This window comes from Oncorhynchus mykiss, chromosome 12, assembly GCF_013265735.2.
Source record: "Oncorhynchus mykiss isolate Arlee chromosome 12, USDA_OmykA_1.1, whole genome shotgun sequence".
Taxonomy (NCBI): Eukaryota; Metazoa; Chordata; class Actinopteri; order Salmoniformes; family Salmonidae; genus Oncorhynchus; species Oncorhynchus mykiss.
Genome location: NC_048576.1, coordinates 72,527,527 through 72,671,705, shown reverse-complemented (window position 1 = coordinate 72,671,705; position 144,179 = coordinate 72,527,527). Strand labels below are relative to the sequence as shown.

General features: G+C 42.3%; 1 protein-coding gene across 1 annotated transcript; it reads left to right on the top strand.

The window, feature by feature from the left end:
• Nucleotides 1–23,839: 23,839 nt before the first annotated feature.
• On the top strand, nt 23,840–115,662 carry LOC110538264 (heparan sulfate glucosamine 3-O-sulfotransferase 4). Its single transcript, XM_021624979.2, has 2 exons — nt 23,840–25,120; nt 113,458–115,662. Exons 1-2 carry the CDS (start codon nt 24,507–24,509, stop codon nt 114,110–114,112), a joined length of 1,269 nt encoding a protein of 422 aa, XP_021480654.1. The 5' UTR covers nt 23,840–24,506; the 3' UTR covers nt 114,113–115,662.
• Nucleotides 115,663–144,179: the final 28,517 nt, after the last annotated feature.

Here is a 144,179-nt window from a genome sequence, read left to right as displayed (position 1 = left end):
ACATAGGTCTACAATTTGTCTCGCTGCTCCCCTGGATACACCTCATGAAAACAAATGAACTCTCACCTTTGTTGCTACGGCAGGGAAGTACACAACATTGTTAGTGACAACGATTCATTACAGGATGCTCAGGGTTATTATGGGATTGTTGAACGCCACCCCCTCAGGGTCCAGAGGCCCTACTGTACGGCTGCATCTGAGATTTGATTGTGGTAAAAATTGGATGGGGGAGAAAAAGAAGTGAAGGATATTTAGTGACCTCAGTTGTCCAGTGATGTTTTGTCCTAAAGGGGTTTCAGGACTACATCAAAGACAAGAGCAGGGAGCAAGTGTAGAAAAATTCAGTCCAGGGTCAGAGGTCATGGGCTGTATAAGCACTCCTGGTGAGGGAAGATCATAAACCATGGGGTGTTAAATCGATTTTCAGTGTTCCTGTGTGGCCCGTGGCTGAAACAGTGGGGGAGAGACATGTCCGTCATCTTTATGCGTACCTTTATAGTGCCTATGAGAAAGTGTGACCATCCAAACCTCGTATATCAATATATTTTAGACCAAGTAAAAGTAGTACAGTAGTTGACTTTCACAGTAGACTGAAGCTAATAAGAACATCAGTCTTTGTCATACGGCGATGAGAAAAATAAAGACAGCGATCGTAATGCACTGTAATCACGAAATGGATTTATGAAATGAATGAATATCTCAAATGAATCTTGTGTCTTACCGTCATAACAGAAAAATGATCAAGTAGATTATTAATCGTTATGACATTGTCATCATGTTGGCTTAGTTTAATCACAGTGAAATCCCATGCCATAGCCGTACCCCAAATGACCTTTTCACATATGCTGAAACGTTCATTGGGATGTGCTTAACATGAAGGTACAGAAAGGTCAGCGTGGGATTGAGGGTTAAACACGGTAATCCCTGATTTGAAGGGTTTTCAATGAAAATGAGCTTTGTCTTTCATCCCCTAATCAAAATTATAGTGGATTTTTTTAATCAGCGATTGAATGGCTTCTGTGGCGCATCCCACCAACCATGCATGCCTCATTGTTGAGTAACACAGAATGAGTTCAAGAATTCAAGCTCAGATTCGGGCTAATTGAGTTTGTGTCTTCAAATAAATGCAGGTAGTGGTCTTTGTAGCACAAGCCTATTGCCACTACTGCCCATGATTGACTTCAATTATAGGCTTTGGGGATTAGGTTGACCCAGGGTGGAAGTAAATCGTCTGGCTCTGCATACATAAATGCGTGATTATCAAATCTTGATCTAAGGGTAGCATCCCAACGCAATTCACTGAGTGCGTCAATAGAAATGCTGTCACTTTTATAGAGCTATTAAATGTTAGGACGTATTTTCCTGCCTTAGAGCCTAACCGTCAGACTGGGTTTCAGACACCACCATTACTATGTCGTCATCGTTTTCCATCCGTCACCCCACAAGCGTCCTCCTTTAATGCCCTTTCATAGCAAGACATCAGATGTTATATCATTAGAATAGTGTTCAGAAGTCATTAAGGTTGGTTGCCTGTGTATAGCGCTAAGTATAGGTATGAACCACATTGCCTCAGTGATCACACAGCTTGGACAGATTCCAGGACTCACTTGCTGCCTAGTGAGCAGTCATGGATGGGTGCAGTGAACAAGGATTGGGTTTTACCCAGGACATGTGCAACCTCTGACTACAGGACCCCTTTTACTGCTATTATGGACTTCTGAAACAGGACTCAGTTCATTTGATATTTCACGTTTGATGCATAGCTGGAAGAGGAAACGATTAGCAGGCTTCAACCGATATAGATCTCTATGTATAGCGTTGATCCTAGACATAGAAGTGAACATAATCTACGGTATGCAGATTTAACACAAAGATATGTTATCTGCCCTTTATGAGTCATTTGGAATGATTTGGAGGTTCTCACTGGTACCTTATGTTAGAAGTCACCATCTCAGGTATCTCCACTAGAAGTGCACTTGTATACCATCTTAACCGGCAGGGAGGATAGACATGGTTGCAGGATCTCTACACTAATTACACAAAGCATGCATGTTGCATGCAGATATCCAGATGTCTTTATCTCCTCTCCATCAGAGCCTGAATGGAGTTGTAGAATGCAGAGGAGCCAGTGCGGGGTCAGTGACGGTGAGTGCAGCTGCGCATGTGTCAGGAAGTTAATGGAGGCTCCACTGTAACAGATTACAGCAGCTCTGTCAGAGGAAGAGGGGAGGCAAGCCCTGCAGCACATCCATCACTGGGCCCTGTCTATGTGCAGCCTCAGTCTCCCTAAGCCGTGTGATAAAGGTGCATGTCAGCTCCCCTCCGCTGCTCAACTGCGTCCAATCCCTGCAGAATCCACACAGAGGCTCAACACTGGATAGGCTGGTACTGTACTGTACCTGCAGCCTGCTATCTGCACAGCAGGACATAAACATATAGGCTTGAGCTCTCACCAGTGTTATTTCCTTCTTCTTTCTTTGGTCCTTTGGATACCTCAGACTCAGACCCTCTGTCCAGATTCATTCCTGCATATTACATGGTTCTCTCTGTTACCAAAGGCAATTATAAAGGGTCGAGCTTATTGTGTGGCAAATCCCCAATCGGCTTGTCTGCACAGGGGACTCTAGAATTAATCCTGTCTGAGAGAGGGAGAGAGGGAGAGAGAGAGTAAAGAGAGAAGAGAGAGAATAGCAATAGTGGAGAGAGTAGAGAAAGAGTAGAGAGAGTAGAGAAAGAGTAGAGAGAGAGAGAGAGAGAGAGAGAGAGAGAGAGAGAGAGAGCGAAGGCACACTGGGTTTTCATGTCATTAGTGTCATGCTAGCAATGTGTTGAGAATACTTTGTTCAGGTTGTGTCTCTGCTCAAGATTACAACATCAGATATTCTTTAGTCCATTAGCGGCACAAGCTTATGTTGCTTTTAGACATGCTTGTGTAGACCGCTGAGAAGTTCATTTATTTCTCAATCATATCGTTTCATTTTTATCGAGGAGGATAGTATGGCGTTGAAAAACACCAACAATTAATTTTTGCTAATATTCCTTATGACATTACACTGTCTGGACCCTAATGACAGTCATTACCAGCACAGATGTATGTTTATAGCACAAATATCAATAATGCTCGGGAATTCCACTTGTAATATTTCATACCTACTGTAGAGTCTAACGATGATACTCTGTGTTATGTAGATTGGTACAGTGGGCAAGCTTATAGACTCATCTGCACTAAACTCAGATGCCTCTGCAACACGCTGATGTGACATATCACCATTCATATTAAATGCACCAATGCAATAAGCATTTTGTACAGCTCACAACTCCTAATATTGTAGCAGCGTTTACAGTTCAACACATGATTACAAATACATTCACAATGCATTACAGGTGGTTTCTCTATGCCGTTACTTACCGATGCATTGAAAACATTCTCAAAAACGGATGACTTATTTCTCTCAAAACTCTGCTTGTCAGATATCACTAGTCTTCCTTGACTCCGGGAATACTCCATTTATTTTAGTTTGCCTGGCATGGGTTTTTCTGAGAGAGAAGCATATGTTATTTTCTGGAATTCTCAAAGCAAATTGTTAATTTCAGTGTGCAGGGGCGTAAATTCCATGCACTCTGTTTAAAGTAGTTAAGATCAATCATATTAAAAATCTTGCTTTCAAAAGTTTGTGTTCCTTCCACAATTAACAAAAAAATGATATTTCCTTTTTACATGAAAAGGGAGGGACAGCTGGAGCTCTACCAAAGCTGTGTGATGGGAACGGACAGCATACTTAATCAGTTCAATAAGACCTCGTTGCCACCAATATCTATTGATAATGTGATGTGAACATGTATCACAAGGCATACCTTTGATCATCAGAAATGAAGGAGATAGCACATCTGCCAGTTACCATCAAACACAGCGTGTCTTTAAAGAATAAAGTTCCAACTGGGTTAGAGTGAAGCCTTTAGTATTCAGTAAGCCAACTATTCAGATGTTCAATGTGGACAGAACAAAGATGACAACTGGGTTAGAGTGAAGCCCTTAGTATTCAGTAAGCCAACTATTCAGATGTTCAATGTGGACAGAACAAAGATGACAACTGGGTTAGAGAGAAGCCCTTAGTATTCAGTAAGCCAACTATTCAGATGTTCGATGTGGACAGAACAAAGATGACAACTGGGTTAGAGAGAAGCCCTTAGTATTCAGTAAGCCAACTACTCAGATGTTCGATGTGGACAGAACAAAGATGACAACTGGGCTGAAGGTCAGCTACAAACCTAAGGGCAGTCATAGATTTGAGCTTTTGTTGAATTAACTGCACCGACTTTACTGGGAAGCCTGATGGGGAATCTCATAATTGGAATAAACTGTGTTGCACATTCAAAATGGTGGCATTTGTACAGGAGGTTATATTATTGATATCGATCCATGTTTTATGATGGTGAAATAGAAGAGGTTGTTTTGATTGACACTACTGTGGACGTGTGTCCAGCTGAGGTATATCTTTTCAGAGGGAATGTCGTCCTAGACATATATATTTCAAACTATCTCAGTATCAGTCGGTCTGAATTTACATTCCGTGGACGTGTTTAATAAACAGCTTTACTGTGTTAGGACATGTGTTGTTATAGGCAACAGATGTATGGTCATAAACAACATGGCGTCTGTATACTTTTTTGGTGACTATGGATTTTATGTGGCCTCAACATGGTTTTATCTCTCTCAATAGTCCCCAAATGATACATCTGAAGACTACAGCATTGCCACGGGGATATTAACATCCATCCATCCACTATCACGTACCTTCCCATGTATATTTACCTTCCTGACTGACTTAAAAGCGTCATAGTTCAAGAATATGAGATATACTGCAATTATCAATGTCCCCTGACAATTTGAATCCTATTCTGTTTTGATTAAATGCGTAGAACACCAACCGATAAAGTCATGCTTTGCTGTCTAAAAATGTAGCACTCTCATTCTGAAGCATAATTTCCTCTGAGGTTTATAACAACCGGGCCTCAAATTAAAACGAGATGACCAATGTGCTGCAAACCTTTTTCAGATAGCTTTTTAAATGCACCTATTTGTTTTAATCTCCAATCTCTGCCCTACCATTAGGGTTTCCCATTAAGCCCTGAAAGACAGGCAGGAACCTGGCACATCACAGGAGCAAGAGTCCTAAACAGACATCTGTCTGCCACTCAGCAATGCCTTAAATACAGCAAGGCCGTAAATACATGGAATTGAATTAGTTAACATAAAGAATGAAACCTTCCCTCTAATTGGATTAAGTGATGGATGCCCCACTAGCATAAGTACAGACGTATAAGAACATCACTGATTGTTTCCATGGATTTTAGCTGAGGAAAGAGGAAGGCTGTGCTGTGGATTGGCTTTGCCTCATAATGCAACCTGGTCTCAGAGCATTTCTTATTATTCTCTCTGTAAATCTGAGATACTCCATTTCGTAAGATATCTAATGTTCGTATGATATGTATCCATTTGTGGATGCCCATCACCCGTTTTGTATGATATGTTACAAATTACAATGCGTATTATATGTTACGAATTTACAAATGTACAAAATGTTACGAATTTGCTAAATGTACAATATGTTACAGTCCCCTCCTGTACTCCCTGTTCACCCACGACTGCATGGCCAGGCACGACTCCAACACCATCATTAAGTTTCCAGATGACACAACAGTGGTAGAACTGATCACCGACAACGACGAGACAGCCTATAGGGAGGAGGTCAGAGATCTGGCCGGGTGGTGCCAGAAAAACAACCTATCCCTCAACGTAACCAAGACTAAGGAGATGATTGTGGACTACAGGAAAAGGAGGACCGAGCACGCCCCCATTCTCATCGACGGGGCTGTAGTGGAACAGGTTGAGAGCTTCAAGTTCCTTGGTGTCCACATCAACAACAGACTAGATTGGTCCAAACACACCAAGACAGTCGTGAAGAGGGCACGACAAAGCCTGTACCCCCTCAGGAAACTAAAAAGATTTGGCATGGGTCCTGAGATCCTCAAAAGGTTCTACAGCTGTACGGTACGGCAATTGCTTGGCCTCGCAAGGCACTACAGAGGGTATTGCGTATGGCCCAGTACATCACTGGGGCTAAGCTGCCTGCCATCCAGGACCTCTACACCAGGCAGTGTCAGAGGAAGGCCCACAAAATTGTCAAAGACCCCGGCCACCCTAGTCATAGACTGTTCTCTCTACTACCGCATGGCAAGTGGTACCGGAGTGCCAAGTCTAGGACAAAAAGGCTCCTCAACAGTTTTTATCCCCAATTCATAAGACTCCTCAACAGGTAATCAAATGGCTACCTGGACTATTTGCATTGTGTACCCCCCCCCCCCCCACCCCCACCCCTCTTTTTACGCTGCTGCTACTCTCTGTTTATCATATATGCATAGTCACTTTAATTATACCTTCATGTACATACTACCTCAATTGGGCCGACCAACCAGTGCCCCTGCACATTGGTTAACCGGGCTATCTGCATTGTGTCCCGCCACCTGCCACCCACCACACCCTCTTTTACGCTACTGCTACTCTCTGTTTATCATATATGCATAGGCATATGCATACTATAACCATATCTGCATGTACATACTACCTCAATCAGCCTGACTAACCAGTGTCTGTATGTAGCCTCGCTACTTTTATAGCCTTGCTACTGTATATAGCCTGTCTTTTTACTGTTGTTTTATTTCTTTACCTACTTATTGTTCACCTAATACCTTTTTTTCACTATTGGTTAGAGCCTGTAAGTAAGCATTTCACTGTAAGGTATACCTGTTGTATTCGGCGCACGTGACAAATAAACTTTGTTTTGATTTGATTTGAAATTTGATAAACTTATGATATGTTTACGAATTCTAGCTAGGTGGCTAATGTTAACTAGGCTAGGGTTTAAGGTTAAGTTTAATTAAGTTCAGGAGTTAGGTTAAAGGGTTAAGGTTAGTGTTAGGGGAAGGGTTAGTTAAATGGGTTAAGGCTAGGGTTAGGGAAGGGTTAACTAACATGCTAAGTAGTTTCAAAGTAGCTAAAAAGTAGTAAGTAGTTGAAAGGTTGCTAAATAGCTAAAGATGTCCGTGATGAGATTCGAACTTTCAACCTTTGCTTTTTGTTCTACATTCCATTTCACTTCACCACTTTGTCCTGGATCATCTGTCCTTGAGGGTGTGTTAAGGGCACCTAGGTGTTATGAAGAGAACCATGATCAGGGCCTGGGTTCATTCTGCTAAGGCAGATCCCTCCTGATCTCAATGACTTCACACAAGGAGGGTGCTCTCGGTAATAACACTGCTAGATGATATCTAATCCAGGTACTTGAAGTCTATCTGCACTCGCAATTGGTGTGTTTTTTTTCTCCATTTCCCATCTCCCAACAACACATGGGTCTACGAACTGCAGTACATATCAATGACAGCAAGGGCAATAGAAACATTATTAATGTGTTCATTTACAGGACAGGCGAGGTGTGCAGGGCTCAGGAGACTGCAGTTTTTTTGGACCGAAGGGGATAAAGCTGGAGGAAACGATTTCTATGATGATGGGGATCAAATAGGAAATATGAATTATTAATCACAAGCGCTTTGTCCCTAATGCCCCCGAGGAAAGAGAGACTGCTGCTAACACAATCCCCATCCCATTTATTTTTATGGAAAAGTTATTAAAGTGTGTACTTGAGATCAAATGGCACAAGAGGAAACGATGAAAATAATGTCATCGCCCGGGTCCGAACATTTGGAGGCTTTTTAACAAGCGATCAGACATTTGCTGCCGTCCAGCAATAAATTATGACCTAGAGAAAACTTTAAAACCCTCCCTATTTATTTAGCTAAGAGTTCCTTTTCAGAAGACAACGGTTGGCTGCCAAGTGACCGGGACTTCTCTGAGGGATTAGGAGAGTACATACAAAATGATCCAGTCTATTTGGCCCTCATTAGACCAACCTGCCTCAGCTCAGCCATATTTTCCAGATAAACCTGGCCACACCCCATTCATCTAAATGTAACCAAATGTGCAGTATCCCAATATTCTGCTGCAAAGCATACACACCATAATGCATTATGTAAAACTCCCTAGCATAGAATTCCATTACAGAAAAATGATCGCTCTGCTGTGCCAAATGATAATTAACCTGCTTGAGTGCAACTTTGTCGACTCAGGGTTGTGCTTACAATGGTAATCACAGTAATCTTATGTGAAATATTAAGCGGCACTAGAGAAATCCAATCAGTGTTGCCTATATGGCAAAAAAAAAAGCATGTGTCACAGTGCATGGTACAGAATACAGCTCAAATCAAATCAAATTGTCTTTATCACAAGCGCCGAATACAAAAGGTGTAGACTTTACAGTGAAATTGCTTATGAACCTTTCCCAACGATGCAGAGTTTAAACATAATAATACAAGTACAATAGTAACTAACACAAGAGGAATAAAATAAAATACACAAGAATGGAGCTATACTCTATACAGAGAGTACCAGTACTAAAGCAATGTGCAGAGGTATGAGGTACTTAAAGTAGATTTGTACATTAATGCAGGGCAAAGTGACTAGGCATTTGGATAGATAATAATAAGAGTAAAATGAAGAATACAGTAGCACCAGCAAATGATGATTGTAAACGTGTGTGAGTGTGCATGTGTGTATGTATGTGTGTTTGTGTTGTGTTGTGTTGTGTCGGCATACGTGCGTGTGTGTTATGTTTGTGTGTGCATATGTAGGGTCTGTGAATTTGTGGGGGTTTTGTGTCAGTGTAACAGTGTAGAGTGTGTATATGGTGTGTATATAAAGTCTAGTGAGTGTGTATATGGTGTGTATATAAAGTCTAGTGAGTGTGCATAGGGTCAGTGCAAATAGTTTGGGTACCATTAATTGACTATTTAGCAGTCTGGCTATTTAGAAGTCTGGCTATTTAGCAGTCTTATGGCTTGGGGGTAGAAGCTGTCTCTGAGCCTGCTGGTTCGAGAGCCTGTGCGCCGGTACCGTTTGCCGGACGGTAGCAGAGTGAGCAAATATTTTGGGGGGGCAATTTTTCGATCCTTCCTCTGACACCGCCTGATATAGAGGTCCTGAATGAAATGAAGCTTGGCACCAGTGATATACTGGGCTGTCCGCATCACCCTTTGTACACGTTGCGGTCAAGGGCGGGGGGAGGGGGGGGGGGACCTGCTCTTTCCATGATATAGACTGACCAGGTGAATCCAGGTGAAAGAATCCAGGTGATGTCACCTGTTAAATCCACTTCAATCAGTGTAGGTTGAAGGGGAGGTGAAAGGTTAAAGAATCATTTTTAAGCCTTGAGACAATTGAGACATGGATTGTGTTTATCTGTCATACGGAGGGTGAATGGGCAAAATATTTAAGTGCCTTTGAACGGGGTTTGGAAGTAGGTGCAAGGCCCACCTGTTTGAGTGTGTCAAGAACTGCAATGCTGCAGGGTTTTTCACACTCAACTGTTTCCCGTGTGTATAAAGAATGGTCCACCACCCAAAGGACAAAGGAGTCTGACACGAATTGTGCAGAGCAACAGACGGGCTACAGTTAGTCAACTGACATTCCATAACAACATTAGTGCCCAAAGACCTATACAAGAATGAACAACTCATCGTACCTTGACATGAATGGGGTATGGCAGCCGACAATCTTACAGAGTTCCACTTCTTTCAGGAAAAAACAGAAACTGCGGTTGCAGTGGGCTAAGGAACAAAAACACTGGACACTGGAGAATTGGAAAAACATTGCCTGGTCTGATGAATCCCAGTTCCGGCTGTTTCAAGCTAACGGGAGGACTAGGGTATGGAGAAAACCACATGAGTACATGCATCCATCATGTCACGTGTCAACATTGCAGGCTGGTGGTGGTGGTGTGATGGTGTGGGGTTTGTTTTCATGACTCACATTGGGCCCCTTGATAAAAGTGGAGCAACGTTTGAATGCCACAGAATATCTGAACATCATTGCCAACCAGGTGCATCCCTTCATGGCAGCAGTGTATCTATCTGTGTATCTATCAGTGTATCTATCTCCATGCCACAAGGCTAGGATTGTCCAGGAATGGTTCCATGAACATGATTGTGAATTCAGCTTACTGCAGTGTCCTGCCCAGTCACCAGATCTCAATCCAATTGAGCATCAATGGGATGAGATGGAACGAGCTATTCGGAGTAGAGATTCACTACCGGGCCAACTTGACACAACTGTGAGAAGCATTGGAGCCAACATGGGCCAGCATTCCCGTGGAACACTTTCAACACCTTGTAGAGTCCATGCCCCGACGGATTGAGGCTGTTCTGAGTGGAAAAGGGGGTGCAACTCAATATTAGGAAGGCGTTCCTAATGTTTTGTACACTCAGTGTATATTTATCATACTGCACGAGAACACTACAGTATTTCTTGAGGCAAAGATCGCTGAAACAAGTCAATGTTTGTTTTGGTCAGTGGAATCCAATCAATCACGTATAGTATTTTGAGCTGTGTCTGTGTTGACCAGGGAGTGTGTGTGCTCAGCTGTAGTACTGATGTAATGTGAATGACTTCAGCTCTCAGCCTTCCTCTGTGGTTGTCCAGGGGAAGCTAGCTGATGAAGAAGTAGAGAGGCATGGCCACAGGTCAGCAGTGTTTATGACTAGTGTCAACACGGCTGACAGACTTCCTGGGGAGGGTTTATACACTTCCCACAGCGAGCGGCACCTGCCGAGGGGGATGTTTCCCATGTTTCCTTCATGCCTAAGGAAGCTTGGCATGTATTATGAATGTTTCCATACACCACCAATGTAAATCACCCAACAAATGTGACTTACCACATATCACAGTGGAGAGGTGAGGAATGATTGCACCAATTGAATCTGGAGATGATTAGATGACCATGAAAATTGGAGGAGCCAGGTTGGGCATTTAGCCAGCACACCAGAGTCAACACCTTGATTTTTACAATAAGTGCCTTGGTATTTTGTCACCACAGAGCCAGAACTGCGGACCAAATGTCCAATCTCATACAATCCCCTAGATCTCAACTCACATGGAATTGAATGGGTTGCCAACTAAACATTGACAGTGGGAATTCCATGGAAGTATGATGATTTAGATCTGGCTTAGATCAGGTTTACTTACTGACAGTGCATTCGGAAAGTATTATGGGGTATTGTGTGTAGATTGATGAGGAATTATTTTATTGAATCCATGTTAGAACGTGGGGTCTGAATACTTTCCGAATGCACTGTACCTACCTACTTACTATGATGATGTCCAAAATGAACACTGTGCTCTGAGATGGGCCTCCTCATCTATTCATTAATTGTGCAAACTCACGTATTGCCAAGTGTATTGGGGTAGATCTTTGTTTGAAAGTTTGAAGAACAGCACCCTTTGCAGGGCAGTGAACCAATCGGTGCCCATGGCCACTATGGCCTCCGATGTATGCTGCTTTCTAATGTATGTTACTTTCTAATGTACACCACTTTTATTTCCCCGATACTGCTGTTAATCATAAAAAGATGGAGGAGCACACCTACAGGTCCTTGACACTGAGGCTTTGTGACAGAGCAGGATCATTTTCATTCATGAAAGCCATCTCTAATTGAAATCTTCGTTTGTCATTTGGAGTATGTCCACAGTATAAAACAGTCCCTGACATAAGCAGTGCATTGGAATTATTATATCATTAGGAATTAAATAGGTAATACATTCTGGTCTTGACTCTGGGGACAGTTACATTCTCACATTTCTATCACATTTCTCTTTTGAATGACACATTTGTGTTCTTGCAAAGCACAGATAAGGCTAATTGGACAGTTGAGAGGCTCATGAATTGATGATATGGCCTGTGTTGCTTTCCATTTAAGATGTGGACGGAATTAATGAATGAAAGGTCTTTCTCAGGTTCCTTGAGTTCTGTGTGACCTTGGGGATGTTTGTGGAATATTTCTTCGTTTTTTTCCTCTCTTTTCCTTGTCTCCTTTTGACAATGACAAGAGGCTTTACATGCATACCAATATGGCACGTGGATGGAATATGGTGACACTCTGAATGTGAATTCTCTGAACGATTTAAGTCATCGCTAAAGTAGTCATTAATGATCAAATCAATGCCAATATAATGACTGCAGTAAGAGGAAGCAGTACATTGGTCTTTAATAAGTCCCATCCTGTCTCTGCCATAATGATGCTTTCTAAAAGTATCAATCTTTTCTCATCATTGAAAGCCTTGTCCAGAAATTAAATGCAATTCTTAATACATAGTGGATAAGCATTATGGAGGGTTTATTCTGTCATTAAAGCTGGCTGTTAATAAACTTTGTGTAGAACAGCTTGGCAATGCTTGTTCTATTAATGTTGTTATGAACCAATGTTTCCATGAATCAGTCAGCTGCTCACATTGCTAAAATGCCCAACTAGCTTTCACAGTCTCACGACTGAATTAGACGTTTATCAAATGTCACATTTCTAAGTTGTTGCAAACATCAAATGTTTAAGGTTACGTTTAGGCTTAAAACAAAAATCTCAAAAACAACTTTTCTATAACTGGATTCGAACTTGCAAACTTTGGAATCAAAGGCAGATGCCTATGCCCATCCACTATCCCAATACACAATTAGGTTGCAAATCCGAAACCTACTTGAAGGTACAAGCGCTCACTGTTGCCCCTCGTGCCAGTTTCCACGTCATCTCCCAACGTCTTCAGACATGGATGGTCATCTCCCAACGTCCTCAGACATGGATGGTCATCTCCCAACGTCTTCAGACATGGATGGTCATCTCCCAACGTCTTCAGACATGGATGGTCATCTCCCAACGTCCTCAGACATGGATGGTCATCTCCCAACGTCCTCAGACATGGATGGTCATCTCCCAACGTCTTCAGACATGGATGGTCATCTCCCAACGTCTTCAGACATGAATGGTCATCTCCCAACGTCTTCAGACATGGATGGTCATCTCCCAACGTCCTCAGACATGGATGGTCATCTCCCAACGTCCTCAGACATGGATGGTCATCTCCCAACGTCCTCAGACATGGATGGTCATCTCCCAACGTCTTCAGACATGGATGGTCATCTCCCAACGTCTTCAGACATGGATGGTCATCTCCCAACGTCCTCAGACATGGATGGTCATTTCCCAACGTTCCCAGACATGGATGGTCATCTCCCAACGTCCTCAGACATGGATGGTCATCTCCCAATGTCCTCAGACATGGATGGTCATCTCCCAACGTCTTCAGACATGGATGGTCATCTCCCAACGTCCTCAGACATGGATGGTCATCTCCCAACATCTTCAGACATGGATGGTCATCTCCCAACATCCTCAGACATGGATGGTCATCTCCCAACGTCCTCAGACATGGATGGTCATCTCCCAACGTCTTCAGACATGGATGGTCATCTCCCAACGTCTTCAGACATGGATGGTCATCTCCCAACGTCCTCAGACATGGATGGTCATCTCCCAACGTCTTCAGACATGAATGGTCATCTCCCAACGTCTTCAGACATGGATGGTCATCTCCCAACGTCCTCAGACATGGATGGTCATCTCCCAACGTCTTCAGACATGAATGGTCATCTCCCAACGTCTTCAGACATGGATGGTCATCTCCCAACGTCCTCAGACATGGATGGTCATCTCCCAACGTCCTCAGACATGGATGGTCATCTCCCAACGTCTTCAGACATGGATGGTCATCTCCCAACGTCCTCAGACATGGATGGTCATCTCCCAACATCCTCAGACATGGATGGTCATCTCCCAACGTCCTCAGACATGGATGGTCATCTCCCAACGTCTTCAGACATGGATGGTCATCTCCCAACGTCCTCAGACATGGATGGTCATCTCCCAACATCTTCAGACATGGATGGACGTTGAATACTGACTTGTATCACGGGTGACCCGGCTGAAAACGTCATGGTCCAGTATAGTATCACAGCCCCAACCGTCTCCATTCTTCCATGCCATATTGACTGACCATCAGCAATAGGCTGTAACTCCTAAAGCAGAGCAATCAAAGTGAATCGACAGGCAGTGGAAGCAATATGACACTTGTTGTTGTGTTTCTTCTCAGTGAAGGGATTATGCCTGATGTTGTGGGCTAGAGGGAAGAGTGGGTGTTTACCTGAACTGATCAATAGGAAACTCTCAAAATGGCTTATTTTTCAAAACAGAGATGTAGCTTTTTGAGTACTCACAATAAGATCATCAAACAACATTCTTTGAATAATCATAAATATAAAAGGAGTTGTTTGGTTCCTGGATGCTGATTGGTTGACAACAACTCCCACACAATATCATGACGTGTTAATCTCATAATTCCACTGTCCCACAGCCCAGGCAGGAAATTCATCTCCCTCTGGAAAAAAAAACATCTACACATGATTTTTCAATGCTACTATTTGGTTTGCAACAGTTGGGGGTTGTATAAACCTATCTGTCTGCCTCTACGACCTGTGTGATAATGTATAATTTGATTAATGGGATCTCTCCCATACCAGCAAAGAAGAGGCTGGCTGTCACCAACCAGCTCCCGGACCATGGACAGTTTTTACACTCGTGCCATCACCGGAAATGTCACTATTAACATCACTAACTATCTTGGTTAGCTCTGACTCACCAACCATTATAGTTGTTGCCTATTTAGGCCGATTAGATATTTATTAAATTATTATTTATTAAGGTTCTTGTCTCTCATTATCATTTAATCTCTGCTAGCCAGCTACAGAATTATTTTTTTTAGCATAGCAACCTCGAATTAATATAATTATTAGAATTAACGACTAGGTCAATGAGATAGCTATTTACTCATTAAATTAATATTTGTCATTAATATTTATATAAATATGTTGGCAACCGTTTTATAAAAGCCCTCAAGCATTATTGCTTAAATAGTCGTTTATCTTTGTTTTTAGAATAACTGTCTGGTCTTTGGTAAATTGGTTGCTAAAACCATTTTTTCTTCATCACAAAATGTCACACTTCAACGATAAAAACTCAATATATCCTGGGTAGAAATGGAAAAACTAAAGCTTAATCGTTATACCTTTTCTCACGACAATAAACTCCCCACCTCCGTCCATATGTTATCCGACTCCTGTGGGCAAGATCATATTTCTTAGTTCGCCGTCTGAAAATGTGTATCTTCCCACTCGCCTGGTATACAACGGCTCTATATGAAAAGGTACTCCATCTCTGTACGCTTAGTGTTTGATGAATAGCCCTTTGTATATCGCATGTCTTATCCATACTAAATACGTAAACAGGGACTACAACGTTCTGTTTCCCTGGAAGTAAAAGGGAATTACGCTCATGGAATTCTGTAGCATATGATACGTAATGCTTTAAATCTTCTCCCGATCGCATCTGCTCTGCTGAAGAAATGAAGCGTTCTGTGTCCCGTCGTCATCGGGACCCTACTGAGCCCTCTAAGGTCACAGAGATCATTCGCCTGTTAAAAATGGCTTAACACCGACTGCAAATGATCACTGCTCGAGAATGATAAAGCTGATGATCTCTGGTGTCGATTCTCTGGGTGGTTCAGAACGATACATCTTCCTCACCAGGAAAACCTTTTTCACCTTGTAGTTCTAACATAACATGAGAAATGATAAATAGGCCAGGTGGAACTCACCATTTTATAGGACTCCTAGCCTGGGGTCCTGAAAGGGCCACAGATGCCCAATGAATCATACACCTCCATACATTCTGCAGCCCACTACTCCCCCTCTAAAATAATTCTGTGGCCTACTGAGGCTGTGTAAATGACGTAGACTGGAGAACCATAGTGGACATGGCTCAGTGCTCTCTATCTGAGGAGAAAAACGAGACTGGCATGCTGTTTCTGATAAATAAGACACGTTCAGAGAGGATGATAGTTGTCAGAGGCCATGCTCTGGAAGTTCAAAGTGAAGCGCTTCATGGAGTTCTGCAAAGGGTCTGTTGGGAATATCGCCCGTAAAAAATATATATATCTCCTTGTCCTTATACCACACATACTGTGATGCATAGATATAAAGCATAGCCTCCAGACACTGGTGATTCTTTCAACTTCACACATACAAGCAGTACAAGTTCTGTAACATATGTAAATATGAAATTCTACACACAAGCTGCTCAGTTGCTATTTTCTCTCCTGCTACAAAGAGTCTTTGTAATATCACATGCATGAGATGTATACTACACGCATGTGATGGAAGATCATCTTTTTTGGTGTATGGCTAATTGTAACAGCCAATTATCCCATGTTTTCATTATACCGGCTCGACAATTTGAGGGTCATATTTCGATTTTCATGCTGCGTTTGGAGAGAGCAAGCAAGCTGTGATTTTTTTGTTGTTGCGGAGTAGCATGCCAAGTTTTTGATGTGCGTATTTGTTTATGTCTTGGAGAAATATTGTGAGTATGTATATTTTTAATTGGTAGTGGGGGTGGTGGGAGGCAGGCAGGGGAAGTTGGTTATATTCCGTTTTTCTGCTGTATGCTTGTTGTGCGTGGCTGCTGCTTTTCACTCCAGCTTGCTGTATGTTCACCCTGATATGCACCCTCGGGCAGTGTGCCTTTCATTATTTCTTTTGAAACTTTCATCTGAATTCTCAGAGGGATTAGCCCTCTTGATTCCTGACACAGTCAATGAAAAACAAGCCTCGTACACTGGGAGGCTTACAGCCGGCAAAGCCGTGCTCAACCCTCCCTCCTTGCCTTCCCTGTGCTGTGTGTGTTGGAGCTGGGATGATTTACACAAGAAATGGATGCTCTTTTTCTCTGTTGTTTTGTTTCATGTCAAAACTGGGGTCATCTTCAGTTTTCACTGAAATTCGTCAAAGCTTCAGAGCAAGAGGTCAATTCAGTGGAAAATATGAGCCATTTTCCATTTCATATAAAAATAAGACTAATTTGTATAAGTCATGATCTGTGGCATAGCAGGTCCAACCCTCACCCTCTGTTGTTGGTATATGAGTCAACTCTCAATATGAAAATAATGAGGGGTGTTTGAAAGGATGGAATTGATGATGTTGAAGAAATAGATTTGGTAGAACTCACTCCAAATGTGACTAATTAATGTAAGCCGATTGAATTGATCTCGAGTGAGAATTGAATGCAAGCACTTATCTGGAGGATTTGAATGTGAGTTATCGGAATCAACCCTTACTTATCCCTCATCTTTAGTATTCAATTCGCACGTAGCTCTCAGCAAAAATGCAATTGGTCTTTTGAGCACTGCCATGTCCCATTCTTCTTTAATAAGGGATGTGCACCCATACAGGCTGCAGAGCACCTTGGAGATCTGTATGTGAGATTCACTGTTCACTTCATGTCTAAGAATAATAATTAGCCTGTCTTACCTCCGGTCCTCCCAAACCAAGCATGTTCATTAAGAATGGACAGGGCACTATGATCACCTTCTGCGCCAGCAAGAATAATGTTAAGCCTGTTTATGTGGTAGTCTGGGGAAAATGTTGGAGTCCAGATTCCTACTGCTGTATGGAGAGTCGGTGGATTATTAAATAGTGTCTCTGAATTATTTGGGGTTTTAAATGTTGTGTGTTGTTGACACCCTCCCTCCTCCAAGTTCTCCTTTGTAGCTTATCTTTGTCAGCAGTTTTATTACTTTGCAATGCGCTACTAAGCAGGTGGAGTTAATCTATCTTGTTTGCCCTTCAGTTATGGTTTACTGTCCGGGGGACTGGACACAAGTGTCTCCAATAATCCCTTAATTAGGCGATGATGGACTGTTCATTTAGTATGCAAAGCTGCAAATCTTCCTCTCCACTGATCGGGGAGTGCCTCTGCAGTGGTACGGCAGGCCAGCACTAATGATCTCAGCAAGTGGCAGCAATCCATTGCAGCGCTGCAGCGAGGGCACATTAATCTTGCAGGTGATCTGGTTGATGAATGACCCTGGCCCAGAAGCCCTGGCAGATCCCGCCTTAATTATGCTGTGGGAGCCACACTTGGGAGGCACCGGGTCGCACCGCACCGTGGGGACGTCTTGCAGATTCAGGGATGGCTGACTGGCTGGGACTCAGGAGGAGTGGAGCCATCGCACCAGCTTACAGGTTGTTCTCGTCTCACCACAGCCTAATGCTGGACGAGGAAGTAGAAGCTCCAAAGCGCCCTGGGAGAGATGACCGTGTTTCCTGATTCCACCCCTCCAGAGAGGAGTTGATGTGTGGGACATGATCCCCAGGTGGAACTTAGCGGAAAGGGCAAATAGAAAGTCATCAATCCCAGACGTCACAATGATAGGTCATTAGGAGCAGTGATTTCACGGGGTCTTCTCTCTGAATGTGAGACTCTTTGAAGGATCTTTTTTTTTCTTGTGATGTGGCTTCGAACGGTGCAGTGCATTTTCACCACTGCTCCAATGGCACTCCATTCATTCACAGTGCTCAGCAGGCCAAGTGTTGCATCAGCGACACACCCGATGACCCTAAGATAGCTCAATAGTACAACAATGTACAAGTACAGCATAAGAGAAAGAGAAGGAAACGATTTCATCTGAACAATTCCGGATCAACCTTATTTCTCTGAAAAGGACTATAACCATTCCAAAAAAAGTCCATGTTAAGTGACACATGAAGTGGCTCAACAGACCAAATGAGTCTAAAGATTGTCATTGTCTCTTTCAACATTCTTCTTGATCCTCTCCTGCTATTTTACCAATGTGCCAGACCCTTAATACTGTAAAGGTCTGCTGGTGTTTAGGGATGGTATTATGCTTCTGTCTCTCAAAGACAGATTGACCATACAGAATGTATTGCAAATTGCCATGAAGCCTGTCAGGCAGAAACAATATGATTAAGTACAACCCGTAGCACAGTCCTTAATGAAGCAAGAGCCGGGACAAAAGTTCTGCCCCCCAAGGACCTGCTGATGGTGGCCCTATGGTGATCCAGTGGGAGAGGCCTAATACAGGTAACTGACAAAATAAAGGAAACACTTGAGGAGGGATACAACGTATATTCAAAGCAGATGCTTCACACAGGCGTGGTTCCTGAGTTAATTAAGCAATTAAAATCCCATCATGCTTAGGGTCATGTATAAAATTGCCCAGTGGCCCATTAGTTTGGCTACCATGGCTAGCAGAAGAGATCTCAATGACTTTGAAAGAGGGTTCTCAAAGGAGAATAGGGGGTTTTAAGTGTGTGTGTGTGTGTGTGTGTGTGTGTGTGTGTGTGTGTGTGTGTGTGTGTGTGTGTGTGTGTGTGTGTGTGTGTGTGTGTGTGTGTGTGTGTGTGTGTGTGTGTGTGTGCGTGCGTGCGTGCGTGTGGAGTACCATGTGGAGTGCCAAAATAAAGGAAACCCCAACATAAAGTGTCTTAATAGAGCCAGAACAGCTTCAATGCACCTTGGTATAGATTCTACAAGTGTCTGGAACTCTACTGGAGGGATGCGACACCATTCTTCCATGAGAAGTTCCATTATTTGGTGTTTTGTTGATGTAGATGGAAAACGCTGTCTTGTACCATTTCCAGAATGTTCAATTGGGTTGAGATCTGGAGACTGAGACACACACACGCACAGACGCATGCACACACGCACACACGCGTGTGTGCATGCGTCTGTGCGTGTGTGTGTCTCAGTCTCCAGATCTCAACCCAATTGAACATTCTGGAGCGGTACAAGACAGCGTTTTCCATCTACATCAACAAAACACCAAATAATGGAACTTCTCATGGAAGAATGGTGTCGCATCCCTCCAGTAGAGTTCCAGACACTTGTAGAATCTATACCAAGGTGCATTGAAGCTGTTCTGGCTCTATTAAGACACTTTATGTTGGGGTTTCCTTTATTTTGGCAGTTACCTGTACATCTCAACTCTGGTACTGCGTGAGTATCAGCCCCCACTGTCCTCCCTCTAGGTATGGTCTCTTGGTCTTCACTGGTTGCTATATCGAACATACAGTATGACCCATTCTGAGGTTATTGGATTATTTCGCCCAACAAACCCCACTGTGGATAATTTGTCCCTTTGCTTGCAGTCCTAGACAATTACTTTTTTATCAGGGCAAATTTTGTGAAACCTCATTATCTTGAGCGTTTGGAATGAGGATCAATAGAGATTTATCCTTTGTTTTATTTATTACAGTGGAATAGAGGAAAATACCCATTGTCCATTTTCCAACTGCTTTCCATGTAGGATGTTGTTATACCATATTTACACCTTTAATTGTTCTGCCGTCTTCCGTGGGGTTTTCAAGCACAGAGAGGCCACTGCTATCCGACCACAACCTTGGAGTCAACTGCTGCATTGCAAACATCCAACAAATTGATTTAATTGCATTCACATACAATAAAGTGGAGATGTAAAAGGTCAGTAAGAAATGATCCAAAGCCCAAAGGAGGTTGTTTTAAGGTGCCAGCTGAATTTAATTCACATCCATCACTTTTTATCATCTAATTAGTTCACAGAATGGCAGGCAACATTGGGGGAAAACAGCATTATCGATCACATAAAGGCCTGATATCTATCACTTCACCTCCGCATTGACAGACTCCAGCCATTTCTAACCATGGGAGTCTATGTGGCTTCAGCAAAGTGTTCTGAGCATCTCACTGAAGTGACGCTTAGCCAGACAGCATGTCTCTACAGCCCGGTGCTGACATCCTCCTGTGATAGTTTACAATAAATACTGTGTTTACTTATTAATTATTTATATCATCGATTGATTTCAATCGATTTAAAGGCAAAGAATGACTTTGTTCTTGGACATGGCTGCTGCCATTGCATTTCTTTTGCATACTGTATCTGTGTGACTATATAGTGCTTTTGTGATGCAATACATCAGCTCATTATGTCAGTGGGAGGCTAAAACATGCAGGGAGTTTATTAATGTAAACCACCTGTATCGATGGGAAATGATATAAATTCCAGTAAGCTCATAATGACTTCAAACAATGATTTGCCACATTGATGAGTTGAGATTCTAATGAATGCATAGATATAATTTGGTAAGACAGGAACTAAAAATGAACTGTTCATTTTGAAACATAGACTCCATTTTATGCCAATTTTGAAGAATGCAATCAAAATTGATTTACTGTAATAATCCCTCCCTAATCTTAAAACACAGACATTCTGAGACAGACTGTCTTCCTCCAGAAAAAGAAAAAGCACCCAGGAGACAATGAGTCCTGGATATAGTGATCCCCGTAGGCCGGCTCCAACTACCTCCACATTCCACAACCCACACTGTACCAAAGTACCATCCAACTTTTCTCCTGTTGACGCCAATACATGCATTATTCAAATGTGATTATCTCATGTTAGGCGCTATCAACCAGTTGTAATATATCATTTTAACTTACCAACCTTCAATTACCAATCAACAATTATTAAATCAACAGTTATTATAACTTCTAGACAACCAAATGTCTCGTATGTGTGGACTGCAGGATCCCTGATACAGTACTTGAATGGCAGTGGATATACAGGTATACAGGTAACTGACAAAATAAAGGAAACACCAACAGAAAGCGTCTCAATAGGGCGTTGGGACACCACAAGCCAGAACCATTCCTGTCTCGGCCTCCAGTATTTATGCTGCAAAAGTTTGTGTCGGGAGGCTAGGGTCAGTCTGTTATATCTGGAGTATTTCGCCTGTCTTATCCAGTGTCCTGTGTGAATTTAAGTATGCTCTCTCTAATTCTCTCACTCTCTCTTTTTCTCTCTCTCTTTCTCCCTCGCTCTCTCTTTCTCTCCGAGGACCTGAACCATAGGACCATGCCTCAGGACTACCTGACCTGATGACTCCTTGCTGTCCCCAGTCCACCTGTTCGTGCTGCTGCTCCAGTTTCAACTGTTCTGCTTGCGGCTATGGAACCCTGACCTGTTCACCAGACATGCTACCTTGTCCCAGACCTGCTGTTTTCAACTCTCTAGAGATAGTAGGTGCGGTAGAGATACTCTGATTGATTGGCTATGAAAAGCCAACTGACATTTTCTCCTGGGGTGCTGACCTGTTGCACCCTCTTACAACCCCTGTGATTATTATTATCTGACCCTGCTGGTCATCTATGAACATTTGAACATCTTGGCCATGTTCTCCACCCGGCATAGCCAAAAGAGGACTGGCCACCCCTCATAGCCATGATTGATTGAGAACAGTTTTAATGCACCTTGGCATAGATTTTACAAGTTTCTGGAACTTTATTGGAGGGACACCATTCTTTCACAATAAATTAAATAATTTGGTGTTTTGTTGAAGGCAGTGGAAAATTCTGTCTAAGGTGTACCCTGTGGATGGGGGCATTGTAATCCTATGGGGGCATAGGCATAGTAGCCAAAATAATGGCCAGCCCAGCATTTTTATGCATGACCCTAAGCTAACTCAGGAACCACACCTGTGTGGAAGCACATTCTTTCAATATACTTTGTATCCCTCATTTACTCAAGTGTTTCCATTATTTTGGCAGTTACATTTACATAACTTTACTATAACAAAGCATACTTACTGTATGCTGAAGTGGCTGTACAGTATGTACCACAGCTGCTAAGAAAAAAAGGAAGGGTGTGATTTATCTGCCTTTCTCTGTGTAAGATATGTCCTATTGGATTGTTCAGCATTTCCTGTCCTGTGGGAGGCCATAGGTCTAACGCAAAAGAGCTGCACTTAGATTTTTTTGTTCACTACTCTAGGATTATTGCGTTTTGGCAATAAAATATCTTTGGTCTCACCTTTCTTCCTCCTTGCTCAGTCATTTCAGCCACTGTTTGATTTGCCAAACTGCTGGTTACACAATCTTAGAGATGTGATGGGAAGAGAAATTTGGCCAAATAAGCATTCTCTCATACTTTCAGATGCTAATACTATAAGATGACCCTGTCATTCTGCTTTGAGAGCAATGAGCCCTCCATTTATTGTTGTCCAGGCATTGCTGTGGTGCAGATATTTCTGGTGTGTTTGAGGAGTATGATGAATGAGACTCTCTAATAAAAGGAGACATATCTCAGTGGCTCACAATCTAGAATCTCTTACTTTACCTCCCAAAAGGGCATAAGTCAAATTTGTCAACATTTTTCAATTCAGAGAACAATACTGACTGTCACCTTGTGTAATAAATGTGGTATAGATATGTTCTCCCTACATAAGCATCTTCAATGCAAAATACCTCAGTAAGGCTACACAGCCTAGTGTCCGTTCCAGCTCACTTACAATGCACTCCCTAGCACTGTCATGTGCCCCTCCTTTGTATCAGACCAGCATGCATGAGAAGCAACAACCTCTGTGATATGAATTGGTGGAGTGAAACGACGATTTTCATCACACATAATTTCCATCGAAAAAAAGATTGATCTATTCTCCAACCATCCATCCTACCTTCTTGTGTAAAATCTCCCAAGATCACGGTTACAACTATTGCAATGTTCCAGAGAACACCAGTAGGGAGCAGCCATGAGCTGCTTGTATAATAATTATTTTGTAGTAGTCATATAATAATAATAATAATAATAATAATAATAATAATAATAATTACTATTATTACAATTATGACACATTTTATTCAGTAAATAATTTGAGGAAATTCAGATGTAGCCTACATTAGTTGAGCAAATTATCTTCAAGATTTCTTCTTAAGTGCAATACACCGCTTTCTACTTTTCCCTACTCACCCTTACATTCATCCAGCAACATCTTTGCCGATCATAAGGCATAGAAAAAGGAGAGGAGGAATAGTCATCCCGCCTTCCCAATGCCATCTCAGTGCTATCTGCCTGTCGTATCTGACGTCTCATTGGGTTTCCTACACTCTGGCACCGATTGCGAAAAGTGGGTGTTCACTTACTGAGTTTGTGGTGCTCCTACTAATATAATAGTGCTTCCGTGCGGGTGAGCTCACAGAGTTGATGCGCACATCGTATCTACCAATCAACAGAAGGCATTAGGACAGCAAGCAACATTCCTGGCCACTGAGAGAGCGCAGTCAATTAATATTTATGCAAAGGTTGTTCACTTTCTACTGCACAAAGTTAGCAGTGAGAGGACCAATGTGTGGCAGTTTTTTCACCCTTTTTGGGAAGATCCATCGGATTTGTAATTGGTCGCCAGTGTATCGGGATGAAGACGTGCTTTGCACACTACTTCAAACACTTTGGCGTTCCCTTTTTTCTTTTTCCGTAAAATGCCAAGACTTCGTCCATCACATTCTGCACATTTCAAACCAGGCTGCTCATTTGGAAGGACGCCAGACCGCAGGCTTGCTAATCTGCAAATTCAGTCCAATAAATGGTGACATTGGCTGTCAGCGTTGGAATAAGAAATCGATAGGCTACTCAAAAAAGGGACGCGATATTCTTTCGGAATTTTAACGATCTATTTCCTGTATCCTTATAACCATGCGAATTAGGGGTATGCTGGAGTGGTTCAGCTACTCACATTTTCAAATGGAGCTGTGCTCATAGTGACAGATTATTGTTGTTGAGTGTCCATGCAAGTATTGGGGTGGAAACATGTCTGGCCACTTCTTTGAGAGGATCACTGCTATCAGAGATGGCATTTTGGTCCAGCACTTCGGTTTTTACCTCTAAAGTGCCCCGGAAAATTTTATTCATGTTCACCCTCTCCCTTTCTGTCACCTACTTGTGCTATAGCCTGATGAGCTGTTACAACTCGTTACAGTTCCCCTTGCAAGATAACTACGTGTACCAAGGGAGGCTGGTGGCGGAGGAGACAACTTTCGTAACATTAAGGGAGAAACTTTATTCCACTTCACCCCAGGGCTATTTGGACGAGGAGCTGATAGAGGTGACTGCTGCCGAGAAAACGGTTGCAATTTCCACCGTCAAAGATAATGTGGAGACCGAACAAAGAACATTGGATTGGGTTCGGAATCAGGCGGCTCCAACTAAAACTGCCGCGGTGTATCAATCTCCCGCTCTGGAGAGGGAGCACCAGGAATTCAGCACCACGGACAACGAACTCAGGGTGAACTGCACCTCGGATTATGGGGTGAAAAAATTACCCCAAGCCATTATAATTGGGGTGAAGAAAGGAGGTACCAGGGCTCTGCTCGAAGCTTTGAGGGTCCATCCCGATATCAGAGCCGTTGGGAATGAGCCACATTTCTTCGACAGGAACTACGAGAAAGGGCTGGATTGGTACAGGTGCGCGCATCCACTCTCACTTAATAACCCTATCTGGTTCATAGGTCTCATTACCCCACATAACATAAACCATGTGTTGGTAGATAGCCTCGATTGGTTCATATTTTAAATGCATTAGATTATCTCTAATAATACCTATACCACTATCAATGCAATTATTTATTATAATCATAATAAAAAGAACAACTCTGATAAAACATTGCCTACCTATTAGATTGGATATCTGCCAAGTAATTCTGCTTAAGCATGTTTCTAGTCTAGTAAAATATCCCCCACTTGTTTTACATCCAATGATACAAAACAGTTGATCAGGTAGCCTCATTTTTCTATCCATTCCACTGCATCAAAATGAGAGCTAGACTGATTTGGATGATAAACTAAAATATTCATATCACTTAGAAACCACACCTAGGGAACAAAGTAGCCTTTATGCACTACACCTTTATCTTGCTTCTGAAGTACAGTGAACCTAGTTTTGCAATAATATACAATGTTTTATCGTAGCGTGCATGTATATGAACATAGCATGCAGCAATAGCCAACCTATTCAGTCGAACAGGTGTTCATGCGAGTGCATTCATTGGAACAATACTCAGTTCCCACCTACAGTTGTGGTATTACCTTTCTACAGTGTTCAGAACTGCCCCTCTGCAACAGGCCTGGTACCTTAGCAATGTACTCTGTGTTCGGAATATTATGTCCAGTTAGTATTCATACTGTACAACATGTTCTGATAGTGTCACAAATATAGACAATCTTGCCTCATTTAGACAACATGTATTTCCTTGTTTATTTCCATCTGATAATCGCTAGTTCCCGATATTGCGTTTATTTAGCAAATGCCTTGCAATGTCCACCATTGCAGGAAAAAGTCTGGTAGCTTGATAACAAAATGAAAACATTCTGCGCTCACCAAGATCCATATCTGAGTCAGTGTATATTGTAGGAATTGTGAAAAAGTGGTCATTTTAAAGCTATTTAATCTGACACAGAGCTGAAACCAAATGCATGTAGCTAAAGGCCTATTTAAGTCTATCTATCTAAAAGCCATATTGCCAGGCTTTTGCTGTATGACTGCATGGGGGTAGAGAGATCATCATTTTGATCAGCTAATCCAGATGTTTCTCTGCTGATCCTGAGTGTTGTGCCATCCATGTCTTCTCACATGCAATACATTCAAGGTAAAGATTCCCCCAGTCAGGTTCATCACCCAGTCAGGTTCATCACCCAGTCAGGTTCATCACCCAGTCAGGTTCATCACCCAGTCATGGTTTTTCTTTGTTTTCCAACACTGCACATCTCACTTCCTCCTTCGTGATTATTGTTCTGTTTATTAAAATATAAACATGGCATTGAACCACAGTCTGTTTGAGGGTTCTTCCGTCCCTCCGTTTGACAGTGGCACTCGCTCAATAAGGTGCCAGCATCTAGCAAGATGATGGTCTGACCAACCAGGGGAATGCTGGATTTCAAATGGACTCAATGAGCAGAGAATGAAAATGAAGCCAGCCAGTAGTACACAGAGTCCCTGACTCTGTGCTTGTGCCCAGAGGGATGAATTGCTGTGCCTGTGAACCCAGTCTAGTACAGTGGCTCGGGGCTTTGGTATACAGGGGACCATCTGCCTCAACTCATTGCAGTGTGGATGGGAGCTATGCTCTCCTCTGTCCTCGGCTGTTGGCTGTTCATTTAGCCCGTGTTAATGTGAGACGTTTCATTACGCTTTCGGAGTCAGGCTCATTAGACGACAAGATGACAGGCTTACATAAATAACACCAAAGTGTGCTTGTATGTTTTAGTGCCCCTGAGCCAACCAAATCCCTTAAGCGCTCTTTACATTTATTTCCGCGTTTCGTCCTCTGAGTTATGTTAACCACAGGATGACGTATGCAGAAATGTAACTATCGGGTAGCGGTGTTTTTTACACCCATGGGGAAGATATAGCAATGTGGCTGTTCTGTCTGCCAAATTTGAACAGTGTTGTAGTGTGACAAGGGAGAAAAAAGGTTACACTCAGAGCTATGTGATCTGCCCACATCCTGATGCTACAGACAAAGCATGTCATTTTTGTGGTGTTTTTGCCGTTTAAAAAAAATATACTACGTCACGTCTGTGTGCAGGCCTGCTGTGTAGGCAGTGTGCCTAAATCATGATTACGCCAATATAACATTGGCTTAGGAGGTTGAGTCCAAAAAATGTTGTCAAACGCACTGAATCAATTTGGTTGTGCAGCGGTGGCTCGTTTCATACTTTGTGATGGCTTGGAGAGTTAGACACTGGCAGAGGATGAATGTGGTACCGTTGTAAAAGATTTAAAAGAATCCAGTACAAATGCACAGCCTGAAGAGGTGTGCACTGAGAGAGCTATTCTGTGCTTGCCACAGTTATACGGTGCTCCAGAATCCCGGTACGCATACAGAATTCATCTGGTAGAAAATATCAAGTGAAAACATATTTTTATACCCCATCCGCTGGGCATATAATTCACAAGGAGTAAGTTCATCTTCTTGTTCATGAAATATGATGCAGCACCTCGGTGACATCTGTTTTACCCGGGTTACACAGTGTTTAAAAGGCTTGTCGGGGAGGACCTTATGCCTTGTTAAACTCCTTACCGCTTTTGAGGAGAAGCTATAGTCTTTAACCAGAAGGTCATTCTTTCTGTGTGTCGGGTCATAATAGCTATACCATCATTAGAAGAATCACGCCGTTGCCTGGAAGCCTATCTCGGGTTTAAATGGGTGCTGCAAAACAGCAGACGATTCATTGAGCTGGTATTTAGGAACAACTCTATTGCTTGTGTTACAGTTGATTTTCCAGGAAGATGATTTGGGTTGTACTACTATGCTGATCATATTGTGTGAGTTGTCAATGAGATGCACAGCTCTGAAGCGGCTCTGAGGTCTCCGAGCCCCTTATCATTGTGTTGAGAGAATGACACTTTGTAAGCCTTGTAAGCGATAAAAGCTGAGGCAATGTGACTGTAAATCCTTTGAGCTGTTTTGTACCTTTGCAAGGCAATGGCCCTGTGTTGCACAGTGTGACAAACAATAATGTTAATTTACAGTGGTGCTTGTTCTGAACGTGCTCTCCTTCCCCAAGCTATTTCACCTCAGGCGGAGGTCTTGGTTGCTGCATGCTGGCTTTTATATGAGGTGGCCTTTAAATAAGATGCCAAAGAATCAGCCTTGCCATCACCAAGGACTTTCTCTCTTTGTGTGAATTGTAATGCATTCTGATCAATAGGGACCTACACAGCTCAGAAGCCCACACAGTGCAGGCTCTACGCTCTGCCAAGGCCTTGCATTGAAGTGCTCTCATTCTTTTATCTACTTTTTCATCGAGGCTCTGTTTCCCACTGAATGGTGGAAAAAGCTTAACGAAATAATTTCCAGTTTGCTGCTTCTTCTTTTTCAGTAAATACGAAATGCTAGTAGTGTAGAGACCATGTCAGAGCACCATGTCTTTGCACTGCTGCAGGCCCGGGGGGACTCTGAGGAGAATAGCATGAATTCCAGCCCCAGCTTTATCCGCACCCTTCAGTGTAGTAAGACAGGACCCTCTGACAGGAAGTGTGTGTTGGAGACAGCGATCTACTGCTGAGAGTAGCATCAGAGAGTCTAAATCCTGTGTTTATCCCTTGTTTACCCCTGCGCTCGCACCTCAGCATGCAGCTCCACGGCTCAGCTCCCTGAGTCTTGCCACCAGACTAGGGGCCCGTGACTCCAGTCGGCGGGGAGATGGGATGGAGGGAGGTGGGCCAGATCCCTGAGCAGCAGGCTGGATGCCATCCCCTCCATCTTCCAGCTGGGCCTGTGTTGCTGCTGCTGCAGCTCCTCCACGTCCTCCGCTCCTCCCCGGCAAGCCGGAATCTGTCTGTGTCTGATAAGATGGCGCCAAGGCTCGCAAGGACGCACCTCTGGGTACTGGGATGCCAACGCGGCAGTCGTGGAATTAAACTTTTTAATTAGCAGCATGCCCCAGTGCCTGTCAAGAGAGTGGACCACTGCAGTCAGGTTGGTCTCAACATCCCCCCTCCCCTTTTCCACTTGATTAAACTCCCAAGCACCACAGAGCCCAGAGATTCCACCAGCATCCACAACAGAAACATATTTATTTCCCGTTCCAGCGCCTTTGACTGGATGCAGACATGGCACAGCGCTATGACACAGACGACACCTTCCCGCCAGAAAGCCTTTGTGTCATCTCTGTCTGGCTGTTAAACATGAGTTTATGAAGGAGAATAATCAGAACCTTCAGATTGCTGCACCACCAATTACTGTCAGTCTGGATAAATATGGATACTGGATCACACTTAAATAGCCTAATGTAACTCACTCTGTAGCAAGTTCCTACAACTATGAATGGCAGGTTTGTGTAGCCGTTTACTCTAGTGTATTATCACATGCAAGATACCTGTTACAAGTTAGCTAGTGAAATGTCTACTAGATATTTAGGTTTGTGTATAGCTATCTTATGTGTATGTGTCTCTACAGGGATACTGTGGGAACAATTCACAGCACTTTATCTTTCCAGTTCAACCATATCAGCAGGTATTATCAAGATAAGTCTAGTCATGAACACCATCCACACAGCATTGCACTGCCTGGGAAAATGTTTTTTTCTGCAATGGAATCAGTGTTTTGTGTTGGGAGAATGTGGATTCAATTTGTTTTGTGTTACTCTAGGGTCAGCCTTGGGGGGTTATCTTAGTCTATTTTTATTGTGACACTAGAATTATGAAAGAAGTAACACTGCTGCATCCTTTGTGGCTTAGAGAGAGAACAAATCACTCTGGCAGTGGGTTAGTGCAGACAATTTCATTCTACCCCAGCTCCTTCTTGCTATTCACATGCAACACCTTACCCTCTCTCTTTGACATTCATTTCCTATTCCGTGTCATGGACAAAGCTACACCCAAACACCTAAAGTGATCATTCTCCAATTCCAGTAAAGTTGACTTTACTTGAGCTTAGAATTTAATTTGCTGATTCAATTTGCCAACACAATGAATTGGCAATGGGGCATGGTTGCCATCAAGGCTCAGCCTCCCTTTAGGTTTGTGTCTGTCAAAATAGAACTGGATGGAATTCTGCCTTGCATTCTTCTCCATTCCACCGCCAATGGGAAAACAGGGAATTCTTAGCCCCCTATTTCAGTTCCATGTCATAGATGGATTGCCTGAAAATGACAGCCCCAGTCTCGCCTGTTAAGTGATTTATTTTGGACCAAAAATAAAGTATAAGCACAAGTCATTTTAAGCTTGAAAGGATTCCTATCTCCCAGGGATTATTTACTTGCCGCAGAATTGCCGTGATGTGCTTCTAGTCAGAAGGAACAATGATTCCATTCGGCAAGAATGCTGCTTTACAGCCGTCTTTAAATCTCTCTGAATAATACTTCCTTTTGGGACAAATAAGCATGTCAATCATACTTGTCAAGATTCCAATTTTCCTTTAGCCTCTCCTGGAGCACTTGGTGCTGTGCATACATGCCCCTTATCGGTTGTGAGTGAGGCAGTCTCATGACACAAACCCAAAAGCAAGCTGATGCATTGGTTCAGTCAGAGCAGGATTCTCTCTGACAGGGCTGGCCATGGAGCCAAGACGTCACGCAAGGGCTGTTGGGAGCATGTTTCAAATATGTGGCTGTGACCTGACATGTACTCCAGGAGTGTGTTAAGCAGAGGGATGTGGGGAGAGTGGAAATCATAACTTCTCCCTCCACGCTCCACCAGTAGCATTATTCCGCATGCATGCCCATGACATGTTACACACAGAGCTTATTCATAGGAAATACAGCAGCTTGGCCGTATCAAGATGTAGGAATTAGCTTGAGATATAGTCTGGGATGACATGGAAAGCAATCGCCTTTTTTTTTCAAGGACTTGCCAAAAAACAGAGCAGAATGAAAAGGCAGTTCTAGCTATAGAAATACACATGTATCCTGTCAGCTCACATGCACCTCGCGCCACTGACGCCATCCACAGCTCACAACAATATTGACAGGCTTAATTCAATTATGGCAATGTGATGTGCTGAGACTCCGGAGGTGTGAGCTAATTCCTCTGTTTATACCCCTGAGTCACTGTCACAAACAAAGAAATTCATTGGCTTCCAGGAGCTTGTTTGCTGCGATTGTCCCGTTGCCTTTGAAGTTTCTCATCGCTTTAAGTTGTTTATTTATTCATGCTCTTTCTTTGCCTGAAATCACCATGGGGTATTCTGCTCGAATATTTTAGCACAGTGTGAAACAATGAAAGAGCTGAGTATTAGACATGTAAACTAGGCATAACACAGTCCTTACATTGAGATGGTATTCTGATTCAGAGGGGCTGGGTTAAATGCGGAAGAAACATTTCAGTTGAATGCATTCAGTTGTACAACTGACTACGTATCCCCCTTTCCCTTTCTGTGTTGATTGGGCTTTTCAAGTAGGAAATCTTCATTGGGAGTTGTGTTTATTGAAACCCTTTTATAAGTATTTAGGTTTTCGAGTTTCAACCATCTGCATCAAGAACACTTTATCAATCAGACCTCCACCATGAGAATACTGTCCTCTATTCTCTGTATAGGCTGGTGGAAGTGATTTTTATATAGAGGCTGTGGCATTGTGCCAAGCTCCTTTGAGACTTAGACTAAACTGATGAAATGCAAAAGGATTCTTTTAGGGATTATGCTAATTACTAATTGGTGTATAAGAAGGTGATTGTTTTTCTTGGATAATTTGGATTATTGGCATTAGAGATTTAGTTGCAAGTTAACGTGCTCTTCCTGTTTTAATTGGGCCATTAGCTCCTCCCAACCATGTGAAGTCAACTCTTAGTTAATGTGGCTGATAGTTTTTCTTTATGCCTTTAACATGCTCAGCCACACACACACACGTGTACAGGGTGACACACAAGGAAATGTGTTTCGGTGCAATCATGTCAAAGATGAGTGTGTGTTTTAAAAGAAAAGTGACATATCCCGTAATCCTTCATGTATGGGGGGGGGGGGGGTAAGTACAAAGGGGTACACAGTCAGACATCACAGGTACAATCACGTTTCCCCATGGTTTTGTTTTTCTGTTGAATGTCTGAATTTAGCTATGAAGCTTTGTATTGATCCAAAAAAAGGTAGATGCCAAACTGTAGTTACAGTATATATATTTTTTAAATATTTTATTTTACTAGGCAAGTCAGTTAAGAACAAATTCTTATTTTCAATGACGGCCTAGGAACAGTGGGTTAACTGCCTGTTCAGGGGCAGAACCTTGTCACCTCGGGAATTTGAACTTGCAACCTTTCGGTTACTAGTCTAACGCTCTAACCACTAGGCTACCCTGCCATATTCCAAAAATATGTTTCAGAGCAGGAAGAAAAGATAGGAGTGAAAACATGCTAACCCATACCCAGGGCTATAGCAGGATTAGACTCTCTTTTTGTCTGAGGTTTATCTTGAGATATGTGAGCTACACTTGGTTATTCATCCCATTCATTTTCAGTATGCCTGGGATGACTCTGCTCACGGTCGCCTTCCACTCCCATCGACCTCCAGTTTGTTTCACATCTGCACGACTCGAGGAGGGAGAATGTGAAGTATGAATTGATTTTTAAGTAAGCATACATTTACCTTCAGACACCTGCGGAACATATTGGGCTCGTGCTGCATTGCAAAACAGGCTATTTTAATTGATCTTTGTGATGAACAATGAGGACATATTGTCTTTGGAGTCAAGGTGACTTTGGCATCACAATCCTATGCCGAGTCCCTTGTTTTTTTTTTTATGATGGGACAACTTACCATGAAAGCGCATCTGGGCAGAGGTGAGAAGGTAACAGTGCTGTAACTAATGGGTTTATTTAATTTAATTTACTGGCTGTGGCCCCCAGATCATTGGAGGCATGCTGGCCACAGTGAGATTGAGGTTGCAGTGGGAGAGAATGAAAGATTAACCCTCTTTTCAAAAGGGCAAATTTCACTCTCATGTCATGCCGGATTTTCTTGCCGAGATAGCAGGCCAGTATAAATCTGCAGAACTAAATGAATACAGGTTTGCGGTGAAATGGGCCTCTCAAGCTTATTTCGTACAAGCCACCTAATCAACGTCACGCTGGGGCCATGCTCGCTGGGCTGGGGAATCGGTCATAAATGAAGGCTTTGTCAACATGTCCTCAGATGGATGAAAGGGAACATTTGCAATAACAATTGCTTCTGGATTCGAAACGTTGACGTACCAACGGAAGGTCAATTAGGCATATCTAACACGACTGAAGTTTTTTTGAGGGGAAAGTTGTGAGGGCAAGTATTTTCCTAATGATTAAAGGTATATAATTCTGTAGAACAGCATGGTAGGGTTGTTGCTGTCATCACTAACACCGGCTTTTAGCTAAATATTATCTTTGATGCCATTGTTGTAGTCACATGTCTCTCCATATCTGTTTCTGGCCACATTGTCTCCAATTAACAGTCTCACAATTTTCTGATGCAATCAGTGGAATATAAATGAAGCAATCCCAGTAGCCTCTGGCTCTGCGTCGGCTCAGCCTCACGCTGAATCACTCGCTGTTAGATCTGTTTTGTAATAAACCCACTTTTTACAGGGCTAAACACGTACTCACTGCACCTTGGGTAAACTCAACAAACGCTTCAGGGTTTCAAAATTAATGTGGCATAATAATTAGTTAACCAACAGTGCGATGCCAGAGGAAGGAATTTTACTCCTTGTGTTTAATAACAGATAGTTTAATTTGCCTTGCTACTAATGTTGCATGTGTTTCTTCATGCTATTTAATAGTTGGGACTCACTTAGCTGGCTCTTTCCCTCCACACATATGGATCTGCACAAAAATACCCATTTGCTGATTTTCCACTGATGGTTGCTCACGGCGGAATCCGATCAAAACAAAGAAGCTGTGTTTGGTTAGTTCACTCAGTCAGCCATTGGCTGATCAATGGGTAGGTCTGCATTCTAGTGGATGTTATTGAAGTACATTTTTAGGACTGAGGCATTTTCTCTTATAGGCTACCCCAGGTGTAATATGATCACTTTCCCTCTCACCTGTCTGTTGGGCTACCCAACTCTAAAGCTGTGAGAGGGGTGTGTGTTTTTGTTTTGTTCGAGACGAGTGAATGTCCAAAGCCAAACCAAAAAGGCGCTAGACATTCCACGGCACCACCCATAGATGAAGAGACTAACACTCTTAAAGGCCAGTGCAGTCAAAAGTATGATTTTCTTATGTTTTATATACATTTCCATACTATGAGGTTGAAATTGTGAAATTGTGAAAATGATAATGCCCTTTAATAGGGATAGGCGTTCCGTCAACAGGACAGTTGTAAATCATACAGCGCCTTGTGTCACGATAGCAGATTTTAGAGAAACAACAAATGTCGGTATATATAAGTGTCTTATATTGGCTGAAAGCTTAAATTCTTGTTAATATAACTGCACTCTCCAATTTGCAGCAGCTACTACTGCTAAAAATGCCATGCTATTGTTTGAGGAGAGCTCCTAACAACAAAACACTTTTTTCACCGCGATAAGTTTGAGAAATTCACCTCTGAAGGTGAAATGTGTACTTACGTTCTGAAATCTTGCTCTGATGTATCATCCAAAGGGTCCCACAGATAACATGAACTGTAGTTTTGTTAGATAAAACCCTCTTTCAGATCCTAAAAAGGTCCATATAGCATGCACAATCGATTTTGTATTTCCACTCGTTCAATTTACAAAGAAAGGAATCTGTGAAAATCTAACCCTAAATGTTGTTTCAACCAGTCAAATCACATTCGCATTTCTTCCTCAGACATTCTAGAATGTAGTCTTCACTATATCATTAGGGGTGTAGTATATCCTATAGGACACCAAATTTGGTCAGAGAGTGATGCCGTCATGGCACGCGGACGACGCGTCCGGTCTTCATTTGATCGACTGTATCTTTGTCAAATAAGCACCAATTGGGGTCAAACAAAGCTAGCTAGATAGCCAATGAGCTGGCCTTTACGGTAGTATGTACCCATATACAGTACCCTGTATATGTCGCAAAATGTAGCTGCCAACCTTTTGCTACAACATGCCTTTTCCTTTTTGGTAAAAATTACAAGAATATTCATAGTTATGAAGTTATGAAAACTGGTTGTTTTGCAAATGTTGAACTTATAATATGGCTAATAATACTGGAAAAGCTAAATCAAAGTCCAAGTATACTGATTTGATGATATTCTTGTAGAAAATGTATTATGAATGCAAATGTCTCCTTCACGATTTGCCCAAATGTACCTGGGTGACTTCACACTAAATGTCATGTAGTTCACTCATACTTCAAGTTATCAGTATGAAACTTTGCACATATACTGCTGCCATTTTGTGAACACCATCGGAATTACAACCAGAGTGATGGCTGGAACTGGGACCATTCTCTTGCATTTCAAGATGGTGGTAGAAAATAATTGTTGTTTTTTTCTTTGTATTTTCTTCTACCAGATCTATTGTGTTGTATTCTCCTACATTCAATTCACATTTCCACAAACTTCAAAGTTTCCTTTCAAATGGTACCAATAATATGCATATTCTTGCTTCAGGGCCTCAGCTACAGCCAGTTAGATTTGGGTATGTCATTTTAGGCAAAAATGTAAAAAAGGGGGCTATCCCCATGAAGTTTTGGTGGGATGCAGTTTTGGACTGTCTTGTGTAGGGTTGTCGACCGATTAATCGGCATGGCCGAATAATTAGGGACGATATCAAGTTTTCATAACAATTGGTAATCTGCCTTTTTGGACACCGATTATGGCCGATTACATTGCAATCCACGAGGAGACTGCGTGGCAGGCTGACCATCTGTTATGCTAGTGCAGCATCAAAAGGACCTTGTGGCTGATTGGAGTCAACGTAAGTTGCTTGCTAGCATTAAACTGATTGTTTTTATAAGATTAAACGTCACATAATCACTAGTTAACTACACATGGTTGATGATATTACTAGGTTAACTAGCTTGTTCTGCATTGCATATAATGAATGCGGTGCCTGTTAACTTCGCCAAACGAGTGATGATTTAACAAAAGCGTATTCGCAAAAAAAGCACAATCGTTGCAATAATGTACCTAACCATAAACATCAATGCCTTTCTTAAAATCAATACACAAGTATATATTTTTAAAACTGCATATGTAGATAAAAGAAATTCATGTTAGCAGGCAATATTAACTAGGGAAATTGTGTCACTTGCGTTCAGTGCAAGCAGAGTCAGGGTATATGCAGCAGCTTGGGCCGCCGGCTCGTTGCGAACTGTTGACAGGCCATTTATTCCTAACAAAGACCGTAATTAATTTCACCAGAATTTTACATAATTATGACATAACATTGAAGGTTGTGCAATGTAACAGCAATATTTAGACTTAGGGTTGCCACCCGTTCGATAACATACAGAATGGTTCCGTATTTCACTGAAAGAATAAACTTTTATTTTTCGAAATGATCGTTTACGGATTTGACCATTATTAATGACCAAAGGCTCATATTTCTGTGTGTTTATTATATTATAATTAAGAGAGCAGTCTGGCTGAGCGGTGGTAGGTTGCAGCAGGCTCGTAAGCATTCATTCAAACAGCACTTTCCTGCATTTGGCAGCAGATTTTTGCAGTGCTTGAAGCACAGCGCTGTTTATGACTTCAAGCCTATCAACTCCCGAGATTAGGCTGGCAATACTATAGTGCCTATAAGAACATCCAATAGTCAAAGGTATATGAAATACATATGGTATAGAGAGAAATAGTCCTATAATTCATATAATAACTACAACCTAAAACATGTTAACTGGGAATATTGAAGACTCATGTTAAAAGTAATCACCAGCTTCTTGTTCCTTGCTCATGTTCAGAGCAAGGAACTTAAACGTTAACTTTTTTACATGGCACATATTGCACTTTTACCTTCTTCTCCAACACTGTTTTTGCATTATTTAAACCAAATTGTATATTAATTTGAGACTAAATTGATTTTATTTATGTATTATATTAAGTTAAAATAAGTGTTCATTGTTCATTCAGTATTGTTGTAATTGTCATTATTACAAATATATATATAAAAATCGGCCGGTACCGGTTTCTCTAGGTCCTCCAATAATCGGTATCGGTGTTGAAAAACCATAATCGGTCGACCTCTAGTCTGGTGACATCACGAGGCGGTAAATTAGATAAAATAACTCAAATAAAGATAGTTCCAAACCTTTTCAGTCCCCCCCCAGTCTTGAATTTACAACTGATTATTTTCCCTTTCATGAGATATAGACAGTTTGCATCATCTCTTGTTTTGTAGCTTTTTTGTGCGCTTTACTATAAATATTGTGAAGCGGAAAAGATCTTTGTAGATCTCATTAAATGTTCCATGAATTTTTCATACAGTATGGCATTTGGTTCAACTTTAATGATAACTGCATTAGTTCCCCAATAGTCTTCATTCTACTACATTCTGGTTATCCGTATTCAAGTGTTTCATCATCAGTGCATGATGGCATTGGGCATTTTTTAGTTTTAACGTAACAGCTCCATTGGACTCCTGCTCTCACCGGGAGCTTTCGCACTGAGATTAGCCACACCGCGTCTCTAAACTGTTCTGACAGGTGATTTGCCCATAGTCTTTTGATGAGTTGTTCACATTCTGATATAGCAAAGTTCCTATACATAATAATTCCACCGTAAACACCATTCACAATTGAATCATAGATGTCTTTGCTTGACTGAGTGCACCAGTTTATTTGTAAATATCTGAACTTTTTGGTAAAATCGCCCTTAGATATGGTGGAAATACTGGATGCTGCTTCTTGCTCTCCCTTTCCCCCCACTCAAACCACTCCCAGACAGTCCTAGCAAAATCCTTGCTTGCGAAATTGTTTATTTTTGACCATTTTCATTTAAACAATCGCAGTAAGGTACTTAATTTTTTACCCAGAAATGATTTAATATTGAGATAAAAACGACTGGATTGGCCCTTTAAATCCAGGTTATCATAAACCAGTCCACTCATGCCACTGTCAGACTGCAGCTGAAGTGTAGGTTGAGTTTAGGTTATTGCAGTGTAAGTCAAAATGATATGCCTCCCGTATCCTCACAGGTTTGAACAGGAAATGAGAAGGTAGGTAATGGAACTTTTTCTTATTGCGACAGCGTCTTTAGAAAGGCATTCAAAGACTAGCCCTAGTAATACAGGAGTATGGTAATTAATATCAGTGAGAAACAGTATAGTGTTCAGACAAGCCTTGACATTGAAAGGGCATGCCCCCCAACTCAAATAAATGGTGCCCCACAGAGCCAGACATGGCCCTGGCATTCCCCGATTTTTAGTTCCTTTTGTTTCACGAGTCAAGGGCCTTTTTCTATCAGACTTATCCATTATCTGAGTCTGAAAGACACAGCAAAGTCCACCACATGGTCTGTCAATTTGTGAAACTCACCAGAGCAGTCCTGGTGTGATAATGAATGTAATTTCTTTCCTCCTATGGCACAGACACAATTATTTAAAATGCCTGTGGACCTGTGCATGCGGCGAAGTGTAAGATACACCAAATAGTCATCTTCACCCACTCCTAGATGAAAATAATTGTCAATGATGATGTATTTCTTTATTATAAGGAAAGTAAATGTTTTAATACAGAAACACGTTCCAGTAGGGCCACGTCACGTGTCACGTGGCTTATTAGCCACAGCATCAACCACGCATTTCTTAACATTCTACAATGCTGCCCGCTGTGCTGGTTCATCTATCTGGCTTGCACCCGACCAGAACTGACAACCCACTGGATTGACTGACTGTCACCAAGGCACCCGCTGTAAAACCATATCAGCCCAGCCTGAGGTTGTGATCCCAGCCTCGTGTTGTGTCTGGCTGAGGCATGTTTGTTTTGGAGAGAGCACTCTGCCTTCCTTGGCTGTCCACTTTATTGCAGCGGCCCCTAATAGCTTGATTTAATGCACTCTCAGAGGTCAGATATTGCGCTGGCAGCCACAGACCACTTCCTTCCTCACTGCCCCATTAATAGCAGCAAACAAATCAGAGATGCACTGTAAATTCTCTCCCTGGCATATTGGAGCTGTTTGGATGGGAGACGTGGACAGATTTATTATGGGGAGGAAGGATATCTCTAGCCAGGTTTTTTTCCCATCTCTCTCGAAAACATGGCCTGTGTGAACACTAATTAAATGTATTATTCCCAGTAGGATAGCTTAGCTAGTGTTCCTTCACATATCCTCTGATCCTTATGGTATGTCTGTGCAAGATGTGTACTGTATGTAGAGTCATGTGCAGAGTCACTCATCAACTTCTTCAGTAACCTCATAAAGGCTTGTAAGTAAAGCCTGTTTATCCTGACCTGCTTTTCACAGGACTACTTCCTACAAACAAGAAGCTCAATCTCAAGTGGTTTATTTTGTCGTTGAGGTTTGCTAATTGTGCCTTGTAAATGCCTTGTAGATGTGTACAGTGACAGTCATAAGCATATCAGTCCAGAACCTTTGACATTGTGCATCTTGGCTTTGGAGAGTCATGTGTTGTGTTTAGGGACTATCACCTAAATAAAAACTACCGGTCAAAAGTTTTAGAACACCTACTCATTCACGGGTTTTTCTTTATTTTGACTATTTTCTACATTGTAAAATAACAGTGAAGACCTTTAAACTATGAAAAACACATATGGAATCATGTAAACTCAGCACAAAAAGAAACGTCCCTTTTTCAGGACTGGGTCTTTCAAAGATAATTCATAAAAATCCCAATAACTTCAAAGACCTTCAATGTAAAGGGTTTAAACACTGTTTCCTATGCTTAAACAATAAAACAATTCATGAACATGCACCTGTGGAACGGTCATTAAGACAATAACAGCTTACAGACGGTAGGCAGTTATGAAAACGTAGGACACTAAAGAGGCTTTTCTACTGACTCTGAAAAACACCAAAAGAAAGATGCCCAGGGTCCCTGCTCATCCGCGTGAACGTTCCTTAGGCATACTGTAAGGAGGCATGAGGACTGCAGATGTGGCCAGGGCAATACATTGCAATGTCTGTACTGTGAGACGCCTAAGACAGCGCTACAGGGAGACAGGATAGACAGCTGATCGTCCTCACAGTGGCAGACCATGTGTAACAACACCTGCACAGGATCGGTACATCCGAACATCGCATCTGCAGGACAGGTACAGGATGGCAACAACAACTGCCCGATTTACACCAGGAACCCACAATCCCTCCATCAGTGCTCAGACTGTCCGCAATAGGCTGAGAGAGGCTGGACTGAGGGCTTGTAGGCCTGTTGTAAGGCAGGTCCTCACCAGACATCACCTATGCCTATGGGCACAAACCCACCATCGCTGGACCAGACAGGACTGGCAAAAAGTGCTCTTCACTGACGAGTTGTGGTTTTGTCTCACCAGGGGTGATGGTCGGATTCGCGTTTATCGTCGAAGGAATGAGCATCTCACCAAGGCCTGTACTCTGGAGCGGGATCGATTTGGAGGTGGAGGGTCCGTCGTGGTCTGGGGCGGTGTGTCACAGCATCATCGGACTGAGCTTGTTGTCATTGCAGGCAATCTCAACGCTATGCGTTACATGGAAGACATTCTCCTCCCTCATGTGGTACCCTTCCTGCAGGCTCATCCTGACATGACCCTCTAGCATGACAATGCCACCAGCCATACAGCTCGTTCTGTGTGTGATTTCCTGCAAGACAGGAATTTCAGTGTTCTGCCATGGCCAGCGAAGAACCCGGATCTCCATCCCATTGAGCATGTCTGGGACCTGTTGGATCGGAGGGTGAGGGCTAGGGCCATTCCCCCCAGAAATGTCTGGAAACTGGCAGGTGCCTTGGTAGAAGAGTGGGGTAACATCGCACAGCAAGACCTGGCAAATCTGGTGCAGTCCATGAGGAGGAGATGCACTGCAGTACTTAATGCAGCTGGTGACCACACCAGATGCTGATTTTGACCCCCCCCCCCCCCCCCCCCCCCCCCCCCCTTTGTTCAGGGACACATTATTCCATGTCTGTGGAACTTGTTCAGTTTATGTCTTCTGTTGAATCTTGTTATGTTCATACAAATATTTACATATATTAAGTTTGCTGAAAATAAACGCAGTTGACAGTAGAGGATGTTTCTTTTTTTGCTGAGTTTAGTAACCAAAAAGAGTGTGCAAAGCTGTCATCTAGGCAAAGGGTGGCTACTTTGAAGAATCAAAAATATAGTTTGATTTGTTTAACATTTTTTGGGTTACTACATGATTCCATATGTGTTATTTCATAGTTTTTATGTCTTCACTATTATTCTACAATGTAGAAAATAGTAAGAAAATTAAGAAAAACCCATGAAGGAGTAGGTGTTCTAAAACTTTTGACGGGTAGTGTATACCCGATATGAAGCCGTCACAACCATACAGGAAAACGAAGCTTGTAAATTGGAAGTAACCTTTTCTCAGACAGCCCTTTCCTTCCAATCACATCTCGGCTTTGCAGCAGTATGACAAAATATTTATTTTCATCAAATGATGTGTATTTGGTCAGACAGGATAATTATTATTCTAGTCAGCATGTGTTTATCTTGATGTAGCCCTCAATAATCAACTAGATCCAACAAGCACATTTCATTCAGGTGCCACTGCAGTCAAAGCCCTTGCATTTCTAAGGAGCACTGCACAACATCATTTTCAACAATAGTGGTAAAATGAGTTCCTTACACAATGTTAAACATTTGACTTCTATTTCACGCTGTAAATATAGCACAAGGGTGTATATACCAGAGCCTTCATTATTCAATATTTTTTATTGACATGACTACAGCATTTGAGAATCGTCAATTATGTTTCCTGGGATAAATGGAACAATGTCAAACATGTGGTTTCCATATGTTTGATGTGTTTAATACCGTTCCATTCCAGTCATTACAATGAGCCCGTCCTCCTACAGCTCCTCCATCCAGCCTGCTCTGATCCTAAGGTGCATTTACTGTAAAGGCGTGACTGTTTTTGAAGCGTTTCCAACCTTCCCTGTAGATGTTACACGAGCACAGCTGCTTTGAAAAAATTACCCAGAAACCCATTTTTTTTCCATAGTTATTGGGAATTGGCCACCACACTTGCCAACAATCATTTAGAGAGACATGGCAAAGCTACATAACTGTTAACCCTTCTGTAGCTTATCTTTAAAGGCCTTCATTATGAGTTAGAGCCATATACTTAGAGTTTTATCAAATCTATGAAACCAACTGGCCGGGGGTCGTAAATGAATCATGTTGTGGTGTATAAACCCGGGATGGTTGTGATTTTTAGGTAGAAAGAGCTCCAGTAATGCTGAATCTCTGAGGCAGATGTCTGTATTTAGACAGGGCAGGTAGCATATTTGAGCAACAGATACTCTAGGGAGTAAAAACCTTTCAGTGTTCTGCCAATTACAGTGTTCTGTGTTCTTACGGTGTTCTGCCAATTACAAAACTTGCCTTGGAAATGCACAGTCCTCTTCTTATACTCCTCTCCATATTGTTTATACACCAATCTCCCACTGCATTCTCACCTTCACTTTTCTTATGAAGAATAAACTGCCCGGGGCTACTCTCATGCAACAATGGTTCACACTGTCCATAACACAGAAAAGCATTCACCTTACTCACAGGAGACCATTACTATTTCAACAGTATAGACCTCTTGTCACAAAAGAGCAGGAGCAAGGGAGGACGGTATTGTGTGCGATTGAAAAGTAGACATTTTGCCCATCCCTGCATCACTTGATTATGTTGTGGAGAAAGAAAACTTCACAAGGAGTGGAATATCAATTTTCTCTTATGTTCTAAAAATGTCAGTAATCAAAGACTTGGTATTAATTACACACATAAACAAAGCAGCCTTTTTAATGGTGATCAACATCAAAGGTAGTGGCGGACTCAACAAAAATAGTCCTTGGAGAATTCAGTGTGTGGTTGTGTGTGTGTGGGGTTGTATGTGTGTGTGGGGTTGTGTGTGTGTGCGGGGGGGGGGGGGGGGTGTGGGGTTGTAGGTGTGTGGGGGGGGTGTATGTGTGTGGGGTTGTATGTGTGTGGGGTAGGGGTTGTGTGTGTGGGGTTGTATGTGTGTGGGGTAGGGGTTGTATGTGTGTGTGGGGGGGGGGGTTGTATGTGTGTGGGGTTGTATGTGTGTGGGGTAGGGGTTGTGTGTGTGGGGTAGGGGTTGTATGTGTGTGTGGGGGGGGTTGTAAGTGTGTGGGGTTGTATGTGTGTGGGGTAGGGGTTGTGTGTGTGGGGTTGTATGTGTGTGTGTGGGGGGCGGGGTGTGATCGGGTCAGTGCTTGTGTGCATGCATTATGTTTTGTGTCAGTCTGTCTGTGTGTTTTTGTTTGTGCTGAATGAGAATATTTTCAATGTGGAAAGTCTGTGATGATTCATACTTTGCTCAAGGAAAAAGGCAACATGTTGGTCTGCCCCACTAAATAACCAACAACATTATGAATTCTATTTCTCTCCCCTCGCTATTAAAAATGAACAGGCCCACTATGGCTGCAAAACTTGGCAGCAGGGACATGGTCTTGATTTGCGGGGGAACCAATAAAACGGCTTGGCGGGGGCGTCCATTCTCTCAGATGTTAAGACATATGAATTATGCAGAAACCAGCTGTTCCAATATTTATCACTATGTGTGAATATTCTTTAATGCATATGGGGGAAGCCAAAGTCATTATATCTGTTACATATTTAGGCATACATTTGGTTGATGGATGCTAAAGGATGAAATATGAGGGTATTAAGAATTGCACTTCATGCAAATCCTTAAATACGGTTTGCAGTGTTCGGTATTGTGCTAGCATAACAATATCCCAATAAACTGTCCTCAGCTGCTCAATGGTAAGTGATCTCATTATTTAGGATTGGGCTTTATAGTCAACACCAAGGAATTTTGAGGCAACCAGGAGAGTAAAAGGATCTCATGTTTCCTTTCTTTTTTTTTAACACCCAATCTAAATTATGCACAGTAGCATTGTTTATGCGTCAAACCGGGCCTCGTTCCAGAATCATCACAAAGAGGCTCAGTATTAATTGGCAACAACAGAATGGAGACACAGCAAACAGACACCTTTCTCACTCGGTCCACGATGCAAATCATATTCAGTATGGGAAAAGCAGAGCCAACTGTCTTTTAAGTTTCATCCCCTCAGTTCTAATGCCAAATTCAGTTGAGCTGTGCAGTGTTTAACCTCTCCACCTCCGGATCCCCAAGGCTCCGAAAGAAATATCCTGACCAAAATGAATGCAGGGGTAGACGGCGATTGGGGAGGTGAATGAGGGATTGTGAATAACGCTGAGATAATTGGGGTCTGCTGCAGCTCTCTTTCCCCCTCTCAGATCCAGGGACAGCCAATGGAAGGGGAGACAGGGGAGAGAAGAGGTCAAAAAGACTTATACAGCAGTGGAACACATTTGAGGTGGGCATGCACACACCCTCTACTTCCTTGTACTCTCATAGTGGCCCCTTTAGTACACAGGGAGTGAGTTAGGTAGATAGATTGCGTGCATCTCATCTATATTGAGAGTTACTCCTCAGCGGTGCAATCAGCGGCCCTGGTGGAGAGTGCTGACCACGCTTGAGGGGGAATGGGGGGAGTGGCTAAGTGGTGCACCTTGGCGAGGGCTGGGTTTACCCACGAGACACTCACAACACTGACACACTTTCACTTTGGCTAATAAATCATTAAAAGTCTGATGTGCACCGATGGGGATGCAGTGTCAGTTTTGATACTTGATTAGCATTTCTGTCACTTCGCTTTATGCTTAACATAACTCCAGCTGTGCAACCAATTCCCACTGCCCATCGGCATGACAATGCCGAGCCATTCCTCAAACTGACAGGCCGTCATGACAACATGTCCACTAAAGGGGAATTGCACTGAACGTCCAGAACACACATGCAAAAAAAATGTTTTCCTTGGAGACATTACACATCTCAAGTGTCACAGTATCAGACTGTGTTGGTCTCTGTGTGTAGAACACTGCCAACGGATTGGGGAGTCATGATAACTGCACAACATAGTTTAGTTCGACACTGGGAATGCTCACTCACACTCGTATTGGATGGAGAAGCTGATGCCACGTCACACACAACTCACCAGCACTAAAATCACTGACTACCGGTGGAAAACAAGGCGCAGCCATGGCTATAAACTTTATATGAGTGTGGCTTATTAATTTATCAGTCCCAGTTGTAAAGCCTACTCTACTGGAAACTTCCCCACTCAGGGATGGATCTGCAGAGCGCAGGGCAAGTAGTATGTCATCCTTGTTTGATTGCTACTGTTTTAATGGTGATCATGACTCTGCTCATTAAAACATTTCATTGTCTAATATTATCTCATTAGATTGATTTAGATTCAGTGTGGAAGATCAGGCTTTGACTCTGACCTTGGGCACCCACCTTGCTCTGGTCTGTGGAAGTTGCTTAGTCTAGGTCCTAACACACACTCTTAGTATGGTAATGAGCGATGTTAATATTCCCTGCCTGACTTCCTGGTTCACCATTGGTATGTTGAAATCTGTCAGTCGGCTGCATCATTTCTGATAGCCCCCAGTCCGTCTGCTCTGACCGTTCCCTGTCAACTAGGAGATCGTTGCGTTGCTCTTTAAAATCAGGCTGGCTAGAAATAGATGATTATACTTAAATGTATTACTGTGGACTTTACAGGACAATGTTACATTTAATTTAATCAAGCTCTTTTGATTTTATGGTTCACTGCCGTTTTGGTGATATAATTCAACTTGAAACAATAAAAAGATTGCTGTGCTTTATTGTTTAACAATAAATTGCATAACCCTTGGAATTGTTCAAAACACTTCTACTACACAGTAAATAAAAATGAAACAATAACTGAAGCATCATTTTCCATCTCTGCACAGATGAGTAGCGTCAAAAAATAGAAATACTCTGGAAAATAGTTGTTACATAACAGCCTAATGTAATTGTGACTTTTTACATGGTTTTGTTTGTTTTATTACTGAGTGTCTTTAACAATGTATAACAAGGCCAAGCTGTTCTCTGTGGGTTTGGTGGGTACTCTCTGATTCCCTTCCAGAGCATGACCATAGTATCTATCCACTGTGGGGCCTGACCCTTGCTTGAAGGCGCATGGCCTACATTGTACTGAATATAGTAAGTCCTCTTTGTCTTCTCCTCAGAGGGCCTCTGATTCAAGAACATAAAGGGATAAAGAAACACATGGTTTAGAGAATGAAAATACACTCTAGGGTATGTTGCCATTCCTCGGCTGGTTTTGCCTGTCCATTATGATTCAATTTCACCATGTCTTTATGCAGTGGAAATGCAAATAGCTAGCTACAAAGTATTACGCGTTATGCTATTAACATTCAGCTGTGTGCATATCTTGGGAAAAGCATTGTGTTCTACTTTCAGATAAGATATTGGAGATAGCGTGACAGTACGATACTTAGCTTTCAGAAGGCATTTCGCCCTTCAAATGACAACAGACCTGAAGTCATTACATTCTTCCTGTATTCTCTATCCACTATGAAGGTCTGGACTGGAGAGCAGATCATGGTTAGCATCAGCAACAGAACGAGGATGAAAGCCTTTCTAAAACTTGTGTGACCTGACTAACCTGCACAATGACTTTGACTAATTAGATGTCATGGAGCGTGGTGCGCTGGTTCAGAATGCTAAGCCTGCAAATTAATATTCCATCATGTTGTGCTTAACAAGATAATTAAATGCTAATATACGCTAACAAGCAACTCTGTTTGTATAATTGGTGCTAGTGGCATTGTGCTGTATGTGGAAATTATTTGGATGGAGAGTGAAGATTGTAGGATTTAAAATATGAAATAATTCTAAGGAAAGTCAAGTTTAATACGTATCAAAGCATTTGTTGTGACAAGGAACCTGTTCAGATTATGGTCTGTCTTTAGACTAATTGATAAACAATAGATATAGATTAAACCAATTGTTTGGCTTGATAAGTATGGGGGTGTTTTTGTTTTCTACTTCCAGACAAGATGAGCGTAAGTACAGTAAATGATTGAATCTAATTCTAGTTTTGTTTGACATGGATTGCAGTATATCATTATGCAGCGTTTCTGTCGCTGTATATTTTCCCATCACATCTTGGCTGTCACTCTGGGTGTATCCCTGCCTCTCACTCCATCATATTTGTTGCTGTACATATTTGAGTTTCACTGTAGCACCAGTAATAGCCTTTTAGTGCTGGCAGCTGTACATCTGCAGTGCTATTACAAGTCCTGACAGCTTTAGTGGCACAGCTGCATTAACCCAACACTAAGGGAAAGAACTCAGAGTCTACCACGCCAGTCCCTCCTGATCTCACCCGATGCCATTTTCCCGAGTTGAGCTCACACCTGCTGAAACGCCACACATTAATCTGTCAGAAGTGAGTCCCGTCATAAGTCTTGTCTAAAAATGCGTGACAATGGATTCTTTTCTTTTTTTTGCCACACTGTAGGTTAAGGTAGGAACGGACGTGTTTTCAACTGGTCCAACTGACTAAGAAAATGTTTTCTGGTTGGCATGTTTCTAGGTTGCTGAATTTGTTCATTGCATGTGAACTATGATTTTTTTCCCTCCCTGAATGGTTTCATTGGAGTCATTAATGTTTGGATGAAAACCAAATTGTTCCTTCAGAAGCATTAGTCAAGGTTAAAGACAAATATTGAGTGTTTGTCTTGGATGTTGGCCCATGTTTTCAATATTAATTGGCACTCTGAATAACACAAAATTGACAGTTTTACTGGCACAGCAGACTTGGTTCTGGCCAAAGACTGTTATTCGGGAGTCAAATCAGAATCAATTTAGACATCTATGCACCGAAAGTAATGGTGGGTCTAGAATGTTACTAGTGATTTCAAATATGCAAATTCTCAGCCCTTTAATGCACCATACCAATATTACTACAATTGGCAATGTACTGATTGTTTGCTTTAGACTAGAGTACACTAAATACACATGGTGATTAAAGTACACTGTAAGAGCTCATTCCCACAGAGACATGCAGATGCAATCAGTGACACCCGGTCAAGCACTCAAAGCCTATTCTATTTAACCTCCGACGCCTTGCCAAGAGATGATTTTTAGCTCCAAATTAACAGGTTTGCCGGCAAGTCCAAACTGAACTTTTCTAAATTGAAAAAGTCCTCATTCTTCATTGTTGATCTCAGCTGTAGCCATATTTTTACTATGTTTGATATAACAAAATTATTTTCTGTTAATGGGTTTCACACCTGTAATTAAAACAGAAGGTCAAATATTAGAAATAAGTGCTATTCAAATCCTTTGTAATTGAATAGTTGAATGGCTAATTAAAATCCCTGTTGTAGGGTGAGATAAGGGAAATTAGCCTCCTTTATGCACCTGCTCTGAATATGCCTCTGCCTTTCCCTTGCTATTCCTTTCTATGTCGTAATAGAACGATTCCTTTTCCTGGTCTGTCACGCTGGTTTAATAAAAGATAGCCTGGAATTAGAGTGAAGACAATACCCAGTGTTTGCACCCCCAATCCCCCCCCCCCCCCCCCCCCCCCCCAATCCCCCCCCCCCCCTGCTGAGGTAATGGCCTGAGGAGCCTGATTAAATACCACAAGAGCCTCTAGCCAACCAGCTCGCTCCGCTCCGTCCCATAAACTGCTGTATGTGGGTGAAGCATCACCATTCCATAGTGTTCACACCCGCCCCTAGAAGAGAATGAAATTAGCCACACATCCCACATATTCCAGGAAAGACTCCTCCTGCACCCTTTATCTTTAGATCCCGAAGTCTCTTTTCTTTCTGTCCTGTTTTTTTCCCTCCTTTTATTTCTATCGCAAGCAATCAAGTCATCGAATGTATTTTGTCTTTTGTCTTAACGCTGCACGTTGGAGTATTTATAGAAGTGCAGTTAACAGTAGCACAGAGCTGGGGGAGGAAAATCATCTGAATGCGTCAGCTTCTGCAGCTCGTATCAGCTCTGTGAATCCAGTCCCCTTGTGGGATCCATGGAAAGACGGGGGAAATTTGCGAATCTGAAAATAATTTTGCTTGCTGTGAAACTAAACAGATTTTCAACTCCCACTAGTCCTGACTGAGGTCTCACTGAAGTTGCAGGAATCGTGATGACAGTACACTTTCATATAAAACTGCATACATCTACCCTACTGTCAGTTGAGCTTAATTTCATGTAATGCAATCCTGATGAATATTGTGTCTTATGCACTATATAAAAACAGGGATTAGCCTTGGACTAGTCAGTAAAAAATTGCATTTCAGAGATCACTGTTTGATGTGTGTCCCAGTACTCTGGTACTGATGTACCATTCCAACATGTGCCCATGCTGTGGAAACTGCCAGAAATCTCCGGTTGATTCTCTCTCATTTCAGTGCACTCAGCACGTTGGGCCCATAATGCCTTGAGTGGTTGCCTGAGCCACATGACATCACTCTGTGTAGCCACTCTCTCCAATTCTAGTTTGTCCTCCATTATCCAGGGTAACAAGAGCGGAGATAGTATGGGGGGGGGGGGGGGGGGGTGTTGGGTTCCTCGACTAAGTCCCAGAGCAGCCTCTCATGGAGAAGGCAAAAAGCTCGCCCGGGGCATGATATACCAAAGAGCTGTCTGGCTGCACGCTAATCTCACCAGCCACCCACCAGCTCTGACCTGTGTTTCCAGTGTCAGTAGCAGACTTCAGGACAAGCCCACCCCTCCATCACTGTCAGAGCCAGGCCTAATGAGCGCCAGAGGGCACCGGGTCAATAACTAAGCTGATTTGCCTACTGATACGCCGTCACCAGGAGACACAGCAGTAAGGAGCAGGAAAAGGAGACTTCTCTGCTGTGTCTAGGCATAGTTTCACCCATTACAATGAGTCATGTGGTTTCCCATTACCTGGGCTGGCGGTGGATGTCTACACTGATCATCCAACTACCCCTCACAATATACGCATGACCTACTGCAGAAAATCTCAGGGACACCTGGAACAGATTGTGAGAATCCAATGCGAGTGCTAAGAGCACAATATATATAAACGAGGATGAGCACAAAGGGGGATTAACTCAGAGAATACTCCCTATAACATCCATTGCAGAGTTTGAAATAAATGTCAGATATTTCCTTGTCAACCTCAAAAGAGCCACATTGTGTCTTCCAAGCTGCATGATGCATTAATAACTTAACACCTTTATTTCTACCTGATCTGTTGTTATTCTTAATGCTGGAATAAGTGATGTGAGACTGAAACTGCTCCTCTGTGATTTTAAGAATGCCATTCAAATATGTCAGCGATTACAACCTCCGAGCTAATTTACATGTGATTATGCAGCTGTTTCTGTGGAAGAAAAAGAAGACAGGATGGCTGTAATTGTCTAACTTTTAGCATGTAATTATACAGCAATTTGCTCACTGTAGTCTTAGATGCTATGGTAAATGCTGTGTGGCAGAATTAATTGCAGAAAAGGGGTGCATGTTGTCTCGATATACACTTTCCTTTTTGTTCACTTTTCATTGTCCCTCATATTCAGATTGATTCATTGTCCCTCATATTCAGATTGATTCATTGTCCCTCATATTCAGATTGATTCATTGTCCCTCATATTCAGACTGATTCATTGTCCCTCATATTCAGACTGATTCATTGTCCCTCATATTCAGACTGATTCATTGTCCCTCATATTCAGACTGATTCATTGTCCCTCATATTCAGACTGATTCATTGTCCCTCATATTCAGACTGATTCATTGTCCCTCATATTCAGACTGATTCATTGTCCCTCATATTCAGACTGATTCATTGTCCCTCATATTCAGACTGATTCATTGTCCCTCATATTCAGACTGATTCATTGTCCCTCATATTCAGTTTTCAATAACAATCACCTGGCTCTATTTTCTCTGTGGAAACATTCCTTTGTGTGGTAGAGACGCAGGCTGTATGAACTCTGTTTAATTTCTTGAAGTATACGCAAGTATCAGGCTCCTACACTGTCTAAACCCACATCTATCATAGCAGGGGACAAAAAGTGATGAACAATTATCCCCATACCTTCTCCTCCTTGTGTTGCATGGATAGCTCCTTATCAGCCGGTCACTTTGCTAGCTTATCTCCCGTCTCCCATTTAACTTCACTGAAAGCGCCATCGAGCTGCTGATTACTTTAATCTATTGGAAATGAGGCCTATATTTAACAGTGGAGCTCAGAGCCTATGACATTTCAGGCAACCAGGGCTTATCCTCTGTCAGTCAGCGGTTGGATCCATCTGCTGGCCATGCCTCTCTGTCTGGGGGAGGTAGGCTTGGTAATTCTAGATACACACTTGATGCCTTTATTTTGGCATGGCCTTCCACGTCTGACTCTTGATAGGGAGTATTGGCAGTTCTCAGGAAGACTGGCAGCAGGCGTAATCAATCGGGCCATCCTGTCAGGGGGAGACAGCTGAGCCTAGAGGCTGGCTATCCATCAGGGAGAGCAGGCAGAGCCGGCCTCCACGAGTACCTGGATCTCCACCGGACTTGTAAAAGTTCAACAGCCGTGTGCATAAATAAAAAGGTTGTTTTAATTAGGTAGTGCACTGTTGAAGTTTATTCAAGCCTCTGTGCCTCCTAAGTGCCATTAAGATGTGGTTAAATAATGCATCAGGTAGAACGGTGAAAGGTAGATTTTTTTGCCTTCTCCACTCAGTGGATTTGAAAAACATTGTTACTCTCTGAGACATCAGGGGAGTGATTTGGCCTCTTAGCCGCCCCCACTAGAGGCTGGAGTTGTGCGCGGGGGAGTTGTTGCTCCGAGGACAGGTACAGCAGTTCTCTTAGCTGCTGGAGATGAAGGACTCAAGAATTGTGTAGTTCTGCACAATTCTGTGGCTATTCAAACTGAACTTTATAGTGTGAGGGTGAAAGAGTTCAGTTGGAGGTTCTCTGTCTGTCTTACTTGGTCTGAGTAAGACACCGATATACAGCGGGTAAAGTTTGGTGAGATTGATTTCTGCTTCCACATTTGTATTCTATCTATTTGTTAAGTACTTGCCTGCAGTGGGCATGGTATTTGTTTGTCCACCTTCCCACGGTGTGAGTCACTCTCCACTAGTAGAGCCCTAGGGGCTAGGGCACAGTGTCTGCTGCCCCCACAGAGTGTGCCCCTGCCTGGCCTGACTCTGACTGTCGTATGGCCGGAGGGGGCAGAGTGCCAGGCTCAGGCAGCTTACTGAGGTGACATTTGTAGTAAGTGATCCGGCACCACAGTAGAGGGACATTAACAGAGTATCAACTTCCATATGAGTCAGTCTTCCCTCTAACCCTTGCATCCTGCCCCCTGCTATGACCATGATACAGTCAGGTACACTGACATCAGTGAATCATAGGACATGACCCCAGTGCTCCCAAGTGCATAGGTCAGATCAACCCACCCTTTTGTACTGCGTAGGAAGTCATGTGGAAAATTGTTTATCATTAAAAAAGGACACATTTTCATGATGAAGATCGAAGCAACGATTCCATCCGCCATAAACATTAAACAACAACAGACCCTGCCAAATAACCATTATCATCATCGCCCCCCACCAAACAACACTCATTAAGAACAGAGCTTTCAGTGACACTCTAACCCTGTGACTAATGTGCTCCTACTGTGTGAGAGCCATAATGGTGAATTAATGCTCTGGTTGCACAAACTGTACATTGTGAAAGCCACCCGCTGTGAGTTCAGTAATCAGTGTTTGCATTTTTGTGTGTGAGGCTTAAACATTGATGGAATGTTTACTCAGGACCCACTGTGCTCATCCCTGACAGCTGATGAGGTTTATTAATACAGGGACATGTAATTACAGGGTAAAATTAGACTGGATAAAGTCATTTGAATGGATGCAGTACAAAAAAAAAAGAGAGATACCAGTACCACTGTCTCCCCACTGTTCTTCAAAGCATGGAACGGATGCTATTGGCATCTATGAAGTATGATTTCTTGAGTCATAGCAAGAAACACGTTTAATGTCCTTAAAATCATGTGTATTTTTCCCCCTGCTGCATTATAGGCATGCAACTGCAAGTGCTTTCATGTTCTTTCCCCACATGGCTAAATGTGTCAGCGTCACTTCTGATATGCTTTATTTAGATCAGTCATTTCAATTATGTCATGCAATACATCCTGGGAAGAAAGTCAGGATAGAACTTATGACGGAGTCAAGCGTTATCTCTCTACGCGTGGAAATAAATACCGCCCTCCTCCGTTCATGCAGGCTAATAAAAGCTGTGTTGAGTATAATCCTGCCAAAAGGTCCAGCAATACTAATTACCTGCTGTTTACTGGGCTCTATACACCCCACCTTTCTCGGGACAATCGATGACTACACACAAAGGCCGGAGGAATCAAATCACCGCTGATAACCATTAGAATGAAATTGGAGGAAGTTCATTAGTGATTCCTAGGGCATAGTCTGGTCTGCAATATTGGAGAGACAACCCTCCCCTCTTATCCTTTGGTCTTTTGTTCTCGTCCTGTGAGGAAAGCATACAAGTCGGGACTTCTAAGACAATTAATTCAACTCGCAGACGATAGGCAATCTCATGCACTGCCTGCCTCACAGCAATCTGAAGGAAGATTAGCTGAATTTGATTCTCAATGTTTTTCCTGCTGTTTGGTTATTTGCACACGCTGTCTCCAGTGTTTGTCATCTGGCATGACTGCACTGATGTTGCCGTCCCATCGCTGTGTGTGTTGTTCAGCAGTGTCTTCATGGGTTGGTCTAGAACAGCCTCCTCAAGCCTCCTCTCTGTTGCCAAGGCGCAGTCTTAAGTCCCTCTCCCACCATGGCACAAGCATCACTTTGGGTTGGAATCACTGCCAGATATGTTTAAAGAGAGCATTTTTTTTTGTCAACAATGTGTCACCATTATGTGTTTTGGTCTAATTATTATTTAAATATTTTTGTGAAGTGTGTTGCGTAATCTGGTAATTGCAAGGTTCGTTCCATTCTTTGGCGACTGTTATCAGAGGAAAAATAACATGATGTGTTACTCTCAGACGATCACAATAGCTTTGGGATTATGAAAGATGCCATCTGGCCAAAATGCCAGACTTGTAATCATCAATTAAGCATCAGTAGAGGTTGGTCTCAGATAGTATCTAGCAAGTGTAAAAGTGTTTTAGGATGTTTTTGGATTTAGTGTTTTAAATCTCTGGCTGGGAGAAACAAAGTTTGCTCTACTGTGAAGACTTGAATTCCTCTAAAATTACTTCTGCAACCTGCACAAAGTGAGGTCACTGCAAGGCTTACAGACAATCTTTTTCAACCTTTACCAAAGCAGAGATTGTGCGGTTGGTTGGTTGCACTGATGCTTTTTATGACCAGATGTATGTGCTGCTTATAGTTCACAGTTCTGCTGTATAGTACACTGCACTGTATAATACATCCCTGGTATATCCAAATAATTACCTTATATTTACTGTGGAGGGCTATTTGCATGTGCTGAATATTTATAATGAATGGTAATGTATTAAAATCCTGTGGTTTTTTTTTTTTTACAAATTCAAGTAATTATATTCGCATGCTACTTATTAAATCATGTCAACTGTAAGGCATGACAGAAACACAATTTAGAGACAATCTGTGCACCTTTGAATCGGTTTCCTTACAATGCCTATTTTCACTTGAATTGGTTGGAGAAGTTAGACTGCACTCTAACTACACCAGCACAGAACACAAACCGTAATACTCTCAATTACACGGCATCATTTTGAGTAATGAACATGTGTTATGACTTGTGCATTATACACTAAATCATTCGGCCTCTCCTTCATCCCGCTATCGCATTTGAAAGTAGCTGTACGAGGTAGATTAGTGTAATCCACACAATACTCTGGCTTCCATGATTTTAAGACAATTCATTTCTCCATTGGACCCTCAGATTAGGTGAGTTGTATTGGACAGAGTGGCCCCTAACCTATGGCTTTTGCCTTCATCACAAATCGTATTAACTCACATGGCCTATCTAATTAAGCATGCAACAGACCATGAGCATCGAGCCAACGAGTGAAGCGGGTACAATAGATTGGGCAATATCAGCTAGGGATACGCTGTGGCTGTTTATTGTATAAAAGCCCTCTACAGCTCTCACTTCGAGCTGGATAGGAACGATTGTCCTGGAACATTAATTTTGTCTTTCTGTTTAGATGTTCAAACACTTGACTCATTTGTTTTTTCACATGGAAGGCCTATTGTACTAAAGTCCACCTTTACCAAGGTGGAAAGGAGCATTGTGGGTACCTGTATGCTCTAACCCAGGCTCCCTACACCTCAAATATTCAAGAGGTGTCCGGAGGCCATTCTTAGCAGGTTTAGTCCAAGTGCATCACCTGTCAAACTGTATCGATTCAGCCTCTGACTCAGCTGAAATAAAAACAGAGACACATGTGTACCTAAGCACTGCTACTTTCCACGTACACGTGCTCACTACTCCAGGAAGGGAGCGTTACGCGATGTGGCCAAGCCATTTGCTCTGCCTATAAAATGCTTGGCTGGTTTTCTCTTTCTCTCCCTTTTTACTTCGGTGAACGTATTGGAAACCACAGTCCGTATAAACTGTTAAATGCAAGGAGCGTGGAGCATGTCACTGCATGTCAGAGAGCAGATAGGGCAAACTTTATTTATCACAGGAAAGGCCTTTTCACCTCCTAATAATGACTTTGAAACCGTTGTGTGTATTGATTTCATCGAAGGTCTTGTGTTGTCTCCTTTTTTCTTTTATACAACTTTTTAAAACCAATATTCAATTCATCATCAATATTGCAGGTGGCCTAGTGGTTAGAGCGCGTTGGGCCAATAAATGAAAGGTCACTGGTTTGAATCCCTGAGCCGTCAAGAGGAAAGATCTGTCAACGTGCCCGTGAGCAAGGCACTTAACTCTAATTGTTCTAGAGTTGCCGTTGATAATGGCTGACCCTGGCTGTGACCCAAATGTAGAATGTGGAGAACTGTAAGCAACTCACCTAATTATGGTTATTAACAGTTGAAGTTGGAAGTTTACATACTCTTAGGTTGGAGTCATTAAAACTAGTTTTTTAACCACTCCACAAATGTCTTGTTAACAAACTATAGTTTTGGAAAGTCGGTTAGTACATCTACTTTGTGCATGACTCAAGTAATTGTTCCAACAATTGTTTACAAACAGATTATATCACTTATCATTCACTGTCTCACAATTCCAGTGGGTCAGAAGTTTACATACACTAAGTTGACTGACAGCTTGGAAAATTCCATAAAATGATGTCATTGCTTTAGAAGCTTCTGATAGGCTAATTGACATAGTTTGAGTCAATTGGAGGTGTACCTGTGGATGGATTTCAAGGCCTACCTTCAAACTCAGTGCCTCTTTGCTTGACATCATGGGAAAATCAAAAGAAATCAGCCAAGGCCTCAGAAGAAAATTGTAGACCTCCACAAGTCTGGTTCATCCTTGGGAGCAATTTCCAAACGCTTGAAGGTACCACGTTCATCTGTACAAACAATTGTACGCAAGTGTAAAATCATTGGACCACGCAGCCGTCATACCGCTCAGGAAGAAGACGCGTTCTGTCTCCTAGAGATGAACATACTTTGGTGCAAAAAGTGCAAATCAATCCCAGAACAACAGCAAAGTACCTTGTGAAGATGCTGGAGGGAACAGGCACAAAAGTATCTATATCCACAGTAAAATGAGTCCTATATCGGCATAACCTGAAAGGCCGCTCAGCAAGGAGGAAGCCACTACTCCAAAACCTCCATAAAAAAGCCAGACTACGGTTTGCAACTGCACATGGGGACAAAGATCGTATTTTTTTGAGAAATGTCCTCTGGTCTGATGAAAAAATATAAACTGTTTGGCCATAATGACCATCGTTATGTTTGGAGGAAAAAGGGGGAGGCTTGCAAGCCAAAGAACACCATCCCAACTGTGAAGCACGGGGGGTGGCAGCATCATGTTGTGGGGGTGCTTTGCTGCAGGAGGGACTGGTGCACTTCACAAAATAGATGGCATCATGAGGCTGGAAAATTATGTGGATGTATTGAAGCAACATCAAGACATCAGTTAAGTTAAAGCTTGGTCGCAAATGGGTCTTCCAAATGAACAATGACCCCAAGCATACTTCCAGAGTTGTGGCAAAATGGACTACAAAGTCAAGGTGTTGGAGTGGCCATAACAATCCCCTGACCTCAACCCTATAGAAAATATGTGGTCAGAACTGAAAAAGCGTGTGCGAGCAAGGAGGACTACAACTCTGACTCAGTTACACCAGCTCTGTCAGGAGGAATAGACCAAAATTCACCCAACTTATTGTGGGAAGCTTGTGGAAGGCTACTCGAAACGTTTGACACAAGTTAAAATATTTAAAGGCAATGCTACCAAATACTAATTGAGTGTATGTAAACTTCTGACCCACTGGAAATGTGATGAAAGAAATAAAAGCTGAAATAAATTATTCTCTCTACTATTATTCTGACATTTCACATTCTTAAAATAAAGTGGTGATCCTAACTGACCTAAGACAGGGAATTTTTGCTATGATTAAATGTCAGTAATTGTGAAATGTATTTGGCTAAGGTGTATGTAAACTTCAGACTTCAACTGTTTTTTCAAATTGAGAATCTCTCTTATAAAAAGATGTACAGGCATAGTACTAAAATGAATATGTATGTATGTATATGTGTGTGTGTGTGTGTGTGTGTGTGTGTGTGTGTGTGTGTGTGTGTTAATGGAAATATGTCTGGAGTGCAGGTTTGAAGGCCATCAGATGGACTGTTATTGATATAGAAACACTCAATGTTCGTATCCCTTCTCAGCTTCTCTCACCACATGTTTCTTTTAACTGTGCTATGTGTCACAGATGTCCAACTTTCCCCCCAAAGGGGATTTTGGTGGTTCTAGTTCTACATATATTTTTCAGTAAGAAGGATTATTTACTGTGTGCCGGGGGAAACCTTACTTCACTCTTGTATATGTACATCTTTCAAGTTTCTTCTCTGCAGTCGGTGCTCTAAATCAAATGAGCACAGACCTCTTTTTTCCTCCCCCATCTCCTGAGAGATATTTTGTTTCAGGGTTCAGAAAATAAAACAGTTTAGTCAGGGTTTGAGGGCATTGTTTACTGCATTAGCAACACTCCTTGGAAAGAATTCTGACATCTTATGATTTGAAACAGAAGGTGGTTTGTTTTGTTGCCTCTTGTACATTTACTGCCATGTCACCCTGCTGTATCTCTCTGTGTACAAAGTGTTTGATAGGGGAGTTATCTTTGATAGAGATCTGTGAAGACCACTGATAACCTTTTAACATGCTTATCCATGTCTGGTTGGGTGCTTGATGAAAAGAGAAGAGTGTCTCAAACAGAGGGGAGGTGAAAGTGCTGCCTATGCCCTTCCAGTGACATTATCTCAAGTGCGACACTACTGGAGAGCGAGTGGACTGGAGTGCAGGGAACATCTCAGAAAAACTAAAGATGACATTGATCAAGGAGACAAATAGGATGCCTCCACAGAGCCATTCATCATTACCTTTCTCTAATACTAAAACCCCTCTACGTTTCAAAAACATACTAGTCAGATACAGTAGAAATAAAACGCATGAACTAAGAAGTGCACAATACAGATTGCAGCCCAAAATAGTGGAATACAACAACCCTCTTTCATGAGATAAGAATCATTAAACAAATAAATATTTAAGAAGCTAGCGATGAAACTGTGGACTTTAAAGCTGCATCGGTCAGGTCAGGATAGATGGAATACTGGTAGTCTGGAAAGGAATAAAGAGAGTTTGTGACCTTGTTAATAATTCCTTCCCAAACCACTGGAGACCCTCCACCATTACCAACACAAAACACCCTAAAGAAACAACTGCCATGGCCTTACTTGTTTCCATGCCATTAGGTATATTCTGGAGCAGGCATTAGCTTTGAGCAAACCTTAGCTTATTGCCTTTTCACCCAGGGCATATTGCTTACATGGCGGAACACAGTATTTCCATAAGAAATGCCCAGGCTTATTCATCGGAGTGTTTCAGGCCATTATGAGAAGTGCCCTCTGTGAAGATGTTTCCTGTCCTCTATAACAACTAAAACAGCACAAGGAATAAGTGAAAACCAAATGTCTGGTATACCCTCGGCCTGCAGTGAAATCACTGGTAGTTTCACTTCTAAGGAAAAGACAAGTGCATGAAGATCCCTCTTGCTTCTGGGGTGGGGGTGTTTGCTTTAGGAAATACTGAAGCCGCAGCTAAACTGTTTTTCTCAGTTCCATCCACTGTTTATCCATCAGGCTTTTCCCTCCCACTCGGATTAGTTAGAAACCCATGCGCCACTTTAGAGGGGTTAGCCTACTTGACGGCAATTGTCATCAATGCATCTGGAGGGTATAGCCGTACTGTTTGGCTTGCAGTTCTTTCAGGTAATTAAGAGGGGAAGCCAACCGCCTCCCCAATGTCTAACGGATTTCACTATCAGCTTTGCAAAGAGCTAAATGAAATTAGTAGTCTGTAGGCTACCGGCGGTTAAGTCTAATTTATCTCCCTCTTCAGACACTGTCCTGCGTAGCATTTTTAGACAGGGGGTGCTGTCCCGTGTCGGTGACGCGATCATTAGAAGGTCAGCGGCACACAAAAGAGGACAGCTTGCACAGCCACCTCTCAACAGGACTCATCTAATCTCGTTTACAGCACAGTGGGTGCTCCGCTCCACTCACAGGACGCTATGCTAGCTAAGGAATGTGACGTGGCTAATACTGACAAACTACTGGAAACTAAATAAATAAATAAATAAATAAATAAAACACCTCCAGACGAACCACAGAGTGGCCTGCCTGTGTTTTGAGATGCAGATGTGTCATTAAGGGTGAGCTTGTCACCTCGCGTTTCTGGCCCCATTGTCACATGGCCGACTGCTGCTGTCTGAGCATTCAGTTTAATGATACCACCGGTAATGAGGCAGCTTTTGATGAGAAGCTATTGCGACGATGTTGATGTCCACTGGATGTAAACGGGGTTCCATCTACCTTGAGTAATGTAATCAATGCTGTGCTTCTATACCACTTAGCCTGCTTTGAGTTGTCATGAACGAGATACGCTATGTCGCTACCTGTGCTGTAGCGCCGTAATGAAACTGTTCATTACAATGGGGTTGAGCTTTGTGCTGCATGCTATGTTGGCTATGTCATGTCACTGACCCACAACTGATTCCAATGATTCAACGCTATTATGTTTCACACTAAAGCTAACACCTCGACTTACTGTCTTGCAGTTATAACAGGATCATACATGTCATTTCTTTACATTAGCGGTAAACTATTATAGTTGACCTTTTTAATAAGCTTTTGCTCATTGTAAATCTAAGCTTGAACGATTTTTCCAATTGTCTTAAATTAGTTTTCCAAGCTCAATAGTGTCATTGGTGTGTTGTTGGCTGCTGGACATGAATACAGAGCCCATTGTGATCACTATATGTGTCTACAGTAATGTGTGTGCCTCCCAGCCAGCTCTTAACTGATGGCTGTGATTGACATGACGGCTGCCACAAGGCTCTGGATCTCAATTATGACTCACACACACCCCATCCCTCTGTGAAGCACACACACCCACAAACTCTCCTCTCTGAAGCACACACACAACCCCCCCCCCCCCACACACACACACCCTATGTGAAGAAAACGCATCTACAGTGTCTCTCCCCTGTGAAGCACACATATCCACAGCCTTTTGTCATACACTGTGTCTGACTGCACATCAAAATAGCAGGGTAGTCTCCAAAATGTTGCTAATTCTAACTCACTACAATGCTAGCAATATATTCTTCATCCACAGCTTTGGGGAGCGTATTTAGTGACTGAGTATTTAATTACAGCAGGTATACACTGCAAGGCAGTTAGTTATTCACAGTGCTGCTTGTCAGTTTTAGCGCAATGTCCAGGCTATGAAGAGACACTTTTTATGGTGCTTTTTGTTCGGGGCAGTAAGGGCAAGCATTCTGGGAATGTCTATGTTCTTTACGGCAATCCATTTTTCATACTTAAGTCATATTTTAGCTTTTAAATGGAGAGAGAGGAAGTTGCCTACTGATTTGCTAGATTTCTACAACGCAAAATGTGGAAAATGTATGACCTACTTTATATTTCTGGAATAAGATGGGTGGAAAAAATTTATTGAAAAAATTTGACCACCCTCATCTCTTCCTTTTCGAGTGCTTAATTTTGGCCTCTTCCTCTCTTTCTCCCACTACATTACCTTCTTGCATTCTCTCTTTTTTTCTTGTAGTTTTGTATGTACACCTTGCTTTTTCACTCCCCCTTTTGTTTAGCTTTTAAACATTGATAATACCTGCAGAGAACATGGAGGCCCATGTAGGGAGAGTGTTGGTGACCTCAGGTGATGGGAACACCTGCCTCTCTGAGGAGATGTGTGAGGAACAGCTATGTTCCTCTCCTCTGCTCTCCGAAAGGACTCGTACAGACCCTCTTTTTCTGACTGATGATGAGCTCTCTTTCCTGGTTGCCAGTCCCAGATGTGCCTTTGATCGCTGTGTCTATTTTTAGAGCCTTTCATTTTCGCCAAGGAGTGAAATTGATAGAAAAAAATATATCGTTAGAACAAATACAGCATTGTGCAGCATTCAAAATATGTCGAAAAATTCTGTCTCATTTTTCGTACCCGAAGACACATCTCAGATGTTTGACAGCAGGCGCTGAATTAGTGACACATTTATTTTCATTACTGGAACTTCCTTGTGATTGATTATGGCTCGAGCTGTTTAAAGTTGAACACCAGGCACTGCATCCACAGTGATGGAGAGGTTGGGCATACACAACTCACACCTAATTTAGAATTCCTATTTTAGCACCACATGTTTAAGCATCATAGATTTTCCCCGGGCACCTAGTTTTGTACTGATTGCTGTGTTTATGGAACTGACACGGAGCAGCATGTCCTTGTATATTATCGGATGTGGTGCGCAATGTCATGCCTCTCTTTGCTTGCCCTAGTAAATGGAGCTTTCTATTTCCAAGGAGACGTTTAGTCATAGCTCATTTGGTTTGAGGATACTCAACACGCTCAATTAGTTAAGTTTATGCTTTTGCTGTCATTCCTTTTAATAATAATTATTGTCTGTTTTTATGGTCAAATCAAATCATGATTGCTCGCTGTAGAGAGCTAGCCTCGCTGCAGAGCTAGCCTCTCAGTGGAGCTAGCCTCTACACTAATGTTTAGACATAATATTACGCCTGTAGAGAGAGAGGTCTCTAGTGAATTAACTGGTGTAGTTGCACAATGTCAACGAGTACAGATTTAGCCACACATCACCTGCTGGTCTGCATTGATCTATGGAACTGGGATTTACTGTAGATGGTAAGAGCACTGTTGGACCATAATGCTGTGTAAAAGCAGATAGATACAGACAAATAGTGGATGAAAGTGGTCGTGCTTGGCGATTATTGTCCTAAATTCCCTGAAATGGGTGGATTTTAGAGGATTAAAAGAATAGAGCTGTTGTGCGCAGCCATTTCCAGATGTTGCAGCTGTAATGATTGATGCTTACTGCCTCCTAGTCAGTGGGTGTTTTTTTTACTTTTTATTTCACTTCATCTATGGAAATGTTCTTTCCCGGGGAGTTGACTTGGAAGTTCGTCAATGTCCATGATGGTATATCACCGCCAAACTGCTTTGATAATGCACTAAAAATGGATGTGTGTCTTACCTGGGACTTCTGTCTTGAGATAAAACAATTTCCCAAACTGACAATCTGCCAATTGAGTGAGAAAGGTCCTATTCTAATTGTTAGTGCCATGTAAATGTTTCCTTTTATCTTTACATCCCACTTGATGGAAAAATCTACAGTGACTTTCAGGGTAAAAAAAAATACAATGTCCACATGAAAATCACATTGAATATAAAATGTGCATATACTGTACATACACAAAACATAGAAATATATACACATACTGAAAGGCTTCACATACACCATATACACACATGTAAACTCAGCAAAAAAATAAACATCCCTTTTCCAGGACCCTGTCTTTCAAAGATGATTCATAAAAATCAAAATAATTAATAAATAATGAATAATAAACAATGAATCATAAACAATTAATGAACATGCACCTGTGGAACGGTCGTTAAGATACTAACAGCTTACAGACGGTAGGCAATTAAGGTCACAGTTATGAAAACTTAGGACACTAAAGAGGCCTTTCTACTGACTCTGAAAAACACCAAAAGAAAGATTCCCAGGGTCCCTGCTCATCTGTGTGAACGTGCCTTAGGCATGCTGCAAGGGGGCATGAGGACTGCAGATGTGGCCAGGGCAATAAATTGCAATGTCAATACTGTGAGACGCCTAAGACAGCGCTACAGGGAGACAGGACGGACAGCTGATCGTCCTCGCAGTGGCAGACCACGTGTAACAACACCTGCACAGGATTGATACATCCAAACATCAAACCTGCGGGACAGGTACAGGATGACAACAACAACTGCCCGAGTTACACCAGGAACACACATCAGTGCTCAGACTGAATGCCACCAGCCATACTGCTCATTCTGTGAGTGATTTCCTGCAAGACAGGAATGTCAGTGTTCTGCCATGGCCAGCGACGAGCCTGGATCACAATCCCATTGAGCACTTTTGTGACCTGTTGGTTTGGAGGGTAAGGGCTAGGGCCATTCCCCCCAGAAATGTCCGGGAACTTGCAGGTGCCTCGGTGGAAGAGTGGGGTAACATCTCACAGCAAGAACTGGCAAATCTGGTGCAGTCCATTAAGTACTTCACTGCAGTACTTAATGCAGCTGGTGGCCAAGTTTGCTGAAAATAAATGCAGTTGACAGTGAGAGGACTTTCTATTTTTGCTGAGTTTACTATGAACATCAGTACTCATATCTTAGATAGTCAGTGAGTATGCTTACATGCACACAATAATATGATTACTGTGAATAGTCAGATTAATATAATATAATGATTTAAACGTTTACATGCTTTGCAAGCAGAAGAATTTCCCTAATAACCCTGTTTACATGGACACATCTGAAATCAGGGTACCTCATGGGACTTTGATAAATGCAGAAAAACATCTATCAAAATAAACATTCTAACACAGCGACTGTTATTTTTGGGAAGCCTTTTCGGACATTTAAAGTTTGTATGTGAAAACTTTTTCTAAGATGCATACTTTCAGTTTTTCCAAACTCACTTGACAGAAGCGGGAGGTTGCTGGTGCTGGCACATGCGCAGGACAAATACACTGCTGGAACTCTAAACTGTTTAACATGTCCTAATAATATGAAAGATTGCTCAGAAAACCAGGTGTTTTATCTGTGTATGCTTAATTTGATGATTACCTTATGCCGATAAGATAAGCAGAGTAAGGTGTTTGCATGACTAATGCTGTACTGGGCCTACTGCCACAATCAGTTTAATAGTGAATGATTAGTGTGCATGTAAACCTACTAGTTTATGATGTATACTGTATGAGGGTAACTCGTCATTCCATGTGCCAGCTGAATTACATGGGTTCATTGCTTTAAACCTCCCAAACAGGCAAGTGGAAAAGGATTACAGACATTTGAGTTGGATTTAGGAGAAAATATGAGCTATAATAAATCTTGCTCTATGCCTAATCCTTGACATAGAATCTGATAACAGATGTATCACATGCAATCCTTTACATTCTATTGGCTGTACAGTAAAATCATTAACTACTGAAGGTGAAATTGATTAACACTAATCTAATCCCCATTGGCGCCGGAAGAAATGGCAGCAGTTTTACGGGTGCCTAACCAATTGTGCTATTTTGTGTTTTTTTTTGCGTTATTTGTAACTTATTTTGTACATAATGTTTCTGTCACCGTATCTTACGGCAAAAAAAGAGCTTCTGGATATCAGGACAGCGATCACTCACCTCGGATTAGACAAAGATTTTTTCTTCAACAAGTACTTTGAACACCCGATAAGGCCAACATCCCCATCATTGGCAAGAGAAAGAGACGCAGGTACAGAGGACACAGAGCGGTGTGCCTCGTTAGGGTCCACAGACGGCGAGTGGGACAGCTGCCGTTACCGTCAGTATTACATGCCAGCGTACAACCATTGGACAATAAATTAGACGAGGTATGATCACGAATATCCTACCAACTGGACATCAGAAACTGTAACATCTTATGTTTCACGGAATCGTGTCTGATTGATGACATGGATACTCAGCAAGTGGGATATACGCTGCACCAGATAGATAGAACAGCACACTCTGGTAAGACGGGGGGGGATCTGTGCATATTTGTAAACATCAGCTGATGCACAGAATCTAAGTAAGTCTCTAGATTTTGCTCACCTGAAGTAGATTATCTTATGACAAGCATATCTTTTGGTGGATGTTTATTTACCACCACAGACAGATGCTGGCACTAAGACCGCATTCAGTCAGCTGTATAAGGAAATAAGCAAACAGGAAACCGCTCACCCTGAGGCGGCGCTCCTAGTGGCCAGGGACTTTAATGCAGGAAAACTTAAATCAGTTTTACCTAATTTCTATCAACATGTTAAATGAGTAACCAGAGGGGAAAAAAATCTAGATCACCTGTACTCCACACAGAGAGACGCATACAAAGCTCTCCCTCACCCTCCATTTGGTAAATCTGATCACAATTCTGATTCCTGCTTGCAGGCAAAAATTAAAGCAGGAAGGACCAAATCAAATCTTATTGGTCACATACACATGGTTAACAGATGTTAATGCGAGTGTAGATAAATGCTTGTGCTTCTAGTTCCAACCATGCTGTAATATCTAACAAGTAATCTAACAATTTCACAACATCAAAGGAATGAATAAGAATATGTACATATAAATACATGTATATGGATGAGCGATGGCCGAACGGCATAGGCAAGATGCAGTAGATGGTATAAAGTACAGTATATACATATGAGAGTAATGTAGGGTATGTAAACATTATATGAAGTGACATTGTTTAAAGTGACTAGTGATACATTTATTACATCCAATTTTGAATGATTAAATTGGCTAGAGATTTGAGTCAGTATGTTGGCAGCAGCCACTCAATGTTAGTGATGGCTGTTTAACAGTCTGATGGCCTTGAGATAGAAGCTTTTATTTAGTCTCGAGCTTAATGACGAGTTTGGATGGTACTATGGTGTTGAATGCTGAGCTGTAATCGATGAACAGCATTCTTACATAGGTATTCCTCTTGTCCAGATGGGTTAGGGCAGTGTGCAGTGTGATTGCGATTGCGTCATTTGTGGACCTATTCTGGCGGTAAGCAAATTGGAGTGGGTCTGGGGTGTCAGGTAGGGTGGAGGTGATATGATCCTTGACTAGTCTCTCAAAGCACTTCATGATGACGGAAGTGAGTGCTACGGGGCGGTAGTCGTTTAGCTTAGTTACCTTAGCTTTCTTGGGAACAGGAACAATGGTGGCCGTCTTGAAGCATGTGGGAACTGCAGACTGGGATAGGGATTGATTGAATATGTCCATTAACACACCAGCCAGCTGGTCTGCGCATGCTCTGAGAACATGGCTAGGGATGCCGTCTAGGCCGGCAGCCTTGCGAGGGTTAACACGTTTAGATGTTTTACTCATGTTGGCTGCGGTGAAGAAGGGCCCGCAGGTTTTGGTAGCGGGCCATGCCGGTGGCACTGTATTGTCCTCAAAGCGAGCAAAGAAGTTGTTTAGTTTGTCTGGGAGCAAGACATCGGGGTCCGCGACGGGGCTGGTTTTCTTTTTGTAGTCCGTGATTGACTGTAGACCCTGCCACATATCTCTCGTGTCTGAGCCGTTGAATTGCGACTCTACTTTGTCCCTATACTGACGCGTAGCTTGTTTGATTGCCTTGCGGAGGGAATAGCTACACTGTTTGTATTCGGTCATGTTTCCGGTCGCCTTGCCCTGATTAAAAGCAGTGGTTCACACTTTTAGTTTTGCCCGAATGCTGCCATCAATCCACGGTTTCTGGTTGGGGAAGGTTTTAATATTTGCCATGGGTCGAACATCACCGATGCACTGGCTAATGAACTCAGTCCGTAGACACCAGTGACTCGGTCTATAAAAAGTGGTCAGATGAAGCAGATTTGTTCCGGGATTCTTCTAATGGCATTGAGGAGTACACCACATCAGTCACTGGCTTTATCAATAAGTGCATTGAGGACGTCGTCCCCACAGTAACTGTACGTACAGTGGCTTGAGAAACTACTCACTCCCCTTGGCATTTTTCCTATTTTGTTGCCTTACAACCTGGAATTAAAATTTATTTTTGGGGGGGTTGTATAACTTGATTTACTTAACATGCAAGATGCAACATATTTGTATTGTGAAACAAACAAAAAATATGACAAAAAAACTGAAAACTTGAGCGTGCATAACTTTTCACCCCCCTAAAGTCAATACTTTGTAGAGCCACCTTTTGCAGCAATTACAGCTGCTATTCTCTTGGGGTATGTCTCTATAAGCTTGGCACATCTAGCCACTGGGATTTTTGCCCATTCTTGAAGGCAGAACTGCTTCAGCTTCTTCAAGTTGGATGGGTTCCACTGGTATTCAGCAATCTTTAAGTCATACCACAGATTCTCAATTTGATTGAGGTCTGGGCTTTGACTAGGCCATTCCAAGACATTTAAATGTTTCCCCTTAAACCACTTGAGTGTTGCTTTAGCAGTATGCTTAGGGTCATTGTCCTGCTGGATGGTGAACCACTGTCCCAGTCTCAAATCTCTGGAAGACTGAAACAGGTTTCCCTCAAGAATTTCCCTGTATTTAGCGCCATCCGTCATTCCTTCAATTCTGACCAGTTTCCCAGGCCCTGCTGATGAAAAACATCCCGACAGCATGATGCTGCCACCACCATGCTTCACTGTGGGTACGGTTTTCTCGGGGTGATGAGAGGTGTTGGGTTTGCGCCAGACATAGTGTTTTCCTTCACGGCCAAAAAGCTCAATTTAGTCTCATTTGACCAGAGATGTTCAAAGTTTCTGCTAATTTTTTTATAATCCAACCCTGATCGGTACTTCTCCACGACTTTGTCCCTGACCAGTTTGGAGAGCTCCTTGGTCTTTATGGTGCCGCTTGCTTGGTGGTGCCCCTTGCTTAGTGGTGTTGCAGACTCTGGGGCCTTTCAGAACAGGTGTATATATACTGTGATCATGTGACAGATCCTGTGACACTTAAATAAAGTCCACCTGTGTCCAATCTAACTAACTATGTGACTTGTGAAGGTAATTGGTTGCACAATATCTTATTTAGGGGCTTCATAGCAAAGGGTGAATACATATGCACACACCACTTTTCCGTTTAAAAAAAATATATATATATATTTTGAAACAAGTTATTTCTTTCTTTTCATTTCACCAATTTGGACTATTTACATGAAATGTAAATGACAGGTTGTAATGCAACAAAATAGGAAAAACACCAAGGGGGTGAATACTTTTGCAAGGCACTGTACATACCCTAACCAGAAGCCATGGATTGCAGGCAACATTCGCACTGAGCTAAAGGGTAGAGCTGCCGCTTTCAAGGTGCGGGACTCTAACCCGGAATCTTATAAGAAATCCTTCTATGCCCTCTAACGAATCATCAAACAGGCAAAGCTCCAATACAGGGCTAAGATTGAATCGTACTACACTGGCTCCTACACTCGTCTTATGTGGCAGGGCTTGCAAACTGTTACAGACTACAAAGGGAAGGCCAACCGCGAGCTGCCCAGGGACACAAGCCTACCAGACGAGCTAATCAATTCTATGCTCGCTTCGGGGCAAGCAACACTGAGGCATGCATGAGAGCATCAGCTGTTCCAGATGACTGTGTGATCACTCTCTCTGTAGCCGATGTGAGTAAGACCTTTAAACAGGTCAACATTCACAAGGCCACGGGGCCAGACGGATTACCAGGACGTGTGCTCCTGGCATGTGCTGACCAACTGGCAGGTGTCTTCACTGACATTTTCAACATGTCTGATTGAGTCTGTAATACCATCATGTTTCAAGCAGACCACCATAGTCCCTGTGCCCAAGAACACTAAGACAACCTGCCTAAATGACTACAGACCCGTAGCACTCATGCCCGTAGCCATGAAGTGCTTTGAAAGGCTGGTAATGACTCACATTATCACCATTATCCCAGAAACCCTAGACCCACTCCAATTTGCATACCGCCCAAACAGATCCACAGATGTGCCATCTCTATGGCACTCCACACTACCCTTTCCCACCTGGACTAAAGGAACACCTACGTGAGAATGCTATTCATTGACTACAGCTCAGCATTCAACACCATAGTGCCCTCAAAGCTCATCACTAAGCTAAGGATCCTGGACTTCCTGGCGGGCCGCCCCCAGGTGGTGAGGGTAGGTAGCAACAAATCCGCCATGCTGATCCTCAACACTGGAGCCCCTTGGGTGCATGCTCAGTCCCCTCCTGTACTCCCTGTTTATCCATGACTGCGTGGACAGGCACGACTCCAACACCATCATTGCAGATGACACAACAGTGGTAGGTATGATCACAGATAACAACGAGACAGCCTATAAGGAGGAGGTCAGAGACCTGACCGGGTGGTGCCAGAATAACAACCTATCCCTCAACGTAATCAAGACAAAGGAGATGATTGTTGACTACAGGAAAAGGAGGACCGAGCACGCCCCCATTCTCATCGACGGGGCTGTAGTGGAGCAGGTTGAGAGCTTCAAGTTCCTTGGTGTCCACCAACAAACTAGGATGGTCCAAACACACCAAGACAGGTGTGAAGAGGGCAAGACAAAGACTATTCCCCCTCAGGAAAACAAAAAATATTTGACAGGGGTCCTCAGATCCTCAAAAGGTTCTACAGCTGCACCATCGAGAGCATCACTGTTGCCTGCCATCCAGGACCTCTACACCCGGCGGTGTCAGAGGAAGGCCCTAAAAACTGTCAAAGACCCCCGCCACCCCAGTCATAGACTGTTCTCTCTGCTACCGGAGCGCCAAGTCTTGGACCAAAGGATTCTCAACAGATTTTACCCCCAAGCCACAAGACTCCTGAACAGGTAATCAATTGGCTACCCAGACTATTTGCATTGCCCCCCCCCCCCCCCCCCCCCCCCCCTCCCCCAACCCCTATTTTACGCTGCTGCTACTCTCGGTTTATAATATATGCATAGTCACTTTAACCATACCTACATGTACATACTACCTCAATTAGCCCGACTGACCGGTGCCTGTATATAGCCTCACTACTGTTATAGACTCGCTACTGTGTATAGCCTTTGTACTTGTAATGGCTCTCATTTGTAGAAGAGCCATTACAAGTCCTCCCTCTTCGGTGGCGCCTCTGGTGCAGGGATCGTCTACCGGGACCTCTGGACTGACTGGGAACCCTCACTGAAGGCTCTGGCCTGGGGACCGTCGCTGGAGTCTCAGGACTGCGGACCGTCTCTGGAGTCTCCGGACTGCGGACCGTCGCTGGAGTCTCCGGACTGCGGACCGTCGCTGGAGTCTCCGGACCGCGGACCGTCGCTGGAGTCTCCGGACCGCGGACCGTCGCTGGAGTCTCCGGACCGCGGACCGTCGCTGGAGTCTCCGGACCGCGGACCGTCGCTGGAGTCTCCGGACCGTCGCTGGAGTCTCCGGACCGGCGCTGGAGTCTCCGGACCGTCGCTGGAGTCTCCGGACCGTCGCAGGAGTCTCCGGACCGCGGACCGTCGCTGGAGGCTCCGGACCGCGGACCGTCGCTGGAGGCTTCATGCCTTGGATTTTCACTGCAGGCTCCGGGCCATGGATCATCGCTGGAGGCTTTGTGCCATGAATTATCACTACAGGCTCCGGGCCATGGATCATCACCGGAGGCTCCGGGCCATGGATCATCACCGGAGGCTCCGGGCCATGGATCATCACCGGAGGCTCTGGGCCATGGATCATCACCGGAGGCTCCGGGCCATGGATCATCACCGGAGGCTCCGGGCCATGGATCATCACCAGAGGCTCCGGGCCATGGATCATCACCGGAGGCTCCGGGCCATAGATCATCACCGGAGGCTCCGGGCCATAGATCATCACCGGAGGCTTCGTGCCATGGATCATCACCGGAGGCTTCGTGCCATGGATCATCACTACAGGCTCTGGGCCATGGATCATCACTGGAGGCTTCGTACGTGGAGCCGGAACAGGTCTCACTGGACTGAGGAGACGTACTGGAAGCCTGGTTCGTGGAGCTGCTACAGGGCTTACCAGGCTGGGGAGACACACCGGAGGCCTGGTACGTGGAACAGGAACAGGTCTCACCGGACTGGGGAGAAGCACTGGAAGCCTGGTGCGTGGAGCAGGCACCGGATACACTGGACCGTGGAGGCGCACTGGAGGTCACGAGCGTAGAGCTGGCACAACCCGTCCTGACTGGATGCTTACTTTCGCCCGGCAAATGTGTGGCGCAGGCACAGGACGCACTGGGCTGTGAAGGCGCACGGGAAACACAGTGCGCAGAGCCGGCGCAGGATATCCTGGGCCGAAGAGACGCACCGGAGACCAGGAGGGCTGAGCCGGCACCATCCATCCTGGCTGAATGCCCACTCTAGCGCGGCAAATACGGGGAGCTGGAACAGAGCGCACCGGGCTGTTAATACGCACTGGAGACACAGTGCACATCACCGCATAACACAGTGCCTGACCGGTCACACGCTCCCCACGGTAAGCACGGGGAGTTGGCTCAGGTCTAAACCCTGACTCCGCCAATCTCCCCGTGTGCCTCCCCCAAAAAACATTTTTGGGTCTGACTCTCGTGCTTGCTTCGAGGTCGCGAACCCCGGTGTCGACGTTGTTCCTCCCTCGCTGCCTCCGTCTGCTCCTCCCACGTCCAGGATCCTTTACCGTTTAAGATGTCCTCCCATGTCCAGTCCTCCTGGCCGCGCTGCTTGGTCAGTTTTTGGTGGGATCTTCTGTAACGGCTCTCGTTTGTAGAAGTAGACCAAGGTTCTGCGTGGTAGGCGTACATCGTATTTTTATTGACGACACCAAACAAAATAACAAAGACAAAAAAACGAAAGCGCACAGTTCTGTCAGGCTCAGATACTAAACAGAAAACAAGATCCTACAAAACCCAAAAGGAAAATGACAACTTATATATATATTTTTTTATTTTACCTTTATTTAACCAGGCAAGTCAGTTAAGAACAAATTCTTATTTTCAATGAAGGCCTAGGAACAGTGGGTTAACTGCCTGTTCAGGGGCAGAACAACAGATTTAGTACCTTGTCAGCTCGAACTTGCAATCTTCCGGTTACTAGTCCAACGCTCTAACCACTAGGCTATCCTGCCGCCCCAATCAGAGACAACGATAGACAGCTGCCTCTGATTGGGAACCACACTCGTCAAAAAACAAAGAAATAGAAAACAGACTTTCCCACCCGAGTCACACCCTGACCTAACCAAACATAGAGAATAATAGGGATCTGGCGTGACAGTACTGTTATTTTTCACTGTGTTTTTACTGTTGTTTTTATTTCTTTACTTATCTTTTGTTCACCTAATACCTAGTTTTTTACTTAAAAATTGCACTGTTGGTTAGGGCTTGTAAGTAAGCATTTCACTGTAAGGTCGACACCTGTTGTATTCCGCGCACGTGACAAATAAACTTTGATTTGATTTGAAATACATTCCGATTGTATATGATTTTTTTTATTAATGGCTGAAACAGTTTTTTTTGTACATACTCAGAATGCATGCTGAAGAATAGCTACTGTATTCCAGGAGATATTAATCACTTGTTTTGACCAGTTTTAATCTTCTGGAGAGTTAAGAGTCTATTGGGTAACTCAAAGCATATGACATGTCTGCTGTGGAGAATTATTTTTAAATAACTCGAGTGCATGAATTAAAATGGATCCAATGTGTTCAGCGAGCTAACTTTTAATTAGCGTCAGCTGTACAAGTTGAGCCGAACAAACCCCTGCTATACCGAGCTTAATTAGAGGCTGACTTGTTGTTTTTATTGATTTACAAAGCCTTTCATAGACACTCAACTCCCCTGCTGACGACTCATTGTGACCAACGGGAACTCACTCACTCAGTGCTATGCCTGCTGGGGGGGCCTGCGGGTCGGCATTCTCATCCTCATATTCTCATCCTCAGCCATGCGTGGAAACAGCAGAACTCATGTCTGATAGAGCTTTTTCCATTCCTCTAAGCATTTTGCCTTTTGACACATTAGTCATTTGGTTTGTGGGGTCCAGATTAAGTCAGCACACTATCATCCAAATGAGGCAGGAGAGATAAGTAATCTAATTTACATTTGTTGTTCTGCTTTAAGCATAAACAGCCAGATGCTCTATTTATGAGACTGTCACAATTAGCAAATAAACATTTTCACATTAAACCTGATTAAAATTCATAGTAGGAATTTGGGTATTCAATCAAAAGCAAGGTAAGAGGCACTTAGTGGTAGCCCGATATGGTGTCTTTTCCTAAGGCATTCTATTCAAATTTTAGGAATAACCTGTTCATTCTAGTAAATATGTTTGGTAACTTAGTTCAAGAGGCATTATGAGAATGGTACTCTATCTGCAATCAATAGGGTGCATGGCAAAGAAAGCACACTTGCATAACCCACAAACCCGTCTATGGTCATTGTAAGCCACGTTGCTTCAAACCGAAATTAAAAGAATATTACGTCATCCAGAAACAATGCTTCCTATTCAGCCCTTTAAGAGCCAGTCCATGTGACCTGTTGATAAAAGCTCAAGATGTGACCAGTACAGTCTGATTATATGTTAGTGAAATTGATTGAAATACTGTACTTCAAACACTGCTAAAGAAAATATGTTATTATAATTATTATGAGCTTGAGTAGCATTGGTGCACTTTGCCAGAAATGGTATATAATTTGCACAGCTCTTAGATCCCTCCATTTAGAACGTTCAGGACTATGCGTCATTGCAGATATGTCTGTTAGTTGGTAATATTCATAGGATGACAGAGTGGTCGCCCACCTTTTTCCAATACATTTAATTTTCTACAGATTACAATAGCTAGCAACCTTCTACAGTTCATACATTCTACAGTTCATACATGGTACAGTATGTACATACTGACCACATATTTGCGCAACTAGCCTATGCCTCCCTTTTCAATACAGATTTGATACTTCTATTGAAACTAATTCACCCACACACCACAGGCACACAGTTACCCGACTTTATCCACAGTATTCAGAAAAACACATTCAAAACGACGATTATTGTGTGGTCATTGTCCTACCATTTCGTATTTAATTGATTCCTCACATTTTACATTTGCTTTCCCCATGGTTAGGTGATTACTTTTGGGTCCACTTTATTAAATTCTATATCCTGGTCCATTTTTTTGTGATGTGAGCCTCTCCTCATCATTACCGTGGTGACCACTCTGAGCAGATGAAAGTTTGCTGTAAATATGTCCCCCACAATAGCTCTGTGTCTCCCAGTAGAGATGAGACTTTAAATACGGGGGAAAACTAGTATACTGTATATTGTTCTTTTTAAAACATAAGCTGACTCCAAGGCCACACTTGTCAAGGGAAATGTCAGTGTGCTCCTCAGCCTTTTATCATGCTCGCCGCTGCTGTCATAATGAAGCGCCATTTCATTTCTCTTTCCCCAGATGAAGTGATAAGAGTTGAAAAGTGGTTTTGACATGTAGATGATGGAGGAGAGAAGTAAATAAGTCCCACAGCTCTGTGGAGCTCTGCTCTGTACACTTCAGACAGTGTCTGGAAGCAGGATTGCACAAGGGTTATGTCTCCTCCGGAGATGAAAGAAACCAGGCTTGATTTTGTCTGGGAAACACTTTACATAAAAGCCATATAGCGTGCAACTGTAAAATGTTGATCAAGAAATAAGGAGACAAAACTAATTGAGACAAGGTTGTTTTCTGTCAAGCTTGTTAAAGATGACATGAGGAGGAAGAGTATTTTTAACTGCAGTTGATTGGAAAATACAACAAGCATGTTTCATTATTATACAGCAAATTGGAGAACACAGAAGACGGCCAAAGTAGCTACTACTGGATGGTAGCTACTAACTCCTATGGTATGTTAGTGAGGTTTATTTTTATATGCTATCATTAATAATGATGAAGGTGATGATGATGACAATTATGATTCGTAATGGCTGACAAATCTAGCATTAATGGATATGAGATATTGTTGGCTATAAAGTGGCAATACATAAACTAACCTCTTCAAACAAACGCCTGTGCTGCCCACTGACATTAAAGGATGTGCATAGTGCTCAGCAACTCTTGTGCCAGTGAGGAGGAAGGCAACGACAGTTAGCTACAGCATTATGTAGAGAGGATTAAATTGCAAAGCAACTGTAATTGATTAACCATTCAAGAGTTGACTGCCTTCAAAGCAGGAAAATTGAATTCTGACCTCAATGATGTAGCATTTCAAATGACCTGGTTTATAGAAGTGACTTTGAATGTGTGCTGTGCGAATTGCGACGGAGAGGCCCAGTTTTGTGCCTGAGGTTTGTGCACAGAATCTCAGATTAGTTCTCAGAAATGTAGACTTGATAAAACTGTATAGCTAATATTTCAGTTGAATTCTTTTGACATTACATTTCCCCAGACTAAATGAAGCCTACTGACTAAAAGGTCTTCTCATTTCATGTTTTCATCACCCGTTTCCGTTTTTTTGAACTTTCTGATACACTGTAAAAGTATGCCTGTGTTGTAGTAAAGGCTTAAAATGCATTTGTAGCTCTCCTTCAGTCGCAACTCTCTCAGGGCTTGTGTATTCCTTCTCTGTGCCTTGTTTCTCTTTAATAGCCCTGTCTCTATGTCTCTCTGGATTACCATGTAAAGGAACCATTTACTTGGTCAAATACTGTATATTAGAAGAAAAGACAATCATGCATTTTTAATGATATTGTTTGTTTCTGTCTCTCCTTTTTCTCCAGAGTGCCATCCACCCTGAGCCAGGGTAGTTCTGGCGTCAGTTCATCCAACATCAAGTGCATTTTTCATGGGGCAATCTGTGTGATTCTTTTCATGTGAGCAATTCCTGCCCCCCCCCCCCACCCCCCACCCCACACACACACACACACACACACACCAGCCTGCTTCTCTGTGCCTAAGCAATGTGGCATATGAAAGGGACTCATCAGAAAGGAATTGTTTTGTGTGCAGAAGCAAAGAGGCGAGAGGAATAACATTGTCTGCAGGTCAATTTAGATGTCCATGACAAGGCCTCAGAAAGGTCATCTGTGGCATTTCTTTATTTTGCCAGTTTATAAAGGCCATGTGTTGTAGGGCATGGAGGGCAGCAATGAGCAAGGGGGATCTTGACTGGCAGATTGGCACATTGGTTCAACCCCTACCCATGACATGTGCTCGCTACAATTATATAAAGGACTCTGTCAGAACAACCCAGCAATATTGGAGGTAGCAAAGGTCATGGACATTGATTCCAACTAACTGATTTCATGTTACAGGTCTGTGGAACTCTTCACATGAAGCTGAACTGCTCAGCAGTCGGAGAAGCTCCCAGTCTTCTGCAAACTAATTGCTGTAAAATGGAAGTGCCGTGAACCGGATGGCTCTCATATCAATCCATGGCATATTTATCTTTAATTGGGCGCAATATATTTATAGGGCCCTGATCTGTGCCATTTTTTCAGATGACATTTAACTGCTTTTGACTGCCATTTTATTCACAAGTTTTCACAAGTTTTCACAAGTTCACCAAGACACCAATCAAAACACTTGGCTACCCTGCCGCCCTGATGTCAGTTATGTAGATACAAGCATTGCTACTCATGTGCTAATAGCTTTTTCCTCTGGCAGTAGTCTTCTTTGTGCAAGCTTTAGAAATAGCTATACAATAATTTGCAACAGACATTAGGCAAAGATAACATGGTATTGAGCATAGAATGATGAAAGCAAACCAAATCATTTCTATCCATAGAGGACATTTGTATGCAGTGATGTGTATTTTTTTATTTAACTAGGCAAGTCAGTTAAGAACAAGTTCTTATTTTCAATGACGGCCTAGGAACAGCCTGTTCAGGGGCAGAATGACAGATACCTTGTCAGTTCGGGGATTGGAACTTGCAACCTTTCGGTTACTAGTCCAACACTCTAACCACTTGGCTACCCTGCCGCCCTGATGTCAGTTATGTAGATACAAGCATTGCTACTCATGTGCTCATGTGTTTTCATATTTTGACAAAAAATTCACCCAAATCAGAAATATCCTGTAATCCTTTAATTTCCATAATACTGACTAAAATCAATTTCCCCTCATATGCTAAATGCATTTTACTCTGTGCACGTACTGTAATTGTAATCTACATTTGTTAAATAGTCCATTTGAAAACGTCAAAGTTATTTATACGGCTAGCTGCTTGTGTATACTGTACCTGTAATGGTGTCTAACTATTTCCAAGCATAATTATGAGAGCAGAAATCATTAGTGCTCCTCCACAATCTATTTCAACCCTTAAAGACTGTTGAACAGAATCACCAGATAAACATGTATGACTTTGATAATAAAAAGAGTAAGAGACACCAAAATCAGCATGGTACCAAATAGTCCAGGCGATATGTGCCAAATTTAACTTTTTCATAAAAGCATGAAACTTGGTACACTTGTACAGTTTGGGGCCCTGAATATTTTCACATATCTCAAAAACGCTTCCTGTTTGGCATTTTCCATTCCACCATAACCAAATTATGTATTTTGCGTTATATAGCTACTGAACCAAACATAATAACCCTGAAAAGGTGATGTTTACACCTCTGTTTTGATGGTCAATGTTTACAACAGTGACATCTACAATATCATAAACAGTTTAGATGATTATTTAATGGTGGACAAATTAAGCCATGGGATGAAATTCAATAAAATCGTTGTTTTTGACAACATACCCTATTGGTTATTATTTGTTTGGCATACAGAGCCATACAGTTGTCTACTGCTGTCGTCTTGTCCCTGGTTGTGAATGTGGATACTGTGTGACACTGTGTAAATTCATGGAACACAAGGGAGGTTTTAGAAATAGTCTGGACCCAGGTATTTGGTGATTTCATGAGCACATTTGTACCTCAAGTGCTTGTTGGTCCCAAACGCGACCCACCACTCCTCAAATAATATTTCTGAAGAGAACATTTCCATTCTTGAGCACTTCACAATTGTCCTTTAACGCACATACAACATAAGAAATGACTCCAGACGGCCATTTTGCTATTCCCCCATAACCAGACAATGTATTTTCCATCGTTTCGGCTGAACCAAACATGATAACAAAAAAGAGAGATTAAAATGGTACCATGTACAACACCATAAACAGTTCAGATTATCATATGTCAAGAAATCCAATGAAATCGCCGTTTCTGACAACCTACCCAATATAGTATTATTTCTGTCGTTGATTAGAAAATGGTATTACATGTCTTTTTTTACATAATGCTTGAAAGTGAAGCTCAATGGTAATACCACAGAGGTTTCAAACCCAGAGTTACAAGTGGCCAATACTACCGGTAACGTCTCGAGAAGCAGACTCGACAGACCAGACATGGGTTTGGAGAGTCAATGGGAGAAAGGAAATTGTCTTCCTTAGTAGTTACAGTGCCTTGCGAAAGTATTCGGCCCCCTTGAACTTTGCGACCTTTTGGGGTATGTCTCTATCAGTTTTGCACATCGAGAGACTGACATTTTTTCCCATTCCTCCTTGCAAACAGCTCGAGCTCAGTGAGGTTGGATGGAGAGCATTTGTGAACAGCAGTTTTCAGTTCTTTCCACAGATTCTCGATTCAGATCTGGACTTTGACTTGGCCATTCTAACACCTGGATATGTTTATTTTTGAACCATTCCATTGTAGATTTTGCTTTATGTTTTGGATCATTGTCTTGTTGGAAGACAAATCTCCGTCCCAGTCTCAGGTCTTTTGCAGACTCCATCAGGTTTTCTTCCAGAATGGTCCTGTATTTGGCTCCATCCATCTTCCCATCAATTTTAACCATCTTCCCTGTCCCTGCTGAAGAAAAGCAGGCCCAAACCATGATGCTGCCACCACCATGTTTGACAGTGGGGATGGTGTGTTCAGCTGTGTTGCTTTTACGCCAAACATAACGTTTTGCATTGTTGCCAAAAAGTTCAATTTTGGTTTCATCTGACCAGAGCACCTTCTTCCACATGTTTGGTGTGTCTCCCAGGTGGCTTGTGGCAAACTTTAAACGACACTTTTTATGGATATCTTTAAGAAATGGCTTTCTTCTTGCCACTCTTCCATAAAGGCCAGATTTGTGCAATATACGACTGATTGCTGTCCTATGGACAGAGTCTCCCACCTCAGCTGTATATCTCTGCAGTTCATCCAGAGTGATCATGGGCCTCTTGGCTGCATCTCTGATCAGTCTTCTCCTTGTATGAGCTGAAAGTTTAGAGGGACGGCCAGGTCTTGGTAGATTTGCAGTGGTCTGATACTCCTTTCATTTCAATATTATCGCTTGCACAGTGCTCCTTGGGATGTTTAAAGCTTGGGAAATCTTTTTGTATCCAAATCCGGCTTTAAACTTCTTCACAACAGTATCTGCCTGGTGTGTTCCTTGTTCTTCATGATGCTCTCTGCGCTTTTAACGGACCTCTGAGACTATCACAGTGCAGGTGCATTTATACGGAGACTTGATTACACACAGGTGGATTGTATTTATCATCATTAGTCATTTAGGTCAACATTGGATCATTCAGAGATCCTCTCTGAACTTCTGGAGAGAGTTTGCTGCACTGAAAGTAAAGGGGCTGAATAATTTTGCACGCCCAATTTTTCAGTTTTGGATTTGTTAAAAAAGTTTGAAATATCCAATAAATGTCGTTCCACTTCATGATTGTGTCCCACTTGTTGTTGATTCTTCACAAAAAAATACAGTTTTATATCTTTATTTTTGAAGCCTGAAATGTGGCAAAAGGTCGCAAAGTTCAAGGGGGCCGAATACTTTCGCAAGGCACTGTACTTTTCTCTGACGGCACAACCTAGATTCAAGCCAATGTCTCAAATATCTGAACATGTAATTACTACAACCTCATAAGTGACAAACTGACACATTTGAATTTTAGTCAAAAACAACTTTATATCAAAGGAGGGCCTTTGATTTGATGGCCTGCACATGCGCAGACCGGCGGGACACCGACCTGATTATGTGTTTCTGTGCATGAGTTTAGCTAGCCAACGATGACATCCCTACAAGCGTGATGAAGGATTTAAATTAGAGAAGCAGTTTCTAGAACTCTTCATGTATATTCTCTTTGCAGTACCCTCTCTAAGTGGTTTCCTGCACAGTCTGGAGTGAGACAGGTCACTCATCTCTTCTATCCTCTTTCTTATTAACATTGACTGGATCATGACCAAAACCAATCAAACAAACCCAGTGGTATTGAGTGGACTCTGTTCTCTCAGCTGGGAGATCTCTAGACAACAATCTCTCATTGTGCATTTTCCAAACTCGTCCCCAGGAACAGGCCCAGATCCTCTTCATTTGCATGAATAGAAGGCGGAGAAAAAGGGGCCAGAGGGCGGGCTGCCTTTTGAGAATTCGTAGGCGATCGAATAAACCCCCACTTCCTTCCATTCTGCTAACAAACGTGCAATCTTTGGAAAATTAAATCAATGACCTACGCGGAAGATTAAACTACCAACAGAACATTCAAAACTGTAATATTGTCACGTCCTGACCTTAGTTCCTTTGTTATGTCTTTGTTTTAGTATGGTCAGGGCTTGAGTTGGGGCTGAACGACGACATTATCTACATACAGCTGGCTGGTTATACGCTGTATTGGCAGGACAGAACAGCGGTGTCTGGTAAGACAAGGGGCAGCAGACTATGTATTTTTGTAAATTACAGCTGGTGTACGATATCTAAGGAAGTCTCGAGGTTTTGCTCACCTGAGGTAGAGTATCTCATGATAAGCTATAGACCACACTATCTACCTCAAGAGTTTTCATCTGTATTTTTTGTAGCTGTCTACATACCACCACAGACTGATGCTGGCACTAAGACTGTGCTGAATGAGCGGTATTCCGCCATATGTAAACAGGAAAACGCTCACCCAGAGGCGGTGCTCCTAGTTGCCGGGGACTTTAATGAAGGGAAACTTAAATTTGTCTTACCAAATATCTATCATCATGTTAAATGTTTAACCAGATGGAAAAAAAACTCTGGACCATCTTTACTCTACACACAGAGACGCATACAAAGCTCACCCTCGCCCTCCATTTGACAAATCTAACCATAATTATATCCTCCTGATTCCTGCTAAAAAAACTAAAATTAAAGCTGGAAGCACCAGTGACTCAATCAATAAAAAAGTGGTCAGATGAAGCAGATGCTAAGGTACAGGACTGTTTTGCTAGCACAGACTGGAATATGTTCCAGGATTCCTACGATGGCATTGAGGAGTACACCACGTCAGTCATTTGCTTCATCAATAAGTGCATCGATGAAGTCATCCCCACAGTGACCGTACGTACATACCCTAACCAGAAGCCATGGATTACAGACAACATCCTCACTGAGCTAAAGGCTAGAGCTGCCGCATTCAAGGAAAGGGACTCTAACCCGGAAGCTTATAAGAAATCCCACTATGCCCTCCAACGAACCATCAAACAGGCAAAGTGTCCATACAGGACTAAGATCGAATCGGATGTGGCAGATGTGTCCGCTCCATTCTCATCAACAGAGCTGTAGTGGAGCAGGTTGAGAGCTTCAAGTTCCTTGGTGTTCACATCACCAACAAACTAACATGGTCCAAGCACACCAAGACAGCTGTAAAGAGGTCACAACAAAACCTATTCCCCCTCAGGATACGGAAAAAATGTTGCAATGGTTCTCAGATCCTCAAAAGGTTCTACAGCTGCACATCGAGAGCATGACTGGTTGCATCACTGCCTGGTATTTCAATTGCTCGACCTCTGACCACAAGGCACTACAGAGGGTAGTGCTTATGGCCCAGTACATTACTGGGACCAAGCTTCCATCCAGGACCTCTCTGTAGTTTGTAGAAATGTGAATTGAATGTAGGAGAATATAACCCAATAGATCTGGTAGAAGAAAATGCATTGAAAAAAACATTTGAAATGCAACAGAAATGTCCCACATTTAGCCATCACTCTGGTTGTAATTCCGATGGTGTACACAAGATGGCAGCAGTGTATGTGCAAAGTTTCAGACATAAAACTTGAAGTATGAGCAAACTACATGACATTTAGTGTGAAGTCACCCAGGTATATTTGGGCAAATCATGAAGGAGACATTTACATTCACGTTACATTTTTCTGCAAGAATATCATGAAATCTGTATACTTGGACTTTGATTTAGCTTTTCCAGTATTAGTAGCCATATTATAAGTTCAACATTTGCAAAACACACAGTTTTCATAACTTCATAACTCTCCATATTCTTATAATTTTTGTCCAAAAGGAAAAGGCTTGCTGTCGCACAAGGTTAGCAGCTACATTTTGCGCAGCCCAGCTCATTGGCTATCTAGCTAGCTTTGTTTGACCCAGATTGGTGCTTATTTGATAAAGTTAGTCGATCAAGTGAAGACTGACCGTGCCATCGGCGTGCCATGAAGGCACCACTCTCTGACCAAATTTGGTGTCCTATAGGAGATACTACACCCCTAATGATATAGGAAAGTCTAGTTATGTTCTTGGATCTCTGAGGAATAAATATGAATGTGATTTCACTGGTTGAAACAACGTTTAAGGTTAGATTTTCACAGATTCCTTTCTTGCAAATTGAACGAGTGGAAATACAAAATCGATTGTGCATGCTATATGGACCTTTTTAGGATCTGAAAGAGGGTTTTATCTAACAAAACTACAGTTCATGTTATCTGTGGGACCCTTTGGATGATAAATCAGAGCAAGACTTCAGAATGTAAGTACACATTTCACCTTCAGAGGTGAATTTCTCAAACCTATCGCGGTGAAAAAAAGTGTTTTGTTGTTAGGAGCTCTCCTCAAACAATAGCATGGTATTTCTTCACATTAATAGCTACTGGAAATTAGACAGTGCAGCTATATTAAAAATAATTTAAGCTTTCATTCGATATAAGACACTTATATGTATCGATATTTGTTGTTTCTCTAAAATCTGCAATCGTGACACAAGGCGCTGCATGATTTACAACTCTCCCGTTGACGGGACGTCTATCCCTATTAACACCGCTGCTACTCCCTGTTGTTATCATCTATACAGTCACTTTAATAACTATACCTACATGTACATATTACCTCAACTAACCGGTGCGCCCGCACATTGACTCACATTGTACTGGTACTTCCCTGTGTATAGTCTTGTATTGTTATTTTACTGCTGCTCTTTAATAACTTTTTACTTTTATTTCTTATTCATATTTTTTTTAAAGCTGCATTGTTGGTTAGGGGCTTGCAATTAAGCATTTCACCGTAAGTTCTACACCTGTTGTATTTTGCACATGTGACTAATACAATTTGATTGGAATGTCTTAGCAGAACAGCCTCTAAACAAATATCCACCTAGAATAGAACAGCTATGTCAAATCTGTTCTGTTGTATTGTTTGGAGTGTTGCCCTGTTGTCAAGAACGACATGAGAAGGGTGGAGGCTTTCAGCAGTGGATGTCTCAAGAGAATCTGCTGTGTCTTCTAGACAAATAAAATACACTACAGTAAGCTATACAAGAAGACCAGTTGCCAAAATCTCTCTGATGGCTTGACCACATTCTCAGAATGCCCAGATTTAGACTCATTATGGACTTATGTCCCAATGGGGATGAAGTGGATTGAGCGGATTGAGGCCTATTTAGAATATGAGATGTTTGTCGGCCTATGTGGACAACTCTCTGGCTAAAGTCTCTTGTACACTCTGATCTACTATGGTCATCCATGCCGTGAATATTGCCTAAATGAACAACTGGTTAATTAATGGTCACATACTTTACCTGTACTCTCTTGCCTAAATTGACAATTTGTCTGGCCTAGATGGTCATATGCACTCCAAACTTTGCTGCTGCTTGCTCTTTGTGGGTCTAGACCAGGTTGTTGTAAAACACTGTGACACTCGTTGTTGTGAAAAGGGCTATATAAATAACTTTTGTATTCATCGATTTTGATGTGCTGCACCAAAGTTTAATTTATGGGAAGATCTGCACCTTTTCTCATCCTTTCTTCCTGAACATCTCAAAATGAGCTTGATTGATGTTATCTTGACTGTCATAAAAGAGAATTTTGAATTGCTCCAAAATGGAAATGTTATTTTCTGAAACATCATTTGAGGAGTGATGAGTGGCATTTGGGACCGACAAGCACTTGAGGTACATACTGTATGTGCCAATGAAATCACCAAGTCCTTGTGTCCAGACAATTTCAAAGACCTTCCTGTGTTCAATGAATTTACTTTGTCACACAGTATCCACATTAACAGCTAGGGGAAAGACAACAGCAGGAGACAACTGTATGGCTCTGTATGCCACAGAAATAATATTCTATTGCGTACGTTGTCAGAAACTGGGATTTGATTGGATTTCTTCCCATGGCTTACCATGGCAGTCCGCCATTATATAATAATCTGAATAATCAAAACATAAGGGTAGACATGACATTTTCTGTGTTATCATGTTTGGTTCAAGAGATATGAAATAAAATACATTATTTGGTTGGAAAATGGCCGCAATGAGGATTTTTTGCGATCAATCATTTATGCCAGCTTTTGTTTGTTGTAGACTTAGTTCACACCCACGCACGCACACACACGCACACACACACACACACATTGTTCCTCTATCCATGTGGGGGGGATGAAGTTAGTTTGTTTGTGGGGTAATTAATTGTTTAGGGAGTCCTTCAGATGTGCAACTTTCTCTCTGGAGGATATGAATCCAGATGTGCACGGGTCTACCGGGAGTGACACTTCATGATATGTACAGTTGAAGTTGGAGGTTTACATACACTTAGGTTGGAGTCATAAACTTGTTTTTCAACCACTCCACAAATTTCTTGTTAACAAACTATAGTTTTGGAAAGTTGGTTAGGACATCTACTTTGCGCATGACACAAGTAATTTTTCCAACAATTGCTTATTAAAGACAGATTATTTCACTTATCATTCACTGTATCACAATTACAGTGTGTCAGAAGTTTACATACACTAAGTAGATTGTGCCTTTAAACAGCTTGGAAAATTCCATACAATTATGTCATGGCTTTAGAAGCTTCTGACATAATTTGAGTCAATTGGAGGTGTACCTGTGGATGTATTTCAAGGCCTACCTTCAAACTCAGTGCCTTTTTGCTTGACATAATGGGAAAATCAAAAGAAATCAGCCAAGACCTCAGAAAATAAATTGTAGACCTCCACAAGTCTGGTTCATCCTTGGGAGCAATTTCCAAATGCCTGAAGGTACCACGCTCATCTGTACAAACAATAGTACCCAAGCACAAACACCATGTGACCACCGCAGCCGTCATACCGCTCAGGAAGAAGGAAGGAGACATGTTCTGTCTCCTAGAGATGAAAATACTTTGGTGCAAAAAGTGCAAATCAATCACAGAACAACAGCAAAGGACCTTGTGAAGATGCTGGAGGAAACATGTACAAAAGTATTTATATCCACAGTAAAACAAGTCCTATATCGACATGACCTGAAAGGCCGCTCAGCAAGGAAGAAGCCACTGCTCCAAAACTGCCATAAAAAAGCTAGACTATGGTTTGCAACTGCACATGGGGACAAAGATCGTATTTTTTGGAGATATGTCCTCTGGTCTGATGAAACAAAAATAGAACTGTTTGGCCATAATGAACATCGTTATGTTTGGAGGAAAAAGGGGGGGGCTTGCAAGCCGAAGAACACCATCCCAACCGTGAGGCACGGGGGGTGGCAGCATCATGTTGTTGGGGTGCTTTGCTGCAAGAGGGACTGGTGCACTTCACAAAATAGATGGCATCATGAGGTAGGAAAATTATTTGGATATATTGAAGCAACATCTCAAGACATCAATCAGGAAGTTAAAGCTTGGTCGCAAATGGGTCTTCCAAATGGACAATGAACCCAAGCATACTTACAAAGTTGTGGCAAAATGGCTTAAGGACAACAAAGTCAAGCTATTGGAGTGGCCATCACAAAGCCCTGACCTCAGTCCCATAGAACATTTGTGGGCAGAACTGGAAAAGCGTGTGCGAGCAAGGAGGCCTACAAACCTAACTCAGTTGTACCAACTCTGTCAGGAGGAATGGGCCAAAATTCACCCAACTTATTGTGGGAAGCTTGTGGAAGGCTACCCGAAACGTTTGACCCAAGTTAAACAATTTAAAGGCAATACTACCAAATACTAATTGAGTGTATGTGGGACTGTGATGAAAGAAATAAAAAAGCTGAAATAAATAATTCTCTCTACTATTATTCTGACATTTCACATTCTTAAAATAAATTGGTGATCCTAACCGACCTAAGACAGGGAATATTTACTAGGATTAAATGTCAGGAATTGTGAAAGTTGAAATGCATTTGGCTAAGGTGTATGTAAACTTCCGACTTCAACTGTATATACAATGCCTTTAGAAAGTGCACCCCTTGAATTTTTCCAAAGTTTGTTTTGCTACAAAGTGGGATTAAAATGGATTTTATTGTCAAAGGACAACACAGCATACTCTAATGTCAAAGTGGATGAACAAATCTAACATTTGTTTAAAAATATATATGAAAAATAGAACACTAATATTTATTGATTAGATAAGTATTCAACCCCCTGAGTCAATACTTTTTGCAATCACCTTTGGCAGTGATTACAGCTGTGAGTCTTTCTGAGTAAGTCTCTAAGAGCTTTCCACGCTTGGATTGTGCAACTATTATTATTTTTGAAAATTCTTCAAGCTCTGTCAAATTGGTGGTTGCAAATTGCAATCATTTTCAGGTCTTGCCAAAACTGTAACTCGGCTACTCAGGAACATTCACTGTCTTCTTGGTAAGCAACTCCAGTGTAGATTTGGTCTTGTGTTTTAGGTTATTGTCCTGCTGAAAGGTGAATTAATCTCCCAGTATCCGTTGGAAAGCAGACTGAACCTCCCCAGTCCTTAATGATTACAAGCATATCCATAACATGATTCAGCCATGACTATGCTTGAAAATACAGAGAGTAGTACTCAGTAATGTGTTGAATTGGATTTGCCCCAAACATAACATTTTGTATTCAGGACAAAAAGTGAATTGCTTTGCCACATTTTTTGCAGTATTACTTTAGTTTCTTGATGCAAATAGGATGCATGTTTTGGAATAGTTTTATTCTGTACAGATTTACTTCATTTCACTCTCTTGTTGATCCGTCCTCAGTTTTCTTCTATCAAAGCCATTAAACTCTGTAACTGTTTTAAAGTCACAATTAGCCTCATGTTGAAATCCCTGAGCTGTTTCCTTCCTCTCCGGCAACTAAGTTCGGAAGGACGCCTCCATCTTTGTAGTAACTGCATGTATTGATACTCCATCCAAAGTGTAATTAATAACTTCACCATGCCCAAAGGGATATTCAATGTCTGCTTTTTTATTTTTACCCATCTAACAATAGGTGCCCTTTTTTTCTGCGAGCCATTGGAAAACCTCCCTAGTCTTTGAGGTTGAATCTGTGTTTGACCTTATAGATACTTGTATGTGTGGGGTACAGAGATGAGGTAGCCATTCAAAAATCATGTTAAACACTATTATTGTACACAGAGTCCATATAACGTATTATGTGACTTGTTAAGAACATTTTTACTCCTAAACCTATTTAGGCTTTCCATAACAAGCTTTTCATATTTAATTATTAATTAATTTAATTAATTAATTAAATTATGGGGTATTGTGTGTCTGACACTGACAAAAAAAATCTCAATTTAATCAATTTTAAATTCAGTCTGTAACACAATAAAATGTAAATATTTATTTTTTGTCAGCAAAACGGGACTAAGGAAACTTAGTGACACTCCAATGGCCCTAACAACATTATGGGATAGAGATGTGTGGGACCAAACACTACTGTACATCAGGGTTCCCCAACTGGCGGCCCACGGGTGGTTTCATTTGCCCCCCCCCCCCCCCCCCCCCCACAAGATTTCTGAACTACAAAAAATATTTTTACATTTTCATTGTTGAACATATATTACTGTAAAAATGCCAGGAAATCAACTCCAAATTATTTTAATTAAAAAAATCTGTTCCCAAGTATTCCCACGCATAATAAAGAGATGTGATCGTATACACATTTAAGCAAGGTTTAAAATGATTATGTTTTAGTCAAACATATCTGTTTGGACTTGCGGTCAATTTGCAGTCTACAAATGATTTATTTGTAATTATGTTCCGGACCCCTGACCATCCGCTCAACAAAAAATCGTCCCGCTGCTGAATCTAGTTGATGGTCCCTGCTGTACATACAGCAAGTTAAGTCTAGGGTTGTTACAATTTCTGGAGTGAACGACACACAGCTTGGCATAGCTTGACAGGTATTCAGAAACTCCCCATACCTCTATTTTAGACAGCCAGGAGTTGCTCCCAGGGCCTTCCAACATAGCTCATCCCACATGAGATGGACTGTCACAGTCTGAGGCAGCAGACTCAGTGCAGGGGGAATGTGTGAGCGGCCTACAGCCTTATGCCTCTCTGTCATCATCAGGGCCAGTGACAGCCAGGCAGGCAGACAGGAGCTGGGGTTTTCTGTGACTCAGCTTTCAGGGTCAGGATCAGGAACCCATAGGGCCCTGTGCGGTGTTATCTCATATGGGAGCGGGGAGGGAGGAGAGGGAGGGTGAGATGGGGGGCTTTGGTCAATGATGAGCAAACTGCCCATGGCTGGTTTATGCAATATGGATGCAAGCTGTCAGATCAGAAATGTCACTGTGAGGGAGGCTGTTGAATGAGAATATTATTTAAGTGATAAAATGTTGGGGAAATTTAAAGCGTCTGCAATTTAAAGTGGGGTTGGTTTTTTTCCTTTTAATTTTTTATTTTTTTATCAGAACATGTGTTTGTGATTTAGAATGAGTACGAAATCGGTTCTATGTTGGCTACAGATGTAGGATCTTAATTTGAGCCAGTTTGCTACACCAGGAAAATATTAATTTAGCAACAGGAAATATGAATTATTATGTGGATTATAATTAATGGATATTTTTATAGGGGTAGATACGTTTGGGGTGGGGGTGCTGCAAAAATATTTTTGTCCCCGCTACAGATGGCTTTATCGGTCCGCTAATACCAGTAAAGGCCCAGTGCAATACTTTTGTGATGTAGATATGTCTTTTTTTTTTGTATATATTTTTTTTTAAACATATTTTTGTATTATTCAGATTTTTCAGGGGGTGCTGCATCACCCTCAACACTATTTCCCACAGCAATATAAAATACACTACAAGTTTAAAAGGCCATTGCAGGAAAATTCTCCTGCAATAAGGTGATAAAATGAAGATCCAACATCTGTGTAGGATATTTTTAGTCAGTCCTGCTCTTGAGTCTGGGCTGATTGGTAAATGGAATGTTTAGGCTAAACAGGTGCTTGAAGAAAAGACAAGGTGCCCCAAAATTGTTCTTTCAATCAGTTTCTCTCTTTGGATCTCATCTCAAGCAGTAATTTCAAGTCCATTGTAATTCACTATATGGAGAAACTAAATACTCAAGTCACTGACTTTCTCTCTGAAGCAAGTCCCACCTAACAAATGATTCCAATGTCTGGTTCAGAGCACTTAAGAAGCATGAATAATTACACTCTGCGGTAGGATGGGGCAACAACAGCTTGTATGTGTGCATGCATGTGTGTGTGTGTGTGTGTGTGTGTGTGTGTGAGTACAGTGGTGGAAATAGTACCCAATCGTCATACTTGAGTAAAAGTAAAGATACAGTACCTTGATATAGAATGACTCAAGGGCCTCCCGAGTGGCGTAGCTTTCTAAGGCACTGTGTTGCAGTGCTAGAGGCATCACTACAGACCCGGGTTCGATCTTGGGCTGTATCACAACTGGCCATGATTGGGAGTCCCATAGGGCGGAGCACAATTGGCCCGTTTGGCCGGGGGGGCTTTCCTGGCTCATTGCGCTCGAGCAACTCCTTGTGGTGGGCCAGGCGCCTGCAGGCGGAGGTCGTCGTCAGTTGAGCGGCGTTTCCTCCAACACATTGGTGCAGCTGGCTTCCGGGTTAAGCGGTCAGGTGTTAAGAAGTGCTGTTAGGAGGGTCATGTTTCGGAGGATGCATGGCTCAACCTTCGCCTCCCAAGCCCGTTGGGGAGAAAAAGAGGACAAAATACCAAAAGTAAGTAAAAGTGAAAGCCCCCCAGTAAAATATTACTTCAGTAGAAGTCTAAATGTATTTGGTTTTAATATAGTTAAGTATCGAAGTAAATGTAATTGCTAAAATATATTTAAGTATCAAAAGTAAAAGTATACATTATTTCATATTCCTTATATTGCATAAACCAGATGGCACAATTTTCTTGTTTTTAAAATGTACTGATAGCCACACTCCAACATTGACATAATTTACAAACAAAGCATTTGTGTTTAGTGAGTCTGCCAGATCAGAGGCTGTAGGAATGACCAGGCATGTTCTCTTGATAAGTCTGAGAATTTGACAATTTTCTTGTCCTGCTAAGCATTCAAAATGTAACGAGTACCTTTGGTTGTCAGAGAAAATGTATGGAGTATAAAGTACATCATTTTCTTTAGGAATGTAGTGGAGTAAAAGCAAAAGTTGTCAAAAATATAAATAGTAAAGTAAAGTACAGTGCCCGGTTGCATAAAATATATAAAGTGTTTCCCTTAAGGGTTTATCTTAATAAATAATGTTCCCTTACCTAAGGGAATTCTTTAAGGTTGTTGCATGGAGCCCCTCAAATATTTCCTTTGGTAAGGGCATACTTAAGGGGTTTTACGGTAGTTTAAAAGCATGTATGACAGAAAGAGTATCTGGCTACCATGGAGATGGCCTGATTCACTGACTAAACATCTCCTCAAAGAGATCTCTTTTGTTTTGTGAGATTGGAAAAATATAACTGCTATAATCAAGACAAGACAACCAAATTGCTTCAGAAGATAATAAACCAGGTTTCTTATCAACTTGTTTATATTACTTTCTAGTACACAAAGCTAGCTTACAGAGTAGCTACAACATAATAAACTAGCCAGCTATCTTTGTAGCCAGGGATAGTGCACCTTCCATTGTTTATCTAAGTAGCTAGCTAGTTGAGGTTTTACTTGTGTAACCAGATCAGATGAAAGCAACATTCACCTCCACAAATGCTTTTTACATTGATATTGATACTGAATGATGCAGTTAAGGGACCTCATGGGGACCTCACTTAATTTAAGGGGCAAATTCACCTTAAAGTGTTTTATGCAACTGGGCTACCCACAAAAACGACTTAAGTAGTACTTTAAAGTATTTTTTACTTAAGTGCTTTACACTACTGTATGTTTGAAAACAGCATCACTAGTGAGTGAGTGAGGTCTGACTGTGTGTGACTGTCACCAGCTGCACATTAGGGCAACTTGATTTCATCACTGTTCAACTGGGGCTGTTGTCACACAATAATGAAAGGCAGATTCAGACCTCCCATTGAGCTTGTATCGTGCTGCTTTAGTAATGTCTTTAAGGCCATCGAACCCGCATTGCAGTATTCTTGTTGTAATGGTCAAAGAGAATCACATAATGGCTTTGAGTACCGTACAAACAAGAGGAGGCTAGTGGGAGGCGCTATAGGAGGACGGGCTCATGGCTGGAATGGAATAAATAGAACTGAGTCAAACATGGTTTCCATATGTTGGATGTGTTTGATAACGTACCATTTAATACCTTTCCAGCCATTACAATGAGCCTGTCCTGATATAGCTCCTCTCACCAGACCTCCTCTGGTACAAATTTACAGGGCCGGCTCCAGGCATAAGCCAAAAACCTACTGTTGAGAGAGAATAATTGAATACACAAGGTGCAAGTTCGATATTTAGTTGTGCATCAGCAATTTTAAAAATTTTTTGGTTAGTCATTCTCACTCATATCATTAGCATGGCATAAATCATGGCTAAATGTTTCATACAATTCTAATAAAATCCTCTCTGGTCTATGGCAAAATGTGTAGAATCTCGGTTAGGGCCCCCAAAGGGCTAGAGCCCTGAATAAGACACCTGAATAAATATGGCTATGAATTCGAACTCTTCAATAAAACCACAGATTCAGACACTATATTGGTGTAGATTGCAGCACTGATGCACTGAGAGATAATCCTTCCATGGAAAGTAATGTATTGCTGCATGTGAAACTGTCCCTGTCCCCATACTGCACTCAAACCAGTGTTTCTCTGCTTGCAGACACACGTGATCTCCCTCCTTGACAACGTACCAACTTTTTGAGCTATCAAAAAATATCTAATTCGATAACTCCTTCGGTGACATTTCAAGCTAGCCGTGGAGTGAGCTTATGGTGCGTTCTTAACTGAAGTACACATGGTCATTGGGTATAATGGTGTGAAAGAATTCCAAGCTGCATGATGCTAATTTCAACCCTAACCATGCTGTGGACATGTGAGGAGGCAGGACACTTGGGAGGACTGTGAGATGCCGGCGTCATTTGCTCAGGGAAATAATGAACAGTTAAAGGGATAAAATAAGCTCGTAATAACTCACTGCCTGTGTGAGGCAATAATTAATGTAGAAACCATTTATAATGAGTCCATCAGGAGCTTGGACCTCATCATAATACCCTTGTGCTCATTTGGTGGACAGCAAAGCCATTTACTCACAAGCCTTGCATGGACGTGTCATGCTCCTACCCTCTTCATAAGTGAATTGTTCACCATGGTCTTGGATAATCAATGTACACATTATTCAAGCTTACAGTGCTCTGTGTATGTTGATTCCACCTTGAACGGTGCAAACAACTACCACTCGTATACAGCACATGATATTTCTGCCTGTAGTTTTGAATCTGCTCATTTGAGATGTGATCATGTGAAATAAGCAAGCAGGGAATTAATTGCCTGGAAAATTCCTTCGACAAGCTTTTAACTGCTGTGCTCACATATAAAAACTGTCTATTAAAAACATTAATAACACCAATGTTATTCATCAGTGGATGTGAATGCTTGACATCTGTTTCCAATACAAAATATGAGTCAAGACAGAATTAATTAAGCCAATTCTGAAGAAAAATGTACACACTTTCACTTTGATTACATGGAAAGTGAATATGCATGCAGGTGTGTCACAATTGCTAAATGGTTGTGAAACTAACTGTACACAACCTTAGCTAGCTAGCTAACCATCGTAGCTAACCTTGGGGTTAAATAATTCACTTGTGTGTGTGTACACTTATTTGCTGTTAGCTGCACACCACTCTTTGCTAGCAAACAAAAGCAGTCTAGTCAATCAATATACAAAGTTGTGTGCTATGCAGATGTCCTTTAACTTCCTTGTTGGTCCACATTTTCAGTTGCTTCTGTGAGGAATTATGGATCGATGGCCCCAACCAAATTATTCAAAGCAACTATTCATTCCTCTCCTAACAGGAATGCATCCAACACACCACCTGTGTCAGATGCAGCCTTCAGTAGGAGTTCAAGGGCCGGTCATCTTACCGCTGATGGCTGTTGCTTTTAGATGATAGTTTCTACTAGATGATAAATCAGTAAAAAGCCCAGCAGTTAATGATGTATACAGATGGACCACTTACTGTAGTGTTGATGAAGACATGGGGCATTGTTGTAGTGAGTGTTTCATTTTCAGCCACATAGACAGTGAAGCCATTTTTATGGGGAGTTTCAGGTTGAGTAGCTCTGTTTCAGGTAGAGTAGGTCTATCTATGTGTCTTATAGTTTAGCTGGAGGTCACGTAGATTTAAACGCAACCAGACAAATGTATACCCAGTCATGCTGACAGTCTAGACCACCCCCTATGTCATGTTGAAATGTGGTCATCATGATCAATCTTCAATGAAGAATCCAAATGTATTCTGAACTAAAGTCTGCAGGTTCTCAGACAGGGGAAAATTTAAAAAAAATATGCTTTCTCACTATAGGTTGACTCCACTCCCTCCTTCCTCCCTCATTATAAAGAGTCTTCTCTTTGAAATAACATCTGTTTAGGATTCCTCGCAGTAGGGGAGACACCAGAAAGCCGCAATGCAGTTTGCTGTGTCAAATCATCAGATCACAGTACTTAATTGAATGTTGTTCAGGAACTAGGCAGCAAGGAATAGTCAGCCGGCTAAATTCAAAGTAATTCAAATATACAGTTCAGTTCATAGCAAACAATTTTGATAATTTAACCATTTAACCTTCTGTACCACTCGGTATAAGCACTTTGTGACAGCTGCTGATGTAAAAAAAGGGCTTTATGAAATAAAGAGATAGATAGATACTTTGGTTGCAGAGGAATAGGCCTGATATCATTATTATTCCACAGTCAGAGGTGTATGGTGATGAACTATCATTGCATTTTCATGGAATGCAAATATTTTCTTTTAACCTACAGTTCCGCGGCATGACAGGTCTTGACAATGTGCTGTGGTCTCAGAAACAGGGGCTTATTATAACAATAGTGTAGATGGGGAACATGTTCCTGATGAGTGGAGTACCCTCCACTTAAGTGCTCTCTGGTAACCAAGCTGGAGCACGGGTAGCAGTCCCCATGAGCTTTCCAGGGCTTTACTGGGATGTTTTATCCTTTTGTACCCTGTCTCGCTCAACTTAATGGGGCCCAGGGACAGTCTCTGGCACTGGGGTGACTGAGGTTATAGGAAGTTCTCAGGTACCAAGTGTAAGGTATAAAGCTGCTAGTGAACCTTCCTTGCTCCCCATGATTCAGAAGTGCTTTGGAAGGGGTTTATCTGATCAGCAGAATGATTCCTGCCAAGGCGGTATTATGTGATTATACACATGCAGCACCACAGGTAGACAATGTAACGAACAAGAAAAAATGTACACAATTCTTGGATAGGATTTTTTAAACTTGTAAAGTCATCAAATTCTCCATAATGTTTGATCACATTAAACAATCTTTGGTCAGATTTGAGATCTGTTATTATATCCAGTGATTCTGACACTCGGGTTAATTGACAGGCAGTGGATCGTCCTTAAACAGAAGAGACTCTCACAGCAGTTTAGGAAAACTAAAGTGGGTCATGAGGGAGTTGTTTGAGGGTCGAGTGTTAAAATGAGGCTGATGGAACTACAATGGTGCATAAGAGGGAGGCTGTACTATTACATGGAATATATCTGCATGTATTATAGGAGGGGAAATCAGCCTCAGTGGAAATGATGCCAAAGGCCATCATTTCATGACCACACAAGTAAGATGACTTTCCCCTCCTAATTTCTCTCCATTCATTTAAAAGGATGTCTTATTTTCTCAAATATTTGCAGCGGTTGGTTGCTAAACTGTTCTTTTGTAAATAAGTTCCTTATATCAGGAGAAGACATGGACTGACACTCTGCAGATGATAAGTACAGACATTCAGTTGCATCGTGAAATCGGTGAAACACATTTACTCTAACAGCTTTTAAGGTAAAAAGAAAAAGAAATCTGCAGAAGCGGAATACAGGCCAATAAAATAGAAATTGTGTAATGTACTGTAGCTAGCTGAGGAAAATAAACAAACACCAAATTCATACTCGTTTGTAGAAAAAACTGGTGCCTCTCTATTATATCATTCCAGCCTTTCAAGGAGCTAACTGTCATGGAAAATTGTAAATGTACCATTTCACTTTTCTTCAAAGTTTTTTGTTTTTTTTATTCTCCTGAGCTACCGTAGAAAATGTGATCTAACTGAAGCAGTATGTGGACAAAAGTGGGGACGGTAAACTCTCCCAGAGGTCATTCATTGGCCAGATACCTTTTAGTCCACATCCTTGCCATTTCTGAAGTGGAGCAGGCCTTCTTTGTGGCAAGCTTCAAAGGTTCTGACTGTGCTGCATACAGTCCCAGGTCAATCACTCCATCACACAGGCACAGAGCCAGAGATATGCCCCTGCTTTAACTAATTAGGACCATCACCGCCCACAAAGTCATGCAATCATAACAGTTCGCATTTAGTATCAGACATTTGTATGTGTATTTCTGCAACTACTTTGGGTTGAACGATAATCTGCGTTCGTACAGAAGGCCACCTGAAGTTTCTGTTTCACCGCAGTGCTCCACCCAGTAAAATGTATTTCTGAGGTGACGTCGACTGTTGTTTAGCAGTCAAATGTGTTATATCGCCCTGCCTGCTAAATGAAGATTTTTCAAGGTTGGCTGTGCAGCTGGGGATCGAAGGACAGGATCCTCCATCAGTGTCTGGAGATGTATCTTATTTCCAGTTAGGAAAAAAAATCCTCTTGGCTGGTTTAGCTTTACTCACTTCGCTTCCTTTTAATGCCAATATTTGGTGAAAAAGGCACATTTAGGCACAACTCAAATCCATCAAAAGGCCTTTAGAATAATAGTCCGACATCTAAGACTGTAACACTGCTGCTGATGATGGTGAATAAGTCAGTTTAGCCTCGGCAGTGTGAGCCAGCCCACTGACATTCTGGAAAAGATTTACCCTAGCACTCATTTTTCCCTATAACCTTGGTGAATAGTCCTGCTAAATAGTTTATTTCAGCTGTGGTCAGAGAAACACCACTTATACTTAGCGCTGTTTTAACCTCGGGATCACAGTCATTTGTCACCATGGATACTGAAGGTAAAGTCCGTAAAGTTCTTCAACTATTTGTTTCTTCCCCTCTTTTTCAGCAAAGGGAGATTTTCAGTTTTCTTGGGGGGGAGAAGATTTGTCAGTGATCTTGCAGATACTCCTAGAAGAGAAGAATATTTGAGATTAGAGCAACAAGAGAAAAAAAAGCCCCCGGAGCTGAGAGGAGGGTTTAATATTTGGGTTTTATTTTATCCATAAACGTTTGATACGTTACTTTTTAAGCTCTCCCTTTGGCAGCGAGGATTACACAAGTTAATCTGTATATCTGTAAAACATTATCCTGCATTTGCGATGTGTGTTTATGGCAGATTCACTCACAGTGTCAGACTACCTCTGCTGAGGAGATTAAGGATGTGTACAGTGGTTTATTGGAAGTGCTGCTCATTGGCTCAAAGCTGGCCTCAGAGGGATGCACTGAGATCTATTCCAGGATAACAAACCTATCTCCCCCCATCTTTAGCATTGCAAGCCAGTGAGTCTGCTCAATGACTTGGGATGGCCATTTCACAACTGACATGTTCCCTGTCCCTTTTCCCAAAGATAAAGAATGGTTTTATATTGAGTTGGCTCAGCTTTCTGTTGGGGAGACATAATGCTGAACTTCAACAACAATCTGCACTGAGTTCTCTACCAATGTGGAATATTGTCTAAGATTCTCTTTATAAGATGGTTGCAAGTGGGGTACTTGGGCACAGTTCAATTGGATTGCAGATGCTAGGCTTTGATCCTGAGAATCATAAAATATACAGTGCCTAGTGAAAGTCTACACACCCCTTGCAGATTCTTCATATTTTACTGCCTTAAAATTAAATCTAAAAAGGGATTATATTGAAGGTTTTCATATAGATCTACACAACCAACTGTTATGATTATTTATTTACACAATCAAGACATCATTATTTATGTCTTCACACCCAATAATACTTTTGGGAAAGTATTCAGACCCCTTGACTTTTTCCACATTTTGTTACCTTACAACCTTATTCTAAAATGGATTAAATCATTTTTTCCCCTCATCAATCTACACACAATACCTCATAATGACAAAGCAAAAACAGGTTTTTAGAAATTTCTGCAAATGTGTAAATAAATAAAAACTGAAAAACAGACCATTTACTCTGTTGAACCCTTGCAGCGATTACAGCCTTGAGTCTTCTTGGGTATGACGCTACAAGCTTGGTACACCTGTATTTGGGGAGTTTCACCCATTCTTCTCTGCATATCCTCTCAAGCTCTGTCAGGTTGGGGAGTGTCGCTGCACAGCTATTTTCAGGTCTCTCCAGAGATGTTCGATCGGGTTCAAGTCCGGGTTCTGGCTGGGCCACTCAAGGACATTCATAGACTTGTCCCGAAGCCACTCCTATGTTGTATTGGCTGTGTGCTTAGGGTCGTTGTCCTTTTGGAAGGTGAACCTTCGCCCCGGTCTGAGGTCCTGAGCACCCTGGAACAGGTTTCCATCAAGGATCTCGCTGTACTTTGCTCTGTTCATCTTTCCCTCGATCCTGACTAGTATCCCAGTCCCTGCCACTGAAAAACATCCCCACAACATGATGCCACCACCACCATGCTTCACTGTAGGGATTGTGCCAGGTTTCCTCCAGATGTGACGCTTGGCATTCAGTCCAAAGAGTTCAATCTTGGTTTCATCAGACCAGAGAATCTTGTTTCTCATGGTCTGAAAGTCCTTTAGGTGCATTTTGGCAAACTCCAAGCGGGCTGTCATGTGCATTTTACTGAGGAGTTGCTTCCGTCTGGCCACTCTGCCATAAATTACTAATTGGTGGAGTGCTGCAGAGATGGTTGTCCTTCTGGAAGGTTCTCCCACCTCCACAGAGGAACTCTGGAGCTCTGTCAGAGTAACCATCAAGTTCTTGGTCACCTCCCTGACCAAGGCCCTTCTCCCCGGATAGTTCAGTTTGGCCAGGCGGCCAGCTCTAGGAAGAGTCTTGGTGGTTCCAAACTTCTTCCATTTAAGAATGATGGAGGCCACAGTGTTCTTGAGGACCTTCAATGCTACAGAAATATTTTGGTACCCTTCCCCAGATCTGTGCCTTGACACAGTGCTGTCTCTGAGCTCTACGAACAATTCCTTCGAACTCATGGCTTGGTTTTTGCTCTGACATGCACTGTCAACTGTGGGACCTTATATAGACAGGTGTGTGCCTTTCCAAATCATATCTAATCAATTCAAATTACCACAGATTTTCTCCAATCAAGTTGGAGAAACATCTCAAGGATGATCAATGGAAACAGGATGCACCTGAGCTAAATTTTGAGTCTCATATCAAAGGGTCTGAATGTAAGTAAGGTATTTCAGTTTGTTTTTTTTTATATAATTTTGCAATTTCTAAAAACCTGTTTTGATCTGTCATTATGTTATATTGTGTGTGTGGATTGATGAGGAAAAACATGAATTTAATCCATTTTAGAATAAGGCTGTAATGTAGCAAAATGTGGGAATAGTAAATTGGTCTGAATACTTCCCGAATGCACTATAATTACTTGGTTGAAGCACCTTTGGATGCCATTACAGCTGTGAATAATTTTGAATAAGATTCTACAAACTTTGCACAACTCATAGGGCAACATATATCAATTGTTTTTGGCAAAATTGCTCAGGCTCAGTAAATTCTGTTTGGAGTCATTGATGGATAGCAATATTCAAACCTTGTCTCTGATTTTCAAGAAAATTTAAGTCAGGATTGAGACTAGACCACTCAGGAACACTCAACACCTCTTGGAAAGCCATTCTGGTGTGTCTTTGACATTAAATTGTGTGTAGTTGTCCCGCTAAAAATGTTTACTCTATCCCAGGGTAATGTTTTCTGAAGACTGGTGCAGGTTATCCTCTCACTTTTTACCTAGGCTTTGCTCCTTTCATATTTATTTTGATCCTGATAAACTCCCCAGTCTCTGCCGGTGACAAGCATACCCATAACATTATGTCAAAGTGTGAAGACCTTCACTAGGCACTGTACATGAAAATATAACATAGAATGAAAAAAACACTCTTTGTGTTACGTGAACCCTGTCCAGCGTAGAGAGAGACATTAAATCAAGTGGTCTGGCCATAGCATTTTTTTCTCTTGAGTTATTTATTTTGACAGTGTTGTTAACCCTCTTGCCCTTATGTTGTTGAACAAGGGTCCCTCCCTTAGAGATTCTGGATCAGAAACAGGGCACACTATGGGGATTCCTTTAGAAGCAATCTTTTGAGATTAAGTTGTTCTCAGGTGTTTTTGTGAGATCAGATTGCAATTAATGACATTATATCAACAGAAAATTCAAGTAGCCAGTGGCATGTTCACTCAAATGTACTCAAACTGAACACTGCATCAACCTATCCATAAAGAGCCAGGCTTGCATAAACCAACCCACATAGAGTAATGGTAATAAGACTATTCCCTGAAGACAGGCCAGAACTCAGTACAACAACACATCTGCCCATACATATTGAATGATTTTAAACCCATTTCAAACCATTTTGTCAGACATTACCAGGAAAAACAATCCCCGCACTAACCAGATGTAAGTAAACATAGTTGTCGTTCTTATATAAGCATGTATTTCCTGTGCTTCACTTACTCTACTATCGTGCCTGTGAAAGGTCTGTCGCTCAATACACCCCGTGTGTGATGTAACTATACCACAGCTGTGGAAGAACTATGAAATGTCCAAATGATAGCATGCTAAATGTCATAGATACAGTCAGGTCCAGAAATATTGGCACCCTTGATGTAGACTGTATAAAATAAATAATACAAATACTGTGCTGTATTGTATGTTCATTTTTTCGGTTAAATTCTGTTATCTTATACTAATACAGTTCAGAGAAACACATTTTGTTTAACAAGTAACACTCTTTTCTCACTGTTTTTGTCTCCCTGTTTCTATATAGAACTTTCAGATCTTGTTATGATGAGAAATTAGGCCCGTGCGCACGCTAGAAAAACAAACTCTGTAGCTGATTGTCCGATTTTTGGGCAATTGAGAAATAGAGGCACTTCCTCAATCAAGAAAGCTAAATCAAGCTACTTTCTACGTTCTATCTCCGACTTTCCTGGTGATCCATCAACATTTTGGAAAACAGTTAATGTACTGAAGCATGGAAATTCCTCTCTTTCCCTGCCTAAGCAAGTTGTGTCACACTTGGGCATCATTACTGAGAAAAACTTGATAAGTGATGCTTTTAATCAGCATTTGATATCGCCCGCTTTTTATTTGAAAGAAATGGTGGTTTAATTTACCCCAGTCAGCCAACCAATCGAGTGACCGCCCTTCCCTCAGCCTCTAACTGGCTCGATGTAAGTTTTGTTAACTTCTAGTGAATCTTTGTTTTCATTTCAATACTTGATACTTATTTTTCAAATCACTTTGTATGGTGCCCTCATTGATTGTATCCCCGCATATACTGTAAATACCTGGGAATCTGGACTGACAAAAAGCTATCTGTAACACAGACGCTGGGAGTCAGGAAGCAAGTGCAGGGGGTGAATTTAATAATACAAAAAACATGGAACAAAACAAGAGCAGTGTTTGGACATGAGAAACAACTAATACTGCCTGGGGAAAGAACCAAAGGGTGTGACAGATATAGGGGAGGTAATCATAAAAGTGATGGAGTCCAGGTGAGTCTCATGGGGTGCAGGTGCGGGTAGTAATAAGTAAACTTGTGACAATGCGTGCCAGAGAGGGGGAGCAGGAGTAGACGTGACACTATCTTTCAATAAAGCATGTTGATGACTTAGTTAAGAAATTACGAATTAAACTATAGGAATTCCTATAGAACTCTTCTATAGGAACAGGTTATGTCTCTCGTTAAATAGCTGAAAACAAATCATTCAGTCAACATTCATTCCCATTATTGACTACGGCAATATTGTCTATATGAATGAACGCAGTTTATAATAGGGCATTGCATCCTCATTTCGACGCCAAACCCCACCACTGATATGCGTGGCCTAAGAGCTTTATTTTCATGTCATCCAACAAATGTTAACACCTGGAGTTTGCTAAATGGCATTGGCACCTGGATTGGAACCAGTGCTATGTTCAGATGACATGAAAATAGAGCTCTTTGGCCATGCACACCAGTGTTGGGTTTGGCATCGAAATACGGATGCATAAGCAGAAAGGAACCCCATACTTACTGTAAAATAAGGTGGTGGATCTTTGATGTTGTGGGGCTATTGTGCTTCCACTGGTCCTGTGGCCCTTGTTAAGGGAACCGGCTTCATTCACTTTATCCAGTACCAGAACATTTTAGCCAAAAATTTGGTTGCCTCTACCAGGAGGGTGACACTTGGCCACAAGCGGATCTTCCAGCAAGACAATAACAATAATAAGCACACATCAAAATCCACTAAGAAATGGTTCATTGACCACAAAATCAACATTTTGCAATAGGCTTGGCCAGTATTCTGATTTTTATAACATCATACCGTTCTTCTGCTATCCCGGAATTTACGGTATTACCGCCGGATAACACACAAGGTGACATTAAAAAACACAAAATGAAGCCTATTGGGGGTCTACTATTAACCACAATGCTAACAAAATCATCACAAGTAATAGCGAAATCACATAGACGTTCTTAGCTAAATGCTAACGTGCGAAAGCGAACATAAACTAATTGCAAAGACAGGTGAATCCAGTTCATAAGGTTATACAAGCATATAGCTAGGCGCTAGCAGATGTCCTTTTCGATGAGTGTCGACATTTACAAGCGAAAGTGTACGAGAGAAATTGTGCAAATGAACAAAACATGCCATTTCTGAAGGAAGAGCAGCATGTGTACACGGAGCAGAGGGGAGAAGAACGGAGGAGAAAAAAAGCACAGGGGAAAAAAATGGCAGCTGTACAGATATTTCATCCAGACTTCTCACAGCAGAAAGCCGTTATAAGATAGCTTATGGCAAACATGTAGTTGTGAATTGCATTCAAGTGTAACTTCATCAACTCATATGCGCAGCAAAACAGAGACTCGCTGATAGATATTGTATAGAACGCTATGGACTGACTAGCTTCTGCTTTCTCCAGCTGTTCTATTAACAAACAAACATGCGACTAGCTCAACTGTTCTGGGGGGACTAAGGTACTGTAAGCTTCATAGTGTAAAATGAAGAACGCAATCTGTTTTATCTCCTAACGTATTGCACAAGTTGACTGCAGGTATTAACTTAAAAAGTAGCCACAAATATTCAAATGTCAAATAGTTTTGACGGCATTGACGGTATTTAAAAAACATCCCATGGCTTTTTCCAAATACCCCAATATATGGTGCAGTATACCGCCCAAGCCTATTTTGCTTTGGCCATTTCAGTCTCCGGGCTTGAAACGGATTTGAAAACCTGTGGTTTGAATTGAAGAGAGCAGTCCATAAGTGTAGAGGGAGGATATCAAAGGAAGTGGATTATGTTTGGAGGAATGGTCTAAGATCCCTCCCAATGTGTTCTCCAATCTCATAAAACATTTTAGGAAAAGGCTCAGTGCCGGTATCCTCGCAAGGTGAGGTATTGAAAACAGGGGTGGCAATCATGTATAAAGAAAAATATATAGCTTTTTTTAAACCAAATATTTTCATCTGAGCAATTGTATTAGTACAAAATAATATAATTTTAAAAAAAAATTGCATACAATATAGCTCAGTATTTGTATTATTTGTATTAGTATTTTTGCTCATCTTTAAAAGGGTGCCAATAATTCTGGAAATGACTGTATATGCCATCAAAGAACATTTGTATATCAAAAGAAAAAAAGACTGGTCTTGGTGTACAGAGATAATCGAACGGATAAGTATTTGCGTAAATGGCTATAGCTGTTCACAAGCCTGGTCCACCCTTTCAGAGTATTTTCAGCTCACTGGTTGAATTGAGCAATCTGTGCCAGCTAAAGCACAATTTGGATTAGCAAAGGTTCCACTGATAGGTCAGTTTAGTCCTTAATGGAGCGGCTTAGGCCTTCTGTACATGATTATAACATTCTTAGCAGCCTATTTCCTTGTAGCCAGATGTTCCGGAATAAACACCAGGGTGTAATCATGTTGCTTTTCCCCTTAAACCCAGGCCTGGTGTGCTCTTTTTGTGACAGGGAAACTAAGCCGTGCATACAGATGTCTAAGTAACTTTCTTAATACAAATAATATAGGAAGAATCTACTTAAATAGGTGGGTAGGTAAAGCGCAAACATTGCGATTTAGCTACTGAACAGTGCTGACATGTTTTGACACTGCAACAGAAATGCATTATAAAAACTCATTATCTTCTGACCAAGGTTAACCCCTCTTCCTCTCAGGACTGTTTAAGAAACAAATATCTTCCATTCATATATTTAATTTAGTCAAACATATATTTTTGAAGTGCCTCCTGCATATGAAGAGCTTCTGTGAGTGGCATAGGATTTTGAAATATTATTCAAATTCCGTAATGAATGTGGACACATACTGACATCTTCAGATTGCAGCAAATAGCTTTCATTCTAAGTGACCACCTACTACTGCATGTTTAAAATGCTTGCTGGCAGCCCTTTGCTGAGTAACTTTATAAATAGTTGCAGAAAAGAGCTCAAGATTTTGAAGGGAAGGCTATGGTATTCCACACTTAGAAATGATGTATACAAAACTCTGGGATTTCCACATGTTTTATGACATGCTATAATAGAGTTAAGAGACAACTCTGACTTAAACCCTATTCATAATTCTCATTTGATTTGATTTCAATAATTCAAGTGTCATTCAGAGCTCTATTGAACTGATCATGCTGGTTTAATGGAGCAGATTGATAGGTGAGTGAATTATCTCCACATTCTTTGCACAGGTATTTACTCTACGTGACCTTTTTGTGTCTACAAACCTCCGTGTGGTTTCACCCAGACACCAAAAAGGGATGAGTATTGTGAATTGTCCCATGTGCGTGATTCCATTAATGACTCCATATCCTGGGGCAATCAATAAACCGACAACAGAAAGAGACCAGAGGCAAACTGGAGGTTCAATATCATACTTGGAGTGTGATTATACAAATTGAGTCAGATTAGGGATAAACCAGGTTAAACTGACAAAAATGCAGTGAAATTCTGACCTCCAATTAAATTGATTACGAATGAAAGGAATCTACAGTAGCTTCTCTAACTTGACGTGTCCTGATTTCATAACTTAAACGTAAAAAATAATGCCTCAGCAACATGGTAAATGTCTGAAGGTTCCTGCAGGCCAGTTCTTTTCTCACAGACAAAGAAAGTACATTGAATCATGAGCTCATTTGAAGACTGGGGGAACAATTGACAAGTCAGAAATAAATTGAATGGAGGGTTTACATTCAAAGCAATGCGACCTCTATATTGTAAGCACTCATCAACACCCACTACAACACAATACAAAAGGAAGGAAGAAAGAAAGAAAGAAAGACAGATGATTAAGGACGATGATTAAGGACGATGATGAAGATGATGACAAATCCAAAACTTATAACTATAGAATTATCTGCAACTCGGTGCAGATACTGTCAGGGATATCATCAGCATTATTTGTATTAAATCCATACACTATGAACAGTAAACAAGTGTTTGATATTAAGTTTGTGGGAGAGAGGATATATCACATCGGTCATATTACACCAACAAATTGACTGTCACAGAGCGTGAGTTGAGTCTTGGCCAACTCTAAATTCTAGTTTGGAGTGCAGTGCTGTGGACAAATATAGTTCTGGCTAGGAGAATTGCACAAGCTATTAGAGGCTCCCGAGTAGCACAGTGGTTTAAGGTGCTGCATCTAAGTGCTAGAAGCATCACTACAGACCCTGGTTCAATTCCAGGCTGTATCATAACCAGCTGTATTTGGGAGTCCCATAGGGCAGCGCACAATTGGCTCAGTGTTGTCTGGGTTAGGGTTTGGCTGGGGTAGGCATCATTGTAAATAAGAATTTGTTCTTAACTGACTTGCCCAGTTAAATAAATAATCTATGAATAAAATATTGTTATTCTGAGCTAACACTCACACTTGACTTATTCCTACTATCACTGACTTTGCTGATGGCTACTTCATTGATGAAAAAAGTACTGTTACGGTGACCTCATTACCGCCACACCGGCAGTCACGAGTCATGATGGCAGTCATTAGGCTTCTCCAAGCTCTGATGCTGCTGATGGACATTAGTGTCCTACCAAACGCGCTAACTGCCTGGTACTATTGTCCCTCTAATCACACTGACAATGCAAATGTAATCGAAAATCAAATCAAACACTTCATGAGAGCCCATGAGCTCATGTTGCCTACGATATTTATTTCTCAACCTTCCTAATATTAAGCAGATTGCTTCTCATTAAAACAGGAGTATAGCCTACCTGGCTGGCATGAGAATGAACCACGGGAAAAGCGTCCTCATTCACTATTTAAGTGCATAGATTACATGTATTCTTTTTCCACTATCCCTGTTTCGAGAAATGTGCATGACAACGGTCCATTCTAAATCAAAACAAATGTATCACACATATTATTTAGTATATGTTTTGTTTTTTAACCTTTATTTAACTAGGCAAGTCAGTTAACAAATTCTTATTTTCAATGACGGCCTAGGAACAGTGGGTTAACTGCCTGTTCAGGGGCAGTAAAGACAAGATTAAATCAAGAATAGTGTGATGGGTGACAATATTAGCCTATCACTTGTAAATTATATATTATCACTTGTGAATGATGCCCAGCTAAAGGCAAACAATGCATGCTTTTTTTAACGACTTTTTAAAATCATAGTCGCACACCTCATGTAGCCTCTCCCTTAAGCCTATATGTTTTGATAAGGTTTGTATCACAACTAAAGTGGCCAAATAACATCTTAAAATGAAACGCATTAATCCGCTTTACAACGGGTGTAGAGCCTAACTGGCATACATACGCAGCGCGTGATTTTCAAGTCTGGGGAAGATCATTTTCTCCATAAAAATGCATCTTTATAATAAAAGCATAACATGTATAATCGCATTTGTGGTCACTTTTAAGAATGAAGTTTTCCTGCTAATGGAACATTTGTGCTTATAGCCTACTGCCGTGTGCACATTGCTGCGCTTATAATGTGATACCCTAATAGTTTATCAACATTTTAAGCTAAACGTTCTCATCTGTTGCGTCAGGCTCATTGCTTAAAACAGTTTTTTTTAATGCTAGTGGTTGTATTAATTTGGGATCTATCGCTTCCCACAACTGTCCCGAACTATGTTTGGAATATTTATTTCTCCCGCAGAATAGAATAGGTCAACTTTTAGATTGACATAGGCTAGTGCTTTTGCTGTTCGTTAGGCCTACTTATCTTGTTGGCTGACAAAAAGTAAATGTGGACAGTTCTTCCAATATATTCAATATGTGTCTCGGAATTGGATAAGGACGTGCGCAATCGCATTCCAGATGTGTCTGTCTTCACTTGTAGCCTGTGAGAAAGACCCGATCATGTGACTGAGTGCCATGTGAGTGAGAGGTGGTTCAGAACGCAGTGGGGAGAAGGGAATTATAATTATTACATTCAGACCAAGGGCACAATGGCCACTGGCCGCAAAAGGCATGAATTGTTTTAGGGGGAGTATGGCCACACAAAGGGGATTCAGCCGGGAAATTTGAGGCATTATCAAGTGCTTGTTAAATTGTGAACAAGAGACTGATGAAGTGTGTACAGCCTGTGCAAAAAACAAAGAAGAGCTCATGCCTTTCATGCAACTGTTTTCAAATCATCATTAGAGTTGAATCATGCAGCCTTAGAATGTATTAAAAATCAAACATATAGCCCAACATTTGTATCACAACTAAATAACTCTAAATTGAGCATATAGTACCTGTTTCTTTGTTAACCTCTCAAAACAGAATAGCCGCATGTGCGCACTTCCTCAAATCGTTTGGAGAAAATGTCCTTTCTATTTTATTCAGTTATGTTCAATTCTATTCATCATACAATAAAATAATAGAAAATAATTCCACAGAATGCTAAATGAACTAGTGTAGCCCACAGCCATATGGCACAGCCAGATCAGGGCCTAACATAAGGACAACGCAGAGTATGCTATTCTGTTCTTCTGAAATATACTACATTTTCTTCATATCATGATTCTTTAAATCATGGATTTATTTTGATGGTGTAGGCTATATTACATTGATTTATTAGACTTTTTAAAATGTAGATGTTCCAAAGATCTGCATCAGTAGGCTATGCGTGAAAGACAGGAGATGCTAAATGTGTTTATGTTAATTACAGTCAATGACCGTGAGACCGGCAGTTATTTCCTTGACAATCTTAGGCTGACAAAATCTAATGACCGCCACAGACTTAGTCCCACCTAGCTACAGTATTTTAAGATTAATGCACAAACTGTAAAATGACTAAAATGTCAAATTCAGAATCTAAAGCCATTTGAGTTATTAATCAACATTCAGTCTTTGCTTTTTTAATTCCATGATTCCTGGATCAAGAATTCAACTAAAACATCCTGTTGTGAAACATGTACTGTATAGTACAATGACAGTGTGCACTGTACTGTCAAACAGCACTCTGGGTTGATGACAATGTCTTAACATGGGTATATATTGAATGTTATCCATGGATGGTTTTATGTCACTTTGTTCGAACGGTGGTATGAGCCATATGGGGCTTTCTCTGATGTGAAGTGGTTTTATATATTTTATGCCCACATGCTTATCCACGCACTAATAGATGTCCTTCACTCGTCACTCATGCAAAGGCCTTAGTATGAGAGAGATGTGTGGAGTTTCTTCCATCCATGGTCAGCTGCAGCCAAATCTCCTAAGTGGCCAGATGAGTGTTCCTAGCTGTTTTTCCCATGCAGGATAGGAAATCTATCAAGTTCAATCTGTCATATTGTTAATTGGTTCTGCATAACCAAACCAGATTTGCAAAAATGCCCTGGACACACATTTTACTCTTTGCTTCTGACATACTCAGGTGTGACCAGCAATTACTGTCTGGGCTTTTATTTTATTCCAATAAATTCTTGACTGTGTTTGGGTATGGTAAATAAATTACGTTGAGAGACAATGACGGTGACTGACAATTTGTACTTGTCTATTCACTGCGGTGCTCTGAAGCAGAATACAGGCCATCACATCTGCTTGTTGTTGTAATTGCAACACCAATCGTATAATATAAGGGCTATTGTGAGCAAATTGTATGTGTTTAGCCTGAAGCACTCTCTTCAGTTCATCCAAATGCACATAAACAAACACAAGTGAGGAACATTTAGAAGTAACAACGTATATATTCAAATGAGGGGCATGTTACCAGTATTGTAGACCTGTGTATTTGAGTGCTGATAAAAACAGTAATGTTTGAAAATATTTTTCTCTTAGGGATGGATCTGCAGAGTATGGTTTCGGTTTCTGATCTAAGCCACAGAACTTAAAAGAGTGATACAGAAAATGAACTTGAAAGCTGCCGATAAGATCTTCTGAATCCTTGAAATGCGATTGCTCCTATTCTCCTCCTCTGGCTTTAATCTTGTGAAAAATAGGCTAATTTACTGCCCAATGTATAATAATAATGGCCTAATCATGCAGTTTATTATGATATTCCAAGGATCCATGAAGTTTTTTTCCCCCCTTGCCTTTGTTTTATTTCATGATGTTCTATGTCCAAAGAGAATGTGAACATTGCTTCAGATCTCAGCGCGCCGGTCTGCTGTTGTGGGTAGAGAAAGTGCCTGGCTCCCCCACTGTTGGAAGTGGAATGGTCTTCAGGGGATCTCAAGAAGTGAGCGGGAAAAAGGTTTTGATCAGGACCAGCTGTCAGTTCTCTAGTTAACTCTTCCATTGAAGCACACTGTTCTTCTGCAGTATAATGGGCTTATTTACAGCGGGGAGTCTGTGTTCTGTTTTAATTCAACTCACCTCTCTCTATTTTCGCACTAGCAAATTGTACACCAATGTTGTGCTCATTACCACGTACCAAGTAAAATTCCAAAGCTGGGAGATGGAAGTGTGCCAGAAAACAGCTGCAAAATGCCCCCGCTTTTCTTCTACAAAATAATGCTTTCATCCACTAACAAAGACAGAATAAGTCCATTTACAGTATTCCTCACGAGAAAAAAATAAAATGTTGTTTTCTCCCTGGATAGGACCCACAGTGTGTGGACTGCTCAGGGATTGTACAAATACCATTGACATAACATGGCTTTGTGAGTTCGATTCAGTACCAGTGCCACGATGAAGCCAAATGAGAGATTGGAGCAGCTTTTATTACTGTGCCAATGTTTTATTAGAAATGACCAAGCCTCTCAGCAGCAATGTTTTCCATACACCAAGAAACAGCTTGGCCTTATTAGTGTCTGGGATGCAAATGAATATTTTCCCCAACTCGTCATGCCTCAACATTTTCTTCTTTAATGGTTTTGACAGGGCGTAATGAAACATATTCATTGAGGGAAATGCATGGGCATGTTCCAGAGCCCACTCATAGTGAATGTAGCAGAATACTTCCTCAGTCGACGTTTAAGAGATGGACATTAAATGGCACTGTTGGTAGTCTGTGTGTTGAAAGGAAATATGCATTTCCTGAATGTTTTGTAACTGCTCCAGACGTGTGAATGTAGCATTCATTTTGTCTCTATGTGAAATGGTTTAAAGCTGTGATGGTCGGTGGGGTGAACCTATACCTAGTTCACAGTGCACAGATAGGGGCACCCAACCTGGCGAAGCAACTATATTTACAATAGGTGTTTGTCTGAGTCTTGGCCTAACATCTGTAGCTATCCATTGGTTGGAGGATTCAAAGGACATTCCATTTGCATGAGTTTGAAACACCTGACAGAAATGATCAGTGCTGTCATCCTCTTTTTTCCCTCTGTATATTAGAAATCATGACGAGAAGCAATTCAATTGCTTTTAACTTCAAAGCAGCAAATGAAAATGAATTTGAAAAAAACAACCTTTTTCCTGTTTACAATGTGCTACTTCAGAGCAGCATGCTTTCAAAGTACTTATTGAAATGACCTTTTCTACCCTCTCATATTGAGAACTGCAGCTTTGTTGTCATAACATGTAGTAGTCACACAGTTTTTTTCTCCTGTCTAAGTTGATACAAGCACGACCACCATGTACTGTACTGTCATATAACCACTGTATCCCGTATGCTTCAGGAGCAGGACGTGAGTGACTCACTGTCTTTCAGGAAACGGGAAGTCCTTACACTTATGTTAGATAGGACTGGATTCAATACGTATTGCCGATGCTCGGCGTTGTAGCCCTATTATCGTGTAAAGACAATGTTCCCGCATTAGCGGAGACTGCATTCACAATAAGCGCTGCATATGCTGGCTCAATCAGATATTACATTTACATTTCAAGCGCGCTATGAATTTAATCCAGCCCTCAGTGTATAAATTAGAGGGTCTGCCGTTATGGTACAGAGGTAAATGCTAAGAGATGTGTTATGTGGTCTAACTGAGTAAACAGCAGATGGTTCGCCGGGCCTCTTTAGCGTTCTGTGTTTTATTTACTTACCCACCTGAATGACCCAAGTTGAGCTCAACAGCTGATGCGTAGAGAAATTAGAGTTAACTTTTTGCTCTTGTTTACTTCAGTTCCGCCAGAGTGCAAGGCCAGAGGAGTCATCTGCCTGGCGCATGCAGGAAAATTAGCTTGTTTATCAGCATTGTGATTTCTGTTCCGCCTCTCTGTTCCACTGACATTTTCGATGTACACGATCCATGACGGATTCATTCTCAATCAGTTCGACCTCAATCGGAGATGAAGGTATCGCGTGCTTGTTCAACCTCCATATATATATATTTTTTAATTAAGCCTGATTAGGACAATAGCCTATTATGTGGCTGACTTTTATATAGAAGAGGTCACCTTGAGAATAATGTATCTGTCTTGTCAATGGGATGTTTGTGTCAAAGAGGCATGACACGTTACTGTTGAGGCGTGCTATTTTGTGCTTATGGTTCTATATAGGATGTGCCGTACATAGGTTGTTTCAAGGCGATTCATTGTGGTGTGTTTTATTGAGTTTCCTCTCTCTGTGCTTTAGTTCTCATACACAGTGATGGCACACCCTCGCTACTATCTAACATGCTCTAGACTTTACTTTAAATAGCCATCAGCTGAAGACCTTGAAGGGAGAAAAACAATCTTTAGCCATTCATTACCCCACTGAGGAAGTGTGGAACATTGATGGAATGTAATGAAAACTAATACTCCTTCCAGTCACTATGCAATCTGTAGGTATGTTTTAAATCCCATTACAGCTTAAGAAATAGCCACAGCCTCTATAGTATCTTGAGCAAAACAGAATCCAGAGGGAAATTACCCATCGGGAGTGCAATACTGTTACAGAAATGACATTAACAGACCACTTGTGAGACTTGAGGGCCAGTGTCCATGTGTGTGTTTATGTGGTGTGAGGGGAGTCAATATGTATATACATAACACTTGATTTGTTTCTCCCAGTAAGTTGGATTCTTTGCAAAGAGAACAGTTCATATAGAATGCGTCGTGGATGCAAACAATGGATGTGGCTATGTTGTACCATCTTAGGTCTATGCTGATGACCATCTAAATTGATCAAACATTGTACTCTTCGTGTCTGTGAAAGTGGAATCATTTATTTTGAAGGAATGTAATAATAATGAGATGTAGATTTCACAAATTCAAAGAAAATATAGCATGACTAAGACTATAATTACTTGTATACAGCAAGGAGATTGTAAAACATCAAATCAATAGCATTTAGTACCGTGTTCAAAAACTTGTATTATATTTCATGTTTCTATTTGGTGTAAGTATATAAAGGCTATACCATTCACAGCTTTTAATGTGGCCAATTTAGACTGTAATCATGTCTAAACAAATAGAACATGGATTGCAATGAAAAACAATGTAAACATTTAATATTGATTTGCTGGAGGTAAGCATAATGCTTATCCATAGAGGTAAACAGTGAAACTGTAGGAACTAATCTCTCTTTCGTATGTATGAATTACATTTGCTTCCACATTGATTTATCCCCCAACTTAGTCCCAGAGACAAAGTTGAACATAACATTTGCGGCACTGGCAAATGGTTTCCTGTTATCCCTGAGATAAATCTCTCAAGGCAGGGGCATTTCTGGTCTACTACAAATTATCACAAAGAATCGTGTAATTAATCACTATTCCCTTCAATGAACAGCCTCCAACCTTAAGAAAGAAAAGGAATGAGTGTGTTGCACATAACGCAGAAGTGGGAGTGAATGCTAAGGAATGGAACTCAAGGCAGGCACACAGTGTGGAGCACACAGAATAAATGTATGACAAAACAATACCCCAGGCACCAGCAGTATTAATGATATGCAGTGAACTCATTATTAAAGTTCCAAAACAGCTCCTGGAGTAACACAGATGGAGCCAATTAGGCAATGAGCATACTTGCTCACTTGCCGTTACATCTTCTGTTTCTTTTATCTTGCACATATTACAGATGAAATAAGTTGTATGTTTCTCCTCGCTACATAATGTCCAGTGATAATAACAGTTATTTTCACTTGTAATTTCAAATAATTTATTGCTCATTAAATACCAAATTTGCTTGTACCCTGTCCTTGAGTACCTCATTTGTGTTGCAGTAGGTGCAGAGAGTTCAGTATTAACAGAGCTGAGGTAACTGCTGCTTTGTGTTCACAGAGATCTGATGCCTTCGACGCTGGAGGGACAAATCACCATGGAGAAGACACCCAGCTACTTTGTGACTAGCCACGCCCCAAAACGTATCCACACGATGGCCAGGGACATCAAGTTAATTATTGTGGTCCGCAACCCTGTCACCAGGGCCATTTCTGACTACACACAGACTCTGTCCAAAAAACCTGAGATCCCAACCTTTGAGGTTTTGGCATTTAAGAACCGGACGCTGGGCCTAATAGATGCATCGTGGAGTGCTCTACGTATAGGGATCTACGCGCTCCACTTGGAGACGTGGATGCAGTACTTCCCTCTCGCCCAGATGCACTTTGTCAGTGGAGAGAGGCTTATCGTTGATCCCGCTGGCGAGATGGGCAAGGTACAGGACTTTCTGGGACTCAAGCGAATCGTCACGGATAAACACTTTTACTTCAACAAAACGAAGGGATTTCCTTGTCTCAAGAAGCCAGAGGACAGCAGCACCCCGAGATGTCTTGGCAAATCTAAGGGGAGAACTCACCCTAAAATTGACCCGGACGTTATCCGCCGACTGCACAAGTTCTTCAAACCCTTTAACATGATGTTCTACCAAATGACTGGCCAGAACTTTGAGTGGGAGCTGGAGGAGGGCAGTGACTCTCGGGGCTCTCAGAACTAACAGACGGTTGCCCCACGTCACAGCCACAGCTACACCACCAGCCTTTCTCAATAACACATCCACTGTCTGTCCCTACCGCTTCATCCTCTGAGAGAGTGCTTGAGTACGTCAATCAATCATGGCTGTCTTTGAGAAGGTGTCTGCATCCAAAGGGAAAAAAGAGTTTACCGATATGCTTCTATTCTCTCCCTCAAAACTAAAACATTATTGTACATACTATACATAAAATTATATTTATATTTGTGAAGGGGAGAGGATTTTATTCCTTTTGTTTTAAAAACATAGAGCTGATATATGAATCATGTCGACTATGACGATGCATGCGATAAGTTAAGTGTCCTTACCTCCTGAGCCCTAAGGGTGTATTCTGCCTGCTTCTTCTCCTTTTACTTTCCGTGCAGTTTGTTGCACTTTCACCCACACCCACCAGCGTACAGTACAAAACAGTCATACTACTCAGATGACGGAGGCCATGAAGTATTCTGGAGGATTTATTTCAACACTCTGTAGAGATAAAAGAAAATAAATGAATCTTACAGTACAATTATCCCTTGACGTGACCCTCATGTCGTATTTGAGGTTGTCCGTGTATGTATTATAAATGGAGACTATTCCTTTTTTGTCAATCCAAGTTTACCAAAGCAGAGCTTTCATTTCGTCAGAGTCAATATTTTTGTTGACCTGCACTCGTAGGTAACATGTTTTAAACAAATGTACAGTACATATATTTCTAATTGTTTTTGTATATCATCATTTGTGAAGCTGGAATTGGCATATGGTGTATAAACTAAATTGTATTTCTCACACGCATCAAGGGATTACTGTAAATGTCACACCCATGCAAAGTATCCTATGCCCAGTAATCTGAAGTAACAGTATTTGAGGTGTGCACAAAGTATATTATAAATGGAGGAAAACTATTCTAAAAACTATTTTATATAGAGCTATTATATGATAAATGTGACAGAACTACAACGGAAAAAAATTTGCAGTGAGAATTTACGAGCCAATGGGGTTCTCCTGTTATTGTTAAGTCGATGAGGTGAAAAACAACAGAGGAGGACCCAACAGAAGGGTGTTAACAAACATCTGGTGCCACGCAGTCTTCTGTCATTAAGAGATAAATGGGTTAATTAAGTAAACCTGGAACATCATTGTCAATGTCAAATTGAGGATTTGCTTCAGACAAAATGTTAATATGCACAGGTTTACCCAGTAAATCTCCCATATTGTTTTGAGAGTATCATGTATCTGACTGGAATATGTCAACCTGTTGAGGAAACATTATGTACATCATCGCATTTCAACCCACTTGTGCTCATCTTCATCCAGGTTTGTATACATGGCACAGATTATAAGAGTTTTGCAGTTCTTTTTTGCTTTTCTATAAATGTTACTTTATGTCTCACTCGATGAAATAAGAACCGTCATCCTTTTTGCATAGCTTTCTGTGCGTCTGTCTGCTGTCTTACTACTGTCTCTGGACTTTTCATCAATTGAGACAATCAATGCAGTCAATGAGTCAATAAATACAGTCTTCTACACATCAATGGTCGCCCACAGCTATGATGCATTACACTGTTCATCTTCCCTGTTTCCTGGTCGGCCATGACAGGCTGGATTGGTTCACTCTCTGCCGGCCTCCCTGTCACCCAGGGGAGGCTGGGTGCAGCAGCTCGTTACACAGAGCAATTGATTCAATCAAGGTAAGAACTATACTACCCGTTCGAGCACTGAGCATGAACACTTACCTCAGAGCCTCAGTTTCCCAGTCACACCTTCCACTGAGGCTTCCCTGTGCCGATATCCCCTGGTGTCTTCCTCTGAACCTCTGTCTCTCTCTCCGTCCCCGGAGCACACTCTCTCATTCCTCACATGATTCTTTCTGTCTAGCACTACTCTCTCTGTTCAGTTTAGAACAGAAATGCGGGGTCATAAATAAGATTGTTTATAGTTTGACTACTTTGGGGAAAATGGTAGGTTGCATCAAATCATCAAATTATAATGGGATTCTGCTGCCTGTTTTAATAGTGTGTTGGTTTTACTCTGATGAAGAAACTGCATTGAATGCATATGCTTAGAGGTGGAGAAATGGGATTTCTTGCAAAAATAATACTTTTCATTTGCCAAAAAATCACAAACAAAATATTCTAGCTAGCTAATCACTATATTGCACACAAAAGCAATTCTTTTTCTGGCAACTCATTTAAACATTTTCCATTCTAAATATGTAGCAAACTTTCAGATATTGCTTGGAGAAGTTATTTCCTTTTAATTAGGGTCCATGCTATTAAGGCAAAAAAAACAATCTGCTGAGTCAGTGTGCTTGAGAAACTAGGGCTGCACAACTAAGAGATTAAACAAGAGGGTTGAGAGGAAAAATGGGGAGAGAAGAAGTTGACATTATAAACACACAATATCAATCATACTTTTAGGAAACACCTCCTTGGTTTCTCACTTCAACAGAGTGATCAAAGTAAAATCCAACATCTGTATGCCCTGATGGACTCAAATTCATAGTTGTTTTACCAATTAAAACATAAATTCCCCTCTGACATTGTTCAGAGATGCCGCGTGGAAGGACAAAGACACCTAACGTGTCATGAAAACAGATAAAAATGTATACAAAGCATGTAAGTATCTTCTCTTTGTGTACCAAAGTACAGTCCTCAGTCGGTGGAGTAGTGTAGTGCTTTGAAACGCCTTGTGAGAGTTCCATTGTATGAAAGGCATGCAAAGCTGTCCTCCACATGTTTCTCCCTATGGGGGTCGTGGGGTGTTTTTGGCTCGGCACGGTGGTGGTGTGAGGAGACAGAGGAGAGAGGAGCTCTACTTAGACAACGGGAGGAGCCTCGCCCACTCATCACAACCACTATTGTTTTGCCGTCATCATGCTCCCCGAATGTACAAATGAATGTCTGTCACTCAATACCTGTAAGGAGATAAAAGAGACCATGTATAATTTCCTCGCAAGTGGCATCCGCAGTACTTCACAGTAGCCTACTGTCCAATGAAAAAAAGCTCTTTATACACATAGCCTAGCTCATAGAATGACGGAGAAGAACATTAAGGCATGAACATAAACAACAATGATGCAAATCTACCATTGGAAAAAACGATAAACTAAGGGCTGGATACAATCCGGAGCATGGAAGATCCGATTTATAGTGCAATTGAAATGTAAAGGTAATTTCTGACAACATTCTGTATGCAGCTTTTACCATGAATGCAGTCTCTGGGTGTTACTCAAAATGCACACTATCGTGCTCTGAGCCTGCAAGTTGGAGCACGGGAGGGTCGGAGTATGTGTCCAAATCCAAAGTATGCGAAACGGAGCACGGAGAGCACTTCTCGAATACGTACTTTGCAAGCTTTAATGGAAAGTGTGCAAAGAAATATGACGCAGCCACTTAAAAAATGACCAAAATGTTATTGAAATCAATGGCGGCCATTATTTGAGTTGAAGCGAGAGAAAATTCACTCTGACTTTGAAATTAAATGTTGCCTATTCACATCTCATATGTTGCCTGACTAGAATATTTTATCTTGACACGTTAATAAATACATGCTGCGTTCAGTTTTGCATTTTTACCTGCGTACGTACCATAGATCGCAAGCCCATAATAAGTCAATAGGACTAACTGGCTAGCTACTATTGTTACAGTAGCTAGCCACGAAGAATTGTTAACTAGCTACTCACAAAGAATTTACATCTATCTTGCATAATATTAGTTTTAGGTCATTTTGCCTTTTAAACTATCTGGTTAGCTACATTATTATGATTCACATATAGCTAACTGACAGTTATGAAGTAAAACGGTTGCTTTGTGTATATACTGTTTAGTCTATTGTTGTCCATTGTCCTGGCTGGAAGAAGGTTCAGTGAACGGGGAGGTCTAGACTGAGGTAATACAGTAGGGGGAATGTGAGTGCTTCTCAAATGTTATGTTTTATGCGTTCTCCACACTCTCGTCCTCACAAGAACGTATTCAAGAGAACGTCGTCAGAGAACGCACTCGGAGCATGAGAGTGTGGATGCATATTGTAGTATGCATATTGAGAAACACCCTCTAAATTTCAATCGTGCTGTAGCGCGCTACTTCCACATTCCGGATTGAATCTAGCCCTTACTCTCTCTCTCTCTAGTGAAACTGTTACGTCATTTTGTTTTGTTATTCAAGATTGAGGCCTTTTAAAAACAGGAATTTGTCATCAAATATGTTAGGAGAAAGGGTCCTTTTTAACACAGTACAGTAGTTTGCCATGTCTAGAAATAATCATTCTAGTTAGCTACATTGCAGTCCAATCTTACTTTGACTGGCTAAAAGCGAAACGTAATCTCAAATGGAAACAAACAATTCCTGTAAAGTACAATAGAATGCATCTCAAGAGGATCCAGCATATCATTTACATGAACTAAACTGATCTTGTCTAGAGCCATGGAACGTTTATGATCTAGCTATCACTGTAGGAGTGGGGGGGTGGGGACCTAAATAAGTAAACTGTTGTCTAGAGCCATGGAACGTTTATGATCTAGCGATCACTGTAGGAGTGGGGGGGGGGGGGGGGGGGGGGGTCTAAATAAGTAAACTGTTGTCTAGAGCCATGGAACGTTTAGGATCTAGCGATCACTGTAGGAGTGGGGGTGATCTAAATAAGTAAATTGCTGTTGTAGAGGAGGGGAAGGGGTGAGCTTGTTTTTCATCCTCATCTCAGAGTATCAATTACAACACTATTTACAGTGCACGGAGGCCTGCATTGTCTGGGATCACCCTTCTGATGCCAGCAGAACAAAGTGTTGTCTATATAAAGAAGCATTTTTTTTCCCCAATCAATATCTCTCTGCATCCGATATGCTCCTCCTCCTAAAGGAGACTAATTTCTTGATCCATCATTGTTGGTAATGGGCTCATTAATACAGTGTTGATTCATTTTCTGCTGGGTGGATATTAACCTTTTGCCAGCAATCATTAATTATGTTTGTCAGAGGTGTGGTCAGTATGTATTGTGAATTAGATTCTTGGAGGCCACATAAACAAACCTCTTAAAGAGCGACTGAACACACTGACTCTGCATGTGTTTCTCTGTTGCTCATTAAGAAAAAAGAGTTTCAGTCTTGGGGGTGTGGTTCGATGTGGCTTTTACAGATTTTTGTCCCCAAGGAGCCACCATAGAACAAAGACAGTATTACTTCCTCAAAATAGTAAAAATAAATCTAATATAACTCAAGATATCTGAAATGAATTTTGACATGTTTTGCAGAGGTTTAAGTCGTGCAATTTTATGTCTAGCTAAGGTGTTTATTGCAGTATTTGTCATTTAAAAAAATGTGCAATTATCGTTTTAAAGTCAGATCCAATGTCCCAATGGGCAGGTCTGTCTCTCTGTCTGTGTGTTCTGAAGAAGGAATGGCTAGAGTGCAATCATTTCAGCTGTGTATTGTGCTAAGCCTGTCACATGCTTCCGAGTCAAACCAGTTCGCGTATATATTATGACAACATTTTGTGACATTTTTGTTCGTTTTGAGGCAACTCGAAGTTCGGTAGCCGAAGTCTACACCCCTTTTTCGATGATTTGTCAACAGTACTACTCCTAGTAGGAGTGGGAGCTATGGATGGTATTCTTCAATTAAGTGTTTGTTGTCATTCAATGAGAGATGACTAGTTTTCATGCAAAACAAATCACCTGAGAAATACTGCACCAAACATTTGAGTTAGATTTAAAATTGCGCGACTAAGAACCCTGCAAAAAAGTCCAAATGAATTAATTACAGATTTCTTGATTTATTAATTCGGACTATTTTGAGGAAGTTGTTTGGCTATGTTGTTGCTATGGCATCTCAACAGTAGTGTTGCTTCTTTTTTCTAATTTTTCAAGTGAAGGTCTTTTAAAGGACTATGCGAGGCACAGATGTTCGCTTCGCCCAGCTTAGTTCTGCTGGGAGCAAACTGAATCTAGTATGCGGGTGCCTTTAATGGGCAAGTGAGCATTGTCGGAATCAAAACCCAACCCTCAAGTAAGTCATGAAGAATTCACTTACAAAACCTTGTTTTGGACGTGACTAACATTATGAACAATATTATCCTTTACACTTTGTAGTCAATAAATGTTTCTGACTATGCGCTTTAAAATGGAAATATTACAGTTCACTGCATTTACTGTCTGTTGATTACAGTTGCCATACCGATAGACTCGCTACTATCTCCCTGTTCATGTTCTATTTTCCTTTGTACACAATCATGTACGTTTGCCCTGAAACTGGCAGCAGTGGTCCCTCATCTTGCTTTGTTCAGTGATGCATGCCTTCGGGGGCAATTATTATGCTCTGAAAAATCTAAAAACTCATGGTACAGTAGGTGATCAAAAATGCCTGGCCTGATGCATCTGATAACAGCTTCATGTAAGGGGATAGGGTAATGTTAGCTTTAGACATGCTAGTGATTGGTCAATGTAAGGGTTTGAGGACGCCTGGGGTGTTCAAACTCTGCAACTGGAATATAAACCACTTAAGTTCTCAAAATAACTTTTCACCAATTATACACTCACTAGATATCACATACGATGCTGCACTTCTTTATTTTCTTAATTAGGCTTAGTGCCCATCCATCAATAACTCCTATTCTCCTATGAGGGTTTGGTCTCCCCTCTCATTTGTCAGCAAAGTAAAATATTCTCAGCCTAATTAGAAGGTACGTTTTTCATGAGGGTATTGAGAGTAACAATTATCATGTTGATTTTTAAAGAAAGACATCTTGCTCGCTACAAGAGACTCACTCCGACGTCATTGCAATGACATGGAAGGCCACAGTTGGGTGAGTTGTACAAGGTTGTTAATCTTTTATCAGATGTGTTATATGAATGACTTAATTATTGCATCTGAGCTCCTAGAGTGTGCGGCTCTCCTTTTGTTTTTCATGTGAATGACCTAAAACTGATTCACTATTCCGACAGCCTTATTTCAATGAGTTTATGATCCATTTGTGTCATGGGGGAATGTCGCTAATGAGAGACCTACTTCACGTTGTTCCTTGAATCATCGATTTTTATGAAAGATAAAATGTTATTTTTATATGTTGTTTGACTATGCACCTCTGACTGTAACCTAAGTGATACATTTATTCATGTATTCTTTTCACCAATCTATAATGCATACATTTTCGTTGTGATTACTATCAGAAGCCTTGCAAATTTCCTCTCTATTTTGCTCTTGCATGCAATGAAAAGGAAATACATCTCTGGAGAATTGTCTACATAATCTTCATATTCTGTGAGGTATGGTAATTTTGCATGAACAATAAACCGTAAGTAGGAGATGAATTAGTCTGTTCCCACTAGACCAAGTCAACCTGTCTCCCTTGGAGGTAACTGTACAGTACTAGCTTCCTTCAAGTCACATGTAAAGACCAGCTTTCATTAGATTTGTCTAATCTCCCAGCAGTTTCATTTACATGTAATCAGCTAACACCATTCACAAAAACGTCTGAGGAATTAACGTTTGATAAAGGTTGGACAATTTCCATTTATCAGGTATGCATATTGTTTTGTATAGCCTTTTGATTTGAATGCTTACTGGGTTCGAGGTTGCTGGTGTGTGGTTTGTAATGTAAACATATAGTACACAGTAAAGTATACACAGTAGAATGGATTTTGTGTATTGAGAGTAGTTATCTGCCAGAATGCAACTTTGGTCTGCTTTATGTAGATTGTCATCCAAGCTCCACCTCTTAGTGTAGATCATACATTAAATTATTTGGAAAGCCTCCATTGTTAAACAGCCTTCTGTCCTATTCCTGAATGTGTTACTTGAAATGAACGATGATAATGGAAACACTTACTCTCATGGTTAACATTTATTTACCCATTGCCCCAGGTATTATTTGAATAATTTATCAAACTTTTCTGGGAGGTTTTATGCAGTTGTTAATCATAATACGTACATATTTGCTTAGCATTGTTATGGTTCTCCATTACCAGTGATACAACATGTGTTGATTTAGCTAGTTACTTACATTGTAAGACAATTAAATGCACAGGATTTACCACGATCATAGGGTGAGAAATCTCTGGTTGGGATTTCAGTGCATTTGCAGAAAAGGCATGTCACTCTGGACGTTTCCAATGCATATGTAGTCCACGTGTTTTGCAAGTGACAGAGTGAGAAGGGTACAACATGTTCAAGAAACTCATTTCGAAAGCCTACAGGCAATACAAGAGCTGACACGAGCTGAAGTACAAAGGCAAAGTTTAAACGTATTAGAGCTCTAGTCAATCTGTTAAACTGACACAAAAGCTGAGGTACACAGGCAAAGTTTAAACGTATTAGGGCTCTCTATACAATCTGCTAAGCTGACACAAAAGCTGAGGTACACAGGCAAAGTTTAAATGTATTAGGGCTCTATACAATCTGTTAAGCTGACACAAAAACTGAGGTACACAGGCAAAGTTTAAACGTGTTAAGGCTCTAGTCAATCTGTACAACTGAAGCATTACAGATTCCGCAATAGAAATTTCAAAGGTAATTTCAGATTGAGCCGACATATGCACGTTTACCATGAATGCAATCTCCACTAAAGCGGGAACATTGCCTTTAAATTTAAATTACGCTGTAAAGCTGAACTTCCACGATGCAGATTGAATAGAGAGATACCCTGACAGAAGGCAGGATGCCAAAAGTTACACCAGGTTTTCTCATGTTTGGACATTGGACTGTTGTTCTGTTCCATCCTAACCCTGAAGCTACATAAATGATGCAAAAATAAAGTAATGTCAGTTCTCTGAGGGAAGAGTGCCTAATGCATGTATGCTTGACAAACCCCACACACCTGGCACAAACAAACAAGGTAAGAAGTGTTGTAAGTGAACAATAGAATCGGTGACCGCGTCTTACCATCTCAACATTGGTGGCTGTCATCTATGTTTGTTGATCCACATTTTGCCAGTCATTATTATATTGTCCTTGTTAGCACAACAGCTTTGAAGGTTTATTTGCAAGCTGTCATACATTTGTATGAATGGCATAGCTGGAAAACCTTGTAACACACTGAATCCGTGAGAGGCATGGGCATATGTGGGGCTGAAGGACACCCCCTTCAGCACCATGGACAGGGCCACAAGCTTTTCTTCCTGGGTTCCGACACATAACAAAAAATACATTACAGACAAAAATACTTTTGCATACTTTTACATTTATTACATTATCAAAGACTATACAGACTTATATATAAAAAACTAAAGACACAAACACACACACAAAATAAACAATACAACTAAAGAATAATAATTTGTGGGTGGGTGTGTGGGTGTGTGTGCATCCATCAGTTACACATACATTACATTACAAAAGTATGTGGACACCTGCTTATCAAACATCTCATTCCAAAATCATGGGCATTAATATGGAGTTGGTCCCCACTTTGCTGCTATAACAGCCTCCACTGTTCTAGGAAGGCTTTTCAATAGAAGTTGGAACATTGCTGCGGGGACTTGCTTCTACTCAGCCATAAGAACATTAGTGAGGTCGGGCACTGATGTTGGGCGATTAGGCCTTGCTCGCAGTCAGCATCCCAATTCATCCCAATGGTGTTTGATTGGGTTGAGGTCAGGGCTCTGTGCAGGCCAGTCAAGTTCTTCCACACCGATCTCGACAAACCATTTCTGTATGGACCTTGCTTTGTGCACGGGGGCATTGTCATTGCCCCAAAGTTGGAAGCACATGATTGTCTAGAATGTTATTGTATGCTGTAGCGTTAAGAGTTACCTTCACTGGAACTAAGGGGCCTTGCCCGAACCATGAAAAACAGCCCCAGACCATTATTCCTCCTCCACCAAACTTTACAGTTGGCCCTATGCATTCGGGCAGGTAGCACTCTCCCGGCATCCGCCAAACCCAGATACGTCCGTCAGACTGCCAGAAGGTAAAGTGTGATTCATCACTCCAGAGAACACATTTCCACTGTTCCAGAGTCCAATGGCGGCGAACTGTAAACAACTCATGCTGACGCTTGGCAGTGCGCATGGTGATCTTAGGCTTGTGTGCGGCTGCTCGGCCATGGAAACCCATTTCATGAAGCTCCCGATGAACAGTTCTTGCGCTCACGTTGCTTCCAGAGGCAGTTTGGAACTCGGTAGTGAGTGTTGCAACCAAGGACAGACAGCACTCGGCGGCTCCATTGTGAGAGCTTGTGTGGCCTACCACTTCGCGGCTGGTCCGTTGTTGCTCCTCAACCTTTTTCACTTCAAAATAACAGCACTCACAGTTGACCGGGTCAAAGTTGACCGGGGCAAATTTCCATCAAACTGAGTTGTTGGAAAGGTGGCATCCTATGACGGTGCCACATTGAAAGTCACTGAGCTCTTCAGCAAGGCTGTTCTACTGTCAATGTTTGTCTATGGTGATTGCATGGCTGTGTGCTCGATTTTATACACCTGCCAGTAACGGGTGTGGCTGAAATAGCCGAATCCACTAATTTGAAGGGGTGTCCACATGATTTTGTATATATAGTGTATATATATGGTCACCTTTGAGAGACGTTGTGCCGTTCGGTGTTGCTTTGTTCGTTTTTTTGCTGTTCAATTGAAAGGAATTCCATGCAATGATGGCTCTATACAATACTGTACATTTTCTTGAATTTGTTCTGGACCTGGGGACTGTGAAGAGACCCCCGGTGGCATGTCTAGTGGGGTAAGTATGTTAGAGCTATATGTAAATTGATTATACAGACAATTTAGAATTCAACAGATTAATATTTCTCACAAAAACAAGAATTGAGCCAAGAGAGACTGACATGCGTACTGTTGGCATTAGCCTTCTGTGTACAATGAGGGCAAGATGTGCTGCTCTGTTCTGGGCCAGCTGTAGCTTTTCTAGGTCCTTCTTTGCAGCACTTGACCATATCACCGGGCAATAGTAAAGATTAGATTAAACTGGGGCATGCAGCACATGTTTGGTCAACTGTGGTGTTAAGATTTCTGTGCATTTCTCTACCACAGACAGACCTCTCCCCATCTTTACAACAATTAAATCAATATGCCTTGACCATGACAGTTTACAGTCCAAGGTGACACCAAAAGATTTAGTCTCCTCAACTTGCTCAACAACCGTGTCATTCATTACCAAATTCAGCTGAGGTCTAGAAGTTAGGGAATGTTTTGTACCAAATACAATACTTTTAGTTTTAGATATGTTCAGGACTAGTTTATTACTAGCTACCTATTCCAAAACTGACTGCAACTCGTTGTTGAGGGTTGCAGGGATTTCACTAGCTGTGGTTGCTGACGTGTATAATGTTGAATCATCAACGTACATAGACACACAGACATTTGTTTAATGCTAGTGGTCGATCATTAGTAAACATATAGAACAGTATGGGCCAAGATATACCTAGTTCAGCACCATGGACAAAGCCACCCACCTCAGCACAGGAGACAGGTGTGCTCACTTCAGAACGCTGGACAGCGGTTTTCAGTTCAGCACTGTGGAAGCGGCACTCCCTTCAGCACCAGGCCAACCAAAGACAGCACCACAGCTCTGCTCCCCCAACACAGGATTACTAATCAGCACATCTGCAAGGCATTCCCTAATCAACTGACTGGCACAAGAGTGCAGGCTGGATCTCACTCAATTGGAGCAGTTAGGAAGACAGCCACCGCATGCATGCCTGCTCTCCTGCTTATTAAAGGGCCTCCCAGAGGAAATTGCTGCCACTGTTTTGACTCAATTTCCTGTCCTAGGGGGGAAATGCATGTTTAGGTTTTACCTCAGAGGAATGAAGAAGGCTACGTATACATATTCACGAATTAGGTGTGGCAACTTCCACTTGGAGTTGATAAACATCAACAAATAGGGCACGAACAGCTGTCAGTGTAGCTTAGCTAGATTGTGAACATTAGCTAGCTAGCTAGTAATTTAATGTTAGCTGATGTTTCTCTTTTTGTATTTGTTATTTACTACACCGTGTTAAAAAGATTGGCCGGTTTTGGAACTGGCTTTGTCATAAGCATTGGTTTAGGGTTAACTTAGGCCAGTGACTTCCATCTGAGGCTATCTTTGACTTTGCCATCTATTGTTATCGCCAAATTTTTTGTCATCTTCCATAAATTGCAGTTGCAAATCCGCCATAGAAGTAGTTTGAAAGAATAAGATGAAGCTTGGGTAATATGGACTATTGAAAGATATCAGATATGCATTTTTCTACGTTGTAATGAACACGGTGCAACCTTTGGTATGTAGGCTTCTGGCAGGATTCAGTAATGCCAAGTCAGCCCTTGCTCATGGTTCTCACAGTGGAAGTGAAATGATAGGCTACAATGACTTTGCTCATGATAGAGCGTGTCGCAAAATCTAGCTAACGTTACAACTATCAAAGTATTGGAGCATGTAGTGAAGCAAAACTTTAGTGGTCAAAACCATTTATGTTGGGGTGAAGCAGGTTTGCAAAATGCTATCATATCACTCAAATATACATTAATAAAATGGTCATATGTATATTTTTTATTACAGACCAGCTAAAAAAATAACTGAAAATTGACATATTATCCAATGGATTGTGATAATTTTCTGGGTAAAAGTGGGGGTGCAAAAACACAAGTTTGAACCCTCTATTGTAATTTGTTCCATGGCTCAGTCTGTTTGTCTCATCTCAATTGCGAAGAGGAATAACTTTGCAGCTGTTTCTGATTGATAAACAATTGCATGCTGGTGGGTGGTAACATTCATTTAAAGTCCAGCCCTGAAACTAAATGTAGTCTGATAATAATTTGTAATAATTTGTATGTCATATCACAGGAACAAAACCCGGCATTCAAATGGATTAGCATGAAGTGGGCAATTTGGGTTTGTCACTTCAAGCCCAAATGTAACATACTTTGGCTAAAATAATTACTTATTGACTTAAATCGTTGTGCAAGATCATGGGTAAGCTCTGGCCATCATCTTTCAGCTCGAAAAAGTGGTGTGGGCGCTAAAGCCTGTTGCATTCTTCCCAGTCGAAACAGTTTGTGTATGTTAAGACGAAATGTTGTGACATTTTCTGTGTTCCGGCAGGGTTTTTTCCCTCTGTTTGCGCACAATCCTTTTTTTGGGGGGGTGGGGAGAGAAATCTACATCCCTTCGTCAGTGATTGGTCAACAAAACTACTCCTAGTAGGATGGGGAACTACTGTATGAACTACTGTATGAACTACTGTATGAACTACTGTATGAACTACTGTATGAACTACTGTATGAATTCATTAGCTAAGTGTTTGCAATTCTTTTCACCTGAGAAATACTGTACCAGGCATCTTAGTTCATGTAAATTGTGCGACTAAGACCTCCTCGGCAAAAACGAGGAGCTCTTCTTGATTTATCTTTGATTAATTTACGCTATTTTGAGGAAGTGTACACTGGCTATGTTGTTGCTATGGCGTCTCAAGAGGGACCAACAGTAATACTGCTTTTTCACATGAAAAACTATGTGTTTTAAGGGAGTATGCGAGGCACAGGCATTCGCTTTGCCTATATGCGGGCGCCTCTCCTTCTATAGACTCCTCAAAAGGAGAGTTACCAGTGAAGTCACGCCGCAACCCGATGTAAGAGACTACAGATGGCCGCCATCTTTAAGGACACTCTTGCTTAAATGTCTTTGTGGACTAAATCTCCAGAGACACTGAAAAGCTTAGCAATTAAAAGCTGTAAGAGTAAAAGCTAAAGTTAAAGCATCTGGAACTTGAACTCTTTTTTTGTGTGTTTGCTCATTGTCGCTTGTGTAGTCGGGCACAGCCCATTCTTCCCAACGTTTAATGGGGGCAGTTAATGCTGGGCAATTGAGTTAACAATAACTTCTTTCCATCTTTCTTTTTGCGCATTAGTGAAACCATGTCTAACCCCGGGGGAGGAAGTTTGTAAAAGAGGCTGGGACAACTCATAAACCTTCATGGAGTCAGCCAGCGGACCATCAATGCCATGGTGGAAGAAGGTGAGAAAGTTTCAGTGGCATAAATATCATACCACCCCAACAAACGCTAAGCTCCCCTGTTATTGTAATGATGAGAGGTAACCATCTCTTGGGGGTACGATATTTGTGAATCTGTAACTTTTTCACTCATCATTAGTCATGATTCATTATTCTATTCTTATTCATTATTCTATTCTTATTTACAATAAAAGTTACTCCAAAATGACACAATACATTGTTTACCATTCATTTCTCTTGGGCACAAAATGATCTGAAACACAAGTAAAACAAACATTCAAGAAGTGTGTAGACTCACAAGCTTGATGTAGTCATTGCATGCTAAGAATATGGGACAAAATACTACAGTATACATTTGACTACTTTAATACACATATAAGTTAATTTTGTCCCAATACTTTTGTTCCCCTAAAATGGGGTGGGGTGGGGGGGGGGGGGGGGGGTGGGGGTTGTTATGTACAAAAAGTGCTGTAATTTCTAAACGGTTCACCCAATATGGATGAAAATATGTTTGATTTCAAATCCAAACTTTTGGAGTATAGAGGCTAAATTTGTTTTCAAGACATAACTTTTAAAATACAGAAATACATCCAGTATGATGCAAAGGAAAACTTCTGCATTTAAGACAGGAGAAACAAATTGATTCCAAAAAGAATAAAACACATTTATTTTAGTTACCTTTTTCTCAACTTGTTTCTATTACTTTCTTACTTTCCAGCACGTCAAGCTAACTTACAGAGTAGCTAGCTAGCTAGCCCACTATCTTTGAAGCCATGGCCTGTGCACCTTCCATTGTTTAGCTAAGTAGCTAGCTAGCTATGCACCTAGCCAGCTTTTTGCAACCAGAGGAAAGCAACATTCACCCTCACAAATTCTGTTTGCATCAATATCCATACTTTATTAAGCACTTAAATCAGTGCAACTGACTTAAAGTTAAGGAAACGTACTTAATGGGAAAATGATAAGGAGAAAATGTACTTAAGTTGTTTTATTTAACCTGTCCCTCTTCCCTCACTTGCTATTAAGGCCAGAGAGACCCTCCCTAAATGACTGATGCTGATGACCCAGAGGCCTATCTCTTGCCATTTGAGAGAGTGGCACAGAGAGGAATATGGGACCGGATGACATGGTCAGCTCTTCTAGCCCCTATCTCACAGGAGAAGAGTAACAAGCCTATCAGGATCTGGAGACATTAGAGGCCAATAACTATGACCGTTTGAAGGAGGAGATCCTAAGCAGATCAGGGCTCAACCCCTTGGCCGGCGCACAATGGTTCAGTACCTGGAAATACCAAGCTGGCCAGGCACCCCGGGTCCAATTATACCACCTAAGGTGGCTTGGGAAAAATTGGCTGATGCCAAAAGTAAACTCTGTGGATGAGACAAAGTATTCCTGGACCGGTTCATGAGACCCCTTTCCTAAATACCACCCAACAATTCCCTCAGACTCACCAGGACATGATTCAGCTGGTGGAAAAGTTGGAGACCACAAAATATGCACTTAAGTCAAACAAACAGGAATGACCTCCTGAAACAAGCCGACACACAAGCTTTTTCCTCAAGAAAATATGAGCCTGCCAAAACAGCCGCTTATTTCCAAGCTGGAGAGGAATGACGTAATGCCGTTTGGTGCGGAAAATGTGGGGCCAAGGGACACCCTACTGACAACAAGTGTTGACTAAAAGATGAGTCAATGCCTATATACCCAGGGGTGGTTGGTCAACCCTTCATTGCCACCTGTCAGACCTGAGAGATGATGGAAGTGAGGTACCCGCTCGCAAGTATCCAGTGCAGGGGTGCTCCCATAACCTACTGTCCCTCTTGGACTCTGGTAGTGCCATGATTCGAATACAGACAGAATGGATTCCTGTATGGTCTCTTCGAAACCACAACACCCTACCACTCACTTGCATCCATGGGGATACCAGGCACAGCCCGACAGTCTGCATCCGACTCAACACTGATTGTGGGGCATGGAAAGTCATTGCAAGAGTGATGCCAGAATTGATGACCCCTCTACTCCTGGGTCTAAACTGCCCCGGATTTGACTGTTTTTAAGGCTGCTGGAGTGAGCAGAAATCCCTCTCGCACTATGCTGGTGTTCACCACACTCACAGACACAAGCCTTTGCTGGGAAACATACTAAAATCAATTTTTGCCAGTAGAGGTCAGTGGAGGTGCTGCGGGGTGAAGCCCCACAACCAGATCAGCCTGACCACAGCAAAGATCTCACCGATGTTGAAGGTGAGCCTCCATACCTATCAATGACTTCTCCGTTTTGTTGCAGGGCCATTTCAGCTCTGCCCAACTGAGAGACCAAAACCTCGCCCTAGAAGGGTCCAGGAGCTGGATGATAAAGCCCTGGGAGACTAGCCTTTGGTGACTCCTTACTTTTGCCCTTCGTCAAGGGCTACGCTATCGGGTTACATAAGTAGATGAAAGCCTTACATCACAGCTCCTAGTGCTCAAAAGTGTATGTTCCAGTTCTTCTCCAGCTGGCCCCCGTCTTCGGCGCTCATCTGGGCAAGGAAAAGACAAGGCAACAAATTGTACAGAGGTTTTACTGTCCTGGAATCTACACTGCTGTCGTACACTACTGTCAGAGGTGTCCCACCTGTCAGTAGACTGTCCCAGTAGGGCTTACCCAAGCATCCTCTCATTCATTGAGACCCCATTTGATAGGATAGGAGATTGACCTTGTTGGACCCCTCCCAAAGTCTGGGTGAGGATACTGAGATATCCTGGTGGTGGTAGACTATGCCACCAGGTAACCTGAGATGATTCCCCTGAGATGATTCCCCTGCGAACCATTACCACCAAGGCTCACCGCCCAAGAGTACTCCTCAATGTTGCCATGGAAGCCTGGGAAGACCCACCGTCTGCCCACCATACCCTGGTAGAACATGTGGTTGGTATGTAGACCAGGATCGCCTGGGTGATGCCCATTGTGCTCAAGCACATGCAAGACTCACAAGGAGCACAACAGAGGACTTACAGCTTCCCTACTCAAGCACATGAGTTTAACCTAGGTTATGGGGCGGCAGGGTAGCCTAGTGGTTAGAGCGTTGGACTAGTAACCGAAAGGTTACAAGTTCAAACCCCCGAGCTGACAAGGTACAAATATTTCGTTCTGCCCCTGAACAGGCACTGTTCCTAGGCCGTCATTGAAAATAAGAATTTGTTCTTAATTGACTTGCCTAGTTAAATAAATAAAATCCTGGTGACCCTCCTCCCCACCACAGAAAGTAAGTTCCTCACTCAGGAGCAGGGGCCCTACGAAGTCACGGACCAGCAATGTACAAGTAAAAATAACCAGATTGCCGTAAACAGGATAAAGTGTCAACCTTTTGAAGAAGTGGGAGGAGGATGATGTTACTGTGTCTCCACAGAGCTTCCCAGGAAATTCCCTTAGATATCATAAACATGGCACAAGACTTTACTCCCCAACAACTCCAAGAGGAGTTGACACTTTGTTGATCAGTACATGGATGTATTTTCCTCTTTCCCTGGCGACAGATGTGGTAGAGCATTATATAGAGTGGGGCAAAAAAGTATTTAGTCAGCCACCAATTGTGAAAGTTCTCCCATTTAAAAAGATGAGAGAGGCCTGTAATTTTCATCATAGGTACACAAATCTTTGGAGGGAGTTGAAAGTCCGTGTTGCCCAGCAACAGCCCCAAAACATCACTGCTTTAGAGGAGATCTGCATGGAGGAATGGGCCAAAATACCAGCAACAGTGTGTGAAAACCTTGTGAAGACTTACAGAAAACGTTTGACCTCTGTCATTGCCAACAAAGTATTGAGATAAACTTTTGTTATTGTCCAAATACTTATTTTCCACCATAATTTGCAAATAAATTAATAAACAATCCTACAATGTGATTTTCTGGATTTTCTTTCTCATTTTGTCTGTCATAGTTGAAGTGTACCTATGATGAAAATTACAGGCCTCTCTCATCTTTTTAAGTGGGAGAACTTGCACAATTGGTGGCTGACTAAATACTTTTTTGCCCCACGTGGCCCCAGCCAACTTCCAACCGCTGATGGACATTGTCCTACGGCCACATCGGGACTTTGATCTGTTTGGAGACCTTGGAAGATTACTTGGAGAAGTTAGGCTGTGTCTTGGGTTCTCTCTGACAGACAGGCAGGCCTGACAACCAACCCAAAGAAGTGTTACATTGAGTGAGATGCAATATTTTGGATACACCATTGGTCGAGGACTCATCAAACCACAGGAGAAGAATGTTGAGACAATCCACAACCTATCCAACCACCAAGACTCAGGTGAGAGCCTTCATGAGGCTGGCCAGTTACCATCAGTGGTTTATTCCGTGGTTTTCTGCTCGGGTGTCTACCCTGAAAGACATGATCTCTGGCCAAGCCAGAGAAGGTTAACCCTTTGACGTGTATGAACACACGTGTGATCACGTGTGATCATTCTACAGTGGTCCCTGCAGTGTACGCTCAAACCGGTGTGATTAGAAGACTTCATTAGAACGTCTAGTTATGATTGACGCAACAGTCAGCGTTTGAGCTGGCAACACTGTTATTTCACAGAAACATTTTGAATACCACAGCCTTTACAACTTTGTCCTCAATGTGAGCAGTTTATCTTTTGGATGCAATGTTCAGAAATTTGCAAAAGTAGCATCAGCATAACATAATTCTCATCGAAATCGGAAAATGTAGGCTACATTAGTCCTAGCGCTAACTGAGTAAAGAGTGAGCTAACACACACGGCCATATTTATCCAACTCTCAGCTGATAGAAACCATAATATGAATGAGCTAATGGTAATTGCTGCTTACAATTCATCACATCACGAGTGAGCTCACCTGTGATCAACATAATTAAGTAAAACACTTTCTAAAAGTAAAAAGAAATCCCACGATGGGTAGAGTTTGTACGCGCAGCCTTCAATCAATCAATCTGTCATGTTGTCTTGTCTCTGTCCTTTCCCTTCACCCTGTCTCCCTCTGCTGGTCGTGTTAGGTTACCTTTTCTCCCCCGCTTTCCCCCAGCTGTCCCTTGTCTCCTCTAACTACCCATTCACCCCGTTCCCCACCTGTTCCCTTTTTCCCTCTGATTAGGTCCCTATATCTCTCTCTGTTTCTGCTCCTGTCCTTGTCGGATTCTTGTTTGTTTGTGTCATTCATGCCTGAACCAGACTGCCGTCATGTTTGCTGTAACCTTGTCCTGTCCTGTCGGAATCTGCCGGTCCATCTGAGCCTACCTATGTTTGGTAATTAAAGAAGCTCTGTTTAAGTTGATTCGCTTTTGGGTCCTCATTCACTCACCATAACAGAAGAATCCGACCAAGAATGGACCCAGCGACTTCGGATCCTCTCCACTCAGCCGTCGAGATCCAGGGAGCGATGCTAGGCAGACACAAGCAGGAATTGTCTGCTGCTCGACATGCCGTTGAGACCCTGGCCACCCAAGTCTCCAACCTCACAGAACAGGTTCACCATCTCCGCCTCGATCCACCGGCCACTTCCAGGGCTTTCGAATCTCCGGAGCCCAGAATCAATAACCCGCCGTGTTACTCTGGGGAGCCCACTGAATGCCGCTCGTTCCTCACCCAGTGTGATATTGTGTTTTCTCTCCAGCCCAACACTTACTCCAGGAGCACTGCTCGTGTCGCCTACGTCATATCTCTCCTTATTGGACGGGCTCGTGAGTGGGGCACGGCAATCTGGGAGGCAAGGGCTGAGTGTACTAACCAGTATCAAGACTTTAAGGAGGAGATGATACGGGTTTTTGATCGATCTGTTTTTGGGGAGGAGGCTTCCAGGGCCCTGTCTTCCCTATGTCAAGGCAATCGATCCATAACAGACTACTCTATTGAGTTTCGCACTCTTGCTGTCTCCAGTGGCTGGAACGAGCCGGCCTTGCTCGCTCGTCTTCTGGAGGGTTTCCGCGCAGAGGTAAAGGATGAGATTCTCTCCCGGGAGGTTCCTTCCAGCGTGGATTCCTTGATTGAACTCGCTATTCGCATTGAGCGACGGGTTGATCTTCGTCACCGAGCTCGTGGAAAGGAGCTCGCGCTCTCCGTCGCCTCCCTCTCCGCATCACTACCATCTTCCTCTGCCGGCTCGGGTGCTGAGCCCATGCAGCTGGGAGGTATCCGCATCTCGACTAAGGAGAGGGAACGGAGAATCACCAACCGCCTCTGTCTCTATTGCGGTTCCGCTGGTCATTTTGTCACTTCATGTCCAGTAAAAGGCCAGAGCTCGTCAGTAAGCGGAGGGCTACTGGTGAGCGCTACTACTCCTGTCTCTACTTCAAGATCCTGCACTACCTTGTCGGTCCATCTACGCTGGACCGGTTCGTCAGCTTCCTGCAGTGCCTTAATAGACTCTGGGGCGGAGGGCTGTTTTATGGACGAGACCTGGGCTCGGGAACATGACATTCCTCTCAGACAGTTAAAGGAGCCCACGGCCTTGTTCGCCCTGGATGGTAGTCCTCTCCCCAGGATTCAGCGTGAGACGCTACCTTTAACCCTCACTGTTTCTGGTAATCATAGTGAAACCATTTCTTTTTTAATTTTTCGTTCACCTTTTACACCTGTTGTTTTGGGCCATCCCTGGCTAGTTTGTCATAATCCTTCCATTAATTGGTCTAGTAATTCTATCCTCTCCTGGAACGTCTCTTGTCATGTGAAATGTTTAATGTCTGCTATCCCTCCTGTTTCCTCTGTCTCTTCTTCACAGGAGGAGCCTGGTGATTTGACAGGGGTGCCGGAGGAATATCACGATCTGCGCACGGTGTTCAGTCGGTCCAGGGCCACCTCTCTTCCTCCACACCGGTCGTATGATTGTAGTATTGATCTCCTTCCGGGAACCACCCCCCCCCGGGGTAGACTATACTCTCTGTCGGCTCCCGAACGTAAGGCTCTCGAAGATTATTTGTCTGTAGCTCTTGACGCCGGTACCATAGTCCCCTCCTCCTCTCCCGCCGGAGCGGGGTTTTTTTTTGTCAAGAAGAAGGACGGGTCTCTGCGCCCCTGCATAGATTATCGAGGGCTGAATGACATAACAGTGAAGAATCGTTATCCGCTTCCTCTTATGTCTTCAGCCTTCGAGATCCTGCAGGGAGCCAGGTTTTTCACTAAGTTGGACCTTCGTAACGCTTACCATCTCGTGCGCATCAGGGAGGGGGACGAGTGGAAGACGGCGTTTAACACTCCGTTAGGGCACTTTGAATACCGGGTTCTTCCTTTCGGCCTCGCTAACGCTCCAGCTGTCTTTCAGGCATTAGTCAATGATGTCCTGAGAGACATGCTGAACATCTTTGTTTTCGTTTACCTTGACGATATCCTGATTTTTTCACCGTCACTCCAGATTCATGTTCAGCACGTTCGACGTGTCCTCCAGCGCCTTTTAGAGAATTGTCTTTTTGTGAAGGCTGAGAAGTGCACTTTTCATGCCTCCTCCGTCACATTTCTCGGTTCTGTTATTTCCGCTGAAGGCATTAAGATGGATCCCGCTAAGGTCCAAGCTGTCATTGATTGGCCCGTCCCTAAGTCACGCGTCGAGCTGCAGCGCTTTCTCGGCTTCGCGAACTTCTATCGTCGTTTCATCCGTAATTTCGGTCAGGTGGCAGCTCCTCTCACAGCCCTTACTTCTGTCAAGACGTGCTTTAAGTGGTCCGTTTCCGCCCAGGGAGCTTTTGATCTCCTCAAGAATCGTTTTACATCCGCTCCTATCCTTGTTACACCTGACGTCTCTAGACAGTTCGTTGTCGAGGTTGACGCGTCAGAGGTGGGAGTGGGAGCCATCCTTTCTCAGCGCTCCCTCTCTGACGACAAGGTCCACCCATGCGCGTATTTTTCTCATCGCCTGTCGCCGTCGGAACGTAACTATGATGTGGGTAACCGCGAACTGCTCGCCATCCGGTTAGCCCTAGGCGAATGGCGACAGTGGTTGGAGGGGGCGACCGTTCCTTTTGTCGTTTGGACTGACCATAGGAACCTTGAGTACATCCGTTCTGCCAAACGACTTAATGCGCGTCAGGCGCGTTGGGCGCTGTTTTTCGCTCGTTTCGAGTTCGTGATTTCTTATCGTCCGGGCTCTATGAACACCAAGCCTGATGCTTTGTCTCGTCTCTTCAGTTCTTCAGTAGCCTCCACTGACCCCGAGGGGATTCTCCCTGAGGGGCGTGTTGTCGGGTTGACTGTCTGGGGAATTGAGAGGCAGGTAAAGCAAGCACTCACTCAAACTCCGTCGCCGCGCGCTTGTCCTAGGAACCTTCTTTTCGTTCCCGTTCCTACTCGTCTGGCCGTTCTTCAGTGGGCTCACTCTGCCAAGTTAGCCGGCCACCCTGGCGTTCGGGGTACGCTTGCTTCCATTCGCCAGCGTTTCTGGTGGCCCACCCGGGAGCATGACACGCGTCGTTTCGTGGCTGCTTGTTCGGTCTGCGCGCAGACTAAGTCCGGTAACTCTCCTCCTGCCGGCCGTCTCAGGCCGCTTCCTATTCCCTCTCGACCGTGGTCTCACATCGCCTTAGATTTTGTCACCGGACTGCCTTCGTCAGCGGGGAAGACTGTTATTCTTACGGTTGTCGATAGGTTCTCTAAGGCGGCTCATTTCATTCCCCTTGCTAAGCTTCCTTCTGCTAAAGAGACGGCACAAATCATCATCGAGAATGTTTTCAGAATTCATGGCCTTCCGTCAGACGTCGTTTCGGACAGAGGTCCGCAATTCACGTCTCAATTTTGGAGGGAGTTTTGCCGTTTGATTGGGGCTTCCGTCAGTCTCTCTTCCGGCTTTCACCCCCAGTCTAACGGTCAAGCAGAACGGGCCAATCAGACTATTGGTCGCATCTTACGCAGTCTTTCTTTTCGCAACCCTGCGTCTTGGTCAGAACAGCTCCCCTGGGCAGAATACGCCCACAACTCGCTTCCTTCGTCTGCGACCGGGCTATCTCCTTTTCAGAGTAGCCTCGGGTACCAGCCTCCGTTGTTCTCATCTCAGTTCGCCGAGTCCAGCGTCCCCTCCGCTCAGGCTTTTGTCCAACGTTGCGAGCGCACCTGGAAGAGGGTCAGGTCTGCACTTTGCCGTTATAGGGCGCAGACTGTGAGAGCTGCTAATAAGCGTAGAACGAAGAGCCCTAGATATTGTCGCGGTCAGAGAGTTTGGCTCTCCACTCAGAACCTTCCCCTTAAGACGGCTTCTCGCAAGTTGACCCCGCGGTTCATTGGTCCATTCCGTATCTCTCAGGTCATTAATCCTGTCGCAGTGCGACTTCTTCTTCCGCGATATCTTCATCGCGTCCACCCGGTCTTCCATGTCTCCTGTGTTAAGCCCGTTCTTCGCGCCCCCGCTCGTCTTCCCCCCCCCCCCCCCATCCTTGTCGAGGGCGCACCTATCTACAGGGTCCGTAAAATCTTGGACATGCGTCCTCGGGGCCGTGGTCATCAGTACCTAGTTGACTGGGAGGGGTACGGTCCTGAGGAGAGGAGTTGGGTTCCCTCTCGGGACGTGCTGGACCGTGCGCTGATTGATGATTTCCTCCGTTGCCGCCAGGTTTCCTCCTCGAGTGCGCCAGGAGGCGCTCGGTGAGTGGGGGGGTACTGTCATGTTGTCTTGTCTCTGTCCTTTCCCTTCACCCTGTCTCCCTCTGCTGGTCGTGTTAGGTTACCTTTTCTCCCCCGCTTTCCCCCAGCTGTCCCTTGTCTCCTCTAACTACCCATTCACCCCGTTCCCCACCTGTTCCCTTTTTCCCTCTGATTAGGTCCCTATATCTCTCTCTGTTTCTGCTCCTGTCCTTGTCGGATTCTTGTTTGTTTGTGTCATTCATGCCTGAACCAGACTGCCGTCATGTTTGCTGTAACCTTGTCCTGTCCTGTCGGAATCTGCCGGTCCATCTGAGCCTACCTATGTTTGGTAATTAAAGAAGCTCTGTTTAAGTTGATTCGCTTTTGGGTCCTCATTCACTCACCATAACACAATCAATCAAATTTATTTTATATAGCCCTTCGTACATCAGCTGATATCTCAAAGTGCTGTACAGAAACCCAGCCTAAAACCCCAAACAGCAAGCAATGCAGGTGAAGAAGCACGGTGGCTAGGAAAAACTCCCTAGAAAGGCCAAAACCTAGGAAGAAACCTAGAGAGGAACCAGGCTATGTGGGGTGGCCAGTCCTCTTCTGGCTGTGCCGGGTGGAGATTATAACAAAACATGGTCAAGATGTTCAAATGTTCATAAATGACCAGCATGGTCGAATAATAATAAGGCAGAATAGTTGAAACTGGAGCAGCAGCACAGTCAGGTGGACTGGGGACAGCAAGGAGTCATCATGTCAGGTATTCCTGGGGCATGGTCCTAGGGCTCAGGTCCTCCGAGAGAGAGAAAGAAAGAGAGAATTAGAGAGAGCATATGTGGGATGGCCAGTCCTCTTCTGGCTGTGCCGGGTGGAGATTATAACAGAACATGGCCAAGATGTTCAAATGTTCATAAATGATCAGCATGGTCGAATAATAATGAGGCAGAACAGTTGAAACTGGAGCAGCAGCACAGCCAGGTGGACTGGGGACAGCAAGGAGTCATCATGTCAGGTAGTCCTGGGGCATGGTCCTAGGGCTCAGGTCCTCCGAGAGAGAGAAAGAGAGAAGGAGAGAATTAGAGAACGCACACTTAGATTCACACAGGACACCGAATAGGACAGGAGAAGTACTCCAGATATAACAAACTGACCCTAGCCCCCCGACACATAAACTACTGCAGCATAAATACTGGAGGCTGAGACAGGAGGGGTCAGGAGACACTGTGGCCCACTCCGAGGACACCCCCGGACAGGGCCAAACAGGAAGGATATAACCCCACCCACTTTGCCAAAGCACAGCCCCCACACCACTAGAGGGATATCTTCAACCACCAACTTACCATCCTGAGACAAGGCTGAGTATAGCCCACAAAGACCTCCGCCACGGCACAACTTAAGGGGGGGGGGGGGCGCCAACCCAGACAGGATGACCACATCAGTGACTCAACCCACTCAGGTGACGCACCCCCTCCAGGGATGGCATGAGAGAGCCCCAGTAAAGCCAGTGACTCAGCCCCTGTAATAGGGTTAGAGGCAGAGAATCCCAGTGGAAAGAGGGGAACCGGCCAGGCAGAGACAGCAAGGGTGGTTCGTTGCTCCAGAGCCTTTCCGTTCACCCTCCCACTCCTGGGCCAGACTACACTCAATCATATGACCCACTGAAGAGATGAGTCTTCAGTAGAGACTTAAAGGTTGAGACCGAGTTTGCGTCTCTGACATGGGTAGGCAGACCGTTCCATAAAAATGGAGCTCTATAGGAGAAAGCCCTGCCTTCAGCTGTTTGCTTAAAAATTCTAGGGACAATTAGGAGGCCTGCGTCTTGTGACCGTAGCGTACGTGTAGGTATGTACGGCAGGACCAAATCAGAGAGATAGATAGGAGCAAGCCCATGTAATGCTTTGTAGGTTAGCAGTAAAACCTTGAAATCAGCCCTTGCTTTGACAGGAAGCCAGTGTAGAGAGGCTAGCACTGGAGCAATATGATCAAATTTTTTGGTTCTAGTCAGGATTCTAGCAGCCGTATTTAGCACTAACTGAAGTTTATTTAGTGCTTTATCCGGGTAGCCGGAAAGTAGAGCATTGCAGTAGTCTAACCTGGAAGTGACAAAAGCATGGATTAATTTTTCTGCATCATTTTTGGACAGAAAGTTCCTGATTTTTGCAATGTTACGTAGATGGAAAAATGCTGTCCTTGAAATGGTCTTGATATGTTCTTCAAAAGAGAGATCAGGGTCCAGAGTAACGCCGAGGTCCTTCACAGTTTTATTTGAGACGACTGTACAACCATTAAGATTAATTGTCAGATTCAACAGAAGATCTCTTTGTTTCTTGGGACCTAGAACAAGCATCTCTGTTTTGTCCGAGTTTAAAAGTAGAAAGTTTTCAGCCATCCACTTCCTTATGTCTGAAACACATTCTTCTAGCAAGGGCAATTTTGGGGCTTCACCATGTTTAATTGAAATGTACAGCTGTGTGTCATCCGCATAGCAGTGAAAGTTAACATTATGTTTTCGAATAACATCCCCAAGAGGTAAAATATATAGTGAAAACAATAGTGGTCCTAAAACGGAACCTTGAGGAACACAGAAATTTACAGTTGATTTGTCAGAGGACAGACCATTCACAGAGACAAACTGATATCTTTCCGACAGATAAGATCTAAACCAGGCCAGAACTTGTCCGTGTAGACCAATTTGGGTTTCCAATCTCTCCAAAAGAATGTGGTGATCGATGGTATCAAAAGCAGCACTAAGGTCTAGGAGCACGAGGACAGATGCAGAGCCTCGGTCCGATGCCATTAAAATGTAATTTACCACCTTCACAAGTGCCGTCTCAGTGCTATGATGGGGTCTAAAACCAGACTGAAACATTTCGTATACATTGTTTGTCTTCAGGAAGGCAGTGAGTTGTTGCGCAACAGCCTTTTCTAAAATTTTTGAGAGGAATGGAAGATTTGATATAGGCCGATAGTTTTTTATATTTTCTGGGTCAAGGTTTGGCTTTTTCAAGAGAGGCTTTATTACTGCCACTTTTAGTGAGTTTGGTACACATCCGGTGGATAGAGAGCCATTTATTATGTTCAACATAGGAGGGCCAAGCACAGGAAGCAGCTCTTTCAGTAGTTTAGTTGGAATAGGGTCCAGTATGCAGCTTGAAGGTTTAGAGGCCATGATTATTTTCATCATTGTGTCAAGAGATATAGTACTAAAACACTTGAGCGTCTCTCTTGATCCAAGGTCCTGGCAGAGTTGTGCAGACTCAGGACAACTGAGCTTTGAAGGAATACGCAGATTTAAGGAGGAGTCCGTAATTTGCTTTCTAATAATCATAATCTTTTCCTCAAAGAAGTTTATGAATTTATCACTGCTAAAGTGAAAGTCATCCTCTCTTGGGGAATGCTGCTTTTTAGTTAGCTTTGCGACAGTATCAAAAAGGAATTTCGGATTGTTCTTATTTTCCTCAATTAAGTTAGAAAAATAGGATGATCGAGCAGCAGTAAGGGCTCTTCGGTACTGCACAGTACTGTCTTTCCAAGCTAGTCGGAAGACTTCCAGTTTGGTGTGGCGCCATTTCCGTTCCAATTTTCTGGAAGCTTGCTTCAGAGCTCGGGTATTTTCTGTGTACCAGGGAGCTAGTTTCTTATGAGAAATGTTTTTAGTTTTTAGGGGTGCAACTGCATCTAGGGTATTGCGCAAGGTTAAGTTGAGTTCCTCAGTTAGGTGGTTAACTGATTTTTGTCCTCTGGCGTCCTTGGGTAGACAGAGGGAATCTGGAAGGACATCAAGGAATCTTTGTGTTGTCTGTGAATTTATAGCACGACTTTTGATGATCCTTGGTTGGGGTCTGAGCAGATTATTTGTTGCAATTGCAAACGTAATAAAATGGTGGTCCGATAGTCCAGGATTATGAGGAAAAACATTAAGATCCACAACATTTATTCCATGGGACAAAACTAGGTCCAGCGTATGACTGTGACAGTGAGTGGGTCCAGAGACATGTTGGACAAAACCCACTGAGTCGATGATGGCTCCGAAAGCCTTTTGGAGTGGGTCTGTGGACTTTTCCATGTGAATATTAAAGTCACCAAAGATTAGAATATTATCCGCTATGACTACAAGGTCCGATAGGAATTCAGGGAACTCAGTGAGGAACGCTGTATATGGCCCAGGAGGCCTGTAAACAGTAGCTATAAAAAGTGATTGAGTAGGCTGCATAGATTTCATGACTAGAAGCTCAAAAGACGAAAACGTCATTTTTTTTTTTGTAAATTGAAATTTGCTATCGTAAATGTTAGCAACACCTCCGCCTTTGCGGGATGCACGGGGGATATGGTCACTAGTGTAGCCAGGAGGTGAGGCCTCATTTAACACAGTAAATTCATCAGGCTTAAGCCATGTTTCAGTCAGGCCAATCACATCAAGATTATGATCAGTGATTAGTTCATTGACTATAATTGCCTTTGAAGTGAGGGATCTAACATTAAGTAGCCCTATTTTGAGATGTGAGGTATCATGATCTCTTTCAATAATGACAGGAATGGAGGTGGTCTTTATCCTAGTGAGATTGCTAAGGCGAACACCGCCATGTTTAGTTTTGCCCAACCTAGGTCGAGGCACAGCCTTGTTTGTTTTTCTGTGTAAACCAAAGATAAGAAGAGGTGACAAGATGAGTTTGGTCTGTTTCCACTATGCATGTTGAAGGTGAAGGGAGTGTGTCATCTACCATCTTTCACATTCAAAAGTTTACTCGAAAGACAAGTGAACCATCCCTTAACCTTGTTTTGCTATAACATCTTTGGTCTGACAAACGTTTACGTGACACCCAGGAAGCATTGAATGATGTCAACAAACATGGCTCCACACAAAGCCGGCAAATAAGTTAGCATTAGTGGGCTAAGCTGTAGCATTAGTAATGTATTTCAAAAGGAGATGACTCACAAATGTGGAAATTCTGGAAATATTTGTAAAATTCTAACAATGATTCTGAGTATGACAGTGAGGAATCAGATTCTGACAGTGACAGTGAGAAGCTGCCCCTCAACCTTGTGGCCATTGAGAACCCTGACTCTGAGCGCCCCTTGCCCACAGACAAAGTCCCAGGTCCCTCTGAAGATGCTGGTGGTGATGGAGGCAGACTGACAGTGGATGAAGTACGGGAGGTCTGAGGTAGCTGGAAGGCCTCCAGCCATTTCACCCCTCCTGGCCCTGCTGTTGGCTTTGATGAATCCCAGTCTGGAGTGCAAAGCCCCTTGCCATCTCCCTCTGAGGCAGAGTGCTTCAAGCTGTTTCTGACAGAGGAGCTGTTGGAAAACATAGTGGACACGGCCTGGGAGCTACAGGAGAAGAGAGGGGCACAGGGAAGGTGGACCACCTGACGGGAGAGAAAGATCAAACCAGACTGTGTGCTTGAATATGATCGCAAAATGGGGGCAGTGGATAAGTCGGACATGATAAACAGTTTTGTGGCATGCGCTGGGAAAACCACCAAGTGGTATAAGAATATAGTTTTTACATCTGCTCGACACTGATGTCCTCAAAGCTACATAGTTGACCGCCAGCTAACAAGTGAGGTGATTACTGAAAACGTTTTCTGTAATTTGACATACAGTTCACATACAAAATTAAATACAGTTCCATTATGCAATTATATTGATAATATCTCACCCTCTTCCCCACTCCCTCATCCTCCCAACTCCCTCTCCAAATAGCATGTTGCTAGAATACATAAGTGGTCCACAAATCTTCGGCAAAATAAATGTCCACTTCCAGTAATGATGTTTGCAAGTTATGTCAAATACTGTGTGTGTGTGTAATTTCCAAAGGTAAAGAATAAAGAATAAAGAGGAACACACTGTCGTACACATTGCTGGAACACACTGTCGTACACATTGATCCAGAGCATCACAAACATGCTCAATGGTTGACATGTCTGGTGAGTATGCAATTCATGGAAGAACTGGGACATTTTCAGCTTCCTGGAATTGTGTAAAGATCCTTGCGACATGGGGCCGTGCATTATCAAGTTGAGACATGAGGTGATGGTGGTGCATGAATGGCTCAAAGTGGGCCTCAGGATCTCGTCATGTTGCCATCAATAAAATGTAATTGTGTTCGTTGCCTGCCCATAACAAAACCCCACAGCCACCGTGGGGCACACGACGAGATACACACGACGCAATACACGCTGTCTGCCCTCTGCCCAGTACAGTTGAAACCGTGATTCATCCATGAAGAGCACACTTCTCCAGCATGCCAGTGGCCATCGAAGATAACCATTTGCCCACTGAAGTCAGTTATGATGCCAAACTGCAGTCAGGTCAAGACCCTGGTGTGGATGATGATAACGAAGATGAGCTTCCCTGATACGGTTTCTGACCGTTTGTACAGGCATTTTTCAGTTGTGCAATCCCACAGTTTCATCAGCTATCTGGGTGGCTGGTGTCAGACGATCCTGCAGGTGAAGAAGCCAGATGTTGAAGTCCAGGGCTGGCATGGTTACACATGGTCTATGATTGTGAGGTCGGCTGGACGTACTGACCAATTCTCTAAAACAACGTTGGAGGTGGCT

Coding starts and splice junctions, on each gene's coding strand:
- LOC110538264 (XM_021624979.2), top strand. CDS start 24,507: ATGGCATTTTGGTCCAGCACTTCGGTTTTTACCTCTAAAGTGCCCCGG. Junction 25,121..113,457: donor AAAGGGCTGGATTGGTACAG/GTGCGCGCATCC, acceptor TTGTGTTCACAG/AGATCTGATGCCTTCGACGC.